The following is a 144,179-nucleotide window of genomic DNA, read 5'->3' on the forward strand; positions in this document are numbered from 1 at the left end:
GGAAAATGGCTCTGGTCCAAGTGATCCAGAAGCCTGAGGAGCCAGACCATCCTGTGATGTTGGACTGATTAGCTGTAAATAATCCTGGCTCAACTCCCCTGTTCTGTGTCTGCTGCTTTTGGTGAGGGGAGGGAGAAGGCTGTGTGTTTCCTAGGTATTTGGATAGCTCTGTGTTTATGAACTAGACTACCCATGCTGTGATCCGTGCAAGAACTGCTTTTAGTACATGCACAGAACCAAGTGTGGGGGCAGAGAGTGGTTTGTGAATGCTTGTACAGAAGTGTCTGGATAATTAACTCAGCCATTAGGTAGGAACATTTAAATCCTTGAAGGTGCTTTCTGTGGGAAATACAGGATAATCATCTCCTCAGGCACCCAAAAGAGACAAGGTTAGATTCTGATGTCTGCCTAAATTGCACATCAGGAATTTAGGTGCTGGTTTTGAGTCTCACCTGGAATAGTTTGTTCAATGTCACAAGGGTTTAAGCCTAGTCTTACAGCCAGGGTAGCACCATCATTGCTTGGCCATCTTTACCAATTCTCTCTCCACTGACAAGCTGGCACAGTACAGTGAGGGCTCTTTTGGTCCCACAGGAACAAATGCCAATTAGCAGGGGAGGGCAGGGGTGGACACAGGCCCAAGACACAGGGGGTATTCCAGGATTCTGGGTTACTCCGTTCCAGTTGCTCTCATGGCAGCATCCTAAGCCTTGCATATTAGTTAACCTTTCCCATAGCTGCTGTATGTGAAAGGTCTTTGATCTATGAATGAGTCGAACACATGGTGCTTGTTCACTGTATATTAACAACAGAGATATTATTTTTAGCTCCTAAATTCTTTTTCTTCACTATTAGAGCTGAAAGACTTTTCGTCCTTAAGGCAGGCAATGGTTCACAATAGTGTATTGGGGACAATGTGCTACATGAAGCCAACCCTTGCATTGGGAACTACTTTTTTCAAAATGGATAGATGGCTTTAAAATAGCCATTAAAAATATCTAAACGAAGTAGTCATGTTTTATAAAGTTCTAAAAAGAACTGTTGTCTTTGGAACATGTAATTTGCAGATCTCACTGCAGTAATCCTTGATTTAGAACAATTACAGCACTAAGTAGTTGCCTTTTTTCCCCTTTAAAAAAAAAAAACCAAACCCCAAACCAAAAGCCAGACAGGTTTCCAGCAAAGGCTGGGATAATTGAATGGAAACATAGCCAAGTCTTGCAAAACTCCAGTATACAGTTGCTATTCTCTCAGGAGATATTTTATCCTGCCATCTGAGAGCCTGGTCACTTGGTTTTTTTATGGTTTTTTGTTTGTTTGTTTGTTTTTGGGTTTTTTGTTGTTTTTTGGGTTTTGTTTGTTTGTTTTGTTGTTTTTTTAATGTAATCACTAGTTGCTGGAGAAAAATATTGCAAGAACTAATATGATGGTTACAACCTTAAAACTGGGCATGTGTGCAGTGCACACTGGTTTAAGAGGAAGCTGCTTTATAACATTTTTAATTATGAAATTTCTTATGCAACCAAGTTAAAGGGTCATTTATAAACAATCCAATTCCAAAGCTTCCTTAGGCAGTTACTGAACCTATGTCATTTCTCGTAGCTTAAGCTTGACTCAGTCCAGTCTGACACTAAACAGGATTTGGAAGCTGGAATACAATGAATGCTGATTCAATGTACAGTTCATATTTCTTTTACACTCACAAATCAGTGGAGTACTTTATCTACGGCTCCAGTGTCTAGGTTTTTTTAAGTCCCTTAGTAGAAGTGAGGCAGCTGTGCTGCTTGCTAAGGCAGGAACATCTCCCAGGCACCACTGGCAGCAGGCAAGCTATGCTGACTCTGGATCTCAGACCATGAAACCAGGCCTTGCACAGATGATTCTGCTGCCAGCTTCAGTCCCTGACTGTGGAATAATTTATACAGGAACAAGAAATTTAACTTTAGGCCTCTACCTCTTGTGTGGGCAAGGACAGCATCCAGAAAGAAGCAAATCCATATTCCTAATCATCAGCTGAAAACCACTGCTCCCTTCACTAAGATTTTGCTAGTAAAATGATGATGGAGAGATTCTTAGTACTTCCACTTAGGCCAAAGCTAACTGGCCAGCACAGGGGAGAATTGAGCCTCCCCATTCCTTATTCTTGATATGGAACTGAGACTTCTGATCACTTTTCAAATAAAAAGTCATTTTCCAAAATCACTCCAGGTGAGCAAAAACCAAACAGACACATTGCATTTCCTGCAACAGACGATTGAGCCAAAAGTCTTCAGCCGTACAAGTGACCGTGCCTTCCTGAGCTTGCTTCTGCCTTTGAAGGATTCTAGCTAAAACCATTATTTTTTAAAGCCAATTTTAAAGACAGTTAACTTTCATTTTATTACAAAGCTTTTATTAAAAAACAAATGCTCAGCACATTAACTCAAACTGGAATGACAAAAAAAATTGGTTGACAGTATTTTTGGCAAAGGCTGTGCCTTACTATTTTAAAAAATGGGTACATCAATGCTCATTTCAACAACTGGCATAAAATCCCACTAACAGGCTAACAAAAACAGATACAAATACAGAACAATTGAAGTAATAATTCAAGTGCTGGGCTTTTTACAAGGAGAAGGGGAATGGGTGAGAAGGAGAACTCACTGCAGTCAGATTTGCTGGATGTATTGCTTATGTTTACAGAGTAGATGATGCAAGACTAACATGTCTACTGACCAGCTGACTGTTGTTACATTTATTTAGTTCTATAGGACACTGTATTATATAGACTGAGAGGCCACTATTTGTTACAAATAGTTTAACAAAACAGCCACCTTTTTTTTCCATACAGATTTTTCCTCTGTCAGAAAAAAAAAAAGAAAAAAAAGAAAAAAAAGAAAAAAAACCCCTCCTTTTATTTAAAAAGTATTTCAGATTTCTGACACTTGTTTAAAAGCTCATACCTAGTAAAATATACACCAAAGAAATTACAAACTAAAAGTTAAAATATAAAAGCATTCAAGTTTCTTAAAAAAAGCTAAAACCAAAATTGATCCTGTTGCACCATTAAATAAAAAGATGGTTGAGCATGTCATCCTGGTCCAGGCAAATTCCATTCCTTGATGTGCTGTATGGGGCAGCTGTAGTCTACGTTATTCTGCTGGCTGAAGCAGGCAGAGACAGCCATGCTACTGTGTTTGCTGACTCAATATGGACACAGATGAGACGGGGGCTTAAGAGTGCAAGGCAGAGGTGAAGACAAAAGCTGCTCTGCTGACTCAGGAGCTCATTTGCTCTATTTATATCAGGGCTGGACCTCATGATAGTGAAGGATTTTGGCAGTGATTGTCTTTATGATTCAGTGTCTCTAGCAGTGACATCAGGTGATGTCACCGGGTGAATGACATCCTGGACAGACTCCTTGGGGGTGGTCTGTGCAGATGAAGGACACACCTAGGGTTTAACAAGCTTCCATCTCCAGAAGGGGTCCTGGTGTTGCCGCCTTTGCTTTGCAAGTTGAGAAAGCATTTCTTTTCCCACCTACAGGGAAGGGGGAGGAAGAGAGAGAGGGTGTCATAAAGACTATCTGAAGCCTTTAAAAAAAAAATGGATTCTCTAAACAAGCTAGTGATGAGTCACTGTAACTCTTAAAACTATTACTGGAATGTGCATTACAATGTCAAAGTTAAATGCAGAATTTATTACTACTTGCTTTTGCTTGAAGTTTGCAACTATACTTATGGAAAGTGCTTTGGTGTAAAGAGATACCAGCTAGAAAGGTGGGGTTATAAACATCCAGCATATTACAGAACTACTTCCCTTTTGTAGTGGATTTCATTTATCTACAACATTTGACCCAGATACCATTACAAAATTAGACAGCCTCAGGCTTTAGTACTGCAGTGCAGTACAGTGGTTGAGGTCAATTAAACCTCTATTTCAGAGCCTCAAGCTCTACTCCTTGCAGACATGAAAAAATGCTGTCTTCTGCAAGCAGTTTGGTAGGGGAATGTGGTGAATGAGGCGTGTGTGAACACTGATTCTACCATCCATCCTCATGACTGGAGAGGATTTGTTCTGCTCTTCAGCCTCCTCGCAAGCAGTAAAGCTCACTAGATCTTGGAAGGATTCATATTTTTAGAGCATATAAAATGGCTCACAGTACAGGCCTTATAGGAATTGCTTATCCAAAGAGGAACAGTTTTTCCTGTCTCTGAATTTTTCCTAGGTCTCTTAATTACATCAGCTGATTTATGAAACTGCCAACTCAACCATCACCCTTGCCCTTCTGATCCAGACAAGCGGGTTGTAACAGGGTCTCCACCCAAAATCTCTCTCTATTGAGTCAGACGTTTTTCCACACATGGACACATGGTCTCCAGTAACTGTTTGGGGGTTATTGGCATCTCAGAAAAACCAACAGTAACCTCTAGGTCTCCATGTACTACTCAACTGCCAAACAGGTAGAAGGCTCAATGAATGAAGCTTTTGAGAGTGATCAAAATTAGCACAAGAAGGCAGTTCAGTGGAAAAGGTAAAGGAATTTTCACCAGAAGAAACACAAAATGCTTAGTCACATAAAGAAGATACAATGCCAGCACCCTGAGTCACACCAGGCAAGACAAAACAAGTTTATGAAGAAATGGTTGAAGCCACAAGTCAAACTTCTTTTAGACTAATAATGATAGATAAACTGCTTAAGCCTGCAAGAGCCACAAGCTGAATTAGCCAGCAAATTTTATATTACATTACATTTCAGCAGTATTTAAACCAGGGCCATTTATAACTGAGCACCCACTTCCCATCAGCTGCAGGATCCATGTAACCCATGGCAACGCAAAGAGTTTCACTCAGTGGCTGAGTAGTGTGGCAGCTCCTGAGTAAGGAGTTACACTGCCTCATGTAGTAGAAAGCGTACAAAATTAGTTTTAGAGGCTTTCTACTCTACCCAGGGTAGAAGGCCTCTAAAACTGATTTTGTAGCCTTTGATTTTTATCAGCATAAGCTGATGCCCCAAAATCTTACTAAACAAGTTGACTCCTTATCAGAGATCACCCACGTGGCTATTGTTATAGTGCAAAGTTGAGGACACTTAAGTTCAGCTGCAGACTAAGGTAGAAAAGACCAGCACGAATTTACAGCAAACTGCTTTGTATAGCTTAGATTTGATGCAGGCTCCCTTGTCACCCAGATACTGCCATCCTTGATACAGAAGGAATAACTTACACCTGCTGCTGGTAGCCACAAAAGGACATTTAAAGCCACTGAGGCCTCTTAAATAGCACAGCTAGAAGTCCACTGGCAAACCCGCAGTTTCAACAGAGGTGGTCTGTATTGACTAATTCAGTTCCTATTTCCTCATAAAACCAACCCATGTCCCAAGTAAAAAAAGCCTCCTGAGCTTCCTGTCTTTTTTTTTTTCTTATTTTTTATAAAGTAGTGCAGTGCTCCATAACACGTGCGGATCAAAGAGCTATGAAGGGCTCTACCTTTCCAAGGAGCACGAAAGAGAGGCCAAACAAACAGCGGAGAAACACTGGGGAGAGCACCCTGCAGCTTTATATTTATTTTGTGCCTTTTCATCCCAGATTTTCAAAGGTTTGATCCAGGTTGCTCTTCCTGGGAAGGTTTTCCTCTCAGTCTTACATGAAAACATTCAGCTTCCTGTTGAGGAATGGCCTTGAGGCGCCAGGCCAGTAGTTCACAGCAGTTTGATACAAGCACTGTGATTCAGAGCTACTCCCCATTAGCAGCCAGGAATGTCTACTTCACTGAAGGAAATGAAATGCTCTTCTGTTGAGATGGTTCCCTGCCTCCTCCCCCTTCCCTTACCAGCAAGCTGTCTTTGAAGTCAGGAGGTTAAAATAACGACTGTGGCCTTGCTCTGGCCCTTCAGCTTTTTCCAACAGTGGCTATTGCTTCTTTCTCAATCCAGAGGCAGCTTTTGCAGCGCCTGCCTCCTTTCCATGGCTCCTAACCATGCCCAGCTCCTCTAGAGAGGCTGCAGACCCCATGGTGATTCTGGAAAGGGGACAGGCACAGGGAAGCCCCATGTATTTTTATTTCCATGCAGTACAGCAAATTACACAGTAGCTATCCTTAAAACAGCATCTAGAACCCAACCTTTCCCCAGCTGCATATTAAGGCTACACGCTGGAAATTGCTTCTCCTGCTGATAAACCAAATAATACCTAAAAAATACGAGTGATGATAGTGTTGCCTTACAGATATAAAACAGGTCAAATCAGGATTCTTTTCAAGAAACCACAGGCATGTGCTAAGGAGACTGAAGATTTCCCACATCTAAGGTTTCTCTGGGGGGCTGCAGCTGAAGTCTCGCCAGGCAAGGCTTGCCCTAGCAAAGCCCAATCCACAAGTGAAGTCGGCGCAAATCAAAGACTGCAATTACAGCTCCCTGGCTGTGGTTAGGCTTCAAAGAAAGTGCTGCAAGTCACATTTTACATATGTGAAGTATTGAGCCTGAGCCACAATAGGAGGCACTGTCTGTGCCATTTGCAGTGTACATCTGACTGCAGGAGGAGAGGGGAAAAAGAAAACAACATCTCAAGAAAGTAATGGACGTAAGATTCAAGAATAATGCAGTGCAAAAAGAAAAGCCTTGCTAGTGGTAAAAAGTGGTAAAACTGTAATTCAGGAATTGCTACAGTAAAACTAAAATCTCCTAGCAAGCCTGGGCTCAGTGGCTGAGAGGATCACAAGGGGATCTGAAGTCCTCCCCATGCTTCAGAATGAGATGGATTGAAGCACGGGTCCACAAAGTCCCGTTCTCCTCCTCTGGTCTTTTAACTTTTCTAGAACAAGGGAGAGAATTAGGCAGCTTCATCCAGTCATGCTAATCAGAAAAGGTTATTGAAGAAAGTCAAGAGTGTGTGTCTGGGTCAGTACAGGAATAAGTATGGAGTAAAAGAGATACTTAACTCTTTGCAGACGGCAAGGGATATTAAACATTTTAAATGAGGTACTTTTTTCCTACACCATTCCCTATCACATTGTTTGGATACAGTTCTAAGAAGAGACAAGACTACATATAACAGGCAGTCATGTGTATTTTTTTAAAAAGAAAAAAGTTCATCTCCAAACCTGTGTTCTAATCTGCTACTTCAAACAACATGGCAAATTCAGGGACCCAAAAGCTGAAACTGTCATTTACTTTGTAAGTCCAAAGTGAATATGTTCAACTTACTGCTAGCCATGGTTTATTCAATGCTCCAGAAACCTGGCTATGCAAAACCAGGTCATTATTTATCAGGGCAGTTCATGCTGTTTGTGAAGTCCCTCTGTATTTCCTTTAAGAGCAGAGCTGGAGAGGGTTTCAGCACAAGCAGATAGATGCCGGCACTGCAGTCTGCTCCTCTTCCTGCCCAGCTGTGCCATGGTTTGTGGGTTTAGCCCAAACCAGATCCTCAAGATATTCAGGGCAAACACAAACAAACACTCCACAACCCTTGTTGTTTCTAAACGAAAAAAGCACCTCCCAACAAAACCCCAGTCATTTTAGTAATCCAATTTGCTGCAGGGTCCCACAAGCTGTTACAAAACATGGATGGAGAGACCTACTGGAGACAGGAAAAAGCCCTCTCCGCAAGAGCTGGATACCAGCCGGCAGCAGAGGAAACTTTTTAAGATGCCTTTGTATCCAAATAAATGACATAAAATTGTACCCTAAAACTGTAACAGATGCTGCCATGTTGAAACTATGTTAGTATGAAGTTTTTCTGTCCAACCCCTCCATCCCCCTTGTTACTTTTAACCTGGGTCCATTATTGGTAACTGTGAATGGAAGCTTCAACAGCAAATTATTCACTGCTGTTTTAAATGCCCTGAATTAATTGCCCCTGAAAATACCTCTCCATTAACTACAGGTGGAGCCTGGAGTCCTTACTTCTGTCCTCATAGTTTGACTTCAGCTAGAAGCATTAATTGAGCAGCAGGAATATTCCTCCCCCAGCCTTCCCAAGCCAGAGACCTCTTCCAGAGCAGATTAGTTTCAGCATGGAAAATGCCCAGGTATTTTAGGGTTCCCATTTTGTGCAGCTGACGGCAGTGATACCAAGCAGGTGTGGCTCTTATCAAAGGCACCCAGTGTAGGCAGCACAAAACTACAAGCCCTATCACCAAGTTACAATCTTTAAAGTTATCTTACTGGAAGACCCAAGACATGTTTTTCCTGTTGGGGGTGGGAGGGGAGAGAGGCTCCACGTTTATAATAAAAACCAGATTGCCTCTAGACAGCTGTCTCTAGCAGCTTCTTAAAGAGGAACAGTATAGTAAGGCAAGGAAGAGCGAGGAAGAATCAGGCTTGACTCCTTTCTGTGTCTTTATGGCATATAATAAATATTCAGATGACTATTTTTAAAATTACTTACTTTCTAGACTGAGAGCTTGGGGCACTGAAATTGCTACTTCAGTTTTCACCTGCTGTAACCAGGAAGAACATGAGGTACTGGTAAAACAATAAGTGAAAATTCTTTCAGAAGAAAGAAATAACATGGGTAGTTTCCTTTGTAAATAATTTTTTCTGCCACAATTAAACATGGGTTAGAATTTACAGTACTTCGAAAGACAATCTCAACAGTTAAATCTTCTGATACTTGGAATAATTTAAATAGTTGTCTTCATGAAACCAAAAGCAAGTCAGATGTAACCTGAATATCTTCTTGTGCTTCCATCAACTCTCCTACACGCAGGCATCCATGGAGCAACATTACAAGTGTAAGACAATGGTACCCAGAAACCACTACAGAATTTAAACATACCAACCTCACTTTGATGCAATTAACTCATCTCATCATAAAATCTCTGCTGGTCCAAAATACACAACAGGAAGTCTGTGTACCTCAAAAAACACACATATGTAAAGAAAACCAACTGTTCATCAAAATGTAGTCCCACCTAGTGTGTGATTTGCCTTCACCAATTCTGTGTAGTTATTTTGGCAATAATATTTTACCATATGCAATTTCAGGTATCCCTGAGATGAAGGATAGATAGAAGGCTCTCATAACGCCTGAGTTTAACTCTGATGCAACTTAGTATTAATGAGGGAATACATATCCTGTAAATTTTGCAAGGAGGAAGCAACTTCAGAAATTATGTACTTTCTGCTTACTTAAGCCTACTTTGTTCTCTTAACCCCTGATCGCACTGCACTGATGCCTGTGGCAAGAACACCAATTCAGAGATGGTTGCTGGTACCACTTTCCTCAGTTGCTTCTACCCTGCTCACACACTACATCCCAGTGCCAGTGATGCCTTCCAGCATTTGCTCCTACCACTGGAAAGAGGAGCTGAAGGTTCATGTCCTCAAAGCTCTCACTAAAACCCATTATGTCTCACTGACTTGCCAGGCTCATATTTTAACTGGCCAGACAGTGGTGCTTCAGTTGGCTGTGCTATGAGCTTCCTTACTTGTACGGCTTTCCAATCTGCAAGCTTTCAAAACTGTCTATATGGTGCAGTCTTAACAAACAGGGGAAGGGTCAGATATTTAAAAGATAATGTGCAGGAAAAGTTTTTAAAGTAGAGGGTTAAGGAACTGCCTGGTATGAGAAGGTTTGCTCTATTAGCAGTATTGCTCTAATATTATGGTTAAGGCTCTTTGGTTTTGTTCTGTTCTTTTGGTTAGTTTTGTCTTCAGGATGGGTAGGTTTGTAAATTAGATGACTTCTGTAATAATAATCTCTAAAATCAGAGACAAATGGAAGCAAAACTCAGTGCTAGGGTGTGCTAGGATTTGTTAAGCTTTGATAGAACTGCATTTGAATACAATTCTGTTGAAATGAGAGGACAGATTTCACCCAAGCTTAGTCTTCAGAAACATATGGGAAAGACTTCGACAGTACCATAAAAACTTGCTTTCTAGCTCATCAGGAACACAGTATCAAAACCTTATGTTGAAATTTTTCATGTAAATACACCAAAAAAGTGAAACTGCAATGCAGACCTGAGAACAACACTAAAATTCTGAAGTTTTCTTCCAATTGGAAATGAAACATTTCAAAACCTTACATCTTATTTGTGAAACAGTTAAACAGTTTGTTTCTACAGAGTTTTTCTCATGATCTTAGACTTCTCAGTCTGGTGGTGAGTTTACTAAATCCACCAAAATACACAGTTTTTATCCAGAGAAGAATGGTGCACCAGCAGTCAACTCCCTGTCCCCACCCTATCCCACAGGAAGAGTCAGAACAATAGTGGTCCCACTGCTCTCCTTCATTCTAGCCCAAGCCGCCTACTGCTAACACCTTAGAAGTGAAACAATAAGGGGTTTTTAAATCACTTGTAAATGTGGTTAAGTTCAAACTTCATTAAGCATCTCTAATTTCACACTAGTTTCTGCAACTTGAGTGTCTTCAACAAAACAAACACATTTACCTCCTGAATTACCAATTTTTCCATTTGTCAGTGTCAATTTAAAATATGAAATGCTGAAGATCAGCTTCATAACTGACCACACTGCATTTATTTTGCAAAAATCCTTAACATTCTTTCCTTATTTCTCTAATTCCATATCTATGCTGATTGTCTAGTTGAAAGTGTTCTGCTGTTCTTTAATTTGTAAAACCTATGCTTTGCTACTACCCTCACTTATCCACCCACAGGCTCTGATTGCACTGAAAATAGCCCTTCCTTCCTTCCTTCACAAGGGACCTCCACCAGGATGACAAAGGGAAGCAGGGACCTGGGTCTGCTCTGCTGCTCCTTTCCCAGCAGGTGTCAGTGCCCCTCTGTACCCACCACCTGCATGGGGCCATGGCTTCTCTTTGGGCTTGCTCTTCTGACCTTTGCCTTGATGTCAGAGAGCCTGCAAGAGAGGACGGCTTCTTTCACCCCAGCAAGATCAATGTCAGGACAGAATTAAGTTGCATGAGGGGACACACCGGAGGGACAGGATGCCATCCAGAGGGATTTGGGCAGGCTTGAGAGGTAGCCTGTGCATGCCTCATGAACTTTGACAAGTGCCAGGTCCAGCAACTGGGTCAGGGCAATCCTAAGCACAAATACAGGCTGGGTGGAGAATGGACTGAGAGCAGCCCTGTGGAGAAAGGCTTGCAGGTGTTGGTAAGTTCTCCAGGCTCTGTTTAAAGCTTTCGAGCAGTCAAATACTATGGGAAAGGGTGGAACATTTGTCTCAATCTGAACTACTCCAGCAGCAATTTCAAGAGCACTGGACAAGCCAGGTTTGAAAACACACCTCAGAAAGGAAGGTACCACATCCTCTTTGCATCTCTTTTCTCAGATGCTGGCCAGAAACTCATGGTCAACCATGACCACAGTCATCAGATGCTTCCTTTCCACAGTATTCTGGCTGTGGACTGGTCCACTTTACAGTCTGCTTTCACAGCCTCATTCCATTTTATTTTTAAGTAATAGGGAAAACATAATCCAGTCACAAATTACTGCCCAAAAGTAACTTCTGTGCTGAAATTTGGCTCCAATTTCCATGTAGGAAATTTGAAATGTTAAGATAATTCATTGTTCAAAGTTAAATGGTCTTAATCTGATCCTTTTAAGTACTTCTGATTGCAAATCAGTATTAGTCAAGTTTTCTTGGTTTTGAAAGTTTTGCTAATGTAGATGCTAATTGTCATGGAATTTTGCAAGCCACAAATACACTTCTCACAGGTTTTTAGATGTCTATTAAGCTTCTCTATCACTCTTTTTAGCCCTTGAAGATATGCCAAAACACAATGTTAAATTATGTCTTTCCCCAATTGCATCCTGCCATATATTGAATGATGTGCCTTTTAGAGTTCGGTACAGAGCAAGCCATAAGAAGTTAAGTATTTCCATGCTGCAGAACAACGAGGAATTTTTCTTGGTACGCTTCTGTTTCTTTACTGATTTCAAAATAGTCATGAGATGCTAAACATGGCCTTTTCTTTTTCTTCCAAAAGTCAGACTGGACAGGAAATTGAAAATCTCCTCTTCCAAGACAGAATTGCTCCTATTTACAAATCCCCTAGAAGGTTGTGCTTAAAGTAAAAAACCACTACTCACCTTTCAGAAAGGTGCTTAATAGGTGATCTCTACAGTGTCCTTAATCTTAGCTTTCCTCATTTCCCTTTCCCTCCCTGGCCTCGCCTCAATTTATTTTTAGCATTATTAGGTCTAATTCCACTCTTGGTTGATTGCAAGAGAAGAGAATAAATAAGAGCTATTTATTCAATAAATCAAAGTTATTTCAAACAGTGTGTTGGACCATGTCAACTGCAAACAAAATCATATTTGGGACAGTTCCACAACTCCTGACGCTTTGGAGTAATGCAGGATAATATAGCAAAGACTGCAGAGGGTCACAGTATTCCTAGAACATTCTGAAGTGTTTTACAAACTGGCCATTCAGCAGGTTGGAGATCACAGAACTCAGTTAAATGCCTGGTGCTGTGTACAACCCTTGGAAAAGGGGCAATTTAATGCTACCACCTTGACTTTACCACTCTAATCATGTTCAAGTTAGAAAGCAGGACTAGAGGTCCACCTTAAAAATCAGTTACTTGCTGAATGTTCATGGACAAAAAAAAAAACCCAACAAAAACCCCACACCCAAAACTTTCACAGTATCTTAAATCATGTCTGTTAGCATGTCTCTTCCGTTACTTTCTTCTGAACATCCCACCACACAACCCTCCCACCATTTCATCCTTCTCACTTACATCACCATAATTACAGCCCTGGCTGATCTCCTTTGTGCTGATCTTGAGATTCTTTCTTTGGTCTTGCCACCTACTCTTTTCTGATTCTTCTCAGATAACAGAACGCTTGTCTCCTTCCCAGACCTCCCACCCTCCTTCTCCCTCTTCCTTACACCATCCATGTGAGTAAGAAAGCTATTCCCAAACTTATTATCTCCATCCAGCAAAGACTACAACAGCTCTGCTGTGGGCCTGGTAAGATATAGTGCTTGTGGGCAAACATTCTTTGGATTAGGCTTGCAGAGGGCAAGAGTCTTAACCTTCAGAAGTTTACTTTGAAGTCTGGCTGATACAGGTTCCCTAATTCATTCTGTGCATCTACTTCCAGCAAGAGCACATCTATACATCTCCGGTGCAGATCATTCACTCGGCATGAAATATGTCGGGAGGCTGCCTTCATGTGCATGCATGGAGACAACAGCACACTCCTCACTCCCTGAAGAACATACTACTGTTTTCAGACTCTGTGTCACAAACTGCCTGAAGACAGAGAGACAGGTACTGCCAAGAGTTTCCACACTGTTACAAAGCCTAAGAGGACACAGGAAGGCAGGAGTGTAAAGGTCAAAGGGAGAGGGAGCCCCCACACTGAGGACATTCAACCTCTAATACCGAAAATGCAGAGAAACTCCAACAAAAGTAGTTCAGCATAGGCAAGACTGTAAGGCATCCAAGAAACAAAATACAATCCCTGTTTTTCAGCTGTCACTTGAACCTTGGTTGTATTCCAATCCCAATCAAGTGCTCTGTATCAATTAAGATAAAAATTATGGGTATTTTGCCTACTGGTATTGTGTTAAGATCAAAGTGAAAAATATTCACAACAGTCATGGACCTGGGCAACTAAGCTGAAATATCAACTATAAAACTCAAGGTTAAAGCACTTTACTTTTCACTAGGTGTAATGCTCTAAGTAATGATATTTTACAGCTACATTTGTTGCCTAGGCTACAGAACCCCAACAATGCAATCCACATCTTAAATCAGCATGACTTAGTCATTGCAAAAGGCAAGGCTGCCTGCTTGCCTGAAAAACTTCTGCTAATTAGGAAGAAAAAAAGAGCACACATTTTGCCTTTTCACTTCAACTTTAAAACGAAAACCAAACCAACAAATCACCAAAGTCTTGTCTTAACCAAGTTTAGACTAACCAGCATAATGGCATAACTTCAGAAGAGGCCTGAATCATGCTGACTGCTGGCTGACACACTGCACACAGGAAACTGAAGTTGGCTTTCTCAGGCTGAAAGTCCAAGCAGAGCAGAGGGCCAACAGGAGCCTGCTTTGCTGACTACTCTTGAGTGCCACGGGGAACCTCTAGCCAAAGCAGGCAGAGAGGACAGAGCCCATTTCTGATACAGTGTGTAGTTGATTTTGAAAAGTTGTTTCATTTTTTGCATGATTCCTGGATTTCTTGGGTAATCTCTCAAGTGCAATTTGGGTTAATTAGACAGTTTAGAAGCAACTAGTGTTTCAAATTAATGCAGTTCCTACTAGAAAACACATCACATGGAGAAAGAGACGGACCAGCCTTCCAACACAGACACTGAGAAATTAGAATCTCACTGTGGTACTGCATGCACTCACAAGCTGACTAGATGGTGTTATTGCACATGTGTGATCACTAGACATTCCACCCTCAGTGCCTGTAATATGATATAAAGAAAGAAAACACATGCTGGAAATACAACAACCACAAAAAACCCCAACCCGTACCACACATTAAATACCAATATGGGAGAAATTCTGAAACAACTGAAATACAGTCCTGTTTTCTTAGCAGGTGTTTTGTTAGTATGCAGGTGAATAAATTGTTTTTAACAGGTGTACCCAGCCAGCCAGAATCTTGTTGATGTCAGCACATAAAATGTGCTCCAAAGCCAGCATCTACCCTGCTCTTGTGAGCTATGACAGTCTGGGAGGGCTTGCACCACTTAATAAACCCATCCCTGGTTCATAAGCAGACTTGCAGTGAGTCAGTGAGGTGTGGTCAGTTTGAAAATATTATGGTTAAGCAGTGAAATGGTGAACACCTAATAGATAGCCGGTATAAAAACCATCAGTAATCAGAGTAACATTAGCTTTGGGATATGATAGTTCTGCAATTTTTGCTAAATTCATATTATTGCATAAAATTTATAAGAAGGCTTATTTTACAATTCAGTTTCATCAGCAGGAAAGCTTTAGAGATGTTCTTACCATGCTTCAGATGTAGGCAGCTGTCATTCTGGGGCCTGTACCTGTAGAAGATTGTTTTCCTTTAACAAATTTCTGTTACAGAGTTTTTGCACATTCCAAGTAAGTTTGTTTGCTACAGTGTTACATGGAATTTTTTTGTTTTTTTGGTTTTGTTGTTTGGGTTTTTTATGGTTCTTATACCAGCCATTTTTTGTTGGGGAAAACAGGGTGTTTCTTTATATATATTTTAAAGGCAAAGAGGAGACTTCACTGATGCTTTTAGCCAACCTACTAGGCAGCTGTTAGCGTACAAAGAAACGCAAGATACAGTGAGAAAAAATACAGTTACTACAAAAGGTCTGTGAAAAGCTTCCAGTGCCCAATAATACCACAGAGTACTTGAGACACAGTTAAGTCTGAAGATGATACAACACTGATGGAGGAGAAAAGCAAAGGTGAAACAGGACAGTGATTGCAGCAATGCATAAGTTCAGCCAAAGATGTGGATGCTGTCAGGACTGCTGCTCAGAAAGGTGGAAGGGAAAGGAGACATGGGTTGTGTGAATGTTCACAAGCATTCCAAGTGAAATATCTTAAAATGTTCATCAGAAGTGTTAGAAAAAAGCTTGTAAAAATTAAATAGCGCAAGCCCTGGTTTCTAAAATATACCTGAGGTGAATGGCAAGTACGAGGTGGTCATGGCCTACCTGATGCTGATTCCTGCAACTTTTCTCTCTTCCTCTTCTTTTTCTTCCCCTGAAAAATAGGAAATTTTATCATACCATTACATGCACGTAACTTTATTTTGTCACTTACCTCACAGCAAAAGTCATCTGGACATTGAAAATGTTAGGGAAAAACCCAATTATTTTCAGGGTAGCTTTTCTATCCCACGTTTAACTACTTCAATGGTAATGAAGCTTGATCTGAGCATCTGTGGAGAAATATGCACATCAGTAACATATATTTAAATCCACATGGAATTACAATTTCTGGCAGTTTTTCAACTAACACTGGCAACCACAAGTACCTAAGAGACTTCTCCTGCTCAATAATCTGATGACACGTATGTTGATATCATAATTTATGGCTCTTACAAGAACTCTTCACACATTCAGATACTTACACTGTCATACATGGTAGGAGCAGACAGGGTGTTGAAAGTACCTAGGACAACCATGACTTGTCCCCAGGGTGCAAACCAGCCAACTAAAACTGTTCTGATAATGCTCGTACCCGAACAAAAGCCAAGTCTGGTGTGGCTGTGCCTGGAAGCATGCTCAGCAACAACCAAACAGCAAAGGCTGTACAGCAGAGCACCCTTAACATGACTGAAGTGCAGAACACGAATGAATGCCTGGCAGCTGTCTTTCTGAGAGACCACACTCACCACAGCGTGCCAACCTACACACTCAGCCTCCTCCTGCACCCCTATCTATGGAAATGGCCACAGTTCCTGCTTCACACAATCTGTCAGCTGAAACAAAAGGTCAGCTTAGACCCACAATTTTAAACCTCAATTATCTTGCATCACTCTAAACACCACTGATATTCTTCCATGTGTCTTGTCTTTATTGCCCTGTAAAGTCAGTGAAAGCTTTTTGTGTGTGTTTTAAGAAAAATCATATCTATTTATATTTTAAAGAAGCCTCCAGACAAGCTGATTCTCAAGCTCCTGTCCTTATTTATCCCAAGGCTGGCAACAGGGCTGGGCAATGCCTTGTTAGCAAGATTCTGGAGTCAGGACCAATAGTAGAAGTTGGAAAACACATTTCAAGGGCTCTGGGAACTCACAGCAATATACTTTATCATTTATGCACCAAGGTAGTATTTTATCAGAGAAGAAAGTGCATTAGTGCAGATGTTAATATGGAAAAGTCATGAGAGGAAATTTTGTTTTATTGTCTATGTCAGACTGACTTTAAGTGCTAAAACATAAACTGAAAGTTGATCTGAGATCTACTTATGAGACGGCACAAGTGAAAGTATAGAAGATTGGGCTGAAAACTAGTTGTCAGCATTCCCAAGTAAGATTGTTTCTGACAACTGCAGCACACACAGACACTCTAACATTGAAAAAACATTGTGCTTCTCATGTCTATCACACTATTTCATATGACTGCTTTGGGTATCAGTAATAAAAACATATGAAAAAGATAGTTTTAACAGTTGAATAACAGCGTATAACATTTTCTTTAAATTCCTAAAATCTTCAATAACCAGGCAAACCAAAATAGAAGAACTAAAATCAAACAGTACGTCTTTTGTACTTGTACTGTTTTGTGAAACAGAAGAACCATCCCTAAGTCACCTCCAATCCTCAAAATACTGGAGCAATACCTGTGCTGAATTAACACAATTTCACTTTTTGGAAAGATCCAAGATGACATACATCTGAGAAGGTTTCAGTGATAAACTGTGCTGTCTTATGATCACCATTTGAGCACCACTGCAGAACGTGTGCATTCCTGGAGAGGCAGAGGGAGGGCTGCAGGAGGAAGCTAGCAGAGTTCCTCATTGTAACATACAGGACTGGAGTATGTCAGAGCTATACTTCCACACAGGATGTAGGCTGGAAGCACATCAAAGAGATAACTCATACGTGCCACCTCACACACTCCAAATGTCTGTCAAGGCATTTAAGAAACCGCAGGTCCGCTGCTTGTGCTGTGTGGCACAGGCGGGGGCAGAACACGGGGTTCTCAAAGCCAACATGACCAAACATCACATCTTGAAGCCTGATGTCCAGTATGCACGAGCTGACAAGACTCCAAAGTGGCATGATTTTCCAGCAAGTAAATTTGAGACAAGCAAAACCCCCCTGTTTCCAGGGAGTCTTTCCCTAAGACCCTGTTTGTTCCCAGCTATGCTCCAAAACAGCTCTGTTGACACAGTCTGGCTACTGGAAATAAACCCTACCTGTGTAGTGTCAGGACGGTTTATTAACAGACAGAAACAGACGGTATATAACAGACAGAAAGAAACTGCTAGGGCTTTCAGTTCTGTGTGTGCTTACAAAACTGGGCATGCATGTCAGCAGGACCAGGGCATTTCTTTCAGAGATAATCACATAGATTCTGTGTTTCTCCAGTTTCTGTTAACACTGAAATCAGGTACCTCAATCGTTAATGTCCAAAGACATCACTGAAGTAGAGAAAAACTACTGTCCACCTAATGCACAAGGGAAATTGAGCCAGATATAGAATGTACATTTCCTATCCCAGTAGATGGTGTCACATCTAACGGAGGGACAGAAAGGAGCTCAGATCTCGGGTTAGGATCTGTCTCTCAGGATTGCAGCTTCTGAGTTTGGTATCATCACATTTGGCTACACTGACAGCTCATTTTAGGTACCAGAGTGTAACCATGCAGTGCAGGTTATTTGGTATTTAATTATAAAACATGAGTAACTGTAAGAAAACTTCTTAATGTATACATGTATATATATCTGTGTATAACAGCAGGCTCTACCAGGAAGGTTACTTATACAAGATTTGCAGCTGAAGTTCAGTCTGCATTGAGACCCTTGGACTTGCAGTTCTCTTGAACGCAAAACATCCCTTTTTTGTGGATTATAAGTGATCAAATAGAAAATGATGGAAAATTCACAACTGTACAGGACAGCATGAGGTTCCAGACAGTACTGGCCATTTTTGTAGGAATAAAACTTTCCATGTTATTTTCTTCCCCCTCAAAACCTGTGAATTTCATAAGAAGCATCTCAACAACAACAAAATCCCAAGTTCTCTGGGTGCCTGAAGTGAAAACAAATGTAAGGCTTATGTTATATGCATGTTCACCATCCCTTCATCTGGAACATTCCACAAAATACAGAGAAAATGAAGAAACAATAATAATTTTAGAAGCTACAAAAAGAAAGCAAATTTTTAAAAATAACCTTCAAGTGAGTGACTTACATAGTTGTCTCTTGCAGACCAGCCTGGATAAAGCTGCATATGTAGCTGCCTTTCTTTACGAGCTAGTTCATAATATTTTGCTTGTTCTTCACGGGAGAGAGCATGCCACTGCAAACAAAATAAACACACCTTTAGACCAGGAGCTAACTTATACCTAGGCAACCGATGACTTGTGCATTTTAGTGACTTGATTCAGTCCTTCCCGACTGCAAAAATGGAATTCATTAGCAATTACAAGCACCTGTGTTTATTAACAACTTTCAGGCATTTCTCATCTCTGCAACTGCCAAGTGCCTTGAGTAAGACAAAAACTATTTATGGAAAGAGGGTTCACCAAATAATCTGCTCACAGAACCATGCTCTCCCAACACTACTTAAAAAAGCCAACAACAAACAAACAAATGCAAACCTCAACAAAAAAACAGCAACAAAAACAGCCTTTAGCTCGTGGCAGAACTGAGGGGCTTTGTGCTGCTTTTAAAGGGCAGCAATCTCCCCTTGGCAGAAGAGTCTCCTGTCTTGGTTTCAAGCAGCAACTCGACACAAGTTTTCAATGTCAACACCGAAGTCTTTCTGGGCACCAGTAGCCCTGTTCCAAAATCAACCCCTAAGTATTGAATTTTAAGATATCTTCTTTCTGATTGAAAAAGGAAATGGCAACTGCAGAAGTTTCAAAGATAAAGAAATCACAGAACTACAGTCTTACAAATTACATGAGTTGACCTTTGTAGCCAAGCAGGAATAAATCTCCTAGTTTAATGTACTTAAAAACAGCACCCACCCCATTGAATCCAATGCTGTGGCATCAGTGGGCCCAGCAGCATGCAAAGTGTCACCTGGTGAGACCAGAGGTGGTTTCTCCTCTGGAACAGCACAGGATAAATAGTGACCAGAATGACTGAACACAAAGCAATGGACAATAATTAATGTCCAAGCAATTGCATTGGATAACTCATGCCTCATTTGCACCACAGGAAAAGTGGAATTTGAGGTACTTTCATGGAGAACAGTAACTTGAAAAGAGGAGTCCAAGCTGAAGAAAAAGCATGGAGCCCTGAGGCTGATTCCTTACCAAAACAGAGACAAGTAAGCCACTGCCTGTTGTTCAGGCCAAGAAAACAAAGCTGTTACACTAAACAACTAAGATCAATCATCTGGGACTGCTGTCACCTGTAAGGGTAGTTCACAGATCACAAATACTGTGAGTTGAAAGGGACTCTCAAGATCATCAAGTCCGACTCTTAAGCAAATGGCCCATACATGATCCCAGAAACTTGTATGAAAGCATGGAAAAGGCAAGTACCAATACATCCTTTAAGGGGAGGTAACAAGAACAACAGAAAGCAGAAGACTGCATGAACTGGAACAAATACCAGCAGATTTCTGCTCTGTTTGGAGGAGGAAGTCTTCGACTGTAATATAAAAGGAGCACTTTTCCCACTTAAAAGTACAGGGTTTTCAGAGAGTTACAGTGCCTCTCAATACTGCCTTGATCAGTGACCAAAAGGAGGTGTTCACTGGGAATTTGAATAATCCCCTGCTCAAATTCAGATTGATACAAAAGTTACCCCTTTTCTCATTTCTGGGAGTCAATTGCAAAATGCGCATTTACCTCTGCTGCCTTTTCTTGGAAGAATAACACTGGCAGAGAACACAAAGGCTGGCTTGCACAGATTTTATTCTGAGCGTGGAAAGCACAAAGCACAACCACAATGCCACAGAAGCATACAGCTCTCAGCAAGGCTCTGGTACATGTGCTAGGATCCTCAGTACTAGGCTGATGACTCCAGAGACATTCAAAACTTGGCTGGGAAGGTTCCTGACCAACCTGATGTAACTGGAGCTGCTTTATGTAGATGTTGGACTACATGACCTCTGTGGGTCCCTCCCAACCTGCATGACTACAGCTGGACCATGTTATATTCACTTCCGAGTTTCATCTCTAGTGGCATCCAGTGTTCATCTTTGAATGATCCCTTCCTGCCCTGATGGGACACCAGCCTAAGGGAGGACCCAGAATGTGATTAGAATGATCTTTCTATGTGTGACTGAGGATATTTCACGTCTGAGATGCTGACACCACAACATGAGTGGAACAGACACAAATTTGATGATGTTGCTAAAGCTGAAAAAAGAAAATCAAGATACTGCTTTTATTTTTGTTGCATGTTTTCTCTTCTATAGCTAATTTGATAGCTGCACATCAGTTATCACCTCAAGCAGAAAGTCAGCCTTCACACCCAGTTAAAAAGAAACACAAATTAGCAGCACACATGAGCGCTCACAAACCCTTGTGTACATACCCTTCTGCCAAGGATCTGGTTGATAGCTGCACTTTCTTTCAGAGTACACTCTGCTACAACGTTTGCTCTCATTTCTTTCATGTACAACATGAAAGCATTCAGAGGTTTCTTAATATGAGGTCTTTTTGGCTCTTGTTCTTTTCTCTGTTCGTGCTGAGGCTTCCTAAAACGTGGTTGGGAAAGGGAAAGGGAAGAGAAAAAAGCATTAATTTGCCCTCAACCTAAAAAGATCCAATGGAAAATTACTAACTTGCGGTTACAGTAGCACTTAAGTAGTAAGAATGAGAATTTCAGTGGTCATGTCCCATCCACTTTCATATTTTTTAGTTTAATACTCAGGAAGGATGTCAGGTTAACATCCTCTAGCAAGTAACACTTAATCTGTGAATCTGCTCCAAACTTGTTTCAATTCTCTTTTTGAAAGGCTATCCATGGTACCCAACTGCCACAGGCAGGAGAATATCTCCTCATCCCCTTCTTTCCTAGATCTTTCACCTCTGAGTACTAAGCAATGAGACTGCTTTTACTAGTGAGTTTTGCAGGTAAGAACTTTCCAGCAGAAGCTCAAGAGTTCACTCAAGCACCAGTCCCAGCTGGACAGGTCCATGATTATGACTGAATCAAGATGGCTGTTGTCAACAACTTATAATTGCTGGACTGTAATAGAAAATGGCTTCTCATTACTCTCGCCAAACAGTAGCTCACAGTCCCTGTTTCGGTTATAGAAGAAGAGTTAAAATTCAAAGAGGTCATGAAAGGCACTTTTTAAACATAATTGACTCTGTTTCAGATAGAGTTAGTTCTCAAGCATTTATTCATTAAAGGCTAGAGCAGAAAGGCAGACTCACACGTGCATTAGCTCACTGTCGTTGTGCAGATGTTCTTGTTTTACTTGAGGTGTTACAATAGCTGGGTGAGGGATTCCAGTTGTGTGAGGGCCTGGTGGACCAGGAATCATGTGATGTGAAAACCTAAAAGAGAAAACATAGCAAGGTCTGTAACCCCACTGAAGACAGGTATCAAACACGTATGACAGCAGAAGGACACTCCAAGAATGCAAATGCTATGGAGCTTGCAATGAAGACAACTCTTAAAGAGCACACAAAAAGTATTTGGCTAAGATTTGTGCATTGTAGCCCAATTATTCAAGAAAAACAAACAAACAAATCAATCAACATTTTGTTTGTAGAGAAGTTGTTTTATTACCTTTCAGGCAAACACTTTTAGCACACAAGAAGTATTTAATGTTTGTACTGTTGCACGGTCTAGCAATAAAAATACACATTTCTTAACCAAAAAAATGTATTTCCACACCAAGATATAAACATCTTTGAAATATCCACCACCAGCCAATGCAAAGGAGGAAACTGCCATGCAGAAACAAATAAAATGAAAATAGAGTCTTTTCAAGAAGTCCCTGATGGCTCTCTTTACTTTTCAAGGTACTTAAGGTAAAGGATTTTAACATCATTTCATCTGAACCCACTATTCTTACCTCAAATGTTTAAAATAAACTTTGAAAATTCTGCATCCTGGATGAAGGATGGGAGCAGGGAGAGATTTTTGTCCTAATTAGAGCTTCCTTTCATTTGTACAAGAAGGAAAATGGAAAACAAAATCAAAATACCACTAACTGAGTAATCCTACCTTACTAAACCCAGGTCATTCTCAAGGACAGCTGAGACAGATCTTGAAGGTTCTGAGCATTGCAAACTCTGGCACAGCAGAAAACCTGTACATTGTATTTTAAACTGGTGGAAAGTATTGTTAAAATCAAAAGCAAGCTCATGCTCCAAAATTTTGCTGAAGGAGTGAGTGATGGCTAAGGAATGGTATCCAGCCTCTCCATTCATCATTCCCTAGTCCCCTTGTTGCCCTTTTTCCTCATGTGACCAAAATAAAGGAAACACAAAGCCCTGTAACCAAATCAAGTGATTTTATCATGGAGAAAGAATGGGTTTTCTTCCCAGACACCCTGACAGGCACATGCTTATCATTCTCCTGTAAAGAAGTGAAGGGACAATGATAATCCAAAGGAGCCCACACACAAAGAGGTAAGAGGACCTACCACTTATCAAGTGGCCTGCCTTAAATCCCTGTGCAAGAGGACATCTCTCCTGCAGATCACAGAAAAAAAACCCCAAGAATAGTGTATTGTAACCTCTTGTACACCAAGCACAAGATGCAGAAGCTGTCTTTAGAATGCGAAAGCAGAGCATAGGAGGTCTGGAGTGTGTCATGGTCAGGTCTCAATTAGCATTGCTTACTTGCACTTAGACATAAAGACACAGTGCCTGAGTCACACACCAGTACAAATACCGTGCTGGCATCCCCTGCCATTAGTGGCTTTGGGCTATGAAATACCTACTTGTGAGCAAGTTTCCACACAGAGCATTACCTACGAGATTCAAGATTAATTACCAACAGCTTTGAAATTGGAACTAGGGAATGCAGACTAGAGTGACAATCCACCTGGTTGCATACTGACATGAGCAAAACCCAAGGATGTTATGCACAACACTATGTGTTGCATCTAGAAATGAACAAATGACTCATTTCAGATGAAACAGCTCAATTAATTGTTGACAATTCACTGGGTGCTCCTCATTGCAACACTTCAGAGACTGACAAGAAAATGCTGAATGAGACCAGTGTGGGATCCAGGCAAACTGCATATACACACAAAAGTTAAATAAAAATGAATGCATAAGGGTTTAGCTGACTGAAAAGCAAGCAAAGGCAGACCAAGATGCAAGCGGAAGAGCAACTTGCCCTCTAATGCCAGCAGTTACTCCCCAGTCAGTCATTCACCTCCTACACCTACCTGGACATGGAAGGGTCGACTGAGAGTGAGGATGGGTAGGGCTGCCTGAATCCACTCGAGATGGGATATACAGGCTGACCTTGCCTGAGGTCACAGAAGAAAGGAACCCATCAATCATATGATATGGTATTCAGTAGTTACTCTAGAGTTACAAGCTCTTGATGGGAACTCAGTACTAGTCACAAATTAATAGTAAGAGTGAACACTTTCAGGAGTTCTCCTAATGAAACTAATGAATACTTCAATGCTTTGAACTTTCTCCCTTACTATTGAAAGATTCCCAATCTACGTTTCAACTGGGAAGGAAAGCAAAACAACCAGCCTTCCTCCCCAAAGGTGCACACACACACATACACACTCCTCTATCTCCATCCCTCTCTCACCTAGTTTTAGAAACACTGGAGTCAGATTCGTTAAACAAGCTCTTAGGAAAAAAGCATCTTATTCCAAATAGTTCTACTGTAGATCAGAGTGAGAACACCAGATGGTGAATTATTAAGCTAAAAAGCTTTTTGAACAGTTTTATTAAATCTTTGAAAACTTAAGACTCTCTCCATTATTACTTGCTGTAGTGAGGTATAAGTGGACAGCTTTACTAAGAAATTTATTTGATAAAAAACCCCCAACCAACCACATAAAAGCCCACAGTGACACAAGTCTATCTCACTACTTAAAGATCAAACTTTGCAGTCCAGTAAGAGAAGCTTGTGTGAAGTTTTTGCCTCCTCTGCATTCCCACGTATACAGAATATTTTGCCACCAGTCCATCATTTGAGGTCTGTAATTTTTATCATCATCAGTACATTTTGATCACTTTCAGTCTGTGATGGTTCAGTCATGACTACAGTGAACATCCTGAAGTAGTGCGCGATGGTAATGTGAGCAAACACCAGTTCAGCCCAAACACCTCTACCAGCCAGAGGGACAGCACACACATCAATCCTACTCAAACAGTTGCTTATTGACTGGTCAATCAACTCTCAGATGAGAAAAAACAGAACCTGGCCTTTGTAAGGTTCAGGACACAGATTTCAGTCTTGGAGCGTATTACTGGACATGATCAGCGCTCAAAGGGAAGAGAAAATGGAAAAAAAAATTAATAAAGTCCCAACAGGGACTCACAGCAGGGAGCCATAATATAAGGGACAGCTGAGTATGTCCTGCTGGTGGTGAGTGCTGCTGAATACATCCCTGAGTCTTTTAAGGCTGGATCTTGTCCTCCTCTTCTTTCTCTTTTCTCTCTTCCCTTTCCCCAGTTTCTGCTCTGAGAAACCATTCAGAAGAAATGATTGACTGCATCTAGAAAACGCATGCTAGCAACTGCATGGTGGCAGTAGAAATGAGGAGTCAGCTAAGCAGCAAAATGGGGAAGAGGGGGGTAAAAAAGATTTAAAAGATATAGTCAGATACTTCCGTATTTTAGTTTGATATCTACTAATTATTTGTTCCCAAAAGGCATGTGACCTTTCCTGAAAGATATGCCAGCAATACAGCATTTCATCCTCTTCTGCTCTCTACTTTCTCTGCCTGCTGTCTGGATCATGCTTCCCCCACCATGGAGACATTAAAAACCAAAAAAATCTACATCCCTCATTGCGTGAGCACAGACTAGTCACAATACAGATTCCAAAGCACTGGAATTGTGGCCGAGTTGCCTTATTCCCTGCTCCAAGAGAACTGAAGATAAGTACATATCTACCCCAAGCAGACATGAAGCACCCTACCAAACCTTTTACTCCGAAAATACCACATTTCCTCCAAAAGGAAAATGACACCCTGAGTGGCAGCAAGAGATCATGAAAGTGCTAGTATTAGCAAGAGCAGCAAGATCTCCCAGTGGCAGAGACTTCTCTCCATACAGAAACTGTAAAAAGCAGCCAACTACAAAAGTTTGCTCTCCATTTGGGGCAGTTTCACAATTTCCCCCTGCACACACACTTCAAAGTTCTTTTTTACCTCCCCTCTATTCAGCAATTCCAATTTTGTTTATTAAAATTTACATTTAATTACTTGAGAACTGTTTTCTGCTATCTTTCCAAAAGCTAAGAGCCACAAATCTACACGATAAGAAACATATAGACTTCAAAGTGAAATCTACACACTTCAATTTCTGTATGTGTTCAAAAAACAGATTCATTTAATTTCAAAGATCAACATTTTTTCATCTTCCCAACTAAAATAAAGTAGCAATTTCTTACTGGAATGACCTTATTATTATTTTGTAAATGTTGTGATTGATTCAACAACAGCAAATGGTGTGAACATGCACCTGTCTGAAAAGAAGCTAAAAAATCTTACCAGCCAAGAGGTGGTGTTATTTGTCCAACACCCCCTGGAGACAAGGGATAGAAGGTAGGGAGATCAGGAGCTGGAGGATGCCTGGACATGCCTGTTAAAAAGCACAGAAGAATGAGTGAGTTTCCCCTCAAAACACTTCTTATATGACCTACAGTTCCCAGCTAATACAGCAATGGAACTAGTGCTGTGGATAAGGAATAACCACCTTCTTGGTTAGTGTTAAAAGCAAAAGGCTCCACAGGCCACCTTTAAAAATACTGCATGATACTGCAATTTGAAAGGAGATACCGGAAAAAACAATGTGGAAGGAGGAAATAAATGTATGGGTAAGGACCTGTGCAAGTTTAGATCTCCTGTGAAGTGCATTAGGTGCTACTGTCCTCTCAATGGTCTCACCAAACCTAACAGGATCCTGAGGACCTCTTCTAACACATCGTGAAACAAAGGGAAACGCAGCATTGTCAAAGAGGCAGCACGGAAGAGCTATTAGATTAGGTAAATTGCTACTTTTATATTTTCACGGGTTCCCTTATGGATTCACAGATTTTGGAAACTTGCTACCACAGAGGATCAGTGGTTAATTAAGAATCATTTTCAGGCCTGTAATGGTCACACTTGATATGATTCATTTGGCTTCCAATTGTCACTCCAGTTCCAACTAAGCTCTTCATCAAGTTGACTCCTGTGGGCTCCAAGGTCAATCTGTTTTGTAATGGTTGTATTTCATGGAAAAATAAGAGTCCCATCAGGAACAACCCATCAGCTCACATTCCCCAGAACACAGAGTCCTACCACTGCAAGAATCACCTCAAGATTAAAGCTAATCCTCATCCCAAAAGGGTCTGTGGTCTCCATTCTTCACCTAAACCTTGTGCTCCCAGGAGGCACAGAATTACAGTTGCAGAGGCCACAAAGACATTGGTTTATTTAAATGTGTTTGGGGAAGAGGGGTAAAGCAGAAGGAACTGTTAAGTCTACTTCACATGTTAAATCAGCTGCTTTAAAAGGGTATTAAATATTTATGTAGTGACACTCCAAAGGACCAAGACTGAGCATGTGCTACCTTGAGACTCAGTTTATAGACTGATTTTACTGATTTATTCCCCTGCCCAGTTTGTATTTAAATTTTCTGAATTTAATTACAAGATTTGAAGAATATTTGTCAGGACCATGTACAGGAAAGCATGGAAAATAATACCAGTGGTGTCATTGTCTCAGGAAACCTGAATTTTCAGACTTGGAACCACAACATAAATGAGGATCGAATTTCTGGCCAGTTGTCTTTTCAGAGGTGTAAAACAGCTGGTAGCTGACAAAGAAGGAAACACTTTACATGTCCCAGGGCTTCTACATGAGAGGGAACACTCTTTCCGAGTAGTTAAAAAAAAAGAAAACCAAACAAGGTGTAAAAGAAGCCCAGCATCTCATCTCTCACATCTCTGATGATGACTGATGCTCCTGGAAGTGATGACAAGACCTTGCCCCAGCCAGACCAAGCTCTGCACAAGGAGCTGGGCCACTCCTTCCCTAGAATCTGCAGTTCTGACCCACAGAGACAATACTGCTCTCTCTTAACTTAATGCACAGTTGTTATTGCTAATCCAAAACTCCTGGCCCTTTATGGAAGGCTACCAGCACAGAGCTGCCATTTGGCCAGTGCCCTCCAAAGAAAGTTCTCTTGAGAGGTTTAAGAAAAAAAAAATTAAAATTAAAAGAATAAAATAAAGAAGTGACTGCCTTTGGGAAAGTGGTGCTGTGTGTCCATCCCAAAGTGCCTTGGGTGCAAGAGGCAGTGCTGAGGGCAAGCTGCTGCAGACCCCCTTGGAGGATTTTGGTGGGAGGAGGGCACCCTGGCATCAGGGCTAGGGCGCCAGGGCAGTGCCTTGTTCCAGACCCACAGTGGGAGGCAAGGACAGAAACAATGGTTGGAGGCATTTGGCAGAGGACCTGAGGAAAAAAAAAAAATCCTCTCTTTGCAGCAACTGCACAGGCTACTTCACTGTGGCTGCTCCCACACTCCAGTGGCGCCGAAACACGGAGTATGGACGGAAAGACCACACACATCAAGGAGACCATCCCAGACAAAACCAGCAGTCTCCAGCCTGCATTATCCACATCATCCATCCCCATCTTTGCCAGACACTGAGCAAAGGGATCAAGGCCCTATTCAGGAACACCAGAGGGCAATGAGCTCCTGGCAGAGCCCCTCAGCAGGCCTGCACTCAGGGATGGGGACTGGTGGGATGCTGAACAGGAGAGAGGGTAGAGAAGAAGCAGAAGAGAGAATATGCAGCAGAAACAGAAAACCAACAAACCAGATGTTGTTCAGTTGGGGTCTGCTGTACAGGAATACAAAAATAAACTGGGGTAAAGGGAAAAAATGGGGCACAAAAGGGCAAATTCAGCACGCAGTAAGCAAAAACCTCTTGAGCTCACAAACTGCAGCAGTGGGTTGTGCCCCCACTGCCACAGCCAGTTTCAGCAAGAGGTGGAAATCCTGTTCTCTTAACGCATGGCACCCCTGGGATTTCAAGGAATGAGTGTGAATATCATTCTCCTAGGCACTGATGCAAAGGAGGAAGACAAGTGAGGATAGGAGGTCTCCATTTGCTTCTTCCAAGTCTGAAAAAAATATTATACATGTATTTACAGGCCAGGCTTTCCAGGCAGAGTGTTTTCTGTATTGCCCCTCCCTAGAAAAAAACAAAATCTAACCAACAAACAGCAAAAACCACACAGAGCCACCAGACCATAGCACTTTCTGGATGTAGCCCGTGTTATTATCTATGTAGCATCGCCAAAATGAAACCTAGGCATTCAGAGAAAGACAGAACAAAAAAGTCTCTCTCCCTGAACAATGATGACTAAAAACCTCTTCAGATAAATGGGACGACTGTGCATATGGATGTACCCAGGTAAAGCAGATCTTCAGGATTTTGTCAACTGAGTGTCACAGCATGTGGTGGGACATGCAAGCACAGAGAGAGGCAGGGAGAGGCACCCTCCAGGACCAGTCATGGCGCTGACAGATTTCTGCCCATGCAGAGATACCCAGATTACAGTGAATGCCTTGGTAAAGCCTCTGATCTCTCCTTCCCTCCTTATCATCAGTTCTTCCATGCAGGCTTCTTCTGCTCAGGTGCTAACCCAAACCCTGGCTCAGACCTGCGATGGCCAAGGTCAGTCCTCCCCTTGCACCTCCCCAGCATCCATCACATCCCTCCCCAGCTCTTTCAACCCACTGCAAGCAAGCACACCCTTCCTGGAATCCCTTATGTTCTCCTGGGTACAGGGCAGAAGCCCTTGGCACAGGCTGGGCTTGACACCTTGACACCTCCGCTCTTCCCTGACTGCAGACTGACCCTGAGCAAGGCTGTTCTGACATTCCCAGATGAGGATCAAGCAGGCTTTTGTGTTTGCCTTAAGGGGTCCTGGAGGTGCAGAGAAAACTGACATGCATGACTCGGACATCTAAAAAGATGCTTTCTGCAGAAGAAAAAAAAAGAAAGCTTTCTACTTTCCCAGCACAAGAAGGTTAAAAAATGTCAGATTTGTAAAGCTTTTACTTGCACAGGCTCAAAACTACTTTTTATGGGCAATGCTTTGATTATGCCAACTGACATATAGAAGAATGTGGACAGCCAGAACACAAGGACATAAAGTGAAAGAAAAAGTTTCAATAACACCACTACTGAAGCACTTGTCCCTTGTTTTTGGGAAGGTGAGGGATGGTTGCCCTTTATGTATTTGCATGCTGCAAGTCCTGGGCACCACAGGAGAAGGTGAAGACTGGCTGCTATTTACTGAGATTTTGAAAGACTTTGATGAGAAAAGCAAGCCCAAATTATCACATTAGAAACAGCATAAAAATTCAAGCAGCCAAGTTAAGTATCAGCATCACGGCAGAATTACCATCTCTGAAAGTGGTATATGCACCTGGAAGCCTCCTTCTAAAATATTACAAATTGGTAACATTGGCTCTGTCAGCAGCACAGAGGGCACCAGGACCACTCTGCATTCCCACTGTGCTGGGAAAGGATGGGCTCACCTTGTTTGGAGCTGACCTCAGAGGGGACATGAGACGGGTGTGACCCCGGGGAAAAGTGCTCATCGCTGTAGGTGATAAGAGGGGTGAGGGGGTGAACCGCATGAGAAGGCTGTACCACGGGCACCTTGTTGGACTGCAAGAAAAGAGCAAAAATTAAATTGTGTTAGTGAGGTGAGGCTTCTGCTTTGAAAAAAACCCAAAAATACCCAACATTTCCAAAATGCTATTTTTAAATATTTGCATTACTGAAGTGGGGGAAACAGATGGACAGACATGACATTGGGGCTAGTGGATGGAACCCAGGTTTGCTGCCAGAATCGGCATCCTCAAACCACTGGCACCCTAAGAGGGATACAGATATTGAGGAAATGCAGGGAAATGGGTGGGGGCCGGGAGCAGGAAGAAAGGCATTTGGGAGACATTGAGACAGGGTTGCGGAAATGGCAGATCGAGAGCTGCAGGGCAGGAGGGGCACCGGGCTGGGCAGGCAGGCACTGTGACCAAGGGCTGCGACCCAAGGACAGCAGAGTCAGCAGCAGCGCTGCAGAAACCCTTTGGTTACGGGAACAGCATTTAAAAAAAGAAGGCTTAAAGTACAGGTTTGCCATATCTCCAGCCTTAAAAGGAACACAAGATTCAACTTCTTTCTTCCTCCCCCCACTGCTTTTCCTGAATGGCCATGGCACAGCACAGCTGGGACAAATCCCTGCCATCACCAGAGGAACAGCAAGTTTATTCCTTGCAGTTTTACTCTGGTTGAAAACTCTGGGCCTGTCTACCGGGTAACTAAAGGGACACCCTCAGAAGGCTGATTTCATACAGAAGCAGTTGGCAATGGCCTCTCAAGAGGGTCACTTAGAGGGGAGACCTGCTGAGAGCACGGGGACAGAGCTGGGAGGCCTCTGACTCTATCAAGAATTCGAAGTGCTACAAATGCCCACAAGGGTCCTGAAATGGGTCCCTGCAGGGCAAGAGTCACACCTCCCACCAGTGCTTCCCACAGTACAGAGGCACAGCAGAGCAGGAGGCAGCATGACAGGAGGATGCTGTCCAAAATTACCCCTTAAGATGAAGGTTGCAAGACAATAGAACTCCTCAATCCCAATGAAATCCTGCATTATTAACACTGCTTGAAACTCAAGTTGCTCTTTCCATGGTGGGACAAGCCATAGTGATGATGCCAGCATGTAACAGGCACGCCTCATTTGTGCCTTGCCACTCTACCCTTCCCCTTAGCACAAATATTTATGGAAAAAATGGGTTTTTAACAATCCCCCCCCCCCCCCCCCCCCCAAAATAAAGCTATCTTTCAGACAGACACACTGACAGCAAGGACAGCTTGTCAAATATATGGAATTAAGAAAAAAAAAATTAAGAGGCCAATTAAATTAATTTTCATTGAGTTCACTATTGAAATCCTGGCACAAAGGAGATGTTAGGACATAGTTCCATGCACAAGTCCATGATTTTTCTGGACTTCTGGAATCAGATGGGTTATTAAATGGACAACTCAATTTATTGTTAAGGCTGGCAGAAGTAGAAGAAAGGGAGCAAACGGGAACCAGTGCAGCATTTTCTACTTTCCTTGTTTCCAGAGCACCACCTTAAGGAACTTGCATTAGCAGGCAGTATCTTCTTAATGTCTGACCTATCCCTCCAGTCATATAGCTCAGAATCTGGTGCCATGAATTTTTGCTAAATTATGCTATCCTTGCTCTCCTCTTAATTTTACGGTTTTCAACACAGATTTGCTTTCCTGTGGGAAAGAGATAAGAACCTGAGGATTTTAATTTAAGCTTCGGCCTTGTCTTATATTTTGCAAGATGGAGAGAGAAAGCAGTGCTGGTAGGTGTTTTAAAGCCAACAAGCATTAGGTCCATTTTTATGACCAAATAATAAAAGCAATATGAATTCTCAATAATATCTATGAGTTGAGTCATAAAGGAGATAGCTCAGGCTGCTATTCATCTTCCCCATGCGTATAAATTCCACAAAAAACAGATGCCAACAAATTTCAGACGATTTACAAATCGGGCCTCAGTCTTTAGCTATGAGACTCGTGGGCCAGCCCACTGTTCAGCTATTACTTTATCAACAATAAACTGTGTATTATGAATAAAGATAAGCAATAGATGTATTTAGGTCACACACACACAGCTGCTAATCAGCATTAATTTCTCAAAATTTAGTAATTAACATTTTGTATTGTACTGGATGTAATTGTCATGCACGCCCCTGGTATCAGGGCTCCTTGCTTTCAGAAATCACCCATTTATACTTGGAGTATGCCAATCCCTGTACCCCTTTGCTCTCCAGCATCCTGCAGATTTTATTTTCTAATTCTCGGCACCTTATCCCCTAAGCCCATGGCAGTGGCTTTCAATGGGCAAAGGAAGCATGAGAAGTCAGGAGAAAAGCAAATCGCTTGTCAGCGGGCTTAAAATTAGCATATAAACAGGCCACATCTCCATTAAGAGCATTTGGGGGTCTGCAGAGCCAGAAATTGGGAGAAAAAAAGTAACAATAAAAGATAGCAATAATGCAAAGCTTCCCAGCCTGCCTGCCCCACACTGCTTTGGGAAGACCCAGGGATCTCTGGCAGCTAAATGCTGCTGGTCACCCCAGCGTGACAACAGACGGGGGTTCGCTGGGCACAGGCTGAGCCTCCCTGTTCCCTCTGTTCCCACTGAGATGGCCCCAGTGATCGACAGTAGGACACACACGGTGATACATGCACGATGAAACCAGGAGGAGAAAGGCCTGATTACGCATTTTCCAAAAGCCCTATGGACTTGCCGTGGTTCTGCCATGGCACCTGCCCTACAAGGAAACCCAGACGGGTTACCTGGGCCTTCCTCACAGAGAGGGTTCAGGGCAGGAGATCAAGACCTCATATGCAGACACCTGGATGCCTCTCTTGCCACCCTCTCAACCCTCTCACCCCCAGCTGCAGTGAGAGATTGGCCCCAGGTGTCCCATGGACACTGCCCTGCACCCTTTGCCCTGAGGACATCTGGACTGGGGATGTTGCCAAAACCTCTTCCACCATCTACTGCTCACAGTGGGCACTGCTGCTTTCCAGGGCTGTGAACCATGGCCAAATCCTACCTCACACTGAGGTACAAATCTGTGCTGTTGAGACTGCGTCTACTGCTTCCCAGTCTACCCACTGGCTTCCTCCTCCCACAAACATGGCATCCCTATTACATTTGTCCCCACAAATCCTCCAAATACAATGCATACAGCTGCAGAAACACTTGAGAGACTAACAAGAGGCCTGATCCTGGTCAATATGACCTCCATGCAGGCAGAACCACTTCCCATGGCTTGCTGAGCACCTGCTGACCAAGCCCACAGCCAGCTCTCCCTGGCACACTGGTGACATTTATATCTAACACAGGCATGGTGCACAGAGTGCCTTTTTTCCTCAGCACAGCCTGAAAATCTCCAAAACCGATCAGTCCACACGCCTTCAATGAGACAATTACATAATTACACACTGTCTTATGTGAGGTTCTTCAGTATTTCAGTACAGAAATTGTATTTCATCCACCCCCCAAAACATTGTATTTTGGTGCAAGTAGATACCCAAGCAGCTTCTAAAACCACAATAAAGTGAATGAGGATAAAATTTCCATTTCCATTCTCATTTCCAAGACAATCTGGAGAAGCTGAACATTTGTTGAAACTGTCCCTAGCACAGCTCTGATGCAGCATAAATGATGTATTTATTACCACACCATGCCAGTGAAGTTCCATTCCCTGTGCCTAAGGTTCTTCACATGACCTGGAAATTAAAGGAAATGGGACATACAGCACAGCTCAAGATATGCAATTTGGAAAAAGTAAATTGCTAAAAATGAGGACCTGTTGTTTACAACCTGAAGACTTCCTGTTTCATTTTAGGACACCTTATCACACATGCGTTACCTGTTACAAACTAAAGGCTAATGGCAAAGGGATAGCCTATTCCTGCTGGCCTGGGGACACATAGCTGTGCCCCACAGCACTCAGCTCCAAGCAACACTCCTGAGTGACTCAGCCTTTGTGGTCTCCTTCTCAGAGACCACATGGCCACCAGGGCTCCAGTCCCAGAGCATAGTCTTGCAGCACAGACCACGCCAGCATCCTTTGGGAACTGGCCTCTGTGCGGCTCTCCCTCAGGCACTTTTTCTCATCAGCTTGGCCTTCCCAGTTGGCATCTTTTATTTCTCCCAAGCATGTGCTCTCAGGCAGAACTGAGGCAGTGCAGGCAGGGGACAGTCCCCTGAAGGACACCAACAGGACTGGGAAAGCTTATGTGTACTGGAAACAGCAGGAGCCAAATTATTTGGTCAGTCAGGGCTCAGATGAAGCTGCTATTCAGTTTTATGACTGACCTGAAATAAAACCCCAAAATCCCCAGTACAATGTTGGTGAGCAAAGGTAAGAGTTTGCAGGGAAGAGGGCCCTGACCCAGCAGTCAGCATTATCCCAGCAGGAGCTTTGCCAGGCACTGGGCACCTGTTTAAAGCTATTGCTGTGTTAAAGTAACTCAGGAACAGGTCAGTACAAGAGAAAACACTTCTCTGGCAAACAGCAATTACAGTCTGCAAGTGGTAAAGCTTGAACTTACTCAGGCATTTTGGCCAGGGCAAGGAACAATGAGAAATCCCCTGGCTGTGGCACTGGCACAGCTGCTGCCACATGGTTGGGTGACCCCTGGGAGTGCCCTGCACTGGCAATGCCACACCTGCACTCACAGAGCCACTCACCATTTCAGACATGTGCCTGCCCTCCCATCCAAGGAGCACACTGTGAGACAGTTCAGATCAAACTCTGGGAGCTCATGATGAAATGCTGTGGCACAAATTCAGTCTGAATCCAGTAAGTTATCCCTCATTTTTGAAATGCTTCTGAAGAAAAGCAAGAGCCCAGAAAAAACCAAACCAGCCAGCTAATGCTTCAGTGAAGGCCCACACCTGTAAAGTATCTTATATGCAACAAGTGTGCAAAAACTAAAAAGCCTGAGACAGCCACGGCAAAAATGCCTGTAGGTCAGCGCTGGGCGAGGCGGGCAGCTGGGAGCTCCTGCTGGAGCTGGGGCCACCATTTGTTCCAGCTGCTGCACAGAGAAAGATATTAAATTAATGACCCTTCAAAGGACATGCATCTACAAAGGAGGTTGCAGGCAGGCAGGGAGCTTTGCAGAGGACCATGAGGCAAGCAAGCCTCTGCACACAAAACCCGAGCGTCCCTCGTCAACATCCAGAAAGGTGCTGCCTTGGTTTTTGTTTTTCCTCTTTTCTTTAAACACAAAGTCACTTCTAAAGAACCAAAAAAAAGGCCCCAGCCTGTCCACTCTTACTCTCCTGCCAGCAAGTTATGCATTGGTTACAGATACTAGCAGATGGTCTTCTCAATTAAGACTAAAATAAGACAACTAAAAAAAAAACCAACAAACCAACTTAAGGATGAATAAATGCATGCATTCCCTTTCATTCCTGAAAGAGGGGGTCATTTGAAGGAACAGTTTCAACTTTTTGACAGCAAGTGTTAAGTTTAGGGGCAAAACACAACAGATAGCTCCTCAAAAAAAACCCCGCCAGCAAAACATCTCCAACCTTTCCACTACTGCTATAGCAGTACCTCGAAATAAAAGGTTTAAATGGTCCTGTTATTGTGGGAGAATTTGAGGCTACCTTGATCTGAAGAGACAAAAAAATTCATCCCTTTTTTAGCCTATTCTCATTTCTGGAGCCCTGAAATCATCCTTAGGCTGAACATTTTAGCAAACCCAGAAGACAGCAGTTTCAGTTGTCCTCTCAAAATACCAACAGCATTTTAATGGCTAAACTAACCTGTATTTATGCCTTTGCTAACCAGCTGTTGCAATAAAAATGCAAGATCAAGAAGAATGTTATTTTGGAGCAATGTCAAAACCAGGCCCGTGTCTGAGTTCACCATAGACAGGCTTCAGAAAAGGAGTACCAGTGGTGGAAAAGGAGGAGGCAACAGTAAAGTGTTTTGGTCAAAACTAGTTACCAGTAGAGGAAACAAGCTCATCAACACCAGTTGTAATAGCCACCACAATTTGCCATCTCCCTGGGAGTTATTGTACAATCCCTCTTCACAGACAACTATGCAAAAATGCAGCAAGGTCAATATATAGAGAGCTCAGGTTACTCCCTGGTTCCCAAACCATTTTTTAGAGGAAAGAGTTTTATGTCCTAAGGCAGCTTCTTTCTAGGCTCTTGACAGCAGAGATAATTTTATGCCTAATTTTCAAAACCTTCTCCAATCCTTGGACAGTGCACTTGGGAAAATGCCAGAGTGGGTACGGTAGGGGTGTCTTGCAGCATTATTTTAGCCTCACCTGAAGCTAAAAGGAACAGGGATAGGAAAGCATGTCCACAGGAACACATTGCTCACAGGAAACAGGGGCTTAGGAATACTGTGATTTAAGAAAGACAAATAAAAAAGGTGCAGTCTTTTAACCCTGCTTCACAACTGGGCAGCAGGAGGCCATTTATCTCACTGACCTTTCATGCTTACCAACAGCAGGGGGGACACCCCAGGGACTCGCCATTTTAAGGAGATGAAGTGAAATGCTGCATCGATGCTGATGTGAAACTTCACAGCTTCACAACTGCTAACGCCTACTCAGAACAAGACTAAAATCAAACCCGCACATTTCAGGGGGCAAACTGATGGCTTCACAAGGTCAAAAAAAATTCCTCCTGGTCCCACTTTTCCTCATGTACTGCATTCAACTCTTCACCACAGAAATAATTTGCACTTAGTGCTGGGAGTCAGGAAAGGGCAGAAGAAAGTTACTCTAAGTCAGTTACTGAAAGTTTCTCCATCTCCAAAGGATATCGTGAAACCAGAGTCAGAGCGTGCCAGGAGCCCTCAGAAGTCAGAGAGAAGAAGCTGCCACTAGATCAGCAGCAGGTAAGGGAGGCACCCAGGATGCTTGCTACAGCTTCCCATGGTTATTTGGGAGCATGAAAAGTTTGTGACCTTTTTCCAGTTGCTCACACCACTTTCCTTTTTGGGAAACTCAGCAGCAAGTGGCTGTGCCTGCAGTGCACAGGACAGGCAGCTTCAGTGCTAACAGGACCATGCCACAGTCCACAGGCACAAAGATCAGCACCCGAAGCAAAGGGGGTGTCACAGGTAAAAGTGCAGGCAGAATACAGGGTTAGGAAAGAGGAATTGGAGAAAACTGCTCTGCCTGAAGCATGAAGGGTTGGTGTGCAATAAAAAATTCAGTGCAACAGCCAGGGCTGCATTGTAAAGGAAAGAGCAAATGTGATTTGACACAGCCTAGAATAAATAAATATCTAGATGGGTTACAATCAGTCACTAAATTCAGGTAAATTGCAACGTTACTGAGAAACCACCACTATTGGCTAGTCTACATTCTTGTCTTTTTCCAACTTTTTCACCCCTCCCTTCCCTTCAATCTTGGAAATTAATATAGCACAATTGTGATTTTTTTTTTTGCTGAAAAGTTGTAATAAGCATTTGAGTTCCCTCAAGACAGCTTTAAAAACACGGGTGTTGAATATCTGACAGAAGCATGCTTTATTTCAAGTGTTCATTAAGCACTGCCATTAAGTAAGTTATTAAAAAAGCACACCCAGTATTAAAATAGCTTGATTAGAAATCCCCTGCTATCTCCATTTTCTTCTCTCCCATGACTTCTTAATTTGTTTGTTCTTGCCTGCTCGGGAAGGCTGTCAGGAGACCTGGAGTGCTGGTGAACCATGAGGGGAGACAGGCAGGTCCTGTAAGGCACTGATCGGGGGAGGAGAAGCCCACTTCAATTTCTGCACTGTGAGTTCACATCTAGAGATTACACCTAGATTTACATAGCCCATTGGTTCTGGAAATATCACTGATAGGGCATTTAATTAGCAGAAAAGCCACATGCTCACAGAAAAGACTTTCCCTTACAGTATTTTGCAATATCTTATTTCACTCTCTAAACTCAGCAATGGGTTCTCTTAGATATCAGCTGCTAGCAAACACTCCACAATTTGGCAGCCAATGCTTGTTTTAAGCTCTGATTTCTGAAAGAAGTTACTTTAACTCTGGCCATCCTGAACAGTTCATCTTTTTCCTGATGTGAAGACGAGCCTCACATCCAACAAGCAGGAACCTGCATCATCAAATCACACACTCAACCCCAGGAGTCTCTTAGCACCCCCAAAAACCTGATAAATGGGACTGCTGCCACTACAAATGCTCTGGATGGTGACATAGCCCATGGACCTTTATCCTGCACAGCATCCCTTCTTTTGCCTAGTGCATCCTTGTCACATACAAGCAATCCCTTCAGCTGGAAAGGTGTTTTCCCCCATTGTTTCCTGACCTGCCCGGGACACTTTCTGTTCATTATTGGCTAAAGAAAACAGAGGCCCAGCAATGTTTTAACAAGACCAAGCTTGAGCCCCTGAGATACAGAGTTCTGGCTTATTGCTCGCTTGGACAATAAAGACAATTGTCCTAAGCCACTAGAGGAAGCCCACTGGACATCAGAGGAGCCAGTGCCCAGAGCCCAGCAGCTTGCAAGGGGGCAACAGTGGAATGTGACCAGAGAGCCCCAGTGGTTCTGAGTGAAGAGAAGGGGGCTGGAGTCCCTCTTGCTGTCACATCTTGTGCCATCTTCAGCTCTTCCCTGGGGACAAAGCTGCTCTGGTTTCTGTCGCCAGAGCTGTCTGCTGAGTTAAGACAAAGGCCCAAGCTTGTTTTGCTTGCCTCGAGGTTATCAGCATCCCTGCTCACAACAACTTTGGCATTTTCCTGGTGTACTCAGAGCCACAAGCTCATGTGCTTCTCTTACAGGCAGAGGGATGCGCTTCAGTCCAATATTCAAACCCTGGAAATGTCTCAGGCAAATAAAACTCCATCTATCACATAAGCACACAAGTGTTGTGTGAAGGCAGGTCGTCTGACACCAACTTCTGAAGCCCAGCATTTCTGTTCTGGCAGACAACGTGCGTCACAGGATGGAATGACTTTTCCTCATTGGCCTCATCAAGTCCCACAGGATACAGACCCAGGCACCTGGAGGGAACCAAGAAAAAAATCCATCCTGCACCCTGGTGACAGGAAGATGCCTTTTGGCACTGCACACACAGTGGATCAAAAGTCCTTGAAATAGGACCTCTCTTGAATGTATTTATATTAAGTCTATGTTACAGCCTATCCAACACTGTATGGCATAACAAAGACTATCAGAGACCCAGAAAACTGAGAAATGGGTCAACTTCTCTCTGAGCTGCAGTTTTCAAGCTGCACTGAATGTTCTCGATTAAGAAAATGCAAGACTATGACATGTATTGGGAAAACATCTTAGCTCTGTCGTACAGAAGGTAAGGACAACGGCTTAACACCTGTCTGAGCACCTGGCACACCCTTACAAGTTCAAAACCTCTGTACCATGGCTAAGTCTGCAACTCAGAGGTTGACTGAGCAGCATCTTCTTAAAGCAAAAGAAGAAGCAAAGCAGAGATCATGCTGGGCTAGTCAAGCTACCCAACATGACTGATGTTTTTGGAAGTGCTGTTGCCTCATCTGCCCTCTAGAAAACAGGGGACAAAAAGGAAAAATATAGGAACAGACGTGATGATGGAGGAGTGACGAATTTGATGACATCAATGACTCCTCTCAGCTGGCCTTTGCTCCTGGCAAGCCCTGTTCCCCACCACACTGATGCTGCTTGAAGACTCCTGCAGGGAAACCAGTGCCAAAACACCTCCTGGCTTCAAAGGGGCAGGAAGGGCTGCCCTGATTTGCCATGGAGTGGTGAGGAGACCCTGCTGCTGGGATTTTAGCTCCTTCAGGGGGGTTTCCTGGCAGCAGTGAACAGACTTGAGTGCAACACGAAGTGCAGTGCTGATAGCTGGGGCTGCATGCACGGAATTAGGGGAGGCGGGGGCAGGCAGGGCCGGGTGGGATGGATGCAGGGGCTGCTCAGCATATGCCCTCAGAGGGGGCATTTGCTCCAAATTCGAGGCTCTCAGGCATCATTGACCCTGCGTATGCGCTGTAAAAAGTTTTCAAGTAACTTCCTTGAGCCTGGCTAAACCGTATTAACAGATTTATCCAATAACATGCAAATTCAGGTTTTAATGAAAAGTCTTAAGTCCCAGCTCTAAGTGATTTGGACTTTTCTGCTAATGGCATCGGCTAATGACCAAAGATTTAATGCATCAAGTCTTAGCATACATCAGTGCAAACAATATAACCATTTAGTGGAGGCAAAAAGTCATCTCATTAGACATCCATCATTGGATGTGGGCAAGATGGTCCAAAGGCTTAAAATAAAATATTCATTTTCAAACTAAAAAAAAAAAAAAAAAAATAAAAAAAATCCTTAAAAATGTACAAATGATTAGGCCAAAAGTAGCAGTCTGCTAAAGCTTCACTGGAATTGAAAATGCAAACTGCAACGTTTATATGGAGGTAAAAAGCATTTTCAAGTACCTAATTTCAGCAGCACTGTTCCAAAAGACAAAACCAATTTTAACAGGAATTAAAGCAATAAGGCCCTCCAGAAACAGGATGTCTCTTAGACAGGTTATTTCAACCATCAGTAGAAGGTCACAACAGGAATTATTTCTCTACAACATTGTGCAAGATGATTTCAGTACAAACAGAAGAACTGAAAAGCTACTAACTTAATTTTATAGATCATTCCCAGGAGAGTTTGTCACATCAATGAGACACAAAAACATGCCCTAAAATTACATTTTAATGTAGCTAAAAATACAGAAATCACAGCACACAGCTAAGGACGAGCAACAAATGACCTGAACAAGGCATGGGCTCAAAGAAGCAGAGCTGGAAACACTTTTTTTGGCCCAAACCATTGATGCCAAGTGTTTCATTTGGACTCTTGAAAAAAAGAAGAGCAATAAACCCTACCATATAACACAGCTGGATGCTGAACTACTGACACAAAATCTAAATGCTCATTATTTTTAGTCTTGTTTGCCAAATGGCATCTTAGAAAACATAAAAAAACAGATTGACACCTCCCATTGTCACCATGGGCTGACAGTGGGAGATGACTCAGTGGGAGGACTGCAACTACAATGGACCTGTGCAAGCTGCCTGTTTGCAGGAGAAGTGGAAAAAGGATATCCAGATAAGGTAGAGCACCCGACTTTTGTGCCTGCATGCTGTCTCTCCCAGGGCAGTTTAGGAAGTTTTTTTTTTCCCGCTCCCCAAAAAGCAGATACGGATGGCAACCTCACAGCAAGCCCTGCCTCCAGACACAGAGGGAAACCAACAAAGGAGCCCTGGAGGGATGCTCCTACAACAGCTTTGGAGTGAGATCATCCTCTAAGAGCTGCCTATCCTTACTGAAACACACACTTGCAACCGGGAGTCCTCCAGACCCGAAGTGAAGCTATGTCAGGAGAGGTTTAGGTTGGATAACAGGAAAAGGTTTTTCACCCAGAGGGTGGTTGGGCACAGGAACAGGCTCCCCAGAAGTGGTCACAGCACCAGCCTGACAAGAGTTCAAGAAGCGTTTGGACACAACTTGGGCATGTGGTGTGTCTCTTGAGGTGTCCTGTGCACGACCAGGACTTGGGTTTTGATGATCCTTGTGGTTGCCTTCCAATTGAGGATACTCTATGAGTCTAAGAAAATGCATCTTTCCCTGTATTGGTGGCATTGGCTCTCCTCCAACTATTCACTAGCCTTGTTCACCACCCATCCCTGCCTTTGCTCCATCACTCTGTACTCACCACTGGGAAGCTTCCTGGGCCTCCTGGCCCTGCTTGGCTCATTTAACTGCAGAGCACCCTCAGGCTCCCCAAAACCAGGCATTTCCTTCAGCTTTCAGGCCTTAAACACACAGGTACATGGCTGTCCTGGGCACTGACTTGAAGATGCTCCGGTGGCTGGGGTAGCAGCCCATGAGATGGGTGAAGGCAGGAAGAAACATGGGGCTCACCTACTCCCTCTTTCCACCCCAGTCAATCTGGTCTGTTTCCACTAAGCTCCTTCACCCACTTGGCCACAGGGCTTAAAAAAAGGTTGTTGGTATGCACAAGACACGTGATGCCTTTTAAGTCCTGCACAGGATATTTCTGCCTGCTGATAGACTTGATTTTCTCTTTTTGTTTTTTTTGGTTTTTTTTAAATCAAGAGCTGCCCTTTAAAATTTAAAAATCACTCTTAAAAACAAAAAACCACACCCGGCCCACAACCTAAGTTTTGTGCAGCAGGCACCTATGTCCTCATAAAAGCCCTGGGCTGTGCTTTATAACATGAGTAGAAGTCTAAACATCGTAAAAAACAGCCTAAATGCCAGATTGCCCAAGCCTCCAGTAAATTACCCTTCCAGATGGGCTTAGAGCTGCACATAGAGCCCCACTACTAGCAACGGGTCACCCTGCAATTATATTTCAGTCCTACTGAACTCAAACAACATTATATGAGAGTTATGCTCAACTGCATTGAAGAGGCACTTCCAAAGTTTACCATCACCCAGTTATTACCAACAGTTTGATTTTTCATTCAATTAGTCTTCCCCTGTGCAATTAACTCCCCCCTCAAAGCATGGCAAGGCTGAGATGGACTATTTCTATAAGTTATTTCTTATCATAACTACATCCCTCCTTACTACTTTCCATTGCAATAAAGGCTGTGCTTGGGAGAAACACAGTGTGTTAGAGTCTGCAAAACACCACTAGACAATTTATCAGGAAAAAAAACAGCTCATGCCAGGAGAGTGTGGGGAAGCACTCAGCCCCTCACTGCCCTCCACTGCTGACAGGGTAAATAATCAAGAGTGCCAGAGATGTCCCAATGCAGCTTTAATCCTTTTCTTTGTTGGTGTGGACACACATAGGTTCTACATGAGACCTACCCATCCCACATCGGCTGCTGTGGGGCAGCAAACCCTGAAACTGCTGCAGTGTCCAGCCTGGCCTGGCACTGGGGCTGGGCAAACTCTGCCAGTGACATTCCCACCCAGTAGCCTCTCCAGCTGCCACCCCCAGCCAGCAACGTGGGCAAGGCTGGCAACCACATACTGGAGATAATTTTTTATTCTGTTTTTGTTTTCCCCTGCTCCTACCAGAACTGGCAGACTCCTTCCCCATTGCCAAATTTCAGAGGCAAGCACCTTAAAGAACCTCACCTCTCCCCTGCAGAGGGAGCAGACTTCTCAGCTGGATGATCTGAGGATCATCTGGCAGTCGGGAGAGAGACACAGGCACTCCTGCTGCAGGCCCCATAGATGCTGCACACAGACATTTAGAGTTTGCTCAAGAGGCTACATGTCCACAGCCAACCACACAGTTTGCCACGTTTATTTACAGATAAGGCAAATTTTTACTGCCCCTTTTTTCAAGAAACAGGCTGGGAGACAGATTAAGGGACATTCATTTCAGTCTTTTAATCAAGGAATCAAGTGTTCTGTTCTAAAAAAATTAATTCATTTTCCTCTTTATGGCAGAAAGTATCCTTTCTGATGGAGCGAAATCATGGTCTGTGGTCCCTCTTACTTCTATCCTACACTTAGAACAAGGATACCTTAACCTCTGAAACTGAAAATTACTCCAAATTTCAGGCAGTTAACAGAATTCCACCAGTGAACAGAATTCACATCACGAAACAGGCGGAGTTCCCCATGCCTTTCTCAGAGTTTCAGTGATGCCTTGGGTTCTAGCTTTCATATTTTTCAGATTCTCTAATGCTTGGTACATGACTCTGAAGCTTTATATTGGGTGTTGGTAGGTTCTCTTCACAGGGTGGTTGAACAATCCCTTCCCAGCTAGAGAATCCAGGACACCCATTATCCAAAAAGTATAAACAACATCGAAAGGAAGGGGGCAAGCCAGGGGGCTGAGACTTCACAGCCTGGGGCTGTGGTTGGACAACTGACCCCAGTGTGTAGATGGGCCAGGGCTTGTAGAGGTGTAAAGACTCATGACCAAGTCTTTGATTTTGGATTGGATTCGACTCAGGTGCAGCCCCGGCCAGGCTCTTGCACTGCCCAAGGTGTACCCTTTCAATAAATACCTACTTTATTCCTTTTGCTCTGCCTAATCTCTGTTCCAGGTCAGCCTTTCCAGGCGTCATCAGCACCCATGTCTGAAGACAAAGATGGCAAATACCCTATGCCAACCAACCAGGCTAAGGACAGACAGCCTCCAGCCAGCCAGAGGCAGGACCATGAGCTATGGGGTGAATCCTTGTCACCCCTACTCAAGGCATGCACTCCTCTCATGCCATTGAACTAGCACAGATGCAAAAATATGGCACCTCATGTGAGGAAGCAGAGACAGACAGGATTTGCTCATCTCAAACACCTCTTCCTTCCAGTTGCCCTCCCAACCTCTCTGTCCATGCACAAGCTGCTTGTGGGGGAACAACCAGCTCAAAGTTGAGTAATTGAATGCCAGTCTACCAAATCAGAAAACAGTATCCTCTCACTGGAAGATACTGTAGACGATTTCTCATCTGCCCGGGATTTTGGCACTCACTGTTTTTATCAATTGCACAGAACTAGGAGCTGAGAACCAGAGGAGAGCAGCCCCTCGGTGTAGCACAGAGACAGAGCACAGCTTTTACCAGCATTAACTCTCTCGCACTAAGTCAGAAGAAGGAAATGCTGCCTCCCCCACAACATTATTTTTTCAAAAAACAGCCACCTTTCCTCTTCAGAAGGCCCAGGCCAGGTGTTACATGCTCTCAACATCAAGCTAAGGCCAGGCTGGCTAATCTGTAGGTTCACTCGTTAACGAGATAAAGGATTTCAGTTCGGTGCCGCAGCCAGGCTGTGGGAGCTGTGGGCTGGAGGAGCGCTGCCGGCAGCTGAGTGTCACTCCTGGAGGAATGCCTGACCTTTCCCGGGGCTTTGATCATGCTGGCTCGCAGCGTGAGATAACCAGCCCTTTGCAGAATCCGGAGGTAATAAAAAAAGCAGCTTTGAGGCCTTGTGTTTTTGCAGGGAAATACTTACCTGTGTTCCCAGCACACTGCCCAGTCCCCACCAACCTCCGCCCCAGATTTCAGCCACTTTACAGCCAAACCCGTTGCTGTCAACTAAGGGAATCATGTAAAGCCTTCAGACAAGTTTTTAGTTTTCGTTTTATTTCTCTTAATTGAAGAGGATACTTGTGCACTGTTCTTAGGAAGGATACAGAGACTCAAAAAGGAGCAAAGCAACAGAAGTAAGGTCCCCAATTAGTGTGTGATTAAGCTGTAAGTAGGATAATAGGAGGAGAAATTTTGTATCTTATACAAACAAGATAGCAAAAGAGATAGATAAAAGCATGGAAGGGGAATAAAGCTTTATCCCCAATTCCCCTCTCAAAACTCAAGCCATACAGAAAGGAGTGGATTTGCTGAGGGTTTTTTGTTTGCTTGTGATTCTTTGAAAGGTGGGTGTCTTTCTCAGGATAGTTCATGATGGGCAATTTAAACAAGCCAATGTCGTATCAGGTTAGTAAAGCATTAAATACTTGGAACCCTGGGCTGAATGTGCTGAATCTGTAAGTGATAATTAGATCAATCTTGAATACTTCCTTTAATGAGTCTACACATGCACCTCATCCACCCAGTCTGCTTTTGGTTACCAACCTAGAGAGGTTTGCATAATCTTCTCAGGCTGGGGCTGTTTTTCGTATTGTTCTGTTTGGGACACTGCAGCACAGTCTCTGAAGTTGGAGCTACAATTCCTTCTTGATGCTCTCTGCAGGCTGTGGATGAGGCACTGGACTTGCTCTGCAGCACTCTTCAGCTGCAAGCAGGCTAATGCTGAACGGAGCAGACCTGAATAAGTTACCCCTCTGGGGGGGAAAAAGTTGTACTCAGCTACGTTGTCTTCCTCACGGGGTTAACTATGTAGATTTCAGATGCAAATTTTACTTTAGGGCAGGCTTTATGGTATTAAGAGTCTCTTTTTCAGCCTTCTGAAATTTCATATGTATACATGCTAGAGCTCTCTCATCTCTCTTAATTGGGTTTCGTGGAATTTCAAGGCCTGGGGGCCAAGAGGGGAGGGCTGCTGATTAAAGCACACCATGCAGAAGTGGATGCAGAAGTGTTGCACAGTAACACAACAGGGAAACAATTCCTCTGAGCTACCTACCCCCACGTGCAAACCCCATCTGCTACTTGGGAAGAACCCCATCTTTTACCCTGGTCTTCCTGAGGGTACAAGGATGCCTCCAGCCCTCTGCAATGGGCACTGCAGGGAGGATGTTCAGCCCTACTTCAGATGAGCAAATCGATTTCAGAGGCAGCTACATTTGTTTTTTTCACTGGAAATAAACCTGTGTGCCTGTGTCCTCACTGCAGACCCGAATGGGCCTTCTTCCCACAGTCCTAACCATGACTTAGACACTTCGGGACCATTAAGGAGGAATGAAAGGGTATTTATCTCCCTTTATCCCTTTTCCTAACCCATCACGTACATGTATGTCCGAATTTGTTAGGCTGGGATGTCTGAACTGATGAGATGACACGTCCCTTTGAGTCCCCACAATAAGAGCACAGAAAACACCCATTCCTGCATTTGGCCAAACTCTATCTCTCCACATACCAGGATTCAGTCCAGGAGCCGCTTGCAGTAGCTAAATACAGATTTTCACACACCCATTATAAATGCAGTCTAGTTTCATTTTTAACCCACAGGAGGGTGTGGAGGGAGAAGACATCAAAGCATGGACACAGGCTACCCTGGCATTCTGGGCGTGCAATTTTATCTTCCCCTCATTTCCCTCCTCTCCAAACCAGCTGCTACAACTATCATGATGCTTGCCCTCTGGCCAGTAGGCTGGAAAACTGGCTTCCAAGGCAGTCATTAATCTCTCCCCATTGCCCAGCTGGCACAGGATTTTGCTTAGATCGGAGAAGAGTCAGCTCCAGGCCCTCTGGAACACCAGTGGCAACTCCCGCAGCCGTGCGTGCCAGGCACCCACTGGCCCTGCTGCTGACACCGGCACAGCCTGGCACCATTCACCCTGCTGCTGCACAAGGGTCACCACGCACAGAATGAGAAGGGTACAACTCAAGCACAGGCACTGCAGAGCACTGAAAGAGGAACTTTGAATTATATAACCCCCTCCCGTCAGCAGTGACGGTGAAAAGAAGTGCTGTGCATCTTTGGGGGAAGATGTCTTGGCTCAGAGCTAAGTTTAGAGGCTGACTTTTTGCATAGCAATAGCAGCATAAGGTAGCCCCTACACATGCCAGTTATGCAAGTGAAATGAAGATGCACATAAACCTTTAGCAGGAGAGCACAGCTCAGCAGTGCTATGCTTTTCATCCAGCCATTGGGGTTCAACCTGAGGTAACAGGGCTGGAAACACAGAGGTGCACGGTATGCTGAGCACCAGCAAGGGCTGCTCCAGCACAGCCAAGCTGAAAAAAGAATAAAACAGGTTCAGAAAGTACCATGCGCACCACAGCAAGTTTGTTAGGGAGATAAAGTAACAAGAAGTGTGCTCTATGTGACTATTGCCTGAATCACAGCCATTTTACTGTTCCCCACCATGCACTGTCCCAGCAACTTCTGAGGCAATGTTTGACCATCTACTTTGAGTCAAAAATTATCTCTCCAGAGAATACCTTTTTCCTGTGTTGATGGGATGATTCATATCAAACTCATCATATCCTCTCAGTAATACCACTCATTTGCCATTTTTAGAGGGGAAGAATGGGGCCCACCACACCTAATCCTGCATTTGATCTGTCAGTAGTACTGTAGGTTTCCCCAAGAAGAAGAAACATTCAGGCAACTTTTTGATCTTCCTTAAAGTACTGCTTATCTCAGCTTTTGTTTGTTTTCTGTTTTTCAGGTGTGGGGTAGTGTGATGTGAATGCCACCCACTGTAAGATATCTAGGCAAAGAAACAACCATCATAAACCACCACTGGATCAAAAATAGCAGCACCTTTCTCTCCCCTGCCTCCCCCAGGCACAGGCCACATGCAGGACAGTGCTGACAGCATGTGCAGCTACAAGCACACTTTGCAGATCACAAATTCAGAGGTGCTAAGCACGGGTCTCCTCTCATGTATCTTCCAGCCACTGTTAGGGAACCACCAAGTCCTTCTGGATGGCTACCAGAAAAGGTAGCCTTTCATAACAGCTGTGGAGCAGAGGGGTAGTCCCCCAAGGCTGCTGGTGGGTTCAATATGCTGCTTGGCCCAAGGAAAGCTGCCACCTGCAGTACAACCAGCCAAGTGAGCACTTAGAGCTACACACACAACAAGCCTAAACCTCGGTGAGCTGAGCCTTCTTCCACTGCCCAGGCCTTCCTCTTCTCACCCCCTCCTTGCCATCCAGAGGGAGTGCCAGTCCACAGTTAGACATAGGACAGGGTGCAATAGCTACGGTACCAAATCCTAACTTTGAATGGGGAGACCGGTCTGAAAGGGATTTACATGAGACTGCAGGTTAAACCAATATTCATCCACATTTACAGCTCAGTCCCTTTTAACTCCAGAGCAGGCTGGCCAACCTGAGCTTGGAGGAGAGGTTTCCAAGTGCTACTACACTCCTACCAGCTTTGGAAGAGGACAAAACAACCCAGCAACACGTAGAGGAAGGAGCTCACCCTGAGCAGGAGGCAGCAATCAGCAACTACACCACCTGTTTTGCAGCAGTCAGCCGGGTGAGCATGTGGCACACGCAGCCACTGATGTGCACCACATGAGCTCTCCATCCCCAGCACATCCTTCCTCACTGGGAAAGGACAGGAAACCCCAGGACACCCAGCCGTGGGGTCTGTTGCTGAAATACTGCAGCGCTTCTGCTGAAAAAGGCACTTAAAACACACGCTAAAAATAGAGCCTGCACTGATGCTATATTTAGCAGGAGGGTGCACTCTTTCAAAAAAAGGCTGTTGCCCCCTCCAGCAGCGGAGGGAAGGCAGCCAGGCATGCCCCTGGGATAGTCCTGCATTCCAGCCCTGCTGCAGTGGCACGTGCTGGCACCCCAGCATGAGTGTGCCTCAGGACAGCTGCCTTTCCTAAGGAAAGGTGAAGACAGGATGCAGGAAACCATTTGCAAGGTCACTGGGTAGAGGTCCCTGCTCCACAGAGGCCAAGTGGGATGTAAGACCCTTGGACCTCCCTGGGAACTGTGCTGCTCGCCAGTCCCAAAAATTGATGATTCCTTCCCCATGCCAGGGTTTTTCTAAATGCAATAATGAGCATCAGGTTTTTCATAAAGCACTTACAGATGTGTTGTTTCATCCAGGTGCCAGAAGAGCCAGCATGGCCACCGAAAACTTGTCAGCTAGTGAAAACATGAAACCTCCCACTCTGCCTGTCAAGCCAAGTATCTGTCAAAACCCTTGACTAAACTGTCTCTTAAGTAAAGGGGAAAAATGTTCATTTCTTAGCTGGACTGCTTAAGCTATAGGGGCGAATCCAGAGCTGATGCGACACAGGCACTGACGACATTGGCAAGACTAAAGGGACAGGTTTGCACTTTCTACATTTTGTGCTGGGTTTCCTCTCCCCCAGAGCAAAGCCAAGGGGATGTGCAGCACAAGAAAGGGTGCCACATGGTTCATACAGATGCTGCATGGGAAAAAGTGGCACCTTCTCCCCTTGACTTCCTGAGCCCTGGGGGGTGGCAAGATGTGGCAGGGGTGTCCCACCTCCAGGGCCCAGGAGGAGCCACTGAAAGCCAAGCTTCTAATTAAGACCACAGATTTGGTTAATTGAGTCCAATTCACCTGTGACATGAAGAGTCCCAATCCCATCAACAATAATGGAACTGCATCGGCTTACACCAGTAATGACTTCAAATCAGTGGCATAATAAAGCTAATTCAATACTTTTCCAGGTCCAGCTGATGAAGCTGCCAAGGGAGAGCAGGAGACAGCCTTCCTCCCTTGGCACCAACACCTGCTTGAGGACAACCTGAACAGCCCAAGGGCTGAAAAGACAGGAAATGTAAAAAATAAACTATGTTTCCAACAAGACTAAGACTTAGTTTTAACACTAAATTACTCCTGCAGGCGACCCTGTACAAGGGCTGATATCAAAGCAGCACTGCCCGCAACTACTTTCCAGGAGGAAGAATGCTGAAAGGCAGCCACAGGTTTCCAACCTGCTATGTGCTGCTGAGCCATCCCACCAAGCTGAGCCCACCAGCTCGGGGCACCGGGGACAGAACTTGTGTCACATGCTGGATAGCACCTGCCAGGGTGTGGGAAGGAGCTCCGGAGAGACAGCCACGTGCTGGCAGCCCTGGGGAGGAAAGCGGGGAAACATGGAAGTAGCCCGATGTAGGCAGACATGCAAATCAGCAGCTGCGGAGCCACACCGACAGCCTCCTAATTGCCTCAGCAGCCTCCTAATTGCCCCGGCACCCCCAGCTCTCTCGGGGCAGGGACTGGGAATAGCCAGGAGGAGCTGGAAGGAGCGAAACCCTCCCACGGGAGCAGGGGATGCACTGCCAGGTCAGTGCCGCCTTGGGACAGCCCGAGTGCCCCGAGGGATGGGAATGGCCCGGTTTGGCCCCCGGCTGCGCCACACAGGCCACTGCCTTGTGCACACAAATTTGTCTCTGCCTCGAGCCAAAAAAAACTAAGCCGACACTCTTTAGAAAAGACACGCATTATTTTAGAGCAGTCAAGTTATGACTGGTCTGATTTCCATAATACATGCTCTGCAAACATCTGCCTGTTATTTAAGGCTCCACTGGGACAGAACTTACCAGGGCAGACCTTTGAGCCAGTGTCTGTGGAGGACTCCTTGCTGCCAGAGATATCCCGGGGCAGAAGTGTGGTCATCAGGTCAGGCTGGTCACTCCTGGCTCCCACGGCCACATCTGACTTCATGTTGCTGAGCCCTTCCCCGCTCGCCCCCTGATGCTCCCGCTCCCATTGCAGGAGGGCTCTGTCCCCCTCTCTGCCAGAAGTGCCTGCTCATGCCAGTGAGCCAGAGTCACCCCTCAGAGGACCCAGCAAAGTGTCTCTCATCACGGGCATCTACAATTCATCTGGCACCTTCATGTTGTCTGCCATTTTTGCAGGTTTTGTTGAAACCCGAATGTCACAATTAAATGAAGCTAAATGCTGCCCTGAACAACAGGCTTTGCTGGCAAGAAAGTTATCCTGGCGTTATTAGGCTGCTCCCTCCCTACGAAGAGACCGCAAATTAGTGTTTACTTTAGAGGCCAAGTAGGCCAGCTTTGAGAAACCGTGCCTGCCCCACCATCCCACAGGTTTCCCAGGAGCTCCCTGGGGGTTCTTCAGCACACACCTCCACACCATGCTCTTGCTCTGCATTTAGCCCGGGCTCCATCCTAGCCTGACACAGCATTTAGCTGCTGGTTTTATTCCCTGTATGCTGTACTGGGAGAGTTGAAACAACCGAGTGTCTGTACTGCACTGAGTTGACACAGGCTAAGTCAATTAGCTGCTATTGCTGCGATGCTCAGCTAGGCCAGATCAAAAGACAAAGAAAGAAAAGCCTCACACTGAGAGGAACCAGGTCCAATCAACACATTTTTCTGCAATATTTCAATCAAAATACTTGAAATGGGAAAGGGAGATGGCCGATGCTTCCTAAAGCACCTAGGTACAATCTCACTTTTCTAGGGCAGGAGGGACAAAGGGGCCAGGCAGAGCATCACAGTTCTCATTCACCTCTGCTCCAACCTTTGTTTCCATTCCACAAATCCTTCAAATAAACACACAAAAAAGCAAAATATATTCTGTAAGTTCAAGCTAAGGCACTTTCCATTTCAGAGTGGGCTGCTTAAGCCCTGTAAGTCTCCTAGTTCATCCTGACTCAAACCAACACTCTTTGCAGCTTGTGCATAGCATTCTTCAGGAAGGACACAAGAGATCACAATGCACCACAGACCTCACAAATCCTCCTCCTCTGGGCAGGATTATTATTTTGCAGATCTCTGCTCTGTATCAGCCATCCCAAGGACTGCTGGTCTTCCCACTGGCTTTTGCAAAACTACACCAGACAGCAGGCATTATATCCAATACCAAACATTGTGAGTACCAAGCCCATTTTTGCCTCCAAAAAACATAAAATGTTTCTTTTGAGAGGATGACAATTACTGATGACAAGGCTTCACCTGCAGTGGACTGACGGAAATCAAAACCAGTTAAGGACAAAAGCAGGTCCGTAACACCAAGCTGTAGTAGCCTTCAGCTTCAGTTCAGCTCCTTGTGCAGCTGCTGCTGTTGAGAGGTACAGTGCCATGCTGCTCCTCACTTCAAAGAAGACAATCATAAGGAGAACTATTAAAGCAATTAAAAAATATTATCTTTAGGATGTAATCTACCCAGAGATGAATGGGAATAACTACCTAGCTGCACATTTTTATGTGGTTTTTTTTAAGGCAATAACTGGCTGAACATTCATTCTAAGTAGTTACCTATAGTAACTTCCATCGTATTGAAATGAGAGACTACAGATACTATCTCTTTTCACAGCGTGGGCCACATATGCCATACCATATTTCACAGTAACATCTATACTCACTAACCCTTTTCCAATTCAGTCCACAATCCCATAAACACCTCTGCAGCAGCTCATGCAACTGTTCACGTAGAAAAGAGTGCTTTCTGTTTTTCTCAAAGCAGCAAAGGCAGCAGTTCAACAGCCTGAAGTGAGAAGATCCAGCTCCAGTTTACCAGGCAGCTGTCTGAAATCGCCCCCTCAAATTCTCACTGAAGAGCAAGACCTAACATCAATAACCTTGTCTTAGCATTCTTTAATCTGCATACCTTGAACCCTTTATTCTTCCTCTTCTGCTCTGTTGCCCCACCTCTGAAATGGATACTATGCCACACTGTTGATGGGGAAACAGGCCCTGAGATAACAGCTACCGAGCTGAAGTGGCACATCAAGACTTCCCAAAATCCTTTGACTATCAGTTCATTCCAGGTATTTTTGAACGCAGTATACAACCTAGGTCTATCATTCACTTTTGGTTGGATAGATATGTTTTCTGTACCTATTATTTGCAGCATTGCCATCTCCTGTCTGCCTCTTATGTGCCCATGGCCAGGTACCAGCAGCAGCTGTCTTGATCAAGGGACGCCAAGAGACACTTTGAGCTCCTCCCGACAGCACATAAACGCATGCTCACCCCTATTATAAACACCCCAAAAGATGCAACAGAAACAGGTCAAAGCCAACAGACCTCTTTCCAAAAAAAGGCTTTTTTTTGTCTGATTAAATCCCTGAAATCCAGTCCCAAAGAGACACACAGAGGGCTTTAGGTCGCATATCACAACACTGAGGTGCGATGCTTCCCTCTTTATAGGCTAAGGCTTAAGCCACGTGCTTGATTCAATAAAGGCAGTTAACTGACATTAAAATTTTCATGAAACAGCTATGAAAAAAAAGTTAAAGAACTCCACTCAATTAAAAAAAATATCTATTTTAGAAATTCCTTTGTAATTTGAATTTATTGGGAGGCGAGATGGGGGGAGAAATAACCCCAGAAGAAAAGAGTTTTATTTTTTTAGAGATTATGTGTCATTCACCAAATACTTAAAAAGAAATCTCAGATCTTATTTGTAATAACAAGAGATTATCAGAATCCTTGATTTACTGTTGAAGTCTGCAGTGAAGTTTCATACCTTGAGTGAGGTGCAGCCTAATCCCTGCATGTGATTACATTTAGGAGTGAGAGGGTGGCATGCGGGGGGTAGGGAGAAGCAATTTTTATTGAAGACATTGCTTCAGGCAGCCCTGGAGCAGAGTGGATCCAGTTTGAAAAGAACTGGCAACCCTAAAACTTTTTGATAAGATAAAAATTCATTGATGTTGGCTCACACTAGGCCCACTTCAACTCTGCACTTGTCCTCTGTGTTTCCTTGGCATATCTGTTCCTTTCCTCTATCTGCTTTAGCATAACTTTATTTTTCTCTTTTATCTTTAGCTAACTGCACCCAGGGACTGGAGGGATTGATTTTTTGTTTTGACTTATTGTTTGAAGATCTGTAACTCAAAGCAGCTTCTTGCGCCTCTGATGTCTAAGCCTGAGCAGTATAAAAGGTAAAGCTCATCCTGTGTACCAAAGTGAGCAAGGATACCATTTTATAATCAGTCATCTGTGTTTTATTTTACCTTTTGGGGAGGAAAACTATTTTGAGACTTTATAAGCAATAATACTTAAAATAAATATTCTCATGGCAAATAGTGCACATGCCCGTTCCCTTTTTAAAGACAGCCAGCTACTGCTTACCACTCAGGGGAAGAAGAAAAAACTTCCTAATTAAAGGAGGCCATTATACATCAGAAGATTTCAAGCATCACGTCACACTACCAGCAACCTATTGCAGCCAAAATGTTACCATGCAAATGTAAAAATGCTCTTGCTCAGAGATGCGCTACCAGTGAAAATCCCCGCTGGGAGGGGAAGGCAGGAGATAGGGATGCGCTCCTCAGTGCTGCTCGTAAACAGCCATCGCTCACTGCCATGTTAATACCACCCCGTCCCGAGACATGGAGGGATGGAGACGGATTTTCACTTGCTTCCTCTGCCTTCTGAGGCCCAAACTCTGGAGATTTCTCCTTTTCCCAGGCAATTCTTCCCTCCCCCCACCCCCCAGACAAAAATGCCTCTGGGTTGTTTTAAACAAGCAGCTCCAGGATGTGGCACCCGGGTTTCTCACTGCACATGCACATTTCTGTATCGTGGAAAGCCGACAGTCATGGCACACACGCACTTTGTTTACGATCGCCAGTCTCTGCCATTCCCTGAAGTTGCCCAGCTTGCTGAAATATGGTTACATATGCAAACATTATCTCCCAATTGTAACCTCATTTTCTGCTCTGCTGGACAGCGTGACCAGCATTTGTCATCTTGCCGCCCCCACCCGCCACATCATTCATGTGTCTATAATTGTCATCAAGATGTGGCATGTCAGCAGGACTCCTGCGTTCGCTGCTCCCCATCTCCACGCAGTCACTCAGGTAACAAACCCATAATCTCACCCTGTTTTCATGATGGTTGAATTACACATAATTGTTTCTGCACAGTGATTGATTTCTGCCTGAATAGAGACCTCTGCCTTTTTTCAATGCGAGCGAGTGGCAGCCAAGTCTCTCCATCTAGGAGGAGGCAGCAGCCTTTGAAGAGATCAAAGCCAAGGCCGCGAGCAGTTGTGCGCCCTGGGAATATGGAAAGCCTTTATGCTCTCAACCCCATTTCCAACATCATGTTGGATTGCAGCTGCATTACATTCTGCCAGCATTCTTAATGCTTTTAGTATTGACTCTGACATCACCGATAGCTGTTTTAAAGTAACAAAAGCTGAAGGATGACTTATTTTCACAACTCCATAATTGGAACATGCAAAGTTAGGGGAAGGGAGCATTTGTTTTTAATCTGAGATACAAAAGAAAGCACAGAAAATTATATAAGTTCCCCAAAATTAAAAACACGTTTTTCATATGGAAAGAACAGAGGGGGCATTTTTATAGCCTAGACCACACAAAATGAACTGATTATGCACATGCTTTTTCAAGCCTAAAGGCTGAAGTAAAAATACGATTGGGCAAGCGAGTCAAATTGGGAAAAAATATTGTGACTCACGTATGTTTACTGACTTTTAGCACCTGATGCAAGGGAAAATAATGCAGATGCCCAGGCTGTTGTCTCCTTGTAGCAAACTGACAGTTGTTCACTTACCTTAAGCCAGACTCATACGCACATGGCAGAAAAACACTAAATCTTCATTAACTATCTAAAAAGATAAATAATGACCTAAAAGCTTTATTTAAGACTCCCTCTCCTCCAGTCATACAGACAATTCTTGGGCTGCCTTAAAACTACTCTTGCCACAATGTTGTTTTCAGGGGCATCAAATGCTCCCACGCTCCTCTTCTCACCTAGCTTTGCTAGCAAAAACAAATGTAAATTTCTATTAAAAAAAGATTGTCCTGAATTTTAATTAGATGCAAATCTACATTACCAAAAATCTACATTATACTGAAAAAATATTTCCGGTGAACTTTATAAACCTATCAGCAGAAAGGAGGGAGGATAAGAAGGATGTAAAAGCAAGAGCCCAGGAGGGCACAGCAGCTGAACCACTCTGTGTGCATGTGCTGTCCAGTCTGAGCACCAGGGCAACTTTGACAAATATTTTTATTCATGGTAAAACCACTGAATAGGAGCCTTTAAGTGCAGTAATTCTGAAATATGGTCCTGCTGCTACAGTGTGCGGAGTGGTGAGGAAGGAAGAATGTGCAAATAAAGCATAAGCTGTAAAGAATTAAACATTACGAGCACCCATGTATTAGCAATAAAAATAATTTCCTCTTAGCTGTATCGTTTTTGTTCGCTGTACTAACACTCCTTTCCTCTCTGTAGTCATTAAACCCTGACTCAAAGAGAACAGCAAAGGGATCTGGCCTCCCTCCCTATGGACACAGAGCTTATGTCCCTGTCATTTCAAGGCTGGGAAACTGTCTTATTTTCACTGAGTGCTCCTTAACATACTAACCCTACTGAGGCTGAAATTAGAGTAAAACATAGCAAGCTCTTTTCCAAGATGTAAAAGCTTACTTTTTAGTATCAGGACAGAAGTCTTTTCTGTTGTAATCCAAGGTTTTGGAGATTTTTCCTCCCTCTACTCTCCTGCCATCCCCAACAAATTGACTGCTTTCTCTGCACAGCCTGCTTTTTAAAATCAGGACTAATTCCTTGTGACTCTGGTGTTCACTCTAATAAGCAATGGGATGCTTGTAAACAATATACAGGGGAGAGTGGCAAGATACAGGGAGCTGACCCACCACTGTAAACAGAGGGATCTTCTGCCATTATCTGCAGAACAGTTAATTCAACTTTTGCCTATCCCACAAGGAGTCTCAAGTATCTGGAAACAAATGCCAGCCTCCAAAATCTGAACAAGTAACACGCACAGCATTGCAAAGGTCTCGAAAACACTCACCACTATGAAGACACAGCAGAAAAATAACTTTTACATGGTGCTGCAATCCTACCTTTCAATGTCAAACCATTACTATGATGAAAAGGTATGTTTTACTGTAATTACTGCTAATTTTTCCCTTCCGGGGACTTCTGTATTCATTTACAGAGGATTCCCTTGCTACTTGATACTTTTTCTTAAAAGCTTGTTCCTGTTTTGCAGCTATTCAGTGAAACTCCAGAGACACCATTTAGCCCAAAAGAGGCACTTGAAGGCTGTCTGCCAGGTTTTCACCCTATGCAGCCCACTCCACAACCTGTACCGGGAGCATTCCGTGCCCAAGCAGAGGCACAGCTTCTCCTCATGCAGGATTCTTTGGTAACCACATTAGAGAGAGACAGCGACCCTGATGACCAACCTCACCAGCTCCCGAAATCAGGAACTGAAATCCCTTCAAGGTGACTACCTGCAGGACCACAACAAACTGAGTTTTAAGTTTGGCTGTGGTGCTGGAGACCGTGTAGCCACCAGCTGTGGCCACAGTGTGTCAGCTGTGGCTACAGAGATGTGAAGAAACAAAAGAAAAGACCATAGATGACCTGGGTAATCCTGGCAGGGCAATGGCACTGGGGCACACCACCTAAGCAGCACAGAGAGGAAGCTGAGAGCTGTGCTCCAGTGACCACAGCTTGGCTGCACTGCAGTGTATTAAAGAGAAGTATTTCAGCATGCCCAGGAATAAGTTTAAAGCTTCCAGCTGCAAATGAGCCGACACCTTCTTGCAAACCATTCTTCCCACCAGACGCTGCTGAGGCACAGGGCACGGACATCACAGAGCCCTTGGCAGGTACCCACCATGGCTGGAAGAGGAAGAAAGATGTCATTGCTGCTGAGATGCCATCCCAAAAAGCTGCTCTGAACTCTTCCCACCCCCACAGTAAACAAGAAAACTCCCACCAGGCCAGTGCCAAGGCAGCTGACAGAGAAATCCTGGCTGGTCATTCCCAGCACATTGCGTGCAAGAGCTGTGAATCAATGGAAGGTTCCCAGGAGAGGAGCACACCCTGCTTGTTATGTAATTGTGTTTGCACTGAACTTCTGAGAGGGAGGGAGACAAAAGTGGGGGATGAAAATAATGATGCTGGGGGCAAACAGCCTGCTCCCCTGCAGGGGAGAGAGCAAACAGAAAACCAAGTGGGAAGGTATGGGTGCTGTTGTGTCACAGGAAGGGGAAATGAGAAAACACAAAGTCTCTTTTTTTGACAAAACTTTTTTTGGGCTTGTTTTCTTGGGCCTCTTCTTGCTTTTATTTAGAACCTTCAGTAGATTGTTTGCACCTTCATTCAAAGACTAGGTACGAAACACAGCCACAGCCACCACTGACACAAACTTTCTTCCCATCTGCACTAACTTTAGTCCTCTTATTTTCCCTCCCTCCACTACACACATCTCAGTTTTTACTTTCTCAGACTTCTTGTTTTGCTTTCATAAAGAAAAAAAAACCTAAAACGAAAACAAACGTAAGAAACACATGTTTAGAAGCGAGCTGTCTTTCAAGTGAATTCCCAAAGTGAACTCAGGAAATACAGACTTTGTTCCCACCTCTACCATCACCTTCCTCTAAGACTCCGAACAAATGTTTTTTCAGGTTCTTGTTTGCAGAAGTCTCCTCCTAGACTGTGCCTTTTCTTTTGGGAGTGGAGTGGGGGAAAGCAGGGGACATCCACACACACAAACACACACATAACCCCAGTGCCAGCGTGGGCACCAGGGATACTTCCCAGGAATCTGCCGACAGTCACTGATGCACCGCAATTTCCACGGGTCACATCCTCATACTACATTCTAGGTTGGGTAATTATACACAGAATTTACCTATTTCATGCTTAATTGCACAGGCACAAACTTTTGCTCCAGCCCCAAACAGCTATAACTTACCAGTGGCACTTATGTTACCACAGGCACCTCTGCTGGTCCTGGTTTAACCTCTTAGGACCAAATCTCAGCCACTGGCTTAACCAGCCATCCTCTCCTGGAAGAACACAGCAGAGGAAAGAGAGGAAGTGCAGGTAACACAAGAAAGGCCAGCGTCAGCCCACGGCTGACTTGTGAGCTATGGTCTCCTGGGCTGTGACATGCCACCTCCAGAAGAAAAATGCAACACCCATCTGTAGGCTGTTCTGCTGACTGAAAATGAAAAAATAATTTGTCCCCTAGATGTTGGCCAGAGAGATTCCTTTAATGGAGAAGGGTATTTTTTGTGCAGTAAGCACTACTGTGTAACTATCCAACTGTGTTTACTTGGAGTCTTGAAGCTGGGCAAGCTTCACAAACCCACCACTGAGATCTCCTTCTCCTAGGAAGTCTGCCTGTGCCCCAAACGCAGGGGTTTCTGAACCGGCTTTGATTCAACCACATTTCCCAACTGAATATTTATTGTTCTGCCCCATTAGCCTGCATTATTCTCACTTACACACATATTCTCGGAAAGAAAAAGCAATAAAAGGGAGCGTCAAAGAAAGAGGGAAAACTCCTGACAAAAGTTGTTTTGGAAACACCCTTGAACTAAAAAAATGTTTTCAAGACAGCATTTTGACCAGCTCTCCTACAGTCTGTTAATAGTTCCTTATTACAAAGTATGAAGTCATCCTCTTATGGTCACTCTGATAAGAAAATTATATTTGCCAGTTAGAAAAATAAAAGAGAAGTGTTTGCAATATTGCTGTCAAACTGTCTAGGGAGTTGCCTAACAAATTAGCATTTTCTTGTGGTTCTTCTATTCCAATCCATTCTTCTGAAGATTTACATCTAAAACAGGATCATTGCGCTATTATCTTGGAAATATCCACCAAATAACTGAGATAGGAAAAAAAAAAAGTCTTAACAAAACCTGAGAAATCCACACACTTAAAAGCTAAGCTTTTTATTTATTTTTTTTCTCCTTTAAATCCAGCACAGCTTCCTTTTCTTCCTATAACAAGAGTATTTAAGACATGAAATAAAGTGCAAGAGGTTTTGAGTAACAATTTTTTCAAATCCAACATATTCATTTGGAACTTATTTTTTCAAGTTGAATTTCAGTTGTGTGCAGGAGGCAATTGGGCAGTAAAAACCAGACCAAAATACAGCTCAGCATGCTACTGTCAGAGGGCAGCCAAACAAGGGGCATTCTAAGGGGGTGAACTATTTTAATCACTTGAGTTTTCAAAAATGTATTCCAGTATGCTCGATGTATGGTTTATTTCCTCAATATCCTCACTGGCTCTCCCAGTGCCAGCTGGGTGAGCTCTCCCTTCCCGTGTTGATCTCCAGCAGACTGGAGGGACCTGGGCTGCCCCCGCCTGCCCCATACCCCTGGGCTCCCACACCTGACCCTCGCTCACCTGTGAGCTCCCGACCTGCATGCATGTTTGTATTTGGAAAAGGAGCACCTGGATGTGAACACAAAGACAGTTTTTACACTTGGCAGGGCCTAATTCACATGCAGAGGTTCAGGGGAAAAATCAGCCTCCCCCGGTTTGGAGGGGTCCCTGCATTGGGTCAAGCCTGGCTATTCTCCTGCTTAATCTCAACTTTTCTGTACACAAGTGTTTCTTCAGTTTAAGATACAGAAGTGCTGCTGACCAGATCAGAAGGATGGAACAAAGCCTAAATTGAGGAGAGGGCACAGATGTGATAATGAAGCCACTCTGCAAAAACTAACTGAAGAAGACGCACAATGGAATTTTCCATCATGGGACAGAACATGGGTTGGTGGCAAGAACCTTGCTCACTGTGAGGGCACAAGGGAATGATACGAAACTGCAATGAAGGAAATACAGGACTGGCAAGGAGCAAAATAAAGAGTGAGGAGAAACACAATTACCACTTGTAACTGCAGCTTCCTGAACCCAATACAGCGCCACACAAACTTCAGAAAGGAGAGACCCTCAACAAATCGCTGGATTGTGGCATTTAAACAAAGTTAAACATATTTGCATTGCTGGATACAGTTAATCTGCATTTTAGCACATTGGCAGGCAAAGGGCCTTCTCCCAGACCATGGTACACATCGGACAAGTGTTGACACCTTTAATCGTCACCTCCACATTGTACTTTTTTTATGCCAGACAAAGTTTGCCAATGCAAGACTTGATAGGGATGAAGAAAGATCAAGGCAAAAAGATACGCCAGAACTGTGGAGAGACAACAGACAGTCACAAAGATAAACCTCTGAGGCAGATTTGAAACACAGAAAAAGGCAGAAAATTGAAGAAATAGAGCCTTATAGCATAGCTAAATGACCAGTTACAGAGAGAAGACTGAGCAGCCAGTGTCACTAGGATGCCTACTCAGAAATACAGAGCCTACAGGGATAGCAATTTAGAGCTCATCGCTCTCCTCCACCTCTGAGCCAACAAAACTGCCCAACAAAAGTCCCATGATCCCTTTCTCTGTTTTTTGAACATACATGATGAATCAAACAATTTCCAGACTGGTTTTCTTTCGATAATGACTGCAACCCTATCCACATCTCTGTTGAAGTCAGCTAAGGTGAAGCTGAGCTGTCATCAGTATCCACAGGATTTCAGCATCATGCCTTCTGTTCTGTGCAATCTCACTCCTTGTGCTAACGCTGTGGGGCTCACGGCAGCTCCCACAAGTTCAGGTTTCTCAGAGCAGGGCCACTGGGTACACGCAGTACCTGGCACTGTGCTGGACGTGCAGCACCAGCCTGTTTCAAACCATTTTAAAGGGTTCCCCACTCAGAAAGCAAGGAGAGGGAAAAATAAAAGTCATACAAGCAACTTTCTGCTGCTCTTTGCCATAGCAGCATTACTAGGGCTGCCTCGCACCACGAGCACATGCCCATGTACCTACCCTGCTCCTTTGAAGCCCCAGCACTGACAGAAGGTACCTCATGGCAAACACTTGCATGAAGTCCCATGCTCCCAAGGGACTCCTTCCTCTGCCCTGGTCTGCCCACTGACTCGTGAGGCACTGTTTGAAGTACAGGGCTGGAGTACTGAAAGTGCTTGGATAGACAGATGCTTTTGGGAATTAACTGCTCTCTGGCTTGCTTAATAACTCCTAGCCAAAGCAATTTGCTGGTTTATGTGTTACAGCTGGTGACAGCACTACACTTACTTTTTAAGTTGAGCTGCCCATTTTATAAATATTCAATCAAAGCCCCATAACTTTACACTTGAAATTTTTGCTGACTAAGATCACCCCATTGATTTTGTGCCTTAACCTTACCTATATCCACAGCCATTTAAAGAAAATAAACAATCATTGAGCCAACCTTTCAGCTTCATGAAAATGCTCTTCTACACAAGGGATTTGTAACTTTGAAGACCACAGCAAAGATATTCTAAGTACTTCATCTCATCCTGATGCCCCAGCAAGCAACACCACCACCAGAAGCCATGGAAGAGGAAAGCTAGCCACTTTTCCTCACGCAGTTCAGGTCCCTTTTCTTCCCCTTTAGGAAAGCAGGCAATCCCTGACTGATTAGCACAGTTGGTGCACATGTTAACTCTCTTTTACTGTTAACTGCACTTTTAGCTCAATCCCAAAGATTCAATGAATATATTTTTATTTAAGTGCTCAATCACTTTCTTGCTGAGAGGACAGATTCCTTTGAAGTGGGAATCCCAAACTAAATAAACATATCCACAAGATCCAAGTCTCAAATAGAAGCCACTGGGTTGCTAGATTAAGTTATTCTGAATGCAATTTTCTTAAGTGAATCTAATGCTTACGAGGGACCGGAGCAACAGAGACACTAATCCCCAAGTGCCGGGGCAGGAGCAGCACGTCAGGCAGCTGCACCTCCTGCAGACAGAGACCAAACCCAACAGCCACATGAGAGCTGTCCCCATACCAAACATGTCTTACAACCAAAACCAGCTTGCTATCCAGGACAGGTAGTTTGGGGTAAGTGGGAGCCATATATGCACAGCTGGAACATCACAGCACATGGTTTCCCTGCAGCAGTGGGAAGGACACAAGCTGAGGACAACCTGACTCGACCAGGTGAAGGACAGACTGCCTGGCTCCCAGCAGTGTTTCCCTTGAACCAGACAGATGCTGGATCACTGTCCATCCACGTGAGAACAGCACAGGAGATCACAGCAGGACACACACACAGACCTCACACCACAAAATGTTCAGCGTCCACCATATTAAAACAGACTCTTACATATTTGTCTCTTTGTCTTCTTGAGAAACATGGTGTTTTACTAGTAGCAAAAAAAAAAAAAAAAAAAAAAAGCACACACCTCTGATAGGACTTCAGAAATATTAAGCAGCAGTAAAATGCTTTTGTGTGGGTTATTTCCTTCCCATATCAGGAGGCATTTTCGCTAACTATAAACAGAAGTTAAGTAGGCCTGCGGTACCCAGGCTTTTCAATGCCTGCAGGCATGCAGCACTGCAACTATCTGGAAAAAGCCTTTTCCTCTTTTGATGCCTGAACCTGTGGAGCTTCAGGCTTTCTTCTTGAGCCATATCCTCCTTGGCACTTGCAGCCCATAACAAGCTGTTCTTATTAACATTTTTTCTGGGATGGGATTAAGTTGGAAAAGAGACAGGAATGACATTTTGCTTAAACCACTTTAAAAAGTAAGCAGCAGCTCTACCATTTAAAGTTTACACTGAATCAGCTCCTAGATATATAGAAAAAAGGGATATTTAGGACATAAACACATACAGGTATTGCTATACAAAAGCTCCAGCTTTGATGATTTGCAGTGGGTGGAGTTTTTGATAATGCCTCTGCTCAAGCCACACACACAGTTGCTGCCTCTGCACTGAGAAATGAGGAGAACACTTTGTTTTCCCCTTGTCCATTCACAATTACATAATTTGCTAATTACAGCAATGTAACAAGAAGGAGACAGTAAAAGCTGAAAAGGTGCTCCCTTCACCAGTATGTACCAAAGATCACGGTAACAGTGAACTATACCCAAAACGCTGCCTGGAGCTCTGATCAGGAGCAACCAGACCAAGCTTCAGACAAGGACAACCTAGAGCTACTGTGGTAACTTCTTCTGCCTCCTTTTCCAAATGGACGATTCATCTTATTTAGTGGGAGAAAGAAAACACCACCAAAACTTGTGCCATGACCACTCACAGCTTGGATTTGTTTCAGTGGCCTGACTTGTAACTTAGACTGATCAGCTGTGATTGCTAGAGTCAGAGCAGCTGACAGACATGTTTGCAGCAATGAGGTCCCACTGTAAGGGCTGAGCAGATTCCTGTTCTTTCCTGGTGCTGCCTATTCTTTTGGCACGACTCATCGAGCACCTCAGAAAATAGTGCTAAAATTCCTCCCTGGGCAAACACTAATACACTCCATCAAGTTCTGCTTCCATACAGCCAGGAAGCTTTGTGCTCCTCTGTGCTCGATTTCCAACTTATTCAAGGAGATAATCGACATCATTCAACTGCGCTGCGAAGCTGTGCACAGCGCAGGGTGAAGCTGCAGAGCTTTGGTGTTGGATAAGCAGCTCTGGTTTGTGGAGCCCCTCAGCTGCCCATTTCCTCAGGGATGGGCTTGGGATTGTGGAGGGAAGAGAGACATCTGTGACAGGATCACACAGCTGCCTAAGGCCCCCAGAGCATCCTGCTCCAATGCCAACTTGGGAATCAGAGCAAAGCTTTCTGGTGGGTGATATGGGAGCAGGAGCCAACCCACAACTTCTGCACTGTGATAGCCTATTTCATATTGGGTCAGGAAGGTTTCAGCTGACCACAGCTCCCAGCAATTCCCTACAACTGCACAGTGAGAAGAAGCAAATTCTCAGGAAAAGATAATACAATGAAAAAATCAGGTTTATGTCCTTCTGCAGCTCCCATACATACCCTTCCCAGCTCAAAATTTCCCACAAGCGAATCAGCTCACTTTCAGAGGAACATAAGATACAGCTAGGGAAACAAAACTCTCTCACAGAGGCTCCATAGCCACTCATTCTTTGCTATTTCTATCCTCATCCTGCCATTTCTGCCCATATTATCCTCTGAATCTCCTGGGACATCAGCTCTTCAAACGGGAACTAACTCCATACCCCCTGCCATGCAGAAACACATAAAAAATGTCCAAAATTTGGGCTAGTCCTGCATTGCTCCTAACAATCTAACTCTCTTTGAAGAATTCCTTGTCATTTTCAGATATGCTGCATTGTGCAAGTTGCCATAAAATGTTTACACACTGTATCATCCGACCTATTTAACACATCCAGCTGCTACAGAGAGAGAGCTGAAACAGAAGAAACCCAGACCCCTAGAACACATAAGAATAGCCAAAAGGCAGGTTGCAGAAATCTCCTATCTTTCCATAGGAAGTTCAATTTGCAGGGAATGAGAAATAAATCCAAAATTATCTTCTGGATGAATTCACAACATGGAGAAATCATCCTTCTTCAGTCACCTCCTCTGTTCCCATGTTCCCATCAAAGAGTCAAAAAAGCTTTGCCACCCCAAACTAGTCTTCTTAAGCAAAGAAAAAAACCCACACGTTGAAAACAAACAGCTATCTCCATCTCCCATCTTCAGTACCCCCTCGATGCTCAGAAACCACCAAGAGATATCTCGAGCACACAGGATGCACATTCACCAGGTGTTACTGTGGTTTGATACCATCACATGCCACTTTTCCTGCAGCAAACCGACTGCTGCGCTTCTCCCCACCTATCTGATAAGGACACATACTGCGGCACCAGGCTCCTACCTGAACGCGCAATTAACACTCCTGCTCCTACTAACACAACTTAGAAATAGCAAATCAGTTGCCAGTAAAATAAGAAAATTAAAAAAAAAAAAAAAAAAGGGGGAGGAGAATGAGGAAGAGGAGACCTCTCTAATAGCAGATTTTGGAAGATTCTAAATCCTTCTCAAGCACCCTCTCCTTCCCAAAAGCTGCACTGAAATTAGACTTCAATTTTTATTATGGTTTATTAGGCAAGTTGTGTCTGACTATAGATTTGTAATTTTAATTTTACAAAGCAAGCTCCTAAAGCATTCACTTTTTTTATAAAAAGGAAAGGCTTTTTTTCCCCCAGCTTCTAGATATGGTGATGAAAGAAACTTTTTTCCCTTTCCAGGAAAGCTTTGCTCTCCATTCTCATAGATGGTCCTTGCCCTGTGTCTGGATGCCATTCCCCAGAGGTGCTTCCCCGGGGCAGTCTGCAGTCCGCAGGTCCTTCCCAAGGTGGAAAAAAAGATTCAGCGCCCCAGGGCGCCTTTTTAATCCTGGCTAACACCTCCAGGCAACAGATGCATCAACAAGAAGCGTCTTTGTCATGCAAATAGCAGGGCGCAGGTACACACCAGGCACAAATGGCTGGGGACTACCGACACCCCAGGGGAGACCTCTGCCTCCAGTGCTCGCTGATCTCAGCTGCTCCTTGCCCCCAGCCCCAGCAGGCTGCCCTGGGAAGGGGAGGCAGAGCTAACCTGGAGAGCAGCGGCTAGGACCCCACGGAGGCAAGCAGCGGCGCCAGAGTCGTGGAAAGCCATGGAAAGCTATGGAGAGAGTGAGCATGTCACCTCCCGGGTGTCGCGTTTTGATCTTGCGCGCATTAAAACACAACTGTAGCTACGAGCCTAGCAAAGATTACAGTTCAATTAAACACAAAAATTATTTAATAACTCAAGCGTGTAGCCTTGTGGTTAAACTGAAAGAACTCCAGGCTTATGTCAACATTGCAGCCCTGCAACAGCACTGTTTTATTGAAATAGTGGTGCTGCTGTAACATGCAAGAGCAGCACTGAACTAAATTAGCCCCTCAGATGTTCAGCAGGCAGCTTTACAATTAAAAACAAGATGCGTTTCCCCCCCTTTCTCCCCTCCGCCACGCCCACAAAGGGCAGCTCCTCAAGTACCTCAGACAAGAGCCTCTGTAAGATGATATTCTGAGGGTATTGATGCCAGATCTGTAACGAGTGGCACCCCTATGGCGTGCATATATGGAGAAAATTCTCAGTGAATAATTAAATCGGATTTTGTTGTTCCAAGCCATGCACCAGCACTCATGACTTTCTTAGGAAGGTAACATATCAAAGAGGAGATAAAAGAAAAAGTCCGAAGTTTCCTAGTCCTCCAAAGAGCAGGTTTAAGTCTCCATGCTCTCTTGAAAAGCTGCATGCTTTTCCCTATGATACATCCAAAAGGAAGTTTTCTGTAGAACATCGTTTACAACAACAAATATCAACAGACTGCGATCATCATGCTTCACCCTAAATGGCTGTAGGCCTCTGAACTGGAATTTATACACAAAAAAAAAAAACCCCACAGCTATAGAAAGCAATATATTGCATGAGTTTTTGCATCTTTCAAATGAAGATCTGTGTGTTTTCCAGTGCCAAAGCACCCTGTCATTCCGACTCCAAATATACACTAATTTAACATATTTTGCTGCTGTCAAATTACCAACACAGATCAGGTCCTCTTCTTTTTGTTTTTGAAGTCAAATGCCACAGTTCTGAATAAAAATCAAGAACGTCAGAGAGCAAAACAATGCCAGGACAGAAACCTCCAAGCAAAAAATCTAAGAGCCAGTGAGAGGGAAAACTGCTTTATCACAGGGAAGTAACAGCATTTAACTTCTCCATCACAGCAGCACAACAGCAGTGGCATTTTTCCAGCATGATGCCTACAAGCAAATTGTTTCCAACTGCACTCCAGTTCTACTAATAAAATTTCCACAGCTCATTTTAACAGTGACTCTCCATTGCTCTATATGTATACCAAGAGGCCTAAAAAATAAATGGGAATTGGCTATCCAGAATTAAAAGTACATTAAAATCCATTAAACATGTATCTACAGAATGGAAACAGAAGGACCAACCTGGAAGAATCAGTGTTGGTCACAATGTAAGGGAAAGCTGTAACTACTGCATCATGGTTGGTATTAATTCCTAAACGACATTTCACAATTTCTGGCTGAAGATACTGAGTACGTTTCAAAGCAATGCTGCCAGATACATAAAGCCTTCATGCAGACCAACTGATGGTGAAAATAAATATCAATGAGCAAAGAGCAATGCCACATCTGAAGGAAAAAAAAAAAATCCCAATCTTCTCATCTTATTGTCATGCAACTTGAGCAGTTCTGCTTCCAGCCCTTGATTTTCCTCAAAAAACGAAGAGTTAAAAGCCAGAAAAATCACATCTGTCCCAGTCACTACAAAGACAGCATTTACATCATTCTGCCATACAGTATCCTACAGTAGTAAACCAGGGCTACCCCCACAAAGCCCTCAGCCCTGTTCACAGACATTAATCTCAGGTTTTCCACTGTGATCACGACCAACACCTCTAAGAACTCTCAAACACCACTGCACAGAGGCTCTGAACAGCAGTTCAACCTTCATCGTAACTGAAGCTACCCAAAAGACCCTGCTGTAAATAGACTCTGCAGACCAAACAGGAGGAAACCCAGCTTGCCAAAACCAGCCTTTGGAAGAGATAACTCACTGTTCTGGGGATGGGTGGTGACAGAGATCCATTAGGCATGTATGGGTCGTTATTCATATTTGGCATCATGATATACCCAGAATAACCAGAGTATGATGGTCCCTTGCTGTATAAGCCACTGTCTGGATGCTTTCCTATGGAAGATGAAACAATGATTACATTATTCCCCACATATGCATTTCTCATGAGTTAGAGCATTCAAACAGGTACTGTGCATATATAAAAATGTTCTGCAAGCAAATGTTTCCTTACTCATGGAAATTACTGCTGACAGAAAATGATACAATATAATTTGTAATAGCTTTTTTTTTTTTTTAGGAAAAGTTAATTCTTAAAGGAGCAAATACTCTTGGTTAGGACTTTATGTTTAAAATACAGAATAGCCTCAAAATAAATAATTTTCCTAGTACTCATTCAAATCAAAGTAGACACATCAGCAATGACATCACGTTTTTCAAGTAGCAGTTTTCCCCAATTTTACACACACCTCTAGTATTTGTCAATTTAGAATTACTGCCAGTATGGGTTTCCAACATCATTGTTAGGAAAAGGAGTTATCACAAGGCTGTGATAACTAGATCTAATAATTTCCTTCTTTTGCTGAGCCAGTGTGTGCAGCAAGCAATTCATTCTAGCTATGTTCATTGGGAACAATTAAAGGGCAGGGGGTAGCTTGGAAGGAGATCCTAACAATTTGGGAGGGGGGCTGTTGAGCACACATGCTACTACAGTCAAGAGGGAAGCCAAGAAAGGGCTATTTGGTAGGAAAATAAAGTGATTGGGTCCAGGCCCTGCAAATAGGGTGAACAGGTCTCTCACCTAAATGCCCATTCACAAATGCCCACACTTGAAAGTGAGATTTTAAGAAGATGCAGAGCTGAAAACTATCCAGAGCTGAACACCTTCCCCTCACTGCCCAAACACTGTGAGCATGGACATTATTGCTTTTAGGCTGTTTAATTACAAATTTGGAGGAAGATGGCCACAGAGTCCTGGAAAGCACCAGGACTGAACTGTGTCTGTCTTTATATGGAATTTATAATCTGGTCTAGCTTGTGATGATAAGCATTTGATTTTAAACATAATCTCCCATCCTCTACAGCACACATTCTTTACATGCGTGTCCAGCTTCCTAAATGATAGTCAATGAACTCTGCTATTTCCTCAGTCCTTCTCAATCAAAATTAACCAGTTAGTGCATTAAAAAACACAGGAGATGTGTTCATACTTAGATTTGAAAGAGGAGATTTAAGTGACAGAATTCGGCTATGGGGAAAAGCAGAGGGTTTCTGAACACAACTGTACACTGTATGAGTGAAGATAATTTAAGAGAATTTAAGCCAATATCCTAAAAATAGTTATTTCTTCAGTGAAGATCCATTTGGCCTACTTACCAGTTTCTAAACAACTGGAATACCATTTGGTCACTCCAGATAAATGCACTGCACGTTCAGCTCCTTTTTAAACGGGCTTTGAACGCGCTCTGGCATCCCTCCCTCTAAAAGATTTGCAATTTATGTTTTCCAAAAGAAACCAAGTTCCAGTTTCAGGACTGTGTGAAGGGTCACAGAAGGACAACATTGCAAGACAGGACCCCACACGTCTCACCTTCTTCGGGGTGTTCTCTGCCTTTATCATGGTAGGAATCCTGTGCTTGATTCTGCCTGGAAACCTGTCCACAAGGAATCCACGATCAGAAAAGAAGAAGAAAAAGAAGAAAAGTCATTGTATGGATGCTCGTTTATCAATCACGCTGCTACAGTTTCTTGAAGGAAGAGAGGAGTTAAGAGCACAAGACAAGCATCTTTCTTTTTCCTCTTAAGTCGCTTGGAAGGCAACTGCACCAGAAACGTTTGTGTAAACTATTTTTTTATGACAACGTGAATCACTACAGGGCTTTGCAAAGCGTTTCTAGCAGAAGTACCCTGCATTTAATGAAAGTGGATCGTTTCTGGAAAATATTTGGTGCACAGGCGATCAAAACGCTCTTGGTAAAAAGATACCAAAAATAATGAAGAAAATCAGATTGCCCTCCTTAGCAGATCTTTAGGAAGAAAAAAATAAGGAAAAAAAGAAAAAGAAAAAAGGAAATTAAAAAAAAAATTAAACAAAATTTTTAAAAAGGCAGGTTCCCCACTCGCCCTGAAGTTATTTTAGAGTCGGGAATTTCCTCCCAGTTTTATGCAAATCCCTTAAAGAGTTTACAGCTAATGTTCCGACCCCGCTGATTTTACTGAGGAAATTTCATGGCTGTTTGAGGTCTAAAACCAGCGCACCGTCGGGGAACTCGCGGCAACTTTCTCGTCCCGGGCCGAAGCGCAGAAGGGGCTCTGCCCGGCGCACCTCTGGAGACAGGATTTGGGGTGGAATGATTTCTTTTCCTATAGGAAATTTTCCCCCGGTGCCCCGCCGAAGCTCCCTCCCCGCCGGCATCCCGCGCCCCCTCGGTCCGGCTGCCCCGCGGAGCCCCCGCGGCCGCGCACCTCGTGCCCGTTGGCGCCGGGAGCGATCTCGGACTCGTTGACGAGGGAGGACTTGATGTCGGCCAGGTCGCCCTCCTCCTCGGGATGGCTGATCTCAGCGAAGATCTTCTCTTTCTGGGGGTCCCCCTCGTCCTTGAAGGGGATCATCTCGTCGGTAGCGCAGAGCTCCGGGTCCCCCCCACCGCCCCCGGCCCCCGGCAGCTGCGGCATCCTCACGGCAGCGCGGCGTCTGCTGCGGCCGCCGGCCCGCCGCGGGAAGGGGAGCGGGAGGAGCAGCGGGAGGAGGAGGAGGGCGGAGGAGGAGGAGAGAGGAGGAGAAGGAGGAGAGAAGAAGGAAAAATCCCGTGAACTCCACTGGGTTGCTCTCGGCAGTCGGAGACCCCCGCCTGTCCGTCCGCCCCCTCGGGGCCGAGGTACCCCGTCTTCCGCAGGACACCGACGTCCCGGGGACCCTCGCCCCGACGCGCCGCACGGCCGGAATAGGTCGAAAAACGCCCGTCCGTGTCCCGACCACGCCAGGGACCGCCCCCCCAGGAGACCCGACCCTCCACCATCCCCCCCCGGGACCCGGGCTCACCCCGGGGGCGAGGAGATGCGGAGGGGAGCGGAGCCCGCCCGCGTTTCGCCTCCGAGTGAAGTTGCCACCACCCCAGCAGGACCGAGTTAAAATGGTTGGGGGGAGGCGGGCAGGGGGAAGGGGTGTCCTGGGGGAAGGGGCCGGCGCTGCCCGTGCCGCGCACCCACCGGGCCTTTGTCCGCCGCTTCGTCCGCGGCTCCGGGCACGGCTGGGCTCGGCTCGGCGGCTTCGCGAGGGGCGCGGGGCCGAGGAAGAAACAGTCCCGGGAGGGAGGGAGAGCAGGAGGGGAGGGATGGAGCGGGCGGGGAGGTGACCCCCCCCCCCCCGCTTCCCTCCGCGCCCGCGGGCAGGGGAAAAAGTTGCCGGCGCGGCGCCCCCGGCCGCCTCCGCGCTCAGCGCTCTGCGCGGGGCCTCCTGCCGCAGCCGGCGGGCGCGGCGCCCCACGGGGGGCGGCGGTGGGGCGCGGGGTGGCGGCGGCAGCGCAACTTCTGCATCGCTGCGGCCTCCCTCCCTCCGCCGTCGGGGCGGGGCGGGGGCGGCAGAGATGAAAGGAACCGCCGCCGTGACTGACACTGTGTCCGGGCCGGCAGGGCCGAGCGGCGGGGGCGGGGAGAGGAGGGGGCCGGGGCCCGCGCCAGGGAGGAGGGGGCGGGGGGAGCGGGTGCGGGGCTGCCCCCGGGCAAACTTTGCTCTGGCTGCGCGGAGTAGACTCTCTGTGTGTCCGTGTGTGTATCTCCACGCACACGTGTACATTTGTTTGTGCGTGTCCGCGTTGCGAGGGGTGCGCCGCGGCACTGCCGCTCTCTTTCCTCTCCAGCCGAGAGCCCGCCGAGGAGGGCACAGGCACTAGCTGCATCCCCGGGAAGGGTGGACAAACTGCTTTTTTAGGGCTGTTTTATTGAGCCTTCCCCATCGCCACATGGCGCTTCTCCAGTGTGGGAAGTGTGCCGGGATTGACCCGGCTCTGCCCGCTCCCGCTTCGGACGAAGCGGAATTAAGATATCCCCATTGAATCCAGCAAATGCCGGGCAAAAACGAGTAGTAGCTCCCTAGAGACGAGGAGAAACCCGCCGGGGTGAGCTCGTCCCACTTTTGGACCGGTAAATGGAGGCAGAGCAGTAACGGAGATACACCCCTTCACCCTGTCCCGTTCCTCCAGCACCGCGCTGCCCCGTTAGCTCTCGGCTGATCGGGCAGCGCCCTGCAACAGGGCTCGAGTGCAGCAAAAAAAAAAAAAAAAAAAAAAAAAAAAAAAAAAAAAATCCAGACAAAAGCAGGGGTTGCGCTTGGGAAACGTCAGGATCCGCAACTTTTATTTTGCGAACACGATGGGTGCACATTTTGCAGGAAACAACTTCCAAGTATTTTGGCATCGGAAAAGTGTGCTTGGTGCTTTGCACATGCCCCGTCAGGTTGCTAAACCTTCAAGCGCCGAGAGCCGGAGGAACGGGAACATGTGGATGCTCAATCCGTTTTCGGCAGATGCTGGGTTCGGCACGGCGGCACTGCCGGCCGGACACGGGCGGGCTGAGCCTAGCTGCTCGCAGCTCTGCGTCAGCGTCCTCGAACGGGTAATTAAAATCCAGTTGAGAAATTAGACCCTCCAAACCCCGCGAAAGGGAGCAAAGTAGCGGGAGACGGGGGATGGACTTGACGAGTCGAACAAGTGTATGAAATAAATGATCGAAAAAGAAAAAAAATTAGAAATGTAACTCCTGGGAAGGGGCTTAATTGCGCAATGCTCCCAGATGTAGGGAGACCCCCTCTCTTCCGGAGACAGCTACAGAGAGGCGATGGGGAAGCGGTTGTTTGGAAAACGACAACTCGGGGATGGTTCCTGAGCGGAGATGCGCATCTCCGCATCCCTCCCGCCCCTCTTCCTTTTCCCGGCGCTCGGCGGGCACCGGACACCCGGGCCAGGCAAAGCTGCCCCGGGACGGTCCCGTTCTGAAAAAAGGACCTTCGGCGAGAGGCTGAGCGTTTCAACCCTCTCCTCCGACGGGACGTAGCGGCGCGGCCCGGGAGCAGGCGGGGACCTGGCCGGAGGAGCGCGGCCACTCCTGTTTCATTACCGGGTCCCTCTGGAAAAGCAGACCTCCCCCCGCCCCTCCGCCGTGCCTTGACGTGGGCTGGAGTCCTTCCCGGATCGGTTTTTCGGTGGAAGGATTTTAAAGACAAAAAAGAGCCGGGGTGGGGGCGGCGGGACCGGGTCGGGCTAATGTGTGTATGGAAACTGTAATGATTTACGACAAAAAGATAAACTCAGGAAACATCAACTCCCAACGTCAGATTTGACTGGAGACAACACAAAGCTGTCGCTTTACTTCAGTCTTGGGGCACAGCCAGAGGCGGGGGGCAAGGCCTGGGGACGCCCCACGGCGGGACCCGCTGCCTCCCCGGGCCGCCGGGGGAGCGCTCGCTGCCGCGCCCGGCTCCGCAGCGGCCACCGCGCCGTTTGGTACTTTCGCGGGGCTGAGTTTTGTGCTTTAGGTGTTTCTTCTTTTATTTTCCTCTTTTACTTTTAGCGTGAATTTGTATTTTCCCGTGGTTTTGGTTTTTTGTTTGTTTGTCTGCTTGCTTTGTTGTTTAACTTTGGGCAGGTTTTGTTGGTTTGTTTTTTGTTGTTGTTGTTTGGGTAGGTTTTAGCGTTTCGGAGGGAGCTGGAGTTTTTGTTCGTTGGGGCTTTTTTCATTTTCAGCGTTGAAGGGACTCGCACTCGGAGCACTCCCCGACGGCCAGCCCGGCTGCCCGTACTCAGGGCAGGGGCGGCGACAGGCGAGGGCGAACCGGCCCCGGGGCGGGCTGAGCACCAGCGCTCGGAGCAGCGGGATGGCCCCGTGGATCTTCAGGGGGGCTGAGAGCGGGGAACCGGGGTGCCGGTGAGGATCCCTCCGGGCGCAGAGAGCGGGGCGGGGGGGACACAGGACACTCTGCCGTGCGAAGCGCCGTCCGCCGCCGGCGACCTCTAATATAGGGACGGGCGGGAGTGGGGCGGGGCGGCGGCGCCTTTGATGTCCCGCCGGCGGCCCCTTTCATCCCCCCCCGGTGCCCCCCCGAGCTCTTTGTGTGACTAAATTTGGCAGGAGCATGGAGGCGCGCCAGGGCGCCCACGTGTGCGCCGAGCTCCCAGCTGAGAGAGCCGGGGTTTTCTTCCGGGTAAGGAGACAGCGGGGGAGATCAAAGAGTTTGGGGAGCTGGAGTCGAAATGTGCAGTGGAAATAAAGTAAAATTAAATAAATAATAATAGAAAAGGCGGGGGGGGGGGGGGGGAGGGAATTCTTCCGTCCTGGCCCCGTGCCAGTCAGAGGCAAGGGGGAGAAGGGGGAGTACATAGTGGTCGGGGGGACCGGCGGGAGGGAGGGAGAAAAAATAATATTCTCACAAAAGGGGGTTGCAGTTGTTTTCTGAAAAGAAAAAAAGAAGAATAGAAACGAACCAAGGAACCAACAGACCAACCCTTTTGTTTAAAGCCGGCGGGCTGTGGAGCCAAGCGGGCTCCGCCGAGAAGAGCCGCCCGACAGCGGCAGCCGGGCCAGAGCTGTGCGGCCGCGGGGCAAAACTCCTCCAATACTGCCTGAGAAAGGGGCAAACAGCGACAAAAACACCCTTCTCCCGCCCCAAAGGCCGGATCGGAGGGAGTCCTTCTAGGCAAACCCCCCGCGGTTTTTTGTGCCCCTGGGAAGCAATGTCGAGGGTGGGTGCCCCGAGGGGTGGGAGCGCTGGGGGCCCGGCGCTTCTGCAGCAACCCACGCTGTGCCCTCGGCTCCCCGGCGGGCACCCCGCTGCTGAGAGGAGCGGGAATTCTCCCTGAGCTCTGCGGGGCGGGGCTGGCGCAGCCGGGGTGCCCCACGAGAATCCTCGGGGCCCCCCTGCTGTCCTGCACTCCCTGCCCGCCCCGGGGCTGCGGGCATGGCTTCGCTGCTCCCTCAGGACTGCAAAGCACAACAAAGAATGTTTGGTTTTATTTAAAATTTCTCAAATCGGTGCCTTTTCGGTGCCTTTTCAAGGCAACGTGACTGAATTACACGTGCTCCCCGCGTCTGCGTTTGCCACCCCATTTAGATAACATCGGTGATTTATGTGCAAGTTGAGTATATAGGCTGAATTCCCAAATTCCTTCGGAAGCAGATAAATCCTCCTCCTTCAGGACATGGGGTGAGCAGGGCCAGAGCAGGGATATGATAATTAACCCTGGCTCTGCAGAGTTATCGCTGTGGTGTCCTGCACATGCCACTGCTGCACAGCATCACTGGGGAGCCAGCCCCAGGCTGCCTCAGGTTGAATGGATGTGTTCAGAAACATGGACCTGTTCAGTGCCTCTAAAACAGGGATCATGCTTCTAAGGCTCCTTTCTACCCTCTGAGAATAAATGCATTGTTGTGTTTAGAAAGACCCTTCTGATGAAAGCCATAGGGAAAGCTGCACATAACAGATCAGGATTTTTTGGGGGGGAAAACCCAGTGTTCTCACTCACCTTTGTGCTGTACCAGGCAGTCCCTTTGGTGGTGCAGTCCCTTTCCAGTGTATAGTGTCCAGATACGTGGCATACCTTGGGATTTGGGTCCAGGTTTGGATTGTGGACACTGTGGCTCACATTCCATGTCCTTTGTCCAGCTGCTTTTCGGTGTGGGTCACCTGCTGTGGCCTCCAGATGATGCTGATGCCATTTCCTGTAGCCTTGAGGGAACTTGGGTGTGGTGTGGAGGGAGTTTCTCATTGCACATATGATCATTTCTGTCATGGTGGCTGAAAGGGATTCTTTCCAACAGTCAAGCCAAAAGGATTCTGCCGAGTGAAGGGAACTATTCTGTATGTGGTGCAGATTTATGTTTTATATGGAGAAAAAAAACCAAAAAGGGAATAATATGTTCAGGTTTTGAAGACTCATTTATTATGAGCCTTTATGAAATATGGACTCATTTTAAAAATTTATAACAAAGGGCATCATAGCTATGTTTCTAGCAGCTATATCAAAGAGTAACTGCACTTCTCATTTAAAGCTACTTTGAAAGAGATCACATGTAATAGGTATTAGGATATTAAGAGTGTATATATGCTTTTTGCTTTCCAGTTCTGGGATGCCATTAATGTTCTTAGCCCAGAATTACTCTATTTAAAGAGTTTTCTTAGTTCTTGCAACAACATGGGCTTTATGAGATTTGAGTGGGCAAATCTTACTAGTGCATTTTTACTGTAAGAGCTTTTGTTTAAAGGAAGGCGTTGGTGGCTCAGATCTCACGAATGTGTTGTTATCTTATTTTGAGATTAAAACAGTAGTTATGGCTACTTTCTTCTTATTATTTTTTTTCTTTTTTTCTTTTTTTAATTTTTTTTTAAGAGCAAGAAAAAGTACAGGGCAAGTGGCATGGTTTAGTCAAATAAATGATGACATAAAGTAGCTTGCAAACTGACCCCTACATCAAGCAGTGCCATTGCAGGATTATTTCTGATGACTCATCAGATCAAATAATCTGTGGATAAAAGGGGACACAGGACTCAAGACCTAAACCCAGAAAGCCATGCTTGGAAAAATGCAAAATGTGAGGTTAATGTTGTATTAAAGGTAAGACCTGAAAAGAGCATGGCAACATGCTGCCCCCCAGCAGGGATTTTTAGTCTGGCATTTTTGAAAGGACCAAAGAGATGTTCAAAGGGAGTGGAGTAAAATATCCCTGAAGGGGCCTTTGAAAATCCAAACTTTAGTAGTTTTGTAGGACGCCACATTAATGTGAGATTCTGACTGAAGAAATGTGTTTTAATTTCAGAGTAGCAGTTTTGCCCATTTACATCAACATTTCCTACTTTCTTGGAGGGGGAAGTTTTGCTCCTGAATAAATAAATGTTGTACGTGTCCCAGAATGGATGAGATTTTCTCCATCCCCGAGAGCCAGGATGCCACACCCAGGGGCAGTGTCTGTGGGCAGGCTTTCAAAAGCCACTCCAACTGAGTCCTTCTTCTGCACCTCTAGCTTAGACTCAGAAATGTTGGTGAGTGTCTCATGCTGCAACTTCTTGGATACACCAGGGAAAGCCCCTGAGGGCCTTTTGCTGGGGTTTTGTGCCTGTGTCATTGGAAGCCTTATGCTGAAAATATTTATTTCTATTTGTACTTGATTGTACAGTGCAAAATTAGTATCTGGAGCCCCATAAGTATATGAGGTGCTTTGTAAAGTCACCCTTTTACAGTAGCCTTTGGCATGGCTCTAGCTAGATCTGTTTTGGAATTCAGCATACACCAATTGATATATTCTGCCAAATATATAATGAACTTGCAGAGCTGACTGTGCACCAGTTTCCTTCTAGCTTTTGAAATGGCGATCACTCCTTTTCTGTGCTCCCAATGAAATCAAAGCATCTTGTAATCCTTTGCTTGTTTTTAAGCGACAGTAGTCCTCTGTTCCCTGACAAATATTGCCAGCAGAAGCCTGGTAGCTCCAGACAAGGTCCTTTGAAAGAGGTGGGAGGGGAGAGAGGCTCTGCAGGCAACTTTCCAGCAGCAGCTGTGCACTAACGGCATGGGAGTGTGGGAGGCTATTCCAGGGTTAGTAAGACAGTTCAGCAATGCAGTGAATGTGTGCTCCCAGTACATGACTCCTATTCACTTTTTTTTTTAATTCCCTGACTTTTGTCTGACCAAGTCCATTGCTGAAACGCAGCTGAATGGGGAGGGGGAACAGCAGCCAGGCTGTACCAAGGATCTTGCTGCACTTGGCGAAACATGCGGCACTTCCCCAGGGAAAGTGTTTAAGGCAAGTAACGAGGTGGTGAATTTTCTTTCTTGCTGAGAGAGTTATTTGGAGTTGAGTCTTATTTTACTGTACCATCTTTCACTTCCCATGGAAGTAAGTGCCATTAATTTGCCTGACAGAAGTATTAAACTATAACAGCTGCATGCCAGTCAAAGGCAGCAATGTTTGATAGGGAAGTGCCAGAGAAAGCGGAGTTTGCAGAAATCTGGGGTGTTGTTCAGAGCCTTGTGATCTCAGCATCACAGGTTCACGGTTTTAATGATCTGAAAGTACAAGTCTTCATGGTGACTGGAAGGTGGAGAGGCAAAACCTATAGGGACAGCAGTTAGGGCTCACCTTTTGATGAAAAGCAGGATCAGTTTGGGTCGAAGCTGGCCATTTCACCTTTAGCTCCATTTTCCTTTCAGTGGGTCTCATGGACTACTTATGTCCATGTCCAGGGGAAACAGGCAGTTTTGGCTTGTGATTTAGAGTTTCAGAAAGACTCTCTAAGACTGAGGGAAGTAAAGACATGTGAGCAAAAGTCCTGCAGGTGTGGCTGAGTTGTCAGAGGAGAACATCACATGCAAGGAGGTTTCAGTCAAATTCCGCAGACCTTGACTCATTGTGCTGGAGCAGGGACCTATAGATGGGACCCTGCCCTGAAAAAGAGCTGATGAGGGATGACACTAAGGACACTGTGGGGTGGAAGTGAAAACTGTCAGTGAATGGTTGCACTTGAAATTCCAAAATTCCCTGTGTGATGCTGCTTTGAGTCTCCCAGACCACTTGTGGTTCCCGCTGAGCTCAGACAGAGCATGGGTGCTCAGGCTCTCTTCAAATAACCCCTGCCTAGGGAGGAGAATGGTTTCTGCCCTGCTGGAGAAGGCTAGTGAGAGAGGGGGACCCTTTAGGCTGGTTGGGCTATTGCAGAGGGTGGAAGCAAGTGTTCAGATTGTGGCCCTTGCTGCTCATCTGCCAGGTTATACCATGATTGATCAGTCAGCTTCTGGCCTGTATATCTCCACAGAAAGCTGTACTTTTTCTCCTGTTTCTACCTTACCTCCTCTGCTGCTTTGTGCTGGTCAGAAGGAAGGAGCAGCTGCAAAACTTGCGTGTCTGGGTGAGCCTTGAGTTGGCAGCTGAGGCAACACTCCTTGCCCACATAGCATGGTTTTTCAACAAAACAAGAGACTCCAGATAATAATGCTCTTCCTGGCTAAAAGACTTCAATAACTTTTACTAACTTCAGCACCTTTTTAAACAATGTGTAATGAAATTATGAGGTTTCTTGCTGCAAGATGTTATGGAGGCTGACTGGATAAATGGATTCAGAAAAGAATTGGGCAAATTCATTATGTCTATGAAACAACCGGTTGGATACAACCTCCAGGTTAAAAAATCCCTCAACCTCCAGGTGCAGGCAGTCATTCCGGGAACATGGAAGGTGATGTAGCAGAGGAGTGCAGATTGGAAAACCAAAAACTGCAGAAAATTACTCAAATGCATGCTGCGATGGAAAAGTCAGAATCTGAATTTGCAGCATACCATCAGTCACTGGCCTCAAGCTATAACCAAGATTGATACCAGCTGATGTATGCATGCCGCTTCCTATGTTGATAATGAAATAAAACTTTCCCTGCTTCATTTGTCCATCCCTTTAGGAATTCAGTTTTTTGGACCTCTCTCACAGCCAACAACACCACTTTTTATTACATTTATTTATGTTTGCTGGCCGTGAAGCATCTAAATAGTGTTTCATTAAAAAAAAATCGTTATATGAGAAAGATCAGAAGTGTTCTGTGGTATTTATTTTTCTTTAAAGAGGGAATCTTTGGCATGCAGACAGACTGTGGCTCACCATTATAAGTTAGCAAGTTCATGAGATGTTAGCCATAACCAGAATAATATTAGTTAAGTAGAAAAATTAGCTTTTAAGGGATTTCATTTCATGTGAGATATATTATTTTGAGTTTCAGTAAAGTTTTCTATTTTTCTTTGAATGCAAACAAACACCTTGTTATTTTAAGCTGTCTTCCTCTTAAACACTGTGTGTTTAGCCCTGGTATGGTCATAGGATTCACCAGATTATTCTGCATTAGAAGAGTGCTATCTTTAGTGAGAGCAATTAAGGCAAAGGGGCTGCAGGCCAAAGCACTGGAGCTGTATAAGGATAGCAGAAGCTGTAGATTAAGCTGTATATTAATTACTTGGTTCCCTACTTGGAGCTATGACCAGTGAATTCTTTAATTTTATGTTGCATTTTTAAGTAGTTTGTGGCTCACTAAAACCCAAAGCATCAGGAGGTTTTGCAGGTAGATACTGAAATGGTGAAACTACTATGGATGTTTTGAAAGAAACAGCTGGAGCAGACTCCAGAGGTAGATCCAGATGGGGGGTGCAGGGAAGCACTTGGATATGTCCAGGTACATTGCTTTATGCAAGCTCTTCAGGGCTTCAATAAAATGGATTTACTTCATCCATGCCCTGACCTGGGCTGTGGATGTTGTGTGAATGAATGTCTGATTTGGGCAGGAAGGTCTCTCATCCTGCTTCACTCCATGGTTTATGGAGCAGCCCACACATCCTCTGTTACACATGGTGTGCTCTCCAAATTAACGTTTCTGTCCCAGAAAAGCTTATGCTCTGGAGGAAATTTGTATCTTTGAACTTATTTGAACTATCCTCATGTGGGGAAATGAATTTTCCTTCAGCTCATTCTCATCTCTCAGAAGCTCCTTGTCTCCTCAGTCACACTTTGTCTCGCACCTTACTGCTGCACATTCTCCTTGCGGAGTCCTACCACAGCTGGGGAAGCCTGCAAGATCCCCTGGGGCTGCTCCTAATTTCCAGCCAGGCACCAGGGCAGCGCCCAGGCAGGGGAGGGGACCCTATTAATGTTACTTTGTTCAGTTGATCTGGGTCATGTCCAACATATGTGCCTTCAGAAGTCCTGGCTCTGACCTGAAAAACAGGTGGCACCTTGTTAGCCTTTTCAAAGGAAGTTCTCCTGATCTACTGTGTAATTTAGGCTTCTGTGTTAAATATAACTCAGTGTGGAGTGCTGCCTGTAACCATTGTGCTTGGGCCAGTGCCTGCATGTCATTCAGTGCAGCTCTACACAAATGCAAGAGCTCCCACTGGGAATCCTCCCACCAGGCTAAGGGTCTCTGCCTTTGGTGGCTGTCATCTGTCATGCAAGGAAAGGATCCTTTGTGCCCCACTCCCATCAAAAGCACAAATACCCATTTACTACATGGTAGAGGGGGAAATGGCGGCAGCAGCAACTCTTCACACTGATTCTGAGATTCATCCCTACCACAGAACCACAGAACCAATGAAGTTGGAAAAGACCTCTGAAATGCTTGAGTCCAACCTATGTTGGGCTATGACTGAACACCACTATGTCAACTAAACCATGGTGCCAAGTGGCATGTCCAATGTTTTCTTAGACACCTCCAGGGGACAATGACTTCACAACATCTATAGGTAGTCCATTCCAGTGTCCACTTTCCCTGATAATAGATATTAATGTAATATAACTTAGTAATTGTATAAGAGAACATTTTACTTCTCTACCCTTTTCCTTCTGTCAGGAGCCTAAATGCCAACTGTCACCCAGGCGGAAAATGCACGGCTTGAGATTGACCCAAGGGCTGAACTTCCTTCAAAATTGCTTTGTGCCAGGATGATCCCAAAGAGAGACATGGGCTACCCACCAGCCCAAGGAAGAGAGTCTGTGCCCCAACAGGGCTGTTGGAAGTGATTTCAACAATCTCTCCCTGGAAAGGCAAGAAGCTGCCAAACCAGGACATTTTATTTGTTGTTACCTGCCTGCCCTGACTGAGTTTAGGTCACGTAGCTGTGGGACAATGTGAGCACATGTAGCTGGGCTGGTGTGTTGGCTGTGCTTTCCCTCAGCTTTCTACAGTGCAAGTTATTATGCTGGGCTGTACCAGAAACCAAAGTGCTTAGCCCAGAAGGGTTTCTGTAAACAGTCCACCATCTCTTTTGTAAAGATGAGTAGGTCTGGCCATTTAGACATACCGATATAACCAGAAGGTGTTATCAGTAGGCATTATTCAGAATACTAATTTATTTAATTTACATAAAAACTATAAGGAGAGCTCTCTAAATTTGTAAGGCTTTAAAAGCTTAAACCAAGTGAAATTATTAGAATGCAAACCTGCTCACTCAACTTTGTTGGCCCAGCTCCTCTCTCAGAAACCCACCTCTGCTGAATGCAGCCTAGAATTACGTGATTTACAGTGCATGATGAGCCTTTGCTAGTGCTGTCCTGGGAAAGGTGAGAATAGCTCTCCATGAGGCTGAAAGAGCCTTGCAACAGCTATACTACCCTGGAGCACTTGCTCCTTCAAATTTCACAGCATCTGGCATAAGCAGCCCTGTCAGATGTTATGGTTATGGATGTGTGATATTATGATGCGTGCAGAAAAGCTGCGAGCCATTTGGAGCAAAAAAAAAGTAAGATACCTGAGAGAATGATGTTGCGTGGAAATATCAGGGACACTCAATAATAATTGCATCTGCATATTGTTTATCAGCCACATTTTGGGGTTGTGTTGGCCATTTCCTTTATGTGCATGAGGATCTGCCCCCCTTCTCCATTGCTACCAAATTCTGAAGTTGTTTGACAGCAGAGTCAGTTAAATATACCATCCCAGCAGGTTTGTGTGGATTTTTCTGTGTTTTAACCTAGAAGTATTTTTTTCAGCAAGATTTTGGAGCAAGATTTATTTTCAGTTTCTTTGAGGCAGTTTGGAGCCAGAACGGAACAAAAAAGCCTCCAAACACCAAAGGAAATGGTGCCACTGAACAAAGGGTCTCTTGTTTGTAAACTTCCATTTTAAAGTGTTGGTGAATGTTCTACTGGAACAGTTTTTCATTTTTCACTTATACAGTCCAGTGTTTTAAATACTAACCTATTCAAGAGTCAAGTACTTTTCAGGGTCCTTTGGAGTGCCTTTTCAGCTCTGCGCTGTCTTCACTCCTATGTATCGATCCTCTTAGATAATGTATCCAAAGAGAAAAAGGAGAGAGTGTTTCAGTTTGCAGAGAAGCACAGCTGAAGAGACTGAGCTGAATCTCTCCTGTAATCTGTCAGCTGCAGAGCCTTCATCACTGAATGATCCTCACCTCATGTTTCTTGCAGCACAAGAGCAGGACTCTATTTCAGAAAAATAACAACCCAGGAACAAAATTTATAAAAAAATAAACAACAGAAACAACATTCCCATTCTCCCCCTCAATTTTCCTTTGAATCTAGACATGGTCTAACCGGGAGAATTTTTTTTTCTCTGCACTTCTACCTTAATATTTCTGTCTACATTGCTGCGCCTCTCTCTGCTGCCAAAGCTAAGTGTTTGCTGAATTAAATAAACCATGCTGCATTGATAGAGCTCGTGAATGCTGCTATTGTCACCAGAATCCCTTTTGCTGGTCTGACCCCAAATCCTAATGCCAACTGTGATGCAGCCGTAAGTGAACAAGAATCGATCATGCTGACGAGATGAACAGACTCTCCAAAAGGTAATTTTATAGGCTGCTTTTGTCACCACATGGCAAAACCTTGGATATGTTACATCTGGCCTGGTTTGGAATCACTCCTGGCTGTCAGAAAAGGTTTTTTTAAAAAAGTAAATGCTCAACATATTCAAGAAAAGCTCTTGTCATATAGCTAAAAATCCCCAGGTAATCATTTCAGTTACAGGGTCATTAATAACATTAGATTTAAAGGATTTCTAGTGTTTGCATAGTGCAATAGAGGATCCACAAGGAAATGGATTGTTCCTATGTGTATTGTGGAGAAGAACTTAGGGTTGATGCAATATAAAGTTTCTATGATGAAAAATTAGAGTACAGTAATTTCACGATTACAAGCCGCACTGACTATAAGCCGCATCTCCGGGTGTCGGCAACATTTCGTTCTTGTCCATAAATTAGCCGCACCTGAGTATAAGCCGCTCTCATTCACAGCGAGGACCCATGTGCAACAAAGTTGCCAATTAGTAACAGAATCGTGAGATGGCGGGGTTCACTGGCTCGGCTGAGGCCATGTGGGCTCGGCCTGCTCGGGGCTGCTGATGGAGCCAGGTGGCCCAGCTTGGCGGGGCCACTCGGGGCTGGTTGCCGCTGCCGCCAGGCTCGCTTGCCCTGGCCCGGTGCTGTCCCGTGGTGGCAGGCAGGGACGGAGCTCGCTGGCACCCACGGTGGCGGCAGGCAGAAGGGGAAGGAGCACCCCTGCTCCCGCGGCGGCAGGCGAGGGCAGACCCTGCCTGCTCCTGTGGCGGCAGGCGGGGGCAGGAGCCTCCTGCTTCTCCCCCGGGCCGCGGGGATGGCAGCACGGAGCCCCCCGCCTCTCCCCCGGGCTGCGCTGCCTGAAGGAGGGAGCCCCCGCCTCCCTCCACCCCCGCACTGCTGGCACGGAGCCCACCTGCATCCGCCGTGCAACAGAGTTACCAATTTGTAACAATCGCATAATCCCGGGTTTTACTGGCAGGTGCTCGGCTCGACATCTTGGCTGCACTTCTGGGGTTGGAAATTTCAGAAAATTTTTCACATATTGGCTGCTCCTGGGTGTAAGCCGCATTTCCGGGGTGGGAGCAAAATTTTAGTCAAAATGGTGTGGCTTATAATCGTGAAATTACTGTAATTTCAGACAAGATAGTTTCTTAAGTCCTGAGCGGGAGAGGTCTGCATTTCAAAACAGAGCTGTAATAATTAAAGTCTCCTAATTTTGCGTGTCTTTAATGCCTACATGCTGTTATATATTACGGAATCACATATTACTGAGAAGTTTGTATAAAATATTGGGTCCACTCTTTTTTGTGTGATGTCTAGATACAAGCATGTCTAACTTAGTCTCCAGTTGGTCCTTGCCAAACTACCTAGGAAAAGAACATTCCACCTCAAATCCTATGTCATTATTTCCTCTGACTCCTGTTGCTACTTCTCCTTTTGGACATGCTGAACAGCAGCTGCAGCAGAAGAGTTGCTTTGGCTTCTTCTGGTGAGGAACTGATAGCTCAAACCAGTATTGGAGTTCCAGAAGTGGTACTGACCTGTGGATTACAATTTCTCTTCTAATACATTTGCATGAGACAGCACAATAACCTTTTTTAGCAATGTTTTCCTCTTCACTTTGTCGTCCTTTCTGACAATATAGCACAAAACCCTCTATGTGGTTGTACAGAGAGCTGCTGCATGACTGACTCAAGCTGTCTCCAGACTGTTCCACTGACATCCATCCTCATGTGAGAACTATGGTTTCTCCCAAAGTGGGCACTTACCACTTCACTTGTGTGACCTCCACAGAATAAGGAGAATTTTCTTCTTCTGCCTTAAGGCATGAGAATTGTCATAGTCTGTAATGCTTTCCGGTTTGTAAGCAGAAACTCTGGGCCATCAGGGCTTGCTCTGCTCTGGCTCTGGTGTCTCAGAGGATTGCGGGAGTGCCAGCTCTTGTGGGCTTTGGAGGCAATATAAGAGCATGGCAGGAGGAAATCCCTTCCTTCCTTAGCCAGGGGAGACAGAGACCTGCAACTTTTACAAAATCTCTTGTTCAAACAATGATGTCAACCTTGCCATGGCAGTGATCAGCAGAGCCCACGTTACCATCTGATTCCTTCTAGGCAAACAGAGGCTGGTGCAAACCAAACTGATAATTCACATTCACCAGAATTCAGATTGTAGCTCAGAAGTGACTATTTAAAAGCTTTGGAATAATTATTTCACCTGTAGTTGGAATTTTTTTTTCTCCAGGCTCGACTTGGAGTTTATAAATATGTGAGACAGGCGATTGGTAATTCAGTTTATAGTTTGTATGAACCCTGAAGCTTATGTCAATGCTGTTATCTATTATAGAAATGCAAACATGCTCTTTGATGTGTTATTCTCAGTGACTTGGGAGGATAAAGACAGAATACTCTATGGGCATTTGTAAAAGAAATTCAGAAATTGCAAGTCTACTAGGACCTAACAACGTATTTTCATTTATTTTTTTTCTCCTTTGCAATATGCTTGATTACAGTAACTTAAAACCAAGAGAAATATTGCATCTGTCTAGGTTTCTGCACTAGGAGAGCCCAAACTGGTTCCCCTGCTATGCCAAAAGCCCTTTTTCTGAGTATGCCAAATGTGTTTTATATTACAGCAGAAGGGAAATTTGGTGCCACAGATGTAGGATTTATTCTGTTGGACAGATTTCCTTGCTATAGGAGCACCTCCTGCTGGCTCTGCACTGTGCTACCCTTGGACTGCCCGTGTTTCTCTGGCTTGGGAATAAAAAGGAAGCCACGTGAGGTTTCCTGAGATGGAGGAAAATGGTCACGGTGGGACCAGTTCTGCTGCTGTGAAGGGTGATAGGGAAGGCTCCAGTGACTGACACTTCCCTGTCTGCTACAGATACGTATTTCTACAGTCCCTAATGGGGTGTTGCTACTCCACTAACTCGATTCAAGGGTAACGCACTGTCTGCTCCCAAAAGTCTGCAGTGACCCAGCTAAGTCCACAGAACAGCTGGGAGTAAAACTTGGCAGTAAGGAGGTGAAAGAGAGCAAAAAGACATTGTGTTTGTCCCTGGCAGTTTCAGTTCGTTCATGAAAAATTGCTCAGAATGCTTTTCCACACAAAATGCCGTTCTTCTTTTTTTAAATTTTCCTAAAGAAGAATGCATAGTGGCTTTGTGGTCATTTTAGTGAGTTTTATTTGAAAATACAAAAGCAAGATATTAATATGTCCTTGATTACTGCCACAATAAGCAGCTTCAGTTTTTTCCAAACAATTTCTTCCTTGAAGGTTTGTTTAACATTTGTTTTCTAGGAGGCAGTTTTAAAGTAGTTTAAAAAAATAAATAAAGTCAGCCTACAAATGATACGTTAAAGCTAAGTGAAATAAGCTATCCTGACCTAAGTGCTTTTCTTCCTTGGAAAACTAAACCAGTTGAAAATACTTGCTGTCATTCTGATGTGCAAGAAAAATAAGTCCAAAATATCAACATTTTCCCCAGAACGAGAACGCTGCCAGCTCTGGCACGTTTCCTTTGGTGATCAAAGCTCTTGGGATGGCTGAAGATGACATAAAGCAAACGTGGTTTGTTCGTTTAAATACAGTGGGTGGGGAGCATAAGAGAGCAGAGTGTTGTAGGGAGTAGGACTCAAACATAAAATGAACAATAAAGATCTGCTCATCAACGCCTTTTCCTAGTAGTAAGCATTAGCACTGTAGCAACACTTAAAGGCTTCTGTTATTCCTATAGTCTCTGAGGAGGCTGTTGAAATAGGCACCAGTGAACAAGCGTAAGGAGACACAGACCTTGTCTCCACAGCAGCTGAACTTCTGGTTTACAAAGGGACGACCCATGGTTTATTAAAAAAGCATTTTCTTCTTTACTGCCCTATTTCAATATTTTGACACACCCTAGTGAAAACCCAGCGGGCCGCTGCAGTGCCATGCTGTGCCCAGTTGTCATGCACTGTCTGGCTGTGTGTGCCCTCCAGCTATTCCTGCAGCCCCCTCCCTTGGTCGCTTGCCACTTGGGGCTGGCTGGCTCCTCCTGGGGCTGATGCCACCAGGGCGAGCAACAGGGTTCAGGTGGCACCCATTGTAAATGTCCAAGAGTCAGCCCAGGCAAATGCTCAGCCAGGACAGTGCCCTCGGTCCTACACCCTGTGTGATATACATTTTACCAAAAGAAAAATCGGGAAAAAAATCAGAAATACTGTAGAAAATGGTTTTAAACTCCTCTGGAACTATTTTGGTAAATCTTGCTGCTTGTAAAGCCAGGCTCCTTTTATCTCATAGGAACTGAAAGGCAGAAGAAAATTATGACTAATATATTTTCAAGAATTAGAAAAAAATACCTAACCTCATATATTTGGAATATCAGAATATAACCATTTAAGGCTGTGATTTTCAAAAGAGCTTATGGGATTGTGGCACCCAGACCTACTCCTGCCCCCATGGAAATGCATATTAATTTGCTATCAACTTCCATGCGAGAGATCAAAACTCTTCAGCTCTCACTGAATTTCCTTGGGAGGTTGGTGACTGTTGCAAAAATCCCAGCTCAAACCTCCTTGCTGTCACTCTCTATTCAGGGGAAATTCAGTGACTATTGCGAAAATCCCAGGCTGCACAACATGATAACTCCTGGCTTTCAGGGCAGGAAGCAAACTCTGTGCATCCTACCCAAAACCAGCAGCAATCCCTCTTCTCCAGTTCAGAGTGGTTTGTCACTTTTGCCTTTTGCATCCCTCATGCTGGACAAATAACAATCTGTCTGAAGGTTGCAATGAGTTTCTGTTATTTGGAGATTGAGAAGAATCCATGTCCGGGCAAGAGAAAGCAATCCTTGATCTGGCTGTAGTGATCCATTTCTGTTGAGTCCAAAACCAGTAGGTCTCATGAGCTGGGCTGGGGTGTGAAGGTGACTGGGGCAGTCATAAACACACATTCCCAGCCCATTTCAGTTGTGCCAATCCATTTGTACAATTGGACTGTCTGTGTGTGGGAGGGTGCTGGCATGGGGGTGCACACCCTGCTGCATGTCACGTGTGCAGATGGACAGCAGCAATGAGAGGGACTGCTCACAGAAGAAGCAAATCTGCTTTACTCTGACAGCTGTGGATCTCTGCTTGTTTAGAAATAATACTACTTGCAAACACATAAACCGGCCGTGCTTGTCTGTGCTCTCAGAGCGATGGTAATTACATAGATTTTTGGTCAGTCCTGTCATATTTACTCCACCAAATTGATTAACCTCTGTAATGAGTACAGGACTGTGACCAATACTGACCCCACATCAAAGCCTGATATTGCTGCAGTGTGCTGGCCTGAATTTTAATTGTTTGGTAGGTTTTGTAATTAAACCACAAATGTGCTAAAGAAGAGATTAGGCATTTTAGCTAGCAGGGTATGTATTTTCCCAGGTGTGCCAATTGTGTATGCTATAAAATGTCCAATGCCTGCCTCAATACACAAAGATCTAACAACATGACATTTCATAGATGACTAAAGCTTCTTATATTTTTTAGCTTGGTATATTAAAATATGGAAAAAATAAAATTTGTATCCAAAAATTTTCTATATACATTATCATATAGCACTAAAGCTCTTGCATAAAGGTACATAAATAAATCAACAATGAATAAATTAGGACTTCAAATCTCTGTGAAGTTCCCACAGGCTTGTACACTTGGTCCTCAGAGTCCAAAGGAGCTACTGCAGACAGATGTGTTTTTGTTCTTTAGGATCATCAGTGTGGTACATCTGTTGCTTCAGCCAGTGGCTATGGCAGACTTGAGAGAAAACACGTTGCTCATTAAATGAAGACAACTATCATAAATAAATGAGAACATTTGGAAAACTACCCATGCCTCACTTTTGTTTGAAAGAAACTTCTCTTTTGGAAGTTCTCGCAACATAAAAGAGAGGAACTGCACTGCCGCATTCCACATGATTCTTTCCTCTTTCATTTTTCTGGAGAAAAACATGTGTTTCAACATCTGAGTTTCCAGCAAATGCTGCCTTCTACCTCATGCGCCTGCTCCTTTGGCGAGGAGAAATCCAGTGTCTCTGTTGGTGCAGCTCCCTGCTTTATTTTCGACCACACAGAGGAGAGGGAATTAGAAGGAGGTGGGTTAATCTGGAATTGGGTGGGTTGCGCTAGAAGGGAGCAACTGGAAAGGAGATCCATCTTTCATTCATAAAATTTTGTTTAAAACATATGGGGAGAATTAGGAGTTACATTTTCATCTTGATGAGCTGGGACTTGGAGGCCTGCATTGAGATTTATTCAAGACCATGAATCTGGTTTGAAACTCTTCTTCTTTGGTGCACTTGCACTTCTTCCATCTTCCTGTGATTTAGTACATCCACCCTGGTGATGGGTGTCTCTAGGAGTCACAAAAGGTGATTGACTCTGGGTTTGAATGTGAGCATAGAGCTTGGCTGAAGGAAGAGCAAAACACAGGTTTCTTTCCTACAGGAAGACTGTTGTGCATAAAGAATAATGAGGGCAGGATGATAAAATGTGGCAGGTGTGGGGAGTAGTAGATGTAGAGATAGAAGTAGAGATCTGAGATACAGGTTATTTGTCTCTTAGATTTGGTAGCCAGACTTCATCTAGAATTGGGGAAACAAAAAAAAAGTAGTCATCTACTGATACTTAGAAAAAAATAAAATTGAATGCAAATATGTAATTTACTGGAAGAGAGAGAGAGTCCTCATCTTCTCTTTTTTTAAATTAAAAAATCACCCTGCAGACTAAGGACTACTCACCTGGCACTGAATAGTGTCCTATAGGCACTTAACGTAACACTGGCAATGTATTCTCCAGGAACAATCTCTGCTTTGCTTTTCTTTCCTGTGTTCTGCCCAGAAATCCTAAAGGCATCTCTGGGAAGATATTTCTTCCAATGGGGAAGTGTTTTGTTCAGCCACGTAGTTGAGTTCACCAACTGGATGTGCTTTTCCCTTTGCAGTGTGCTCCAGGATGCCTTGATCCACGCTGAGAGCCTCAGAATCCAGCTGAGCATTGCTTGGATGTGAACTTCCCTTCCTGTTTCCCAGCACAGGTTGCTCTCAGGCACAAGATTCTGCAAGCTATTTTGGTTGGTCCTGCCATGAAGGTATTTTCTGCATGCTGGAGTTTTTAAGAATGTTGATTTATGTCATTTTGGCAAAAATGTCTTGAAATTTTTCTACCATTTCGCAATTGTAATTCATCCATTTAAGCAGCCTTGATAAATCAGGGAGGACTCTTAAATGCTGACTCTGTGAATCCATGAAGAATGATGCCTTCATTATCACACTTGAATATGCACTGAACTGTGCTTCCCTGTCCCTCTCCTCCACAGAAAACACCCGACCTGCCATGCCTGACTTTCTTGAATGTATTTGCAAGGACTGTGCGTTAAGTAAAACACCTGTGGTCTAAAGAAAACAATGTAGCTCTGCTAAAATCTCCAATGTGTTGTATTCTTTAAGAGTGACTGCAAGCACCTGTAAGAGCAGATTTTAGATCAAACAAGACCTTCACATTTTCCAACTGTCTTAAGCTTGCAGTGACAAAAGACCTTGCAGTGCAGAATGATGAGTCCAAACAAAAACATATAAATGTGCCAGATAAATAGAAGTTTTTTTTTGCCAGAGATCTCAAACTGTATGAAAGAGGTTTGGACTGTTAAAGTGAGACAATAGTTTTCAAATAAAATTAAATGAGGTAACCAAAGACTGAAATCCTAGTATAAGAATTAAGAGGCAAGAAAAGTCATAAACAAATTACTGATATATAATTTTAAGGTAAATATGTTAATTTAAAGTAAGTTTGCATACACATTTGGAAGATGTAATTTCAAGAGAGAATAACCAGTTTAAAATTAATATAATTTATTAACAATTAAAATTATAACACAAGCAGAGCGAGGTTGGAGGTGAAATATGAGTTTCCTTTGATAGGTAGAGTAATTATGAAGTATGCTTTTGAAGTTCAAGAAGAGAGCCTTAGGACACAACATTTTTTAAAGTAAAAATTGGCTTGCACTCTGTTCATGATTTATTTTTCACTAAGAAATGGGTGTGAGACATGATATGATTTAAAATGTCATCCCTTGATGGAACTGCTTGAGGGTGACATAATTTTTTTTTCTTTTTTACTCTACTATTATTTTATGTATTTGGCTGCTTTATTTCTAAGTTTTTCTATCTTAGGAAACCTAAGGAAACCATGTAGGTATTAAAAAATACCCAAGCCATCAACACCTTCACCGTCCCCCAAATAAAGCTTTCCCTTGAAGTTCAGGAAGCTATAAGCTAGACTCTGGAGGGAGCCACTGGGAAGGAACAGAGTATTCAGCTGCATCTATGTCATCTGTGTTGTAGCCAGTTTTGAGGAATTCCACTTGTTCATGCCACCAAAGAAACACATGGAACAAAGGTTGTAGGAGTGTTGCTTGTCCTCAAGACCAGGTTGTCTCACACATTCCTGGACAGGAAGGGCTGCTCCTCCTCTGTTCTCTCCTGTTTTTTTGCAGGGACCTGGACGTACCAACCCTTACAGGTTTTCTTAGAAGCAATATACTATGTGATACATGTGGCAGTCAACACCATGGCTTTTGTCACATCTTTGCTTGCACCAAGCTTCACTGTCAGAGAGAGGCAAAGCTGGCTGTTGTGGCAACAGGCACAGAGGACAAGAGGTCATGCTATGGCCAAAATACACACTTGCTTTGCAGACCCACAGCTAGAGAAGCTTTGGCTTAACCTCAGTGACATTTTCGTATGCCTGGTGATTTTTATCATAAATCCCACAAATTTTGCTCAAAGCCCTAGCTGTTGGAGGCAGAGGATTTATGTGAGAATGTAATAAATTTAACTTCAATGTGAATAGATCTTGCGGGTCCTGGATGGGACAAGCTTCTGGACATGCAGTAGCATGGTTGGGCAGCTGTAGGGCAGATCCACCTGTGCTTGTTACATACAGAAATATATAAAAAAAATAACCCAAATAAACAGCAATACAATCACTGCCCCCTAAAAAACCCGAAAGCAACTCCCCCAGAGAAAAAACCCAAACCAGACAACAAACCCTTCAAGTTTCATACAGATGTGCTCTGGAAAGCCAAGAGATATGGATGCTCTGTCTCCGTGCTCTGCAGGCTGAATGACTGAGAACAAGGGGACTGTATTTCATCACCAGCATGAAAATGTTATAACCTAATACACACAGGCACATACCTGCTGAGTAAGACAAGCCACTTTCTTCCTTGCCATTTTTTCAGATAAAGTTGTCATCTAATCTAAAGCATGGCAGTCTTGCTGAAAGTCTATGAATTCTCTTTGTATGAGGAGCTTTAGCAAGTTCATAGCCAGACTTGTTATAAAAACACGGGAGTTAAAAATAGCTGCACAGTCAGGGAGCAGGATCCAGCCTAAATGGGTGGCCCAGTTTGCTCTCACAGTCAAGCATTGTAAACAAAAATCAACCTTTAGTTTTTAGGCTGTTGCTGATAGCTTTTTCTTTTCCATGGGGAAATGTTGGTGCTTCCTTATCATTTGAAAACTTTCAATTCTTTTTGTGGTCTTCGTGAAAGGTCTGTGCCAACAAGTACCAATCTCATTTTGATTGCAAGCAGGATTTCTTTGGGAAGGTGTTATTCATGGAGAGGGGTAGCGCTTTTTTTAACTGAAAATATTGAGGAAGATTTCTGCAGGGACTTTGCAAGGAGCTTACAACACTTTTCTTCCGGGCCTTCTGCAGAAGTTGCTGCTGTCCTGGTGAGCAAACAAAATTGCTACTGCAGTGGGAGATGGATTGGCTCCTTTTCTACTCTGACAGTCACGAGGCTGTATGAATTACACAGCCCTGGTGTTCTGGGTGGAGCAGTTCCGGAGGATTCATCCCAGCTGGGTCTCACACCAGGTGGCAAAACAAACTATAAAGGGCTGAGGAGCTAGGGAAGTGGGTTCCTTCTTTCCTGCTGTGCTGTGGGCAGGGACTGCTGTGGGTGATTGCTGCCCTCCTTGATGTGCAATGGAGAAAGCTGAGGCTTTGAAAAAGGAGGAGGGGGGTAAGCGATATCTAAACTGGTATAAGTCTGTTACAACTGGAAGCTTGGGGCTTTTTAAAAATGCTTGGTGGAAGAACTGAGTCAATTCTGTTTTCTTGCTTGGGTTGATCCCCAGCCTGGATAAAGCCTGTGCTGTATTGCTTTGCAGGCTTTGTATGTTAAGTATAGTGCAGAGAGGTCTCTCTGTCCATCTATGAAGTGGAAGCATAATATTTATTGGTCTTACAAGGTTTTTTTTTCCCTGAGATAATTTTTCCTTTTGTTTTTAACTGTAAACCTTTTGAGGCTTGATTCTTGTCTTGTGTGACTGCTTGGTGCCAAGCAGTAGTGGTGTTAGAGGCAGACTGTAGAAAGTGCCATAAAATCCATGGATGCAAGGTTGAAAGAATGAGAAGACATTTCTTTATTTTAACTGCTTTAAATGGTGATAGTCTGTGGAAAGCTGTAGGCATGTTCTCCATTATTAACTCATATTTTATATGTGGTCTTATGGTAGCAAAAACATCTGCTGTTTTCCTAAAGCTGGTATTCCTAATAGTTTATACCTCTGATGCAGTGTGAGGGATAAAGCCAAAATATGTATCTGTTGCCCAAGATATGTTTGATGATATTGTAGCCTATGGTGTCCTACTGCTGAATCAGCTCTTGCAAGAAGCTTGGAAATCTGTTACAAAGCTGGGAAGCACACGGCTAATCCATAAAACCTTAAATATATGTAAAGTAATGTGCAAATGACACCTACTAACTGGAAATTGCTACAGATAAAAGAGCTCTGGCAGCTGAATCACAAAAATATTATTCAGAGTAAATACTTACACCAAATTAATAGCCTAAAAACAGTTCCACCACTCAAACAGCCTTCAGAAGTAACAACTGATTTGAAAGAGTGGGCTGCTGTTAAATAATAATGAATCCAGCCTTGTCCTGCCTCCTTGGTATCCTCCAGGCTTTCTCTGGTAGGATGTTTTGACTGCTGTGAGGATTTAAAAGAACTTTCTTATCACTGATAAATATCAAAGCTGGTGAGACTGCTGTGTGTGGCTGAGGGTTTGCAATATGAGAACATGAAACACTGATGCTATACTTGATGCTGTAACAATTTCTGCTACTTTAGAAAAAAAAATCTAGGAAAGGCCTCTAGCCCTTTCCCAGAGGGGAGTGGGCACATTAAAATGAATACTGAGAACCTGACGTTGTTGACGTAATGCGTTTGTGTATTCAGCTAATGAAAATCTACTTCTTTCAGTTTTGGTGAGGCTTGTGCTGTCCTGCAAGTGTGGTGCTTTGCTCTGCAGCTCAGGAGCTACTGCCCCATGCAACATGAGGGAACTCTTTCCTTCTGGTCAAGCCAAAAGGCTGTTCCAGAATTTAGAGTGGTGATCTAGGACATGGCAGCTTTATGTTCACCACTCTGCTCCCTGCCTATACAGTGTTAGGCTTTGCTTCCCTGTTGAAAATAATGAGGATATGGGGTGGTTGTGAGATTGCTAAAGGTTGTTTTTTGATAGTACAGTGGTGTTATGGGTCTAAGGTACTTGTAGAGGAATATAATCTACTTTCTGTGTATTAATATCTAGAAAGTTTTGCACTGGGTTGAACAAAAGCTGCTCCTGCCATTCTGAAGAGAAAAGCAACAAGAATGTTACTTTAGGATTTTTTGTTGTTTTTGTTTGTTTGTGTTTTTTTTAGTTAAGGACTTCTGATGCTGTAATTGCAATAAAAATATCTAAGTTCTGCTTATTTTGGATCTTTTCCAGTGTTGATGAAGAGGTCATTTGCTGAGGATGATGCTGCCTAGTCTGGGCTGCTTCTCTGGGAGGTGATTTGCTGAAGGCTCAGTATCTGCCCTGTATTGCAGGGTGCACTGGGGGCATGCCTTCAGTGTGTGATTTCCAAAGCACTTGTCCCTCATGTATGGCAGATATTCCTGGGTGGCTGCTATTGCTTTGCAGGCTGTGGCTCAGGTGTGCAATTTACAGATTGGGCATGAGACATATAAAAGACTATTAGATAGTGCCTCCTGAATTCCATGCTCCTAAACACTGAAAGGTTACCAGGGCCTCATGGTTTGCTAAGAAAGTTGTATATTCCTCATGCATTTCTTCTGTTATGTGGATCCAGGACTCAGCATGTCTAAGGACCAGGTTAAAAGATAAAACCCCAAATTTCTTAGGCTGAAAACCTCATAAGTATTTGACCTCATTATTTCTTGAACACTGTTGAATCTTAAAAAGAAGAAAATAAACCTGTATTATACCTGCCAGAAGTAGGAGGGATACATCCTGACACATCCCGCACATGGGTATGTGTAGCCCAGCTGTTGGCTCAGCTTCTCTCAAGGAGAACTAAAGAGCCACATGATGTCTCTGGGTGCTGGATTTTGTACTTGGACCTGTGTATTAACACCCATCCAGAATGGCAGCTCACTATTGGATGTACATCTGAAGCACTGCAAGAGTGCAAGTGCAGTTCCAGCAAGGGTCTGCTATAAATTACATATGGTAAATTGGCTCCAGATTAATCTGGTTTGGACTGTGCAACATGAAGAGCTCGTGTGGTGTGCTAAAGTCTCCCATTTCTTGCTCAGACCCTGCCTTTTTGCAAGGATCTGCCATGGCAGTCACAGAAATACCGACCTAGAGTCTGCCAGTTTGGGATGGCAAAATCCTACTGGATGACGTTTTGTACAAAGGCTGCTATCAACCTCCTGGGCTTATTACTTAACTGAAGTACAGGCAGTGGGATCTAAGTGTATCAGATACTTCATTTAGCTGTAGCAAGTTGTCTTTAAGCAGCAGATTCATCTTGACTTTATTACATACAGGCTAAGATTATGGAAGAGGTAGACATGGTACTGTTGTTTAAACCTCAAAATATGTTTTAAATAATTGATTTCCATGCATCTAAAGTAAAGATCAGTTATTCAAGACATATTTATATTTGCAAAAAACCAAAACCAAACAATATGACAAAACAAATACTTATAATTTAAAACATATTTTGAGGCTTTTAATGTTGCAAAATATGTGTCTCCAACAGTGCTAAAACCTCAATAAGTATGATTTAACAATTCTTTGTATTTAATACATAATTGTGCTATTGAGTAGGAAAAAAAAACTAGGTTTAATAAAAGTTTGACAATGCAGTGGTTGAGCTAGCAAAGCCAGCCTTTACATTGACACTTGTTTAATGGAAGACATGCGCAATTAAAAGTAAATGAGAAGAAACTGGTGTTTATTAAGAATTCCTAATTATTGATGCAGTGCTGGGTGAAAAACAGTGCTTTATAATCTGATAAAGTGTTGGGAGGCTTCAGGCTTAACATTAGGATGCTGAGAGGGTGGTCAGACACTATAATCTGCTTTCTAGAGAGGTGATTTGTGTCCTAAGCCTGTCAGTGATAAGGGGTATTTTGCTCAATGCTCTTAATGTGTGGTAACTTTTGGTCAGCAGTTGGGCCTGCAGGATCATGGATGTCCATTCCAACTGAGTTTTCTATATCAAAGGATAAAGTATTCAATAAAGTTCTGGAGGCTGTTATGATCAAGAAGTGCGAAATGAAATTTAAAATGGTTGGTGGTACCTAGAGGAGACTTTATTTCAGCTGTTGAGGTTTTGACTGATTGCATCCCTTTGTCCATTTGTCCTGGGGAATTTTAGTTCTATGCTTGAATCTTCCCCACTGATGCAAACAAAAGGTGAGGTACAGATCTTGTTTTATGATACAAGAGTCAGGCTGGCTGCCTTGGGCAGAGTTTCTACTGGCTGCTTCCTTGGAATAAAGACAGCAAAGTGTCCACCAAAACAACCTTTAGGTACTAAACAGTGGGCTTCAGTCTCACTTGTAATGTAATTGGGTTGCCTGCCTGAATTTCCCTTCCTTTTTTAAAATAGCTATTATATGAAATCCATTTCAGATACTGATGTTCCCTTACTATAGTAAAATCAGTTCTGGCAAAAATAAAGACAGACACAGTAGTTTTGCAATCTGTAGATTTTGAGCTGACTTTGACCATGTGCCCATCATAGGTTGTCATAATGCAGTTGGCTTCTTTGTAAAGAGTTCCTGATCTCAGTAAGTTGTAGGCTTGTCTACATGACATGTATTTAATAACTGAGAGTGTGAATGAAACTGCATTAGTTTTTCTTCATGTGTCTATGTGGATGCTCTTGGTTAGGCCACCTTAATAAAGATTGGGAAAATCTACATCCAAAGTTACTTAGCACATGAATCTGTTCTATGTTAACTTTTCCAATGCTTGGCAGGCTCAAAAATCACCTGTCTCATCTTTCTTTCATTCACCCCCACAATATAGCAGTGTGATTACATACTCAGTGTTTCTGAAGTATTCTCAGCTTGGTGTTCCTCAGAAGTTAAAGGTTTCATGTTGTGCTCTCTGTGACATGATGGGGGTACCTGTAAACGTGTAAAACGCCTGAGTCTCTGCCATTAAGAAGTTTAGGTGAGCATCCACCTCCCATGCTCACCAATAGTGTTTTGTGTGCCTTTATGGAAAGGGTAATGCAACACAGAATACTGTACATGGATTCTTCCAGCTCTGAATTAGTCTCTTTTATCTGTCTCTGACCACAACAGATGTTGGCAGCCTTTCTATTCCATATCCTTAAGTCAGACTAAGAATATAAGTTCCGCTTAGAGAAGCTGTAAGGGAAAAATTTAACCCTTTCAGGATGATTTTTGCTGTGTTTTTTCTTGAATGCTCTTGACTCAATTTAGAGGGGAAAAAAAAGGTCAGCGAAGTTACAGATTGGCAATCTTTTGGGGCATCCCTCAGTTTATATTCCACAGAAGTGCTCATCAGTCTCTGCATTTTCAATCAACTTCCCCTTTTACTGGGAGCACAAGGACAGAGGGCAAAAAGACTGTAGTGAGTGTTTCTAATACAGTTTGCAAATGAATTTGAATGAATGGTAACAGCTCTGTAAAAAACTCGAATATGACCTTCAGCATAGACACCAGAGACAGTACTGGCCATATCTATGGAAAATTAGCCCATCTGACCCCTTCTAAGGCAATCAATCAGTTGATTTCTATTGCATTTATTATGGTATGAAAAATCCTGTAAAAAGTTTGAAGTAGTTTATTTTTTCCCTGTAGGTTGGAATTAGCAAAAGCTTCATATGCCTAGATCCTCTTCAGGATAACCTTGGACTGTTTGCTTTCATCTTAAAGCAAATAAAAGCAAACAAAAATAAATCTATAATGTAAAATAATTGCAAGTGTGCAGGTATTTTATTCTTATGTTTTACTGAAAAGAAAACTTATCATAGTCATAATTAAAAGAAAGTACTATGTGACCTTGGCAATGGCAGAATCAAGCCAGCATTCTTCTTCCCTGCTGCACTTGTGCCTCTAACAGAGACCTGTACAGCCTGATGTGCAGCTAGTTACTTGTCTTCAAGGGAGAGGGATGCAAGGATCTAATTTTACTGACTGACATGGACTGCAGAAGCACACACAGCTTGCTCATATCCTTTGTGGAGTTGGAAGCAGAGTCACCTTTTTTCTTTTTTCCTTTATTTTTTTTCCACCACACAGAGACGCCATCACATATGTTCAGAGGCTGATGAGCTGAAAAGATCTGGGAGCCACATGTGACCAGCAGGACGAGCATCAGCCTAGAGTAGAGTTTCAGTGGGAGATGACTTTTGGGAATGTTCCCACAGAAATACCATGGTAGCATTTCTGTCCTTGCTCAGCCTGATTTCATTTATCCTGAGGCTACTTCACATGTCCCTGGCACCAAAAAAAAATTAATCAGGCATAAGGAGCACTTGAGATCCCATCAGTGCTCTCTGGCATCACCAGAAGGGTGCCAAAGGGCTGTCTGTGTTACGGTTGGACCTGACCACTGTGTTTATTTGATGCAGTAGCTTGTGCTGAGTCACAGTGCCTGCCCTGCAGCCAGGAAAAGTAAAGGGCTTGTTTTCATTAGGGATGTCAATGCTCTCTGGAGGTGAGAGAATACTGGGGTACAGAATGTGCTGAGAGAGGGTCACCGAAGCCTTTTTGGAATGCAAAGCTAGGAACGAGTTACTGTGGTGAGTGACACAGTTGGAAGGCTGATATTTTCAATAACACAGCACAACAATCTGTCCTTAAGGTTTAATTGCCCAAATATAGAAAGAGGAGTCTGATCCCTCTCCTCTCCCATGAGAATAGAAGCAGAAGAAGCTGAGGTGACTACACAAGCAGGTGAGTCTCCAAGCAGTTCACTTGTTAAAGTGTGGGCATTGCCTTCTTCATCACCTTCTTATGCAGCACTCCCACTCTCAGTTTGCCTCCAAATTAGTTGCTCCTTCAGAGAAGGAGAAACAAAAGCAGACTTTTAGAGGTGGAGGAAATGTAGAGGAAAGGTTGTGTTTTCCCCAGGTTAGAAGTTCTTGATATCCTAGGTAAAGTTTATTATCCAGCTGAAAATGGACTTTTTGGGTAGACAAATTATATGCCAGGAGGAAGTGGTGGTTGTGGTGGCAATGGGGGAAAGTGCTAAGGGCAGGGCTGCTCTCAAAGGGTTGATTTTGTTCATCTTGTTTGGTGTAGGAGATGGTCCTGTGGAAACGCTAACCTACAGCTGCTGCCTTCCAGCACCCTGCTAGATGTGCACAGGAGGAAGCAAGAAGATAAGCAAGGACACCCCTCAGTCCTCCTTCTTGATGCTAAGAGGATGTAGTGACACCTAGAATTGAGAGTTTCTATCTCTAGGGGAACTGTCCTAACTTCTGACAGAGGGAAAATATCAGATTCCACTGACTACTTCTGCTATCTAAGTATTTTATATGGAAACTTGTAATCTGGGGAAAGCTGCAAGCTAAGAATCTCAGAGGCAGCAACCCCTACCACTGTGAGACTGTTATGACGGAGCTGGTCCCTGCCTCTATGAACTTGGTCCCAATTTATATTAGACTGTGTAGTAACCCCCAGCACCGCCTTCCTGTGTGTCCATCTCCTGCAGTGCCAGGGTAGCACTAAGGGCTTCTAGCCAGCATAGTCCTGTGTAAACAATGACTATTTATTCATTCTCAGAGAAGGGACCTGAGGCTGAGTGCTTTTAAGTAAGTGGGACATACAGTGGCCTTCTGCAGTTCTGTGCATCTGACCCTTTTCTTCATTGATTCTACTCCAAGCACCTGCAAATGTAACATTCCGTACTGAAAACGTTTTGTGCTTAATGGCTTGCTTTCACTGTTGTGAGAAAAATGAAAATTTCAGAGGGGTTGCAATCAAGACTCTTCCCTGTCCTCTCCATTCTGTTGTCAACATGAAAAATCAGCTATTCCTGTAATCCAAGTCCCAGGATAATGTCAAATGTAAGTGGTGTATTCTGAAATGTCTTATTGTGGTGAGGGCTTTGGAGCTTCTCCCAGGAGACTTTTCTTTCTGGGAGCTGTTCTCTCATGCTTAGTGTGTGATCTAAACAGCAACATATCCTGCAACTGCTATAAAATAATGTTAAATTATTTTAGAGCTTGCCAGGCCTGTTGGTAAATGTTTTCTAATAATTGATTGTTGGAGTGTTTCTTACTTGCTTGTGGTAATGTGATCTTCCTCTTTGCAGGATTATTGGTCTTTTAAGTGGGAACCAACCACTTTCCTCAAAAGAGTGGAGTACTACATTCAGCTAAGAAACACTTTGAAATTATATTTAACCTAAGGCTGCCAGTGTTACAAAACATGAAGGGATAATATTCTTTCTCTCTTCTGCAAATTCACATGCACATAATTGCATTATTTATCCATAAATGTATAAAGACCTATCAATCTACATTGCAATTCAGTAGTGATATATTTTTAGATGTTATGTATAGTTTCTGCTAAGTGTTAATTTTTCTGTTCTGTTGATACATACTTTTGTATGTATCAACCTAGAATTGTACTATACTGGACATCTAATAACTATTCTTTTTATGTTCGATAAACATATAGTATCAATTGAAGAATATGGGCTAAAAATGGCATATGAGCCAAAGGACACAACTGAGAGCACTACATTGCCTTCCTGTACTCTTACTCCATGTCTATGGGCTGACTTTCATAAAAGGATTCTTGAAAGCATCTAATGTTGCTTCTACCTACCCAAGAATATGGAAAAGTCCCATCAATTCTGGGTTTGTTTACACTGCTGTGTGGGACAGACATGCTAGAGATTGGCTCTAAATGAGATGGATTAAACTCCAGAAATGCGGGAGACAATTGGGGAGACCTAAAATTGGTCTAAGAATAACACTATAGGTAGGAAGGTGAAAAGAATGAATTAGGTACTGAAATTTATCTTGTCTCTGTTTAGTGCACTCCTCTCAGTGGCCCAGTCCAGTATAACCCTGGAGCTGACATAATTCTTCCAAATTTATTTTTTATTATCTTTTACTAATTAGGGCAGGTCCATTTCTGTGCAGTAGGTTATGGTGTCAGGTAAACAGACCATCAAGGCTGCTCTCCTCCAGAGGTCTGTAAACTCAAAAAAAAAAGGGCTTGCCTATCATCCAACAGTTTGAGATAGGAAGAGTAAATATAAATAATATAAATCATGTTAAATTCCTTGAGCACTTGTGTAGTGTTGGAAGAAATTTGGGCTCAAGCTACTGAATACTTGGTTATCAGCCTGCAGGCTAATTTTGGGGCTGAAGAATTCTATATAATACTGGTGCATGTTCACATGAGACATTGAGTCATATTGCAATCACACATTATGTTGCATTCTCTAAAAAGGCTGTGAGTGAAATAAGCAAAATCAGATTTTCTGTTCTCTTGGTTCTTCTGTCTTGGTCTTTTGAACCAAGTTTTCTTGTAAAATGATCCCTAAGTTAAAATCTTACTAACTCCCTATGGCAACTAAACAGTTTCATGAACTGGCCACTGAGATCTTTACGGAAAAAGAAATCTGCACTACTTTACTCAGAGCAGGCTTTTTTTTTTTTAATATTGTGATCCTCAGTGATATGGGACTTTGAAATATTGTTGCAGTTTAGTGGGCTATTTCTCTCCTGCATAATATCTTTCTTGTCTGCATATTTTTATTCTTGGATGTGTTTTATATTACAATATATTTTGCCTCAAACAACGACCTCCGTTGCAGTCAAATGTAGCTCTTCTGATATTTGACTTTTAAGGAGTGTTCAAGAATAGGCTGTAGAGAATTCCTCAGTCTGTTCATCAATGATCTTCAGCAACAGCTGGCCACCTGAATCCATAGATAGAAATTTCATTCTGCCATGGTCGTCTTTTCTTTCATCTCATGCCTTGAACGTTCTCTCCACCTAGTTGAAAAAATAGGGTTGGAAGAGAAGAGTAACTCCCCTCTCCTTTTCCATTGCCATCTGATGTTTTTGGCTGCAGATGGTGGCTGACTAATAATGAACATCCTGTTCCCTTATGCTGCAGGAAGTCCACACAGGAGAGGCAAGAGTACAGATGCAAGGGCAGCCTGTTGGGCTCCCCAACCTTCAGATTCTGCAAGTGGCAGCACTGTGCTGACCTTCCAGAAAGTGGGAATGACACAAGAGATTGCCATGTGACTCCTAATGCTTTATGGGTAATTGGAATGGTGATGCACCCAACTGACTGCTGCAGTTTTCTGAGGTTGGCCATTTTAACCCACGGTCTGAAAATTTTATGGGTTTTTTTAGAAAATAGGTCCCTTGCAACCATATCTCTGCTAAAATGTGGTTATTCTACAGAAAAGAAAAAGTGAGTAAAAATATAGTAGATCTTCAAAGCAACACAATTCTTCAACCTGGAGAAGAAATACCTTCAGATTTCCACTCCAAGTACTACTGTGCCTTCTCCGGGTGGATGGAATAAAGAAATAAGGAGGCTCTGAAATGCGAAGCTCAGCTGCAGCAAACTCACCAGCTTTTGCCTGAGAGGATACTGCTTCTTCAGCTATATAGTGAGCATGAGCTATTTTGTCTTCCTTGAGACAGGAAAGCTCTGAACTTTCCGGATAAATCCATAGTTTAATCCAGTTCTGGAGTAATTACAAGGGCCCTGAGCTGAACTTGAAGTTTTTTGGTCTGGATATGATGAACTGCTCTTCACTCTGTCTGGGGACCTTGGAAACACGTATGTCCAGTTTCAGGAATACTGGCCCTCAGAAGTGATAGGTCATGTCAGAAAAGGTGCACAATGATTATGCCCATCCTAGCACAAGGGTTGCTTATTAACTGTTATTAACTTGTGAAGTTGCCAATTAACATTATTTAATGTATAGGGAAAGAAACTAAATTTACAGACTAAGTAATTTCTCTGTTTTAATGCTCCGTGGATTCCAGTGTTTGGCATAATAAACTTCATGTGGTAAATTACACTTAGGTTCCTTTTCACTTGCTTTGCTTTTGCAGTTGCATTAATAAAGCCTCCAAAACACACCTGTAAATCTCAAGAAAAATAACCTAAGTATCTAACTAAGAAATTATAGCCTGAGTGATAACTTCTTTCTCCTACCTTCCCTCTACTACAAATGCCTGATGTTCAAGAAAGAAAAAAAATTAAGAATAAACTGAAACTAGTTTTAGGAAGCTATATGTCACAAGCAGGTGGATCTAAAAATAGGGTATATCTGCTATTAGTGATAGCTGTTCTAAGCCTCCCAAAGCAGGCTAAGAACTCCTTAGGGCTTCAAGGAGCAAGATGATGGATGTTAAAGTACTGTCATTTTTAGGCATTTTTCAAAATAAGTGGCTATTTTTCTTGCCGTTTGATGCTACAGAGCAGTATTAATGGTAACTAATGCAGTGCAGGTTTAGACCAAAAGTAGCCACAGCAATGCAATTTTAAAAGTCTCTCCAACATTATCCGATATTGTAAATAAATAGGAACACACGATCACATGACTTGATTCATTGGCATGAGTATGGGATACTTATGTTTTCTTAAAGTAGCATATAATTTAAAGAAAAAGGTTTTCCAATGTCCATTCTCAAGGATCCTGAGTGTACTGTGTTTCAGCGTTTTGCTGGATATTTTGCAGTTTTCCAAGTTCCAGTCCTTCTGGCTAAGTTAATAAAGAGTTAGACATTTTACAAGTATCTGGTGGTCTGTGATCCTTCCATTACATTAATGTTACTGAAGGTCACAGGGGAAGCATTGTTTCTATGCCTTGGGAAAAAGCTGTAAACCTTATAGTAGGATTGCTTTATAAAGTATTTGCAGCTGTTGATTTTTCTCCAACCTCCTTTTCTCCTGTTTCTTGACACTTTCTTCAAAAAGTCAGTAATTTTCAAGAAACATCATCATTCTAGGATATATTTAGCTTGTGAGGTTAAATTTGGCAATCTTAACTTCAAGTAACTCCATTCCCTACAAAGAGGGAAAATGGACGAAGACTGAAAGGAATGTGCTGGGCAAAAATTCACAAATGAGACTGTTAAGAAATAGTGCCACTACTGATTTAGAAAATACAGCTATTAAACAGTGGAATAATTATAATTGTGGGACAGCTATTCTGTGAGAGTTGCAAAAATGAGTATAAGGGCTCATATTCAGGGGAGGGAAGCGGAGCAAAGACAGGATATTCAGTTGTGAAGCGAATAATGATACTTCAGCATGTCTAATTGTCTAATGCTGCAGCATGTATAAACTAGGGTAAGCTGTATATTATAAAAATAAAAAGCAAGCCAAGGGCTGACAACTTTTTCTCTGAGTTCTGCTCTACTGCAGAGGAATTGGCTTTGATGGGAGTTGTGTTTTCTGCCTTGCTTGCTGCTGGCTCTCTCAGTATGGAAGTGGGGATGTCATTCAGTCAGTTTCAAAAGATGAAGTTGCATCAGCACGGTATTGCTGTGAAAGACTTTGTTTATAATTTTGTCTTTGAGTTATCTCCAGCCGTCCCTTTGCCTTGCCTTCAGAGATGTAAGTTGACAGGTGCTCAGCGTTGCTCTGAGTCGTGTCTTTGGATCTGAACTGAGAGTCTTCCTTGTGACCTTCCAAGTTGGCATGTGGAGTACTGCACACGGGATGTGCTAAAGAGAGCAGGAGTGGTGCTGGAGCAGGGAGTCTTTGCGTCATCTGGCTTCAGGTATTGGAATTGCTTTGGCTAGAAGCTTAATCTCCCTTGTAGTGACTGCAGGAATAGATTCCTGAAAGGAGAGACTCAGAGTCCACACTAGAAGCCTCTCTCTCACAATTTTTTTTTTAGTTTTGGAATTACAGCATCTGGAGAAACCCTCCTAAATATGTTGGGACCTGCAAAACTCCTGTTTGTGAAGCTGCTGAGAGACATGGGAGCTGGCACTGTGGAGAGAAGTAATGGAAGCTAGTAAAGTGTAAAAGATTGCAAGTTGCAAAGAATAGCTAGTTTGGTAGCTTCTGTTTTCCCTGTGTCATAACATTCTGCCTTCCAAACTCACTATGCTATTGCAAAAACTGTTCCTCTGTTGCCTCCATGGGTATTTGTCTATTAATCATCACTGTCTGCTTTTCCCTTTGAATCTTTTAATCATCTTGTTAAAGATCTTAATTTAATCTGTATATTGTATTTGGTAGTAAAAGCTGGCTAATGAAGAAGTTAAACTGAACTAATTTTTCTGCAGTGGGAAAGGCTTGATGTTTGTGTCTCCTGTTTTCTTGGACTGGGTCATTCAGTTCCAAGCTTTTGCTAGATTTGAGTGCTGTCAGCTGCTCATATAGTATGCTAGTGAGCCTTATACATCTCAAGGACTGAAACTATTTTGACTCCAGTCTTAACAAATATTGTTTAAATTTTTTCATTGTAACTTAAACCTGTGCAAAAGTTAATGTAAATTAACAGATTACTTAATGTGAAAGGAAATTACTTAGTATGGCATCTACTTATGGAACAGAAAAAAGAAGCAAGCATTTTGGCAGCATGACTTTATCTGGTGCTGAAGCATGGAAACAGTAGTGTTTCCACATAGGCAGCCATCCTCACACAGGATGTCAAAATATCAGGTAAAGAATTTAATCTCTCAAAAGCCAAAGTTAAGTTCTGATTTTGGGTACCCTGCTGAAAACTAAGTAGTTGCTGTCCATGTGTCATTGTGAAAACCAATACCTTGGAGAGATAAGAACATGGACACACTGTAGAGGGATTTGCAAGATCCTTATGTTTAAACCAGGATTAAATCACTGCCCCTGCTCCTGGCTGCAACAGAATGTTTATCTGTGTTTCTAATCTTTACAGTGTCAGGCTCTTTTTGGTTCTGTTTGGGCCTGGAAGTGTGAGTGGGAAAATGCTCAAACCTATGAGAAGGCCTTAACCCAAGGGATTGCCTGATTCAGGTTGAAGGCTCGCCAGACAGAGGTTATTAAGCCATCAAACGAGAGTATTCATCAGAAGTAGGCAGACTTCTGAACTGCTTGAAGTTGTTCTGTGAGGAGTTGAAGGTCACAGGTCAGATCCTTCATCAGCTTTTGCTGCAACAAGTTTTCAAAGGTGAGAGCCAGCACTTTGCAAACTGCCAATATAAATATCTTCCTCCATACAATGCTGGCAAGTGTCTATGTATGCAGATATATGCATATGTCTCCAATTAGCAGAAAATCCTTCCAGGTGAAAAGAAAAGAAAGCCACAAACCCATATTTTCAAACACCTCAATATAAACCCATGGATCTCAGCATACATGAACATTGGAGAGTTTGAAAACCTTATACTGATTTGGATTTTGTCTATAACACATCTCTACTCTAGTCAAGTTGACTGTGCTCATGTCTTTTAGTAGTTATGCAAGAAAATACCCAGAGACAGATTTTTGTAATTAAAATCCTGATTACTGAGTAGATCAGGATGTGATGAGGCAAGAAATGGTGGCTAATATGTGATGTTATCTTGCAAAAAAGAGAGCCCTAAGCTTGAATTTGTTTAATGCTCATTTGGCTTCCCATATACAATGATAATGATCATCTTTTGACGAGAACAACTGTGATAATGGGTGAGTGCAGGAGCTTTGCTTGCTTTGTTTTGCATTGCCAAGCATGACATTTAAAAGCAGGGAAAGGCATTTATTTTAAACCTTTCAAGGAGCATTTTCAGAGTCAAGCTTCACCTTCTCACTTCTTACAGAGCTGACCAAGTGTGACCTAGCATCACCACCTGGCTGCAGACACCTTCTCTGTTGCTGCTGAAGGACACCTCTGTAGCTGGCACTAGCTTCAGTACATATCTGTAAAACAATGTTGAAATATGTGTTTGACTTCTGGAACAGGTGACTGGGTTTAATGACCTAAAAAACCATCTGAGAACAAGATATGCTTGTATATAGTCAGTGTTTCTCATGAATTGGAAGCTTGGCAAAGAAGATGACCAAAATTACTTTATTCCCTCTGAAATTTCAGTGTTTCTGAAAATTGCATCCATAGAGAGATGTAGTTAGATACTGACAAAGAATCCTTGCCTTTAATTAAATTGTAAGTATTTCTGGGTAGTGATTACAGTTACTTTAATTATTTCCTCTAAGTACAATACTACTGGCTCACACCGGAGCTTTTCAAAATATATCTCTCTACCTAGAAGGACAAATCATATGCTCTGATCAGTGAACTCATGTGATTTGGAGATGCTGTAGTTAACAGGGATTAGAGTTTCTATGATTTTAAAGATTTAACTGTCATCTTTAATTTACTTTTAAATCTCACTTTTCTTCTTTTTATCCTGAGGGCATTACAGGAGTTTTTTGCTAAATTTATCTTGGAGTTATGAAACTGAGAAAAGAAAATTAAAGAATACTCATAGTTCTCACAGAAGGTATAGAGATTATTTAGGCTTTATTGGGAGGAAAAAAAGGCAAGAGAAGAATGAAGTAGATAAATAATTCTACCATGTAGATCAAGAGGGCATCCCATCTTGGAGGATACTGTGTAGAGTGGAAAAATCATCCTGGTGCCTGTGGGGTGGTGGACATGACTTGCTGGAGTTCCCTGTTGAGCAGTTCCCCTGGTCAGGCTTATCTGTTCTGTTGCCTCAACTTTAGAACTGTGCAAATTCCTTCCTGTCACATGATCAAGGGGATCTGCTCCTGCTCTTTGAACAAGATGACAGCAGTGCTCAAATGAGAAGCATGTGTGGTGTCATATAATGGAACATGTTCTTTTGTGATAGGTTGCCTGATCTGAGTTGCCTGACAGTGCTTACTGTCTCTGTCTAGTGAATGATTGAGGTGGCACCCAGGGATGACCTCTAATTGGTAGTACACCTCTGGTCATATCATAAGGGATGTATCCTGCTGTGGACCCCACAAGTATGATGGCCAGTGTGTATCAACAAATGATCTACTTTGAATACAGCTTTGCCACTAAATTTATGCTAATGCTGCATTGATCTTATCTATTTCCTCCATGGAGAGAAAAATTGTAGTGTAAATTTGCAAATACAAAATAAAAATCATTGGAAGAAACCAAGCCCTGTGGAATGCTGCTCATCACTGCTCTCCACTTGGACCTTGAAACATTGATCACAACTGCCATACAGCCAATTTCTTATCCATTGGATGGTCCATCTGTTATATCCATGTGTCTCCAGTTCAGTGACAAGGATGTCATGTGGGCCAGGGTCAAAATTTTAACATCTATTTAACACCTGAGGTAGTAATTCCCTAACATGAGGAACTTGAACTTTCTAGAGCTGTTTATAGGTAATGCAAATACCACAAGGCACCATGAAACATAGTAGATGGAGCAGAATTACCCAGATGGAGAAGGAAGGGGGTTCTTCTTCAGAGAAGACTTGTGAATGGGTCCTCTTTCAGTTTGTATTTGCTTCTCTAATGTCTTATGAAGTACTGATTCAGTGAGTATGGTGTTGTCTCTGAGGATTGCTCACCAATACTAAATCCCATAATTCTTTTCTCAGTGTATGAAATTAAAATAATTTTTAAGTGCTCTACTGGGTGACGATTGCTATAATCACTTGTTCTTCAGTGTTTCAAAATTAGTGTATCTGTGTTTTCCTCCTGATATTTTCATACATCCCAAGGGGTCTTTTAAAGTGCTTCTCAGAGGTTGTCTAATTGTCTCCATGTCATAATCCCCCATACCACTTATTTATGAAAATAAATGTCATCTTAGCTTTTAACACTTCCATATGTGTAGCCTTGTCTGTAAAATAACTGAACAGAAATCAAATACTACTTCTCACTCCTGCAAAGTTTGCTTCTCATTAGACCATTTTAAAAAGACATCTATTATGGTAATAATTTTAGCTATTCATATCAACTTACTCTCAAAATTTGTGCTTCACCTTTTTCAAGGGGTTGCTGAAACCTTTCTTCTAACCCTCCTCCAACTCTCATCTTTACTCCTTTTGATTTCTTTATAGTGTGTTTTTTTTTGTTGTAGGGTTTTGTTTGGTTGGTTTTTTTTGTTTTGTTCTTGCTTTTTTTGTTTTGGTTGGTTGGTTGGGGGTTTTTTTTGTTTGTTTTTTGGGTTTTTTTTACCTTGCAAACCTTAACTGGTTCTGCCTTCTCATTTAGTTTCTTCCTCCTCCTCTATTTCCAATACAGATTATTTTTTGTCCTTGGAGCTTTGAGTGGTCCCATGTGAACACTCATCATCAGTTGCTACTGCTGCTTTGCTGACTTTACTGAGTGTTGCAGTGCGCAAAACAGGAGAGTCAGCAATGCTTGGACCTTGATTATGAGAAGACCCTCCCCCTGCTACTTTAAACCTCCCTTGCAAACACTGGAGGGGAGGGGAAATGGTGTAGCTGATATATTAATACACATACAATAGCACCAATTGCCTGCAGGAGTAAAAAAACCCTGAACACCTAACTTGAGAACAAAATTAATTTTAAAATGTAGGTCATATGCTAATACGGCTCCCAGTGTAACCTGTGTAGCACCACCAAGCATAACACAGGAATTGATTGTACCTTACTTCTCTTGCTTGTTCTTTTTGCCACTTTCTGCATGTTTACAACTAAATAACTGTCAGACTCAATGGCCACATTAAAGAGAGAATTTTTTCATCTGATGATCAATAACAATGTTTTGCATAATTCTTATGGGTGTGGGTTGAGAATATTCCTCCCTCATTACTGGTAAATGAAGAGAGACAAGTAAGGATTTCTCTCATGATCACAGTGATCCTGGTGTGCAGGCTGTGTCATGCTGCTGTCCCACTTGTCTAGTACTCTGCAGCAGCTGTGCCCAGATATTCTGGCCAGAAGGGCTGATGAGCTCAGACCTCCGAGCCAAAAGCTGGTTGTGTTTTATGACTGCTTTCTCTGCAGTGTGGAGAGACTTGGAGCATGGGCAGAGTATGACTCGATTTACATGCATAGAGTAAAGCTGGGCATCCTCTTCCCTGCCTGCCCCTCACGGTTTGTCTCTGTCTGTTGGCTGGCTTTCAGCTCCAATGGGATGGCTTTTCTACTGCTGTCTTTATCACATGGTTCCGACCTTTACAAAGTTCAGGGCATTTCAACAAAGGCCATCACAGATTTAGAGCTGTGCAATAAAAACTTATGAATGCCATATGACAACTTGGGTTATTGGACTGTTTACTACATAATGATATTATTTAATTCAATACAGAGGGCTGTAGAGAAATAGGTGATAGAAAAAGCTACCACAAGGGGTAATGCCAAAAGAAGAAAGGCAGAGTTCCTCAAGAACAAGCAAGCACGTGCAAGAGTGGCATTTGAGAGAAAAAAAGCCCAGAATCTCAAGACAGAGGGTTGGCTACCTCTTTGAACTCCTAGAGCACCTATCTGGAAAAAGACTGAGTATCAGTGTCTGAGCAAACAGGGCTTACCTATGTCAGTGTCTGCAGGAAATGAGCATATAGGCAGATAGTGAACAAATCAGCTCTGCAGGGCTGGGTGTACTTCACAGAGTGCGTTAAAATGGGTATTCAGTGATGCCAATTAATATTGTAGGAATTTATTTTTACCCTGTTTGTTTAAAAAATATTTGTAAAAGAATGTTTTCTTCTATGACCATTTTAAAACCTTACCATTTTACATCAAAAGGCTTAAGAGAATATAAGTCAAGCACGACATTGTTTTGGGCAAGTAAATTTATTTTTCCTTGCCTTTGCTTTTCACTTCTGTAATAAAAATCGGGGAATTAATGCAGAGCAAGGTCTCTTGGATCTTCCAGCAAACAATCAGTCCATACAACTGTTAATAGTTGGTTTAGTACTTTAGAAGCTACCTCCTCAGAAAGCTACCACAGATTTTGTTTTAAAAAGACTGTCAGACTGATGCAAGAGCTGGGACCTGGACCTGGTAAATGAGAGCAGGGGCTTCAATGAGTAGTTTCAGCCAGTACAGCAGGTGCGTCAGAATAATGCATATTCCCCATATTGCCAACACTGGGCTGCAAGCTGCTTGGCTACCTGATATACCAGGAGCTGTGGCCCCTCCTGTGCACATAAAAGTTGGATTTCTTGGCAGACTTGTAGTAGCCCACCTTGATGTCCATGTGTTTAGATCTGGAGTAGTTTGGTATTCTGCTAGTGTGTCATAGCTGGCACGGCTGTGCTGGTGTAGGCACTGCTGAAACCATCAACATTGAAAAATATTGACCTGAACCTTTTTCTAAGACCCTTGGAAAAAGAGCAGAGAAGAAGGTAGTGTATCTTCCCACATAACAAGTTTCGGTTAAAGGAAGAACTTAAATTTTGTGATTCAAGGACCAATAGACATTTTGTTGAGCTGTTCCTAGTAAAGGTGAGCATGTGTCTCCTGGGATAGAGCATGTGAGCAGAGAGTAAGAGTTCTAGTATTTTTGCTACTACAAAAAGCAGTAATTGCTCTCAATTTGTGAAAGTGGCTGGATAAAGAGATTTTGAGAAATGGCTTAGGTTTTGTTCACCCAAATGGCCACCTTTCTGAAAAGGCTACTGCCCATTTAAATGTCTGCTCAATTATGGTCGCGCCAACTTGTCCTGTGTCTGTAACAGTGTGCCAACATTTTTACAATAAACCTTCATTATCTGAATTTTATATTTGTCCACAGAATCTTGCTCTCAGCAGGTATGGGATGTATAAGATAGGAGGAAAGAAAAATGCAAATACCCATTAAGTAGCCATCATGATTTTGAAGAAAATATTGTGGCTGGGCCCTATTTAGTGGACTGGAAATAAACGTATGCCTGCTGTTGAGAAGAGCTCGGATCCTTGTTCTCCTGACTGAGTGGGAAGCTGAGGGTCTTTCACCTTGCTGATGACTAGGGAGTGGAGTGGTCTGATTCTCACATTGGCTGCCCTGGACAGAAGAGCAGCTGGCAATAGTACCCTGCATACTTCGGTGTGTTAGACGTCAGCTGAACTGTGCTTACCACATCTGCTGTGATACAGCCCTCTGACCAAGTAATTTCTTGTTTCTACTGCATTGCCATACCCTCAACTCTTCTCTTTAGCTTCTTTTGTCTTTTTCCTCTGCTTTTATAGTTTGTTTTTGACTTTGGTTTTCTTTTTCTAAAGTAGGAAAAATAAGAATTTTTTAATGATGTTTCTCAGCATCAGAAGAACTCACAAATTAGATATTCAACAACCAGAGTTACCAACTCCCACACACCTCTGTGTTTCTCTGTAGTTCTCTACTCTCTTTCTTAGAGGCACACTTTATGTGCTCACTCAAGAGAAGGACGTAATTCAGAACAAGCAGCTCTTTCCCTGCTTGACTCTCTTGCCTCTATCTCAGCTGTCCAGGTGCTTCTGTAGTCCCCTAAAGCCAGATTTGACTGGCTGGCATCTGTTCAAGGGCCTGCTTGTTTAGAGCACTCTGGTGACATGGAGCCATTTATTTCACTAAAGTTAGCTCAAATGAGGTTTAATGACTTGCTCGAAGGACAGCAGCACAGACAGTAAATGACTGCCATAAGGAAAACATATCTTTCCTTCTTTTCTGTGTTACTCATTGTTTTTAACAGAAAATTTTAGCAAGATGTATTTTAAAAAGCACTCAATATTGTGAGTTTATACCTGAGTTTATAATCCTGCCATTTTCAGATTTTTACATGCATTTTAAAAGTGTGTTGTCAGTTTTGCTCACTCATTTCTTACACCTGCAAGTGTTCATATTTGTGTAAATCAGGCATTTAAATGTCAACCCCCCCCCAATACAAGGATGCCTTTGGTTCATCTTCTCTGTGTTGAGGTGACTGCAGGGGGCTCTGATTATTAAGTAATGGGAATTAGCAAGACAAATGTAAACATTTGTTCGAAGGGATTGTATTTGGAGACCTTAATTAGAGGGCATGAAACCATTAAAGAGGAAGAACCGGCTGGCCTGGGGCTGGGGGGAGTGCTGGCCTTCACAGCTATAAGCCCAGCCAGTTTCTCCACTCTCTGACATTTTATTTGTTTTTACAGAGACACAGTTGAAATATTCTGTTTTTTCATAGTTAAGGCTCAGACCCTCTTTGTTACTTCATACCCAATTGATTGCTTTATGCAATGCTTGCTTTCAGCTGTGTCCTAGAAACACATCCACATGTTTCTTTCCGGCATCTACAGTAATTTCACGACTATAAAGCGCACCCTTTCGACTAAAATTTTTCCCCGAACTCGGAAGTGCGCCTTATAGTCCAGTGCGCCTTATATGATGTACAAAGTTGCGACATTTGCCACCCTGGAAGTGAGAGCCGCGAGGGGGGGCGGTGCCACGGGAGCGCCGAGTAGCGATGGGGGGACAGCCGCGGGCAGCCCCAGGCACAGGGAGCAGCGCAGGCAGGAAGGCAGGGGTGGCCCCAGGCACCGGGAGCAGCACGGGCAGGGAGGTGTTACTACTTCGTTACTTTGTTGTGCGCGGCGGCCTGAGCCGAGGGGCCACAGCCGATAGGGGCCGGTGGGGCTGCGGTGCTGGGGGCAGCAGGGCCACAGCTGATAAGGGCAGGCACGGCCAGCGGGGCTGTGGCCAGCACGGGCCAGCAGGGCCACAGCTGATAGGGGCAGGCGGGGCCGCAGTGCATCGAACTGAATGAGGGACGGGTGGCAGGGTGGCCGGGCTGCTGAGCCAAGCGAGGGGCAGGCGGCAGGGCTGCTCCGCGGAGCCGCGAGGGGGAACAGCATGGCGGTACAACAGAGCCGCGAGGGGGAACAGCACGGCAGGAGCTCTGGCTGAGCGAGGGACGGGCGGCAGGAGCGCCAAGCCGAGTGAGGGACAAGCGGCATGACGGCGGCGCCGAGCCCAGTGAGGGACAAGCGGCACGGCAGGAGCGCCAAGCTGAGCGAGGGAACGGCACAGCGGCTCTGCGGAGCTGCGAGGGGGAACAGCACCATGGCAGAATGGAGCCGCAAGGGGGAGGCAGCCCCGCGGCTGCACCAAGCCGTGCCAGCCGGCACCGGGGGAGGGCGGGAGTGCCAGGGCCCACTGCATGGGGAGGGCACCTGGGGCTGCCTTTGAAAGCCTATGCCGATCTGTGAAAAATGTTTCCAAATTGAGCCCCTGCCAGTAAACTCCACGATCACGGGTTTCTGTTACTAATTCGTTACCTTGTTGCGCGCGGCACAGATCTTCGTGGCAAAAAAAAAGTGCGCCTTATAGTCTGGTGCGCCTTATATGATCTACAAAGTTGCGAAGTTTGCCGACTCTTGGGGGGTGCACCTTATGGTCGTGAAATTACTGTAGTCTGGCTGGCACTGAGATTTGTGGAGATGCAAATTTTTTAAAACTTGTTGTGTTTCTTTGTTAAAATTCATGCAGGTAAATAAAGTATGGCCTGAAAAAAACATGGAAATTTTTAATTGTGTAGGAATAGCACTGAACCTCAGTGGCTGGTGACTTCTCTATTTCAAAACATACATCCTAAAGAATGTTAAGCAGAATATCTTGCATGCCTTTTTCTCGATTTTAAAAATCATATGTTTAGCAGGTTAAAAAAACCCTAAGCCACAAACAACAAAAATCTCCAAACACATTATAAAAACTCTCCTCAAAACCCCTAAATAAATCCCAAATGAAATTAAGAGGAACTCTTTGCTGTTAATATAATACAAATGTTACTTTTGTGGTTAAAAAAGAATATTTATTGGGCCTAGATGGTCTAGAGTTAGCTTGCTCTGTAGAAGCAAGGGGCTATATCCTCAATCTGTGAGCTCTTGGTTGTCGTATCAATTCTTCCTGCCTTGTTTTATTCTGCTTCTTTGTTACAGGATCTGGTTATTTAATTAATTAATTACAGTTATTTCATTACTATAAGGCGCACCCTTTTGACTAAAATTTTGATCGAAACCTGGAAGTGCACCTTATAATCCGGTGCACCTTATATATGGACAAAGTTCAGAAATTTGCCAACCCAGAAGTGGGAGCCGTGAGGCGTGGCGGCCACAGCAGCTGAGCCGCGAAGGAGACTGGGGCTGCGGTGGCCGTGGTGGCCAAGCTGCGAGCCACGCCAGCCGGCGCCGGGGGCATGCGAGAGTGCCAGGGCCTGCAGCATGGGTAGGGCGCCTGGGGCTGCGTTTAAAGACTACGCCAATCTGTGAAAAACGTTTGCAAATTGAGCACCTGCCAGTAAACCCTGTGATCGCGCAATTCTCTTACTAATTCGTTACTTTGTTGCACACAGATCCTCGCTGCAAAAAAAAAAAAAAAAAGTGTACCTTATAGTCCAGTGCACCTTATATATGGACAAAGTTCAGAATTTGCTGACATCTGAAATGTGCCTTATAATCCAGTGCGCCTTATAGTTGTGAAATTACTGTAATTTAAGTATAACACAAAAGTCACTCCTACTGGGGGCTCCTACAGGATTAAGACTGCTTCCTTTGTTAGGATCTGACCAATGAAGCTGTTAGCCTGATCCAAAAACTTTACTGTCTGGTACACATTTGCAAGTCTAAGTGCTGGTGCTGGGTAAGGAGGATTATCTGGGTAGCGATGTTACTGACAGTGCTACATGAATGCAGTCCCGGCGGGACTGTGTCTAAAACACATAGTGGAATGAATTATAGCACATGACTGAATGGAATGAGTTGGGTAAGCCTAGTTTGATGGCAAAATAACTTCAAATGCAGGCTTCTTCCTGCTCCAAAAGGCTTCTGCACATCTGGTGCATAGGCTGTGATCCACACCCATACCTTGCAGGGCCATTCATCCACCTTGTTGCTTGATGTGAGAGTACTCCTTGCAAAGGTTCCTTTCAGCTGTCCTTGCAGTGTCCTGTGTTAGAGATTCATGAGGAAAATCCAGCAAGTGCTGCTTGAGATTTTCAAATGACAGGCAGATAGCTATTAGCATTAATCCTCTTTCTGTATTCTCCAAAGAGCTCTTTGACAAGGGTGTGTGCAGGACAGGAAACACTTGACAGGATTCAGCTCCCACTCAAATCCCTACATTAAAAATGAAGAAAACAGAGACCCTTTCCATCATCATCCCTGGCACTGGTGCAGACAGCCTGCCCTGGAAGGCAATCTCTCCACCAGGATAAGTGATGGGGGATGTTCTCCGGCATCTGCCTAAAAGACCACCCGGTAGTTATATAGGTTTGTAAAGCAATAGGCACTGAAAATTTTGGTTAAGGCACAAGTCTGCATCCAAGAGCCCTGGAAAAGCACTGAGATGAGCATTGCATGGGGTCATGTGAGCTCTGACACCCAGTTCTCCCACATTCCTTCTTCCCTTGCTTGTCTGTGATGGGTGAGGTGCAATGAGGAAGCGCTCCTGCCACTGCTAAAAGAAGGGTGATCCCCACTCAATCAACCAGGCCCCATCAAGTCCCATAGGGTCTACTCAGAACTGTTGGCTCCCTGAGGAAAAGGGGAAGGGTCATCATAGCATCTTTGGCCTGAGGGCAGTGTGGGTCAGTGTTAGTTCTAGAGGGCTGAATAGGTGCACGTGCTGAGGTTTTGTAAGTGGCTTCTAAAGAAGCATAGTGAAGTTATGTACTTTCTTTAAAATATATATTGCTTATAATCTCTACTTCTTTTAGATAGAACAGGGAAGAAGTTGACCTAATGGGTTGGTTGTGGCAAAAATAACCAGTGTTACATGTTTATAAGTACAGTAATTTCACGAATACAAGCCGCACCAATTTGACCAAAATTTTGGTGGAAACCCAGAAGTGCGGCCAATATTCCGGGGCGGCTAATACATTAACAAAATTCTAAAAGCTGCCAACACGGAAGTGAGAGCCCGCGGCAGCCCCAAGCCAAGCTGGAGCCCGGCCGGCCCCGGCAGAGGTGGGAAAGCCTGGCAGAGGCGGGGCCAGCAGTGTGGGGGCCGGGCGGCAGAGCCTGAGCCAGCAGGGCGGGGCAGGGGGGCGGCAGAGCCGGGTCAGTAGGGCAGGGGAGCCTGGGGAGAACTGGGGCTAGCAGTGCAGGGGAGCATGGCAGAAGCAGGAAGCCCAGCGGGTGGGGCTGCCTGGAAGCGGGGGAAGCCCAGCAGAATCGGGGCCAGCAGCATGGGGGAGGCCGGCGGTGCGGGGGCCTGCAGTGCCGGCCAGGGCGAGCAAACGCGGCGGCGGTGCAGACGGGAGGGGGCAGCCGGCGAGCCTGGTGGCGGCGGCGGCAGCCCGCTGGCAGGGCTAGGGAACGCGGCGCGGCGCAGCCGGCGAGCCGGGCGGCGGCGGCGGCAGCCCGCCGGCAGGGCTAGGGAACGCAGCGCGGCCGGCGAGCCGGGCGGCGGCGGCGGCAGGCCGCCGGCAGGGCTAGGGAACGCGGCGCGGCGCGGCCGGCGAGCCGGGCGGTGGCAGCCCGCCGGCAGGGCTAGGGAACGCGGCGCGGCGCGGCCGGCGAACCGGCGGCGGCAGCCCGCCGGCAGGGCTAGGGAACGCGGCGCGGCCGGCGAGCCGGGCGGCGGCGGTGGCAGGCCACCAGCAGGGCTAGGGAATGCGGCGCGGCGCGGCCGGCGAGCCGGGCGGCGGCGGCGGCAGGCCACCAGCAGGGCTAGGGAACGCGGCGCGGCGCGGCCGGCGAGCTGGGCGGCGGCGGCAGGCCGCCGGCAGGGCTAGGGAACGCGGCGCGGCGCGGCTGGCGAGCCGGGCGGCGGCGGCGGCAGCCCGCCGGCAGGGCTAGGGAGCGCGGCAGCGGGGCGGTGCTGACGGGAGAGGGGGGCCAGCGAACCCGGCGGCAGCACCACCGGCCAGCCCCGCCGAGCCATGGCGCTGAGCTGGGCTACCCGGCCCCGTCGGCAACCATGAGCGGGCCGAGCCTTCCTGGCCCCGCCCCGAGCCAGTAAAGCCCGCTATGCCGCGATCCTGTTACTAATTGGCCAATTTGTGAAAGCTGCGCACGGATTCTCGCGACGAACGAAAGTGTGGCTAATATTCGGGGTGCGGCTTATCTATTGACAAAGACAGCAACATTGTCGAGGCACTGGAAGTGCGGCTTATAATCCGTGCGGCTTGTATTCGTGAAACTACTGTAAGTGTACTGTGGACACGAGCAACTAGAGCAGTCTGATTGTAGTTCAGCTTAAGTCAGTGAAGCTAAAAATTATGAACAAAATCAGCATTCATCTTGCTATGGCCTTCTTTGAATCCACACTTTCTTGATCCATAGTTGTAGTCCAGAACTGATTTGCAGTTAGTCAGTGACTTTATAATTCCAGGCTTTTCTGCTAAAACCCATCAGCCTTCTCCATGCAGATCTAAGCTTTTCTTTGGGAAGCAAATACTTTAGTTAATTTTATGAATAAGTATGGGGTAGAGTTTTGTGGGTAAGCCTAAGGGAGAAGATTAAAATCACAAAACACTTTTGAACATCAGCTGGCTGTATGAAGTACAAGACAATGAAAGTCAAGACAATGCTGACAGCAATTTAATAGTTTTCTTAAAAATCTATAGCATTTTGCTACAAAACTGCATATTGACAAAGGTTTTGAAACATCTGTGCGTATGATGAGGTACTATAGCATGTCCTGTAGGAAGGTAATAAAAATAACAACTGTAAGAGCACTAACTTGTAGGAAGTCTGAGGATGTCTTCTCTCCTTTGCTGTCTAATGGTCAGTCTAGCTATTGCCACATGTGAACTGTAAATATTGCATCACCTCAAGGAAACCTGCACTCAACATTTGCATTAAAGGATCACTTTTAAACAAATTCTGGCATTAACTATGTGATTAATCTTGGCTTTCCAAAAGCTTGATTGTTGCCTGCTTCTGACTGGCCCATTGGCATTGTATCTCTTTTAGCACACTTAAAGTTTTTGAGCATAGCTTGGGGTTTCTGAAACAAAAATTTGATGACAAAAATGTCACCAGACCATGTAGCTGACTTGAGCAGGTTTCACCATCCCTTGCAGAAAATCCCAATCTGAGAAACAAGATTGGAAGAGACAAAAGAGTTCAGGTTCTCCAGGGGAAAGGAATATTGTAGGACCACCCTATTCCTTACACTGCACAGGATTTGGAAAAAAAAACCCAAAAAAAAACCAAAGCTGAAACTTTTTCTAGATAGAAGCAGCAGATAGAAGTAACATTAATGTTACTTCATGAAAATCCATTAAGTGGTTATGACCATGAAGTGGTTGTCAGCATAGGACGAAGGCTGAAGTTTAAAGATCAGACAGGCCGGCCCCAGGAACATGGAGATGCATCATGTTTCCATTACATTGCTTTGTGGATGTACCTCACACTGGGCGTACCAGTCTCATCACTGCAGATGGACACTATGTATTGGGCTTTACCTTGCTTATATTCATAGACCCTTCTGTGAAATATCTCAATCTCAAGCTTCAAGGACACTGCAAAAATCAAAAGCAATTTGTTTGGGTGATCTAGGAAAACTAGCCCTTCTAAGGAGAGAAATGAACCTCCCCTGCTTATAAAATTTAAAAAGGTAAAGGAAATTAAGCTTTGAAGGGCTTTGAGAACACGGTCTTTTGTATTTGGCCTGACTGGTGACAGGTGACTCTCTGACAAACTGGATGCATTCTTATGTTATCCTAGTAGATAAAATTTAGATTTACAATGTTTTGGCCTGTTAAAACATGAATTGAGGTTGTGACCAAGACTTTTCTTGAAATTGTTAGCAATAACAATGCCTCTCCTTTTATAGGGTCTGTTTAAAGGAGGATGATGAAGGGGAAAAAAGCTAAACACTCAGATGCTGTGCTTCTTAATACTTGTAGGTATCTCAAGTTTATCACAAAAAAATCACAAGTAAATAAATAATAGCTAGAAGACCTGGTTTCATTTACGGATCTCAAAACTACTTGTCCTGTACATGGTATTGCAATCTCTGTTTTCAAAACAAGCTCTTAAATCAGATTAGTTCATTGATAATATGACCACCTCTCTAGCCCTCCTGAAATTCAAGGCTTATGGCATCGCACTTCATAACAAAGGAGGACTGAAACTTTTCTTGGTTGGGAGGCCCTTTATAGGATCTTAAAACATCAGAAAAGGCCATAAGAAAGTTTAGAAGCAGGACTTGAGATAAAATAACTTTGCAGTACTATTGTATTTTATTTTACTCTACCCTGTGGTCAAAATGAGGCAGATATATTTCATCTGCCTGTGACAGAGAAGCTAAGACAATGCACAGTCTTGTTGTTCCTGTCAACATCACAGTATGGGGACAAACCCCACTATTCCTCACCCTGGCCCTGTTGCACTGGCTACTGAACTAAAGGATCTGCTGTGCTTAGCTAAATGATGCTTTTAGTTAACTGCTGATGCAGATAGGAATCTCTTTGGTGTTTTATCTTGGTTCTTTTGGTGCTTATTGTGGTTTGCACTATCAAGATTCAGAGTGCATGCTAATAGCATTTTGTAAATGAAAGGTGTTTTCCGTTTGCATTTCCATTTTGTTCATAGCCCTTGATTTAAGTCACCATGGAAAAATTCCAAATAATACACTCTTTTTTTGGCAAATAAATGTAAAAAACTTGATGCCTCAAGCATATTACATGCTTTGCAGGAAATTCCCAGCCTCTTACAACAAAGAGACAGCTAGGCACCATATCGACTCTTCAGAGCAGATCAAAATTGCAGTTACTTGCAGAGTTATGGAGCTGAATGTCAGAACTCGCCTCTCTGAGCAACATTTACATGCACCCCTTTCTAGGGGCCTGGCATCCAAGATGAATTCTGCGGCCACTGTTTGTCTTTAAGGGGCATCATTAAATGAACCAAATATCCATGACAATTTCAGAAAGCTGAGGAGAAAAACAGCATGTATTTGTCAGTTATCTCAAACTAGAGACCCCAAGCATAGAGTATGTTACCAAGGTACTAGTATGTATTTCATTAGTAAGAAGAGAACTCTTTGTATTGGAATACTTGAATGCGTTTGGGGTGAATAAGGTAACTTCCATCTCAAAGCAAGGAATTTAGGAGTTGGACACCTGAACTGTTATACAAGGATTATTTGACCTGCTTCTATGTAGCATAATATGCTGATAAGTCCAGCTGCATTTTGATGAAAAATGGCTTATGAGGGATCAGACTGTAAAGCAGAACTGCCCAAGACAAAGGGCTGAGCCTAGAAGACGCATTATTGATAAAGTCACTTGTGCTGCAGCAGAAGGATGTAAATTACCCAATCCATGTTCTCATTCCATTACATCAGCTTCTACTGCTTGTTTTTGGCATGGCAGTAAAAAATTTGGGGACACTGGGATCCCATACTGGGGCGATTCAACACACAGCAAGGACTGAGCAGTTTGCATACCTCCAACCTCACAAGACATTGCTTGCCTCAATTATCTTCTCCTGATTTCCTGGATATTACAGTCTGAAGGATGGGATTCTGCCTAGGGAGACATGAGGCATTTGTGGTGTACCAGGACTGACCTCCCCTACACAGGCTTAAAACAAAAATAGAGTCTGAACAGCTCTGATTTTTGGGGAAAAGCATTCAGAGCCAAATGTGGACTTTGCAATTTAAGACCGTAGGACAGCTTAAAACAATGCTTGTATTTGCACTGACTCATGCTTGGGGTGTGGGTGGATGACTCCCTAACCGTAACTGAAGAGCAAAGCAAAGCTGGGGCAGGACTCCTAACCTCATCCTTGCATTTCATTCCCAGAGAGAAAAATCCTGTTCAGAAGCTCAGTTAAGCTGATACAAAGGGACCGGTGGGCTTCAACTCCTGCCACAGCTGCAGACCCCACTGCATATTGCCTGGGACCAGTGAGGCTCATCCCTGAATCTCAGATTTGTTTAACGTTAGGGAAAAAGTTTGGATAAAGCTGACCAAAGGGAAATCTTAATCTGCTTATTCCACAAATCTCTCAAAACTAACCTGTAATTTTTGTTTTGCTCTCATGCCCTCTTGAGTTACTAGAGTAAGTTTTTATTGGATTATGGGCAGAACAGGTGTCTGGACACTGCAGAATGTGTTTTTTTTCCCCAATCAAACATTTTGTTCAAGATGGAATGACCTGATTTTGCTCTTCCTGTTCACCTGAACCTTATTTTGTGTGGTTGGGCACTGAAGTAGCACATGGTGATGCAGGAGTGTAAGTAACTTCCACCCTAGGATCTCAATGTTTTTATTGTGTACTTGGATTACAAATCCTTGCTTCAGTTTATTTTTCCCTGCCACAACACTTTGAAGACCCTGGTAAAATTTGGAAACTACTACACTTAATAGTTTCTGTAATGTAATATGTAATTTTATCCAATAAATGTGAATATCCTGTGGAGCCTAATGATATAAGGCAATTGTGAAAGAGGTGCCAAGTCCAGTGGGTGACTATTAGTAGCTTAAATGACAGAGTTCATGGTGGCAACCCTTTGTGAGAGTCCTATGTCACTTAGACACAAAACCTCCCGACTCTGACAGTAATTAACTTTGGCTTCAGCAGAACCAGGACTTATGGTTTAGTTTCATTAAGGAGTTGAGAACTGAGTTACTGTACTTATATATATCTATATGATCAGAAACTTACATTTATAGCTCAAGGACTTAATTGTGCAATGTGGAAAAAATGCTCAGGAAGGCTGTGAAAAATTTTTCCCTCACTTTTTATTCTCATTTACTTGATAGCCTGTGGAATATTGTCTCCAAGTTGTCCATCTAGGAATGCCTAAAAGGTTGAGCCTTCTTCTTAGATTTAAAATTTGCAAAGCATTGTATGGCTTCAAAGTCAGATTTTGCTGTTACTTAATATTTGTGTGGAGCCATAGGTGATTTGCATGGCCTCTGGCCCAAAGACATTGCAATCTAAATGAAACTCTACAATACAAGCTGCTTAGAGAGATAACAGCAAGCAAGAAAATGGAGGAGGAATCTACGGGACAGGTTTATGGACTGTTTGGGATACACCATTACACAGCATGTCAAAAACTTTGCATTTTTAAAAGTAGGGCAGTGATTAGCCTGCTATTATGTGGAACAGCATTGTGGATTATGGAACTGTAGGAAATAGTCTTAGGGGAGGGGTTGCATGAAGCCTGTGGGAGCAGATCCATAATAATCAGACTGTGTGCTTCAGAAATAAATATCCTATTTGACTAGAAAGCCTAAGATTTTTTTTTTCTGTACTGAAATGGGCAGCGCACTGCTCAAGAGCATTTGAATCTAAAATGAACATGTGAAGCGACTAATACACTTGGATTTTCTCTTCTAGTTGCTTTTGGATTTTCTTGCCTAGTTGCTTTTGGATTAACCATTAGCTAAATAAAAACCCTGCCTTCTCCTATTCCATAAGCATCAGTTCATACTCAAAATTTTCTGGAGGTTAAAAAAATTGACCATTTAATTGTGTATTTTATTATGTTTCCTTTTCTAATTTTGATTTCTGAAAAATCTTCTGATTTTTGAAACACTTTTTCTGCTGAACTCTTTGCTGCTTTACTTCTTTTCCCTATATCAGCTTTTTTTTCCTACATCAGCTCTAACTTTTGGTAGCAATTGGAGGCATTTCTTCTCCCATGTCTTACGCCTGATGTCCTTGAGAATTCCAGCCCCTCAAAATATTTTTCTAGAGGAAACTACCAGTTTTGTGTTCCTTGCTCAGTTAGAATATCAAGAATTATCTGCACTGTGCTGACTCTTGATTGCAATGCAAGATGTGTCTTTTAAATTTGCATACATTGTTCAATTTTAATGTTTTGTTTTGACTATCTGGAACTGATAAAATATTTTGATAATATAAAAACTTATATAAAAACATACATGTTCTTATTTTATCAAGAATGTATCATGCCTTGTGATTCTGAATACTTACAAAGTATCAGTTTTCAGACGGGAGCGGGGGGAACTTGGGTATTGTTAAATTAAAACAATTGCCTTTTTAATCTGAAAAGATGGTACTAGTAGAAATAAACCAAAATAATTTGTATTAAAGATAGAGCTCTAACCTGGAATCGACAATGTCCTGGCCAAATTACACTTATAAGCAGGTCCAAAGAGATTTCCCAAAGCACTGAGCATTTTAATTCTCTCACAGATGACTGAGTTAACTCCTTCTCTGCTATTGACCCTTATTTGTTCTGACATCTTTTAATATGTCTCTTGCTCCAGAGTGCTTAGATGTAGCATGACCTATGATATTCCCAACAGTCTGGCCTCCTAACAAGGGCATAATGCTCTGCAAGTTAAGTAGGAATTCAGGATAGTTTATCTACCTTATTCTCACATCTAGCTAAGACTTTGATTTTTAGCAGGAAATTTTGCTAGAAGAAGGAATATCTTACCTACCAGTCATGTAAAAATTCAAAATGTGAGAAACTTCCTTCTTTATTTTGATGACAAAAGCAAAGTTCCTTGCCGATTTGCAATGGCAGCTTTCTGTTACCCCAAAGTAAGTATCAGCATAATATTCTGAAAAAAAATTCTGGTTCAGGCAAGTTGGCTTTCCATTATTTACTGGATGATATTGCTATTCTTATTCACTGTTAAATCCAATTTGGGCTTCTGGGCTGAGGGTGCCAATTTTAACTAATCTGACATATTCATTTCTCTGTATTGCAAAATATACTAAAAAAATATGGTCCTAGCCACCCTAGTAGCACTGGACTCCATCAGAGATCCTGCAGAACCAGACTGGCTATCCTGTGGGATGCAGCCCAGGGTAGGGGAAGGGAAAGGCAGATAGCAGGAGATGAAGGTAGTTTCATGCCTTCTGTTTTCCAACTGCTCCTGCCAGTCTCGTGGCATCTCATGCTGCTTTGTGTCCCTGTGAGGTGGCCCAGAGTAGTCTTTAAGAGCATGTACCTTGTTTCTACCCCTCCAACCTGTGGTATGTATTTGTGCTGGGGCTTCATGGGAGCTTGCATGTGGACAACTTGTGGTTGTGCTCTGCAGGGCTCATTCGAGGGAATCAGCACTATCAAACATTGCATCGGTTGCCTTCCCTCTGGAAAGAACTCAGTATCTGTAACTAGATGGGCAAAATTTAGACAAAGGGACTAAAAACCACATCCTCTGATGCCAGTTTTTGTGGAAACGGCCTTTTGTGAAGGACACAGAGCCAGTTAGCTTTGCTGCATCTCTACTAGGTGTGTGGGTGATAGTGAGAATGTCTTGCTCTCATACCAAACACTCAGTCTTTAGAGTGTGCAGTAAATTACCAAGGGCCATCCAAATGTCATGGATTGCCTGTGCCTCTTTCTGTGAGACCAGCAAGCTCTGTGCTGAGCTGCAGGTCAGAGCAGTGGCCCACCACAGCTCCATCACCGTCCTTCCCCTGGGTTTTCTTTTGATAGAAAGCAGGAGGTGTCAGGTGGACAGTGCACTTGAGGCTCATCAGCATCCAAAGGAAAATGTGAATCTCAAGTGGGAAAGTGCTCTTAGGATTCCCTGAGAGTAGCCAGACCCACTGAGACCAGTGTTTGGTGGGCTTCATGATACCATCTTCGGCAGAGACTTGTAAATGTAGGAAGAAACTGCTCACTGATTAGGGAGCATGAAATATGAACATGGCCAGGGGTTTTTCTCTTCCTACTGCTTCTGCTTAGAACCAAAGCAACATTTAATTTAAATTTTAATTTATGGCTGTTCTTTACAGCAACAAAAAAAAAAAAAAAAGAAAGGAAAGAAACTTTCTGGCACTATTTGCCAAAGTACTCTTTCTCTTAACACAGTCAAATGATTCATAATTAGAGTAGTGTACTTTACTCACTCTTTTCTGGTTATACAGAAACTCATTAAGTACCATGCATCCAAGTGCACTGTTTTATGTTTTATGTAAACAAGACCTCTGAGAGAGATATAGATGTCTGATAAAGATGAAAAGAAAAACAGACTAATACGAGGCCACATTAATAATGGCCATGTCATGTTCTTAGAAAACAAAAGTCATCTGCTGTGCAATTATTGCACATTTCACAGCAGGATGGGGGCAAGTTAAAGAACAGAGATATGTAAGGAAAAGACAGTTATGGATTTGAGATCCAAATTATTTAGTTGTAGCTAGGTTTTAAACTTCGCATGAGTTTTGTTCTGTGATGAAATGGGACAGTCTCTGTTGTGCTTCCAAGTGCTTGAGAACGGTGTTTTGTGGATGTTCTTTACTGAGATCTTCAGGATGCATTTGTACCTCACACTGAATTTGTCTAATCTTCAGCAGTTGAAGCTGACAGCATTTTTCTTGTTAGGTCTAGGCAAGGTTTAGGTCATTGATGCATTTAGGTGTGGACTCTGCTGTTAAAAAACTAATTGGATGGCTCAAACTTAAAACTGTTCCTCTGTCTGTGTCCCCTGGTGCTGTGTGGATGGTTTGACATCTCTGAAGTAGTTCAGCTTTTTTCATAAGACACACAGGCTTTGACCACATGAGCTTCATAGCACTGCCATGTTCTCTGTGGTTTATGGAGGGGACAGCCCTTCCAAGCTGAAACCAAAATTTGCTCTGCTCCCTTCAGCTTTCCTCTGCATACACTCTGATTCTTCCTTTTGGAATTTGGAAAGCAGAAGAAGTACATGAGAAAAATGCAAGTAGAGATGGCATGGGGGGGCTTTCAACCCAGTTTTATGGAATTGAAAGAATGATATTTTCCCTGTGTAATGAGTCCTTGGATTTGCTTAAATATTGAAAACTGGAAGTCAGGCCCCAAACTCCACAACCTGTGGAAGATCATCCAGCTTCCATAACTTGAAGTAGCAGTGTCTCAAGACTGTAAACACCTCTATCATGTATATCTATGCATACAAATTTTAATATATAAAAATAGTTATTTAATATAAAATAGTTATATAATGTAAAAGTCTATGCATATGAAAATGCACTTAATAAACAGTATGCTGTTTTCTAGTAAAAAGCAGGGGCTTGGACTTGACTGATGTGAAAAGATAGTAAAAAAAAAAAAAAGTGGTATGTAAGTACCACTGTATGATTTGCTCCATTCCAAAGTAAGCAGAATTTAACTTAAAAAAAGGTCATTAACAGCAGCTGGCATTAGCCATGTTAAGAGACGTAAAGGTCAGGCACTTCCACTGAGACTAGATAAGCATGTCAGAAGTATAATTGCTTGCATTTGAACTGAGATATTACAAGCACAGTTTACGTAAATATTTGGACTATTGTACTTTTATGAACTGAGCCATCTTAACTTCTTCCACAGATAATCATATAAACTCAGTAAATGCTAGGCTGTAGGCACTTATGCCATGCCTTTCACTGACAACAGTGCTCCTGTGTAGCATAATAGGCCTGATTACCACCAACACTGAAGGAAATGCTTCAACCTTTTTGAGTCTCTTTACAACCAAACTCTCCAAGGTGTTTTCTGAGTAAACTGCTAGATTTTTTGTTCCCTTTTCCACACACTTAGTGGCTGTGGCTGATGCTATCTGCTCGTGATCAAGATTTCTCAGAGCTCAGACTTTGTGATCACAACATTTCCTCAAAATTTTAATAAAACCTCATAGGGCAATAGGGTGTTAAAACAAAGACCAGATGAATATGAATGTAATCAATAAATTTTAGCATTTTAGTGTAATTTACCTGTTCTTCAAAGTTATTTGGTGAATTTAGCTGAGGGGTTTTTGTTTATTTTCTTCTGAGGGAATGGCCTGAAGTTGTGGAAGGGGAGGTTTATGTTGGGTATTAGAAAAATGTTCTGCTCCCAGAGGGTCTTTGGGCACTGGAACAGGCTTCCCAGGGAAGCAGTTACAGCATCAAGCCTAAAGAGCTCAAGATGAATTTAGACAATAGGCTTGGGCACATGGTGTGATTCATGGGGATGATCCTGTGCAGGGCCAGGAGCTGGAGTCAAGGATCCTTGTGTGTCCCTTCCCACTTTGCATGTTCTATTGGTTCTGTGATTCTTGCTACTGTTCCGCTCTTTTTCTACATGTTAGTTTTCTGATGGTGTCTAGAAGTGACCACAGTGCTCTTGTCTACAGAAATATCTTCTTTTGAAGGTACTTATCACTCTTTCTACATCTCTCAGAAAGAGATGCTAGTAGGGTCAGAAGCTAGCAGTCACAGAAATGACAAATGATTCTCAATAAAACTGAATAAGTGTCTGCTTATGCCCTGGAGCCAGAAGGGTCCAAGTTCCTGAAACAAAGATTCGGTTTCAAGGAATCTTCCTTCAATGAGTTTGGGACTCAGAATAGGTGTTTACAAGGATTGTGCCGCAATCCAGTTGGGGATGGGAATCATAGCAAAAGGAGTATCTGCATCCTATGTATTTTCTGCTATTGAAGATACATAAGCAATTGATTCTCAGCTCTTTGACAAATGCTTCAATAAAGAAACAGTTCTCCAGTGCTGCCTCTGAAGGACACCCAAGGAGAGAGAACAATAATAAGATAATGTAAGAAAAGCACTGTGCATGTGCTAAGTGAATAGTTTTACTTTAAGTAAAATGGGTCCCTCAGTTTGTACTTGCTCAGCTTACATGTAAACTTGTATGTTCCTGCTGTCAGATACTAAATGACACTCCTGCTGTCACTCCCAAGAACTCTGGCTGAATGAAGACATGCACCAGGTGAGTGCACTGAAAAAAATGAAGTAACTTTCCTCTCCTGATGAGTCCCATACCAAATTTCTCAAGTGACTGAGAGCTATCCAACCTCTATCTTGGAGACCCATTGAAGGGGAAGCAGTGGATGCAGTGCACTAGATTATCATGATTGTGACCTCTCACTGAAAAAACAGGAATAGAGGGCATAAAACTGCATGTCAAAGAAACTTGGCAACACTGGCCTGTGCCTTCCCTGCTGACTGATGTCCCACTACAGATGCCATTTCGGACTGGCACAGGATTTGTGATTGTTGAGCTTTGTCCCTGGACATAGGATTCATCCTCAGCCTGAAGGGGTGTTTGAGCTGCCTGCAAACTGCACATACTCAAAAGGCAGAGCACAACAAACTTACATTAAATTATGACTGTGCTTATGAGTATAACTTTGAGTACCCCTCAATGAGGCAAATCAAATCAATGCTGAGTGTGTTTCAACATCCTCCTTAGTCCTCAGGAAAGTGTATTCACTTTCCACTGCTCCAAAATGTAGCTAACACAGAAACACTTCTATGTCTTCCTCCCTCGCTCCTTTTTTTTTTTTTCCTGTTTTTATTATTCTTCTCTCCATGTGTTTCTATCCTTAGGCTGATTGATCATCAATGACATACAGTTTTTGGCCCAAGCTTTATAAGTTGGATTCTGAGGATTTTCATGTTCATTGAATATCTGTGACGCAGATGGTTTTTTTTTTTTGAAATCTACTGATAAATTAGGCATAATAAATTATTACGGATTATGGGTGCTGTTATTTCAATTCAATGCTATTATGGAGCATAATACTAAAAGCACAATTTTCCCCTGTTGAATACTTGCAGACATAGTCAGGTGAGTTACTGGAAAGACTGAATTAAGTACCAAGGTGGTCACATTGAAACTGAAACCCTCAAAAGTTGATTGGTTATTGGTTTTGTTAATTGTTTGCAAAGATTGGGATTGATTGAAAAAAACAAAGCGCCCATGTTTTCTATTGGAAGAATTGAAATGGGCCAAGTGTCTTTCATAAGGATCTCCAGAGGATTTATTTCAATCACAAATCAAACATAACTAAGAGTAAGAAATGCTGCATGCCCATAAGATCCAACCACAATGGAGTTAACAATGAATTGATTTTATGCCAAACTGTGTTACATCCCAAACCAGCAGCAGAATTCAAGCCCACTGCTACACTGAGAAACAATGCAGCTGCCTGAATAGGATTCTTCCTCCCTCCATGGTTGCAGCATAGTGTATATTTCGAAAGACGGGGGCTCTATTTTGCCAAAGAAATTGTCAATTTTCTTTGCTAGTTTAAAGGCCAGAAAAATCAGTTAAGAAAGAAAAGCAAACAGGTCATGCAGTGGCACCAGAATGACTTTTTATTCATGCTGGAAAGTACCTGGCACAAAACAGAGCAGCAGAAATGCACTGGTGGCAGCTTTCAGGGTAGCCCTCGTCTCCTGCCCCAGCCCCTCTCCTCCCTGTTCTGTTGGACAGTGTCTTGTGAAACAACTCACTTTTTCATCCAGTGTGTTGAAATCCAAACACCACTGTGTATTTGACAGGTATGTTGCTGCTAATCTTACAGATTTAAAAGTGAAAAAGTGAAAGCAGAGGATAATTGGTCAATTTGTAGCCAGGAGGTGGTGCTTGTTTGAGATACATGCAGATTGTGCTTTTCTCTATCAGTGCAAAAATCCCAGCAAATGATCTGAAGGAACAGCCAGCACTGGGGTGAGGATGTGTGTGTGTGGTGTGCCTGGTAGGGTTTTTTTTACCCGTTCTTGCAAAGCACAGGCCTTAATGAGTTCCAGGGGGACAGTGGCTTGTCAATCACAATATACTTTTCAAGTAATAGTCATCTCTGCCCCATCACAGAACCACAAGGCATGAAATAATTAGAAAGCCCAGAGTAACTGCTCTGTTTTACAAGAGCAAAATCCTTGTGTGGATCATTTACATAAACTTGTCACTTCCCATTATGGTTCTAATGCAGGCTGGGTAATAATCATGGGACCAGGAGAGGGGAGGTCAAGGTATGACGCTCCTCCATGTTTGAAGCACAAGGTACACATGTGCCCAGCTTTCCATCCCCCACTGAATTAATGTAAAGTATCTTTTATTTTCCATTAAATAAGAACTATTCATGCTGCTATGGTAGCAGACCATGTGCAGCCTTCTCTTCTTAAGAGAGAAAAAAGGCTTTTGCGTCAAGCCATTGTTAGGGGAGAATTCACTTTGAGGAGCATTTCAAAGCTGATCCGATTGGGGAAGGAATAATGTTAAATATTTGGTATGAAATATTTATAAGATGCACACATGAACATCTGACAAAGTAACCTGGAAAATACACGGTTCTCATCTTTGACAATTTTAGCTCTTTCCCTCTGAATGGGAGGGTGGAGAAAAGGTGTGTGCAGAGGGAGAATTGTGTGTGTGTGTATAAATGCATCTAAACACTCACACACATACACACTCGGGGCAGACACACTTGCATACCAACGCCTGAATGGGTTGATGGGATTTAAGGCAATCTGCATCTGAATGCTGCTCTCCAAAGATGGTGGCAACGAGGGCTTGCTGAAGTCTGTTTTAATCATTGTAAAGGAGGAAGCTCTGCACTAATGCCTATCACGAGGGGCATCATAGAGTGATGGAGGTGATGGCTGCTGTTGTTGCTGCTGCTGTTTTCCAGCAACCATTTTGTTTGTTCTTCACAACTGTTGTCAGGCACATGAAAACAAGACTCTGCTTTTTGCACAGATTGACCTTACCCACCTGCATCCCTGCATGGCTGTTTCATTTCACTTTTACTTTAAAAAAGATGTGCAAGGAGCGGATTTACTTATAGGCAACCAGAATTGTTGGGGATTTTTTTATGTTTTCATTTCTTTCAGATAAAACAAGGCAATTTTTTTTTTCCAAGGGTCTGGAAAGGTTTCAGAAAAATGGGTTATCACCTCATTCTCAGTCCTTATGACAAGGGATAAAGAGAGAATGTAATGGCTCACGCCTTATGGCAGTCACAGTGAAATGCACAGGGATGGCATATATTAAATAACCAGGATAAAGGAAACCATGTGATCTGCTCTCCTTGTAAGGGGATCTAATAGCTCTCTTTTAGAAACCTTAATTCCTTTTTTTTTTTTCCTTGTCTCTTCTTTGCCTACCCCACTGGTATCAGCTATAGGATGTTGTTATTCTCTGATGTAAATGTCTGTTTGGTTCAGGCTGAAAATAGGTTAGAGCAAGACCTTTGTGTCTATAAATATCCTTTTTACACATCAGTGCTAAACACATATTAATAGCAATGCTCTTGATGAACTAAAAGGCCATATATTTCTCTTCCTACAGGCTTGGGGATTTATTCTCTCTTTAAAATTTGTTAGATCAAATGCTCTGGGCAGGCTTCATGCATTGTACAACATGTTTTTATGTGAGCAGGCGGCTCAATAGCAAGGCAGCATCGTTTGCCCTCATCTGCCAGCTTTTGTCTTTGAGTGGAAGTGTGGGGCCTGGTGAGAGGTAGGATATGAACTGTGTCCAGACTCTGTTCCTTATCTCTGAGATCACCAAGAGGGAGGGCATTGTTAATGGATTTAAATCAGCTTTTTCTCCTCTTGTGCACAACAAAAGTCTAAATCCCTTTTCAGGCCAGATTGCTCCATTTCGCTGCATGGGCTAGGCAGATTGGAAACATGTTTGTCACTCAGCTTTTCTCCCAATGTAATCAGTAGACACTGGGATGGTGGGATTTCAGTGCTCAGTGTATCACCCTTTAATCTATGGAGTTGGCCTTTAAAAGCTGCTGATGCTGTTGCTGCTATGTGTGAGCTGCTGCTGTCTTTCATTTCTGAAGACAGATATAAAAATAATGTTAACCACGAGCACAAGCAGAGGGTTTAGCAGGGATTTGAATCTAAAATGTGATACTTAACACTGACCAACTTGATTTGGTCCAGCAGAGCAGAACCCCTTATTCTGTTATAATAAGTGTGTCGTATGTGGAGATGATGGCAGTGGGATTTACTGTGTCTGTATTTTAGTTCTGCTGATGAATGGGCCTAAATGGGAGTAGCCATAGGCCACAGGAACATGTGGTTGGAAAAAGGTGGCTTGGCAGATTTGTCCTTGGGTTTCAAAGGTCTCTCTGATAAACCACAAGCTCACCAGTGTCTTTGCACTTCTGAGCTCCATGGCATACCATCCTCATCTGTGTCTGGAGCCACAGTCCTAGAGGGACAAATTGTCACAGCGTGAAGGTATGGAGAAGCAGGCCAGCTCTTGAGAGTTTGCAGAGGTCAGAAGGATGCCAAGAGGGAGAGTTATGTGATAGGTGTGATGAAAGATGTTAAAAGCACTAAAAGAATCTAGGCTTTTCAGGGCAGAGGCTGCAGCTCTGTTTACACACCAACAAGTCTGTATCTGCTTGCACACACACAGCTACTTGTGTTAAGCACAGCTTGAATCAGATATTGACTGAGGTCTCAACACGAATACAAGATAATTCCTACCAGGAAAGATACAATTCATTGACTAGGAATGCAATAACATTTCTAATTCTTTTTCTGCCACTAAAATACTCTGAACTACCTTGCATCTTCTTGAGCCACATTTCTACTGTTCTGTGGTGTTGTAAACTACGGATATGCAGAATAGCATCTGCCAACCCTGTGTAATGCCTTGTTTGGCCATGAGAAGCCAGGTGCAGAAGGAACGTGGAGCTCAGCATTCGTGAAGGAAGGATGGTTCAACAATTCAGCCCAAATGTTCAAACGTAGCATTTTGCTGTGAAGACAGGCTGGCTGAGTTTTTCAAGAACCCATTTTGTTCACTGATAGATAGGGAGGAAGGCTTGCTCCTGCCAGTCTGGCATCCCAGATTCCCACATCTTGCCCTGGTGGTATCAGGTCCCTGCCTGGAACTCTGACCAACCTGAAAAATAATAGAAAATGTTTTAATTTCTTCTTTCTCTTTTCATCATGTAAAATACAAAAGAGTTTTTGAATGGATGTTCCATTTTCAGCAAGCTTAAGTTCTTTCTTTTTTAGTGGTTGTGAACTATGCCAATTGTTTTGTTCAAGTGCTGAATAATTCCGTTTAGTTTTGGCTACCCAAAGACAGCAAGAAAAATACCAGTCTGCTTTCCGAAACCCTCCTTTGTTTTTGGGAAAGAACACAATTTTTTCAAGACTTACCAGATTCTCTTTACCCCTAGTAAAGGAGAAGGAATATAAACAAGACACAAATAGGCCAATTTCCCCAGATGTTTCTACTGGTACTTGATTGTCCCAGTCCTTATTCCCTCCTGACTTAATAACTGGGAATGTTTTTGCAACTTCCAGTATTCAAGTACAAAATTTTCAATGAGGTGGGACAATGTCAATATCTAAAGTAAGAGCCTGTGTCCTTATTGTGAATTAGTAATGATTTTTCTGAAGATGCATTCCAGTGGGTAACTCTAGAAGTGGGAGCTGAGGTACTTGATCTTAAAGGCTTTTCCAGCCTGGAAGATTTTATGATTTCCATGTCTTGCTGGATGGGTCAGTAACAGAGGATAATTGAGACAGATCCTAGGTAGGGGTCTCTGAAGAGATGAGAGGTCATGATGAAAATGCTAACGATGAGAAAAAAATGTGAAGGAGTGTAACCCACGTCTGTAGGAAAAAAGAAACTTTCCTGCTGGACACAGTATGGTTAATGGTCCAAATCCAGTTGGCTGGTGGGAGAGGTTTCTAACCCACTACCCTGGTCAAACAAGAGTAAGTGGTCCATACAAGGACTGGATGGTAATGAAAGTCTGATTCCAGTAATAGGAAGCAGGGAAAGCAGGTGGACTCCTCTCTCTTTTAAAGCAACATGTAGATATGTATTTATATATATTTATAGCCAGTTAATTAAACAAAATTCCTTACAAGCTGAGACCAAAAGACAAGATTCAATCAATAACCACCTTTTTTTTTTTTTAATTATCATGTTCAAACAGAAATCCCTAAGAAAGGAGGGCTGGATACTCCACACAGAAAGTGTCAGTTTTTCAAACAGGTTGTTTAGAGAAGGTTTTAGTTAAATCATCTCATTGACTAACAAAAATTCAGGCTCTGCCTATGTTATTTCTGTCTGGGTTGGCAATTAAATGGGAAAAAAAAGAGAAGAAATTCAGCTCAGTTTAACTGAAAACTTAACAAAAGGTTTACTTCTGCAGAATAATTTTTTTCAACTAGGATGTAAATGGATTTTTCTTATTCAGGACAAAAAAGTGTCAAATGTAACATTTTGTTTAATGGCCCTTCTAAGGAGAGGAAATAAAGTAAATGCAACCTCTTCCATCCAAGAGCTTGGTGATTAGGGCCCTTATTTTGTATGTAGGAGGCCAGGATTACCTTTTTTCCTCACCTTGAGGACATTTGAATTGATATCACTCAGATATAAGGGCATTATTTAAGTGAGGAGAGAATTCTTAACTCCTCTTATTTCTGTAATTTTCTTGGGAAAATACTTGAAATATTTTGGAGGCCATGGAGAGAATAATTTTGGGGCTCAATGCACCACCTGGGAGGAATAGGATCTGTGCTCCTGGCTGCACTACACCAATGACTTAATTTAAGAGAGTAAATGTCTCCTGAAGTAGGGACTGCAATCCTTTTCTTTTTTTTTCACCATGACTCATCTAACTTTTTAGTGATGAAGTTTTTTTGCTCACTGAACCCTGAAGAGGGTTTTATTCTATGTAAAACATAGAAATTGAGCAGGAGACACTGTGACTGTGTGAGCCCAGAAAGGCAGCCTGGCAGGTGGGTTAGGACCTGCAGAATCTGGCTCAAACTCTGTCCAGGAAAGGAGAGACTCAGGTCAGTGTAGTGCCTGAGTGACAGCTCTGCAACTACCCTGGAAGACTTACAAATGTAGCAACAACTTTTTTTTCCCTCTTTTTTATTTTCACTAGACAAAGCTGAACATATTGGTCTGATTTTCAAAATAGCTGTGGGAAGAAATCACAGTTAGCCAAAAAAAACCTTTGCCCGGTTCTTTTTTTGATGTCCTAGTCACAACTTTAGCTTGAAAAAGGTAATTAATAGTTACCTTGATTGCTTGGTTGTGTGCTTAAGAAAGGAAAACTGAACTTCAGTAAGACTCTAGCCTTTTTGTCAGTTCAGACAGTTTATGAAAAAACATTGGGACTATGAAATGAATGCAGAAGACAAAAGGTGAACAAGCTTTCCACTTACAGGAGGACATTTGTATTTATTTCCCTTGTTTCTTGTGTTTGGGGCTGAATCTTGGGGCACAGCTAGAGGAGAAAGTGCAAGTAGCATGATACTAGCTATGGAAGCATTTTTAATCAAGATGTATCTCAGAGATAGTACCAATAGATGGTTTCCTTTCCCTTGAAGTCTAAAGGGAAGGAGAGACAAAACACCTGAATTGTGGGAAGACCAATCCTGTGTGGTCAAAGGGATTATCTAGATGAAAAGGACTCTCTGGCAGCTTTAAACTGTTTTATTCCTTTTTTGCCTTCTTATTCTCCCTCAATGAAAAACACTAAATCAGGTCAATTTTATCAATTTTTCCTTGCATTTGCACTCTAAGACTTTCTTCTGTTCTCATGTTAGTGCTTACCCTGCTTTCTTCCAAAGCACAGGTCCTTTCCAGAGTGACTGCAATTAAAAGATTCTCTAGCTGAGAAGGATGCCAAAATAAACTGCTTGAGGTCCCACCTCCCAAGACTTTCAGGAATCCTAGTAGAGACTGATGAGTTAGAATTGGCACCAGTTTCATATTTGAAATATATTATTTTCCCCCTCTAGGTCATGGATATTTAGACAGATGTGTTCAGAGATTTGCAAAAATTAAGGGAATGACAGGGTTAGCTTTGTGTTGTATAAGTGACCAAAAAACCCAGTCATTGCCTCAGCAAGTGAGGAAGCCCTCAAGGCGCAGCTATTCTAGGCTTCGATGGAGTTTTTCCTCTTTCTGATAAAGACAGGCTCTGTTCAACAGAGGTGTTAAGACCCTTATGACCTGAATTCTTGCCAGTGTCATTCCTTTACAACAACTCATTATACCTTTGTATTGCCTGAATTGCTAAAGCGTTTGCTTAGGCCTCCTGAGAGACTGAACCGGGTATCTGGCACCACCTGTGAAAATTCCACTTGTAATGGCTTCCCCTCTGCACTTCTGCTGGAAGCAAAGCCCTTTTCCTAGGCAGAGGTGTGATTCTCACTGCTGCAGACAAGGAAAGCCTTTTAATCGAAGTGTTACACCTGAATAACTGTTATCCCTGCAGGAAAAAGAAATAAAAACCCTCTCGTGGGACCAACAAATAACACAAGTCTTTCTACAGAGGAACAACAAGAAAAGTATGTCACCTTGTTTTGTTTGGCTTGGCGGAGCCAGAGTGCTCATAAGAGGTGAAGCTGCTACAACTTGCCTTCCCTGCTCCCAGAGCCACTCAGCCTCTGCTGCCAAAAGCGCTCTTCCGTCGCAGCAGTGCAACAGGTGAGCGTCTGCCAAATGACATAACACAAACCTCCTAATGAGCAGCTGAGGGTAGGGTGGGGATTCCAGATAGAGACAAATCTATGTCCCTCAGGAGATCTGGTGCAAACTGATCAGTATAAGAAGTATTTGGCTGCTAATTAAGTTTAGATCCTTTGGCTGCACTTAAAACAGTTTGAGAGTATATCAAGTTGGAGAGCAGGTGCTGACTGGCTTGAAAGCATTGGTCCATTAAATCAGGTAAAGGTTTTATATTCAGAAACTCCCCTAGAAGGGAGACTGTAACTTGCTAAGTGATAGATATACCTAGACCCTTTCAAGTATAATGCATTATTGACAGAGTTATAATCCTTGTGACTTTTATTCCCCCAAATGCTTGCAAAATTCCCCTCTGCTCTGAAAGAGCCTCCTCTTTCTCATGTTCTGTCCTCTTCATTTGTGTGTATGGAATGAATGCCGAAGGAGATATATAGCCAGGTGCAGCTTGAAAATCCCAGGAGGAGTTGCTTCTGGTCTTCCTTCCTTGATTTGGAATCCAAACAGGAAAGTCTAATTTTAGAGGACATGCCACCTCTGTTCCATTGTCTCTAAAAATTCCAAAGGTTAAGAACAGAAGGTTGGATGCATAATATGTCTTCTCCCCAGGTGCCAGACTATTTAGAGAAGTGATCACTTTTTATTAGTAGATCTTAGATGTTCTTGACTGACCAGAATAAAGGAAGGCCCAGAAAATGTGCAACTGAAAAATAATTAGCTGCATATACAGGGAGGAACTGAGATAGAGGTCATTAAAAATTTGGGTTATGTTTTTCTGTATCTGAAAAACTTCTTAACGATCTCTGTGCTACAGAGAACAACAAAGCAGATTAGAATAAATAAAAGCTGTACCATGCCTCCCTACTGTGATACAGCTGTCTGAGGACTGAATACAGAATGGTACATACCTCCAGCAGGTTGCAGTATGACTAGCTCCAATTGTTCCAAATTATAAGTTGCCTTGGAATCATGTCTGAAAGTTATCTTTTTAAAATCTTTTTAGTACTTTACTCCCTTGAATTTGGGTCTCTAATGCTCACTTTTTAAAAAAAGAAATATTTTCCATTGTCATAGTACTTCATTTCTGGGGCCAAAAGGATTCTTCACCCACCTCATCAGTTAAATGAAAGGGAAATTTATGAGGCAGAGAAATAGTTGCAGTTACAGAAGTAATTCTTTTTACTATTCCCCACTGCATGGTTAGTGAACTGGAAGTAAGTAAATTTAATAAAATTTCTGGTATGTCTTCAAATTTATGCTGTTTACACTGAGAATTAGAGCCTGCTAGTGTACTGTTGATCAATAATGGTAGATGGATTTCCTTCATCATAGTGAGGTTTTGTGTAGGGTCTTCCCTGAAGTGTTGTGGTAGTGCTGCAGTTATCAGCTTGTTTCCAGCCTTGTGGAATTTGACAGACAGCTTACAGTAGGATACCTCTTAGAAAAAGTAAAAGATGCAGCACAGGGATGTTTTCCTCCCTGACAACTTGCCTTGTCCTGAAAATCTTACATGGCTTTCTCTTACTGTAGAGTAGTGCCCTTTGATGGTTCAAGGTATGTGGTGCTTTCAACACTTTGTTTTCTATGAGCAGATCTTTTGTAAACCATCCATTAATTAGTTATGGCAGCTACACTTGCTGAGAAGTATTTCATTGAGTCTAAATATCATAAGTAAAGAAAGTTGCTCAGCGTGTTGTATAGACAAGAAGTGGTTGAAGTGTGGTATGATAGAAATTGCAACATCTGGGTGCATATCCAGAGCATCCCTGTTTCTGTCAGAAAAACATGCATTGATGTATGTACGTTATTATGTAGTACCTCTAAAATAAATGCGTAAAGATTTTCTGAAGAAATTGCACCTAAATAGTTTGCAAGGTGAAGGGTCTGTGGAAGAGTCCCGAGAACTTCTTTAATCTGAACCACAACACCACAGGCCCAAGCTAGTTGAGTGAATTTGCCTTTTCCGTTCAGCAGGGGAAGTGAAAGAGGGTTAATAAATTAAGCAGAACATCTAACAACACTAAGCCATCAGCTCTAGTGGTTATACCTTCCATTTGCTCTTAATTTGGAACAACGGGTGATTGTTAATGGTGTGAGCCTAGAAACTAGAAGTTAGGAAGGAAATAAGAACATAAGATTGTGCCTCTTTAAAATGCATTTATGATAGCTGTTCTCCATCCTGCTGTAATCCTTTTGTAAGGATGAAGCAGTGAGGATGAAGGCTGCTCAGCATTATTCTCCCTGGCTTGGTTTTAGGATGTGATGATTAGAACATGATGCTGTAGTCAGGGAATTTGCACCTTCCAACCCATCCCCTTTGAGGTAGCACCCAACTATTTCTACTCACAGAGCACCATTGTCTCCTTTCTTAAGGCCCTTTTAGGTGAAGCTAGCATGAGAGGTCATGGAGCAAGAGAGGGGCTTGGTGTCAGCTTCTAGAAACAAAATGCACGTGGATTAGGAGATCTCAGTCTTGTACGCAACAACTGAAACATGTAAAGTGATCTGGGCAAGCCCCATGAAGGCATCTTCTGAACATGATCTGCTAGTTTACTGTCCTTTTTTGGTGCTGCCACCACACAACCAGTAATTTACACTGCCTTGCACTCTTTCTTGCTGCCGGAGACCCTCTTAGATCTAGTTTAAGTTAGTGAGTCTATTCTAATGTGAAAGAGATGAGAAAAAGGCCACAAGTTTTCTTACTCTCTTCCTCTTCATTCATGCATTTGGTAGAGCTTGGTTGAAATGGTGGATTAGTGTCCCTGGCTCTAGTGCTTTCTGAAGTTATTAGCACATGGGCCCAAGTTTTGGCATGTTTGAAACTGACCCGTTGATTCCAAAGTGTAGCCACACTGAGTGGCTCAGCCAATGCTGTGTCAGATATTGGCAGCAGGAATAAGGCATAGGATATGCTCACCCATCCTTGTATTGAAAGACCATCTCAGATGAATTAAGTGAATTTTCTTCTATACTAGTTTCTCCTGCATGAGGCTGAAAAAAAATCATTAATTCAAATTAATGTTAGGGGCCACTGTCTTCACCAGCTAATATTGCCTGAGTCTCTTAATGCTGATCAGGGTGTGGATAATTTCTTGTGGAAGAATTGCAAGATGCTCTTCAAGTACCAAGAAACAATGTTTGATTTTTTTTCCCATACCAGTTTTAAAACAATATTTGAAGCTAGTGTGCTGGAGGAAGAAAGCTAAAATCATCTCAGTTCTTCTTTGCTTTAAATGCAGCCCTTGCCTTGACAGGGGAGGAAGCCCCACGTGCTGATGTACTGCTATCAGTTCTTGGAGAAGCCTGACTAGCCTGAAAAAAATGTTGATGTAATCAGCACTCTCCTTGCCGCTGCCTTCCGGCCTCTCTGGGATGGATATACAGCACCTCCAAGATACGGCAAATGTCAAGTTTCTTGTGAGGCCACGTCCCCACGTTTGAGCTTGGAGCTACCAGCTGGCAGTGGCAGCAGCCCCGTGCAGTCCGGGTGGTTGCAGCAAACAGCTTTGAAGTTCTGCCTTTCAGCTATCTCCTGTTGCATGCAGCTTGTGATACATGAGTCTGTGTCCTGCAGCTGTCTCTGTTTAAGTCAGCAGGCATTTGAAGCAATGCTGGCCACCCCAGGGAAAGGGGCAAGAGTTGAACAAAGTGTTCATCTTCAATTAAACCATTGGAATGCTAGTGCAGAGTCTGATTCCCTGCCACTTTCTCCTCTAAAACCGATGTCGTGTCTGAGCTTTTTAACTGGGAAAAGCAGAGGCAGCTGTCAAGGTCTGCTAGTCAGCTCAGGTTTGAACCAAAGGGAAAAATTAGTAATGGTATCAAATGGTTTGTAAGGGGGACGTGCTGAGTTTAAGGCAGTGGTTTCAGCAGGCTCCAGCTCCCCTTTAGACTACTGTCTTCAGTTTGAAACTTTGCTGCTGCATATGTCAGAGGAAACTTACAGGGTAATATGCAGGAAGCTTAACCAGCAGAAGAGTTTAAAAATGTTTCCCTGCAGTGAGCCAAAATAAGCTCCGGTGTAAGTGCAAATCCTTCTAAAGTCAGTTCTGAAACTGCTGCTGAAGATGGGTTGAAACCAGCAGTCCAGGTCTTCGCCTTGAATTGAGTGACATGGTTTTCTTCACTGGAAATGACTTAATTATGGGAAAGATAAGCTAGAGAAAAACATGACCCACCTGGCTGCTGCACCATTTAGTTATCTTTTTTTTTTTTTTTCCTTTCTTGCATATCAAGTATGGCTGCCTGTTTGGAGCCACAACAAAAGCAGTAACAACAGACTTTGACACCTGTGTTTCCTCCAGCTGTGAATCTCATCTTTTTTTCTACAAACAGCTTTATCTGCTTCAGAATGTGAGACCAGTTCTCAGAATTACAAAGGCTGCTCAGCAACAAAAGGTCTCCTAGTTTGCTTTACCTGTTCAAACGTGTGCTTTTTGGTCTAACTTTACTTTTTCTATGAATTTTACATGCTGCAGGGTATGCTCCTTACTTATGGAATGAGTTTGATACAAATTGTGTAACAAAACAATTTACAGTGCAGCCTCTATGTTCAAATCCATGGTTATGTTCTTAAGGATCTGACTTTTGCCTCTCCCTTACCAGCTGTCCTCTGTTAGTGACTAGTGCTGATAACAGCCCTGCTGAGAAAGCAAATGGTAGAAAGCAAACTGCTTCTTGGGGAAAAAAAAGCAGTAGAGGGAATAAAGAAGTGAAATGAAAAAGGAGAGTCAGAAAAATTTATTCTAAAATACAAACTACTGTTATGCCAGGATAACTAGCCTGGTAATATTTGATGTGGCTGGAATCATTGCCACCAAAATGAGCAGAAAGTTTTGTTGTCATTCACAGCAGAAGAGTAGCAAAGGAATTTATGGTATGAAAGTTGTCTGTCTTCTAGTGCATCTGTATACACCATGTGCTGGGCCACTTGGCAGACCAGGAGATTATGTAAAACAACAACAAAAAAAAAATCTTGGAAAGTCTGCTGTCTTTGTTTAATATATCAGAAATGCTATTCTTCCATAACTAGAGCAGCAGCTTGGTATCAGAATTTTTAATGCAGGGTAGAGAATATGTGCAGGAGGAATGAAAACTTTCCTCTTCCCATTTCATGAACTTTCAAAAGGATGCTGAGGATAGAATCAGAATGGTGTGGTGCGAAGTAACATAGGAGTAATTTCTTTAATTTCTTATTCTGTAAAAAGTATTTTATGTTTACGAGAAAAGGAGACAACCCAAATAAAATTGCATTGTATGGATTTCCCTGTTGCATTGCAGCAGGAAAAAATAGTACGAATAGAAGAAAAGTCACTGCAATGTTCCAGAGAGTGCAGTCGTGAAACCAGGAATGCAGTATGTAGTTGAAACCTTTTGGAAACCTTTTAAAATCTAACCTTTAATTTCCAACACAGTATGAAATTTAGGTCATTCTGATCCACCTGCTTCCCCTCAATGGGTCTGAGAGAGTAATTCTATCTGTGTAGACACTCGTCTCAACCTAGATAATTAATTACATTAATTTATTTTAATTTAATTAAAGCAAATCAGGAATAATTTTGCATCACAAATTAGTTTTCACTATTTAATTTTTTTTCAGTGTTCGTATTTAAGTCAGCTGGAAAGATCAAATAGACTTGTTCATTTCCCTCCTCACTTGTAGTTTTTTTTTTCAGTCTGCTTCCTGTTCAAGTTTCTATGCACATTATAGTTTACTTTTTATTTAAACTCTACTGTATCTTTTCAACAATATTACTTAAACTGTGTCTAATCCTGCAAGCTTCTGTCAAACCATTTGTGGTCTGCTGGACTTTCCAGTCTCTTTCATAATTATTTGGAGCCTTAAGCATGAATTGGTAACTTCAGATGTGCAAAAGAGCTCACTGTTC

At 43.5% G+C, this 144,179-nt stretch overlaps 1 protein-coding gene and 1 long non-coding RNA gene across 9 annotated transcripts; one reads left to right on the top strand and one right to left on the bottom strand.

The window, feature by feature from the left end:
* Positions 1–2,370: 2,370 nt before the first annotated feature.
* On the bottom strand, positions 2,371–71,856 carry LEF1 (lymphoid enhancer binding factor 1). Of its 6 annotated transcripts, none has more exons than XM_033061440.2 (12): positions 71,839–71,856; positions 71,095–71,323; positions 70,220–70,283; positions 68,612–68,745; positions 30,264–30,396; positions 26,216–26,306; positions 23,918–24,001; positions 21,942–22,064; positions 21,094–21,256; positions 18,791–18,898; positions 15,581–15,629; positions 2,371–3,519 (listed from the first exon to the last, which is right to left on the bottom strand). In XM_033061440.2, exons 2-12 carry the CDS (start codon positions 71,302–71,304, stop codon positions 3,440–3,442), a joined length of 1,239 nt encoding a protein of 412 aa, XP_032917331.1. In that variant the 5' UTR covers positions 71,305–71,323; positions 71,839–71,856; the 3' UTR covers positions 2,371–3,439. The 6 variants fall into 6 exon arrangements, with proteins under 6 accessions (XP_032917331.1, XP_032917330.1, XP_032917335.1 ...); XM_033061442.2 differs by lacking the exon at positions 71,839–71,856 and adding an exon at positions 14,895–14,935 and having other exon boundaries at positions 3,433–3,519; positions 71,095–71,408; XM_033061439.2 differs by lacking the exon at positions 71,839–71,856 and having other exon boundaries at positions 71,095–71,408.
* Positions 71,422–104,448, top strand: LOC116997149. 3 transcript variants are annotated; one of them, XR_004418100.1, is made up of 4 exons: positions 71,422–71,507; positions 90,903–91,049; positions 100,555–101,321; positions 103,393–104,448. It is a non-coding gene; the product is annotated as an uncharacterized LOC116997149 (long non-coding RNA). The 3 variants fall into 3 exon arrangements; XR_004418102.1 differs by lacking the exon at positions 71,422–71,507 and adding an exon at positions 83,081–83,949; XR_004418101.1 differs by lacking the exon at positions 100,555–101,321.
* The last annotated feature ends 39,731 nt before the right edge of the window (positions 104,449–144,179 follow it).

The sequence above is a fragment of the Catharus ustulatus genome, chromosome 5 (assembly GCF_009819885.2).
Source record: "Catharus ustulatus isolate bCatUst1 chromosome 5, bCatUst1.pri.v2, whole genome shotgun sequence".
NCBI classification, from domain to species: Eukaryota; Metazoa; Chordata; class Aves; order Passeriformes; family Turdidae; genus Catharus; species Catharus ustulatus.

Excerpts from the sequence above, each read along its gene's own strand:
- LEF1 (XM_033061440.2), bottom strand. The coding sequence starts at position 71,304 with ATGCCGCAGCTGCCGGGGGCCGGGGGCGGTGGGGGGGACCCGGAGCTC. Across the intron at positions 26,307-30,263 it reads TGAGGTCAGCTCCAAACAAG|GCATGTCCAGGCATCCTCCA; the intron begins GTGAGCCCATCC and ends GCTTTTTAACAG. Across the intron at positions 21,257-21,941 it reads GACAGTGAGCTAATGCACGT|GAAGCCTCAGCACGAACAGA; the intron begins GTGAGTCTGCCT and ends ACCACGTTTTAG.